This window comes from Tasmannia lanceolata, unplaced genomic scaffold, assembly GCF_043159265.1.
Source record: "Tasmannia lanceolata isolate RefF3 unplaced genomic scaffold, GAP_Taslan_0.1 ptg000044l, whole genome shotgun sequence".
NCBI lineage: Eukaryota > Viridiplantae > Streptophyta > Magnoliopsida > Canellales > Winteraceae > Tasmannia > Tasmannia lanceolata.
The window spans coordinates 10,781,424-10,925,602 of NW_027518721.1; positions in this window are offsets into that span (position 1 = coordinate 10,781,424).

Here is a 144,179-nt window from a genome sequence, read left to right on the forward strand (position 1 = left end):
CACTCAATTTAACTCGTAATTCATTGAAATTAGTTTCATTTCGAAGGAATCGAAGTGTAGTTTAAAACGAAAGAAACGGAGATGAAAAACTCCAAGTATTTTGAGAGTTATGATGGAAATAGTTAGACTCGCGCTTTGGTTTAGCAATTTACTGACCTACCTCCGATTGATTGACCATAACTCTCTAAATTTAACTCTTAACTCATTGAAATTAGTTTCATTTCGAAGGAATCGAAGTGTAGTTTAAAACGAAAGAAACGGAGATGAAAAACTCCAAGTATTTTGAGAGTTATGATGGAAATAGTTAGACTCGCGCTTTGGTTTAGCAATTTACTGACCTACGTCCGATTGATTGACCATAACTCTCTCAATTTAACTCATAACTAATTGAAATTAGTTTCATTTCGAACGAATCGAAGTGTAGTTTAAAACGAAAGAAACGGAGATGAAAAACTCCAAGTATTTTGAGAGTTATGATGGAAATAGTTAGAATCGCGCTTTGTTTAGCAATTTACTGACCTACCTCCGATTGATTGACCATAACTCTCTAAATTTAACTCTTAACTCATTGAAATTAGTTTCATTTCGAAGGAATCGAAGTGTAGTTTAAAACGAAAGAAACGGAGATGAAAAACTCCAAGTATTTTGAGAGTTATGATGGAAATAGTTAGAATCGCGCTTTAGTTTAGCAATTTACTGACCTCCCTCCGATTGATTGAACATAACTCACTCAATTTAACTCGTAATTCATTGAAATTAGTTTCATTTCGAAGGAATCGAAGTGTAGTTTAAAACGAAAGAAACGGAGATGAAAAACTCCAAGTATTTTGAGAGTTATGATGGAAATAGTTAGACTCGCGCTTTGGTTTAGCAATTTACTGACCTACCTCCGATTGATTGACCATAACTCTCTAAATTTAACTCTTAACTCATTGAAATTAGTTTCATTTCGAAGGAATCGAAGTGTAGTTTAAAACGAAAGAAACGGAGATGAAAAACTCCAAGTATTTTGAGAGTTATGATGGAAATAGTTAGACTCGCGCTTTGGTTTAGCAATTTACTGACCCACCTCCGATTGATTGACCATAACTCTCTCAATTTAACTCTTAATTCATTGAAATTAGTTTCATTTCGAAGGAATCGAAGTGTAGTTTAAAACGAAAGAAACGGAGATGAAAAACTCCAAGTATTTTGAGAGTTATGATGGAAATAGTTAGACTCGCGCTTTGGTTTAGCAATTTACTGACCTACCTCCGATTGATTGACCATAACTCTCTCAATTTAACTCTTAAGTCATTGAAATTAGTTTCATTTCGAAGGAATCGAAGTGTAGTTTAAAACGAAAGAAACGGAGATGAAAAACTCCAAGTATTTTGAGAGTTATGATGGAAATAGTTAGAATCGCACTTTAGTTTAGCAATTTACTGACCTCCCTCCGATTGATTGAACATAACTCACTCAATTTAACTCGTAATTCATTGAAATTAGTTTCATTTCGAAGGAATCGAAGTGTAGTTTAAAACGAAAGAAACGGAGATGAAAAACTCCAAGTATCTTGAGAGTTATGATGGAAATAGTTAGACTAGCGCTTTAGTTTAGCAATTTACTGACCTACCTCCGATTGATTGACCATAACTCTCTCAATTTAACTCGTAATTCATTGAAATTAGTTTCATTTCGAAGAAATCGAAGTGTAGTTTAAAATGAAAGAAACGGAGTTGAAAAACTCCAAGTATTTTGAGAGTTATGATGGAAATAGTTAGACTCGCGCTTTGGTTTAGCAATTTACTGTCCTACATCCGATTAATTGACCATAACTCTCTCAATTTAACTCTTAAGTCATTGAAATTAGTTTCATTTCGAAGGAATCGAAGTGTAGTTTAAAACGAAAGAAACGGAGATGAAAAACTCCAAGTATTTTGAGAGTTATGATGGAAATAGTTAGACTCGCGCTTTGGTTTAGCAATTTATTGACCTACCTCCGATTGATTGACCATAACTCTCTCAATTTAACTCTTAACTCATTGAAATTAGTTTCATTTCGAAGGAATCGAAGTGTAGTTTAAAACGAAAGAAACGGAGATGAAAAACTCCAAGTATTTTGAGAGTTATGATGGAAATAGTTAGACTCGCGCTTTGGTTTAGCAATTTACTGACCTACCTCCGATTGATTGACCATAACTCTCTCAATTTAACTCTTAATTCATTGAAATTAGTTTCATTTCGAAGGAATCGAAGTGTAGTTTAAAACGTAAGAAACGGATTTTGAAAAATTCCAAGTATTTTGAGAGTTATGATAGAAATAGTTAGACTCGCGCTTTGGTTTAGCAATTTACTGACCTAGGTCCGATTGATTGACCATAACTCTCTCAATTTAACTCTTAACTCATTGAAATTAGTTTCATTTCGAAGGAATCGAAGTGTAGTTTAAAACGAAAGAAACGGAGATGAAAAACTCCAAGTATTTTGAGAGTTATGATGGAAATAGTTAGACTCGCGCTTCGGTTCAGCAATTTACTGACCTACCTACGATTGATTGACCATAACTCTCTCAATTTAACTCTTAATTCATTGAAATTAGTTTCATTTCGAAGGAATCGAAGTGTAGTTTAAAACGAAAGAAACGGAGATGAAAAACTCCAAGTATTTTGAGAGTTAAAATGGAAATAGTTAGACTCGCGCTTTGGTTTAGCAATTTACTGTCCTACATCCGATTAATTGACCATAACTCTCTCAATTTAACCCTTAAGTCATTGAAATTAGTTTCATTTCGAAGGAATCGAAGTGTAGTTTAAAACGAAAGAAACGGAGATGAAAAACTCCAAGTATTTTGAGAGTTATGATGGAAATAGTTAGACTCGCGCTTTGGTTTAGCAATTTACTGACCTACCTCCGATTGATTGACCATAACTCTCTCAATTTAACTCTTAATTCATTGAAATTAGTTTCATTTCGAAGGAATCGAAGTGTAGTTTAAAACGAAAGAAACGGAGATGAAAAACTCCAAGTATCTTGAGAGTTATGATGGAAAGAGTTAGAAAAGCGCTTTAGTTTAGTAATTTACTGACTTACCTCCGATTGATTGACTGTAACTCTCTCAATTTAACTCGTAATTCATTTAAATTAGTTTAATTTCGAAGGAATCGAAGTGTAGTTTAAAACGAAAGAAACGGAGATGAAAAACTCCAAGTATTTTGAGAGTTATGATGGAAATAGTTAGACTCGCGCTTTGGTTTAGCAATTTACTGTCCTACATCCGATTAATTGACTATAACTCTCTCAATTTAACTCTTAAGTCATTGAAATTAGTTTCATTTCGAAGCAATCGAAGTGTAGTTTAAAACGAAAGAAACGGAGATGAAAAACTCCAAGTATTTTGAGAGTTATGATGGAAATAGTTAGACTCGCGCTTTGGTTTAGCAATTTACTGACCTACCCCCGATTGATTGACCATAACTCTCTCAATTTAACTCTTAACTCATTGAAATTAGTTTCATTTCGAAGGAATCGAAGTGTAGTTTAAAACGAAAGAAACGGAGATGAAAAACTCCAAGTATTTTGAGAGTTATGATGGAAATAGTTAGACTCGCGCTTTGGTTTAGCAATTTAATGACCTACCTCCGATTGATTGACCATAACTCTCTCAATTTAACTCTTAACTCCTTGAAATTAGTTTCATTTCGAAGGAATCGAAGTGTAGTTTAAAACGAAAGAAACGGAGATGAAAAACTCCAAGTATTTTGAGAGTTATGATGGAAATAGTTAGACTCGCGCTTTGGTTTAGCAATTTACTGACCTACGTCCGATTGATTGATCATAACTCTCTCAATTTAACTCTTAACTCATTGAAATTAGTTTCTTTTCGAAGGAATCGAAGTGTAGTTTAAAACGAAAGAAACGGAGATGAAAAACTCCAAGTATCTTGAGAGTTATGATGGAAATAGTTAGACAAGCGCTTTAGTTTAGCAATTTACTGACCTACCTCCGATTGATTGACCATAACTCTCTCAATTTAAGTCGTAATTCATTTAAATTAGTTTAATTTCGAAGGAATCGAAGTGTAGTTTAAAACGAAAGAAACGGAGATGAAAAACTCTAAGTATTTTGAGAGTTATGATGGAAATAGTTAGACTCGCGCTTCGGTTCAGCAATTTAGTGACCTACCTACGATTGATTGACCATAACTCTCTCAATTTAACTCTTAATTCATTGAAATTAGTTTCATTTCGAAGGAATCGAAGTGTAGTTTAAAACGAAAGAAACGGAGATGAAAAACTCCAAGTATTTTGAGAGTTATGATGGAAATAGTTAGACAAGCGCTTTAGTTTAGCAATTTACTGACCTACCTCCGATTGATTGACCATAACTCTCTCAATTTAACTCGTAATTCATTTAAATTAGTTTAATTTCGAAGGAATCGAAGTGTAGTTTAAAACGAAAGAAACGGAGATGAAAAACTCCAAGTATTTTGAGAGTTATGATGGAAATAGTTAGACTCGCGCTTTGGTTTAGCAATTTACTGACCTACCTCCGATTGATTGACCATAACTCTCTCAATTTAACTCTTAACTAATTGAAATTAGTTTCATTTCGAAGGAATCGAAGTGTAGTTTAAAACGAAAGAAACGGAGATGAAAAACTCCAAGTATTTTGAGAGTTATGATGGAAATAGTTAGACTCGCGCTTTGGTTTAGCAATTTACTGACCTACGTCCGATTGATTGACCATAACTCTCTCAATTTAACTCATAACTCATTGAAATTAGTTTCATTTCGAAGGAATCGAAGTGTAGTTTAAAACGAAAGAAACGGAGATGAAAAACTCCAAGTATTTTGAGAGTTATGATGGAAATAGTTAGAATCGCGCTTTGTTTAGCAATTTACTGACGTACCTCCGATTGATTGACCATAACTCTCTAAATTTAACTCTTAACTCATTGAAATTAGTTTCATTTCGAAGGAATCGAAGTGTAGTTTAAAACGAAAGAAACGGAGATGAAAAACTCCAAGTATTTTGAGAGTTATGATGGAAATAGTTAGACTCGCGCTTTGGTTTAGCAATTTACTGACCTACCTCCGATTGATTGACCATAACTCTCTCAATTTAACTCGTAATTCATTTAAATTAGTTTCATTTCGAAGGAATCGAAGTGTAGTTTAAAACGAAAGAAACGGAGATGAAAAACTCCAAGTATTTTGAGAGTTATGATGGAAATAGTTAGACTCGCGCTTTAGTTTAGCAATTTACTGACCTCCCTCCGATTGATTGAACATAACTCACTCAATTTAACTCGTAATTCATTGAAATTAGTTTCATTTCGAAGGAATCGAAGTGTAGTTTAAAACGAAAGAAACGGAGATGAAAAACTCCAAGTATTTTGAGAGTTATGATGGAAATAGTTAGACTCGCGCTTTGGTTTAGCAATTTACTGACCTACCTCCGATTGATTGACCATAACTCTCTAAATTTAACTCTTAACTCATTGAAATTAGTTTCATTTCGAAGGAATCGAAGTGTAGTTTAAAACGAAAGAAACGGAGATGAAAAACTCCAAGTATTTTGAGAGTTATGATGGAAATAGTTAGACTCGCGCTTTGGTTTAGCAATTTACTGACCAACCTCCGATTGATTGACCATAACTCTCTCAATTTAACTCTTAATTCATTGAAATTAGTTTCATTTCGAAGGAATCGAAGTGTAGTTTAAAACGAAAGAAACGGAGATGAAAAACTCCAAGTATTTTGAGAGTTATGATGGAAATAGTTAGACTCGCGCTTTGGTTTAGCAATTTACTGACCTACCTCCGATTGATTGACCATAACTCTCTCAATTTAACTCTTAACTCATTGAAATTAGTTTCATTTCGAAGGAATCGAAGTGTAGTTTAAAACGAAAGAAACGGAGATGAAAAACTCCAAGTATTTTGAGAGTTATGATGGAAATAGTTAGACTCGCGCTTTAGTTTAGCAATTTACTGACCTCCCTCCGATTGATTGAACATAACTCACTCAATTTAACTCGTAATTCATTGAAATTAGTTTCATTTCGAAGGAATCGAAGTGTAGTTTAAAACGAAAGAAACGGAGATGAAAAACTCCAAGTATTTTGAGAGTTATGATGGAAATAGTTAGACTCGCGCTTTGGTTTAGCAATTTACTGACCTACCTCCGATTGATTGACCATAACTCTCTAAATTTAACTCTTAACTCATTGAAATTAGTTTCATTTCGAAGGAATCGAAGTGTAGTTTAAAACGAAAGAAACGGAGATGAAAAACTCCAAGTATTTTGAGAGTTATGATGGAAATAGTTAGACTCGCGCTTTGGTTTAGCAATTTACTGACCAACCTCCGATTGATTGACCATAACTCTCTCAATTTAACTCTTAATTCATTGAAATTAGTTTCATTTCGAAGGAATCGAAGTGTAGTTTAAAACGAAAGAAACGGAGATGAAAAACTCCAAGTATTTTGAGAGTTATGATGGAAATAGTTAGACTCGCGCTTTGGTTTAGCAATTTATTGACCTACCTCCGATTGATTGACCATAACTCTCTCAATTTAACTCTTAACTCATTGAAATTAGTTTCATTTCGAAGGAATCGAAGTGTAGTTTAAAACGAAAGAAACGGAGATGAAAAACTCCAAGTATTTTGAGAGTTATGATGGAAATAGTTAGACTCGCGCTTTGGTTTAGCAATTTATTGACCTACCTCCGATTGATTGACCATAACTCTCTCAATTTAACTCTTAACTCATTGAAATTAGTTTCATTTCGAAGGAATCGAAGTGTAGTTTAAAACGAAAGAAACGGAGATGAAAAACTCCAAGTATTTTGAGAGTTATGATGGAAATAGTTAGACTCGCGCTTTGGTTTAGCAATTTACTGACCTACCTCCGATTGATTGACCATAACTCTCTCAATTTAACTCTTAATTCATTGAAATTAGTTTCATTTCGAAGGAATCGAAGTGTAGTTTAAAACGAAAGAAACGGATTTTGAAAAATTCCAAGTATTTTGAGAGTTATGATAGAAATAGTTAGACTCGCGCTTTGGTTTAGCAATTTACTGACCTAGGTCCGATTGATTGACCATAACTCTCTCAATTTAACTCTTAACTCATTGAAATTAGTTTCATTTCGAAGGAATCGAAGTGTAGTTTAAAACGAAAGAAACGGAGATGAAAAACTCCAAGTATTTTGAGAGTTATGATGGAAATAGTTAGACTCGCGCTTCGGTTCAGCAATTTACTGACCTACCTACGATTGATTGACCATAACTCTCTCAATTTAACTCTTAATTCATTGAAATTAGTTTCATTTCGAAGGAATCGAAGTGTAGTTTAAAACGAAAGAAACGGAGATGAAAAACTCCAAGTATTTTGAGAGTTAAAATGGAAATAGTTAGACTCGCGCTTTGGTTTAGCAATTTACTGTCCTACATCCGATTAATTGACCATAACTCTCTCAATTTAACCCTTAAGTCATTGAAATTAGTTTCATTTCGAAGGAATCGAAGTGTAGTTTAAAACGAAAGAAACGGAGATGAAAAACTCCAAGTATTTTGAGAGTTATGATGGAAATAGTTAGACTCGCGCTTTGGTTTAGCAATTTACTGACCTACCTCCGATTGATTGACCATAACTCTCTCAATTTAACTCTTAATTCATTGAAATTAGTTTCATTTCGAAGGAATCGAAGTGTAGTTTAAAACGAAAGAAACGGAGATGAAAAACTCCAAGTATCTTGAGAGTTATGATGGAAAGAGTTAGAAAAGCGCTTTAGTTTAGTAATTTACTGACTTACCTCCGATTGATTGACTGTAACTCTCTCAATTTAACTCGTAATTCATTTAAATTAGTTTAATTTCGAAGGAATCGAAGTGTAGTTTAAAACGAAAGAAACGGAGATGAAAAACTCCAAGTATTTTGAGAGTTATGATGGAAATAGTTAGACTCGCGCTTTGGTTTAGCAATTTACTGTCCTACATCCGATTAATTGACCATAACTCTCTCAATTTAACTCTTAAGTCATTGAAATTAGTTTCATTTCGAAGCAATCGAAGTGTAGTTTAAAACGAAAGAAACGGAGATGAAAAACTCCAAGTATTTTGAGAGTTATGATGGAAATAGTTAGACTCGCGCTTTGGTTTAGCAATTTACTGACCTACCCCCGATTGATTGACCATAACTCTCTCAATTTAACTCTTAACTCATTGAAATTAGTTTCATTTCGAAGGAATCGAAGTGTAGTTTAAAACGAAAGAAACGGAGATGAAAAACTCCAAGTATTTTGAGAGTTATGATGGAAATAGTTAGACTCGCGCTTTGGTTTAGCAATTTAATGACCTACCTCCGATTGATTGACCATAACTCTCTCAATTTAACTCTTAACTCCTTGAAATTAGTTTCATTTCGAAGGAATCGAAGTGTAGTTTAAAACGAAAGAAACGGAGATGAAAAACTCCAAGTATTTTGAGAGTTATGATGGAAATAGTTAGACTCGCGCTTTGGTTTAGCAATTTACTGACCTACGTCCGATTGATTGATCATAACTCTCTCAATTTAACTCTTAACTCATTGAAATTAGTTTCATTTCGAAGGAATCGAAGTGTAGTTTAAAACGAAAGAAACGGAGATGAAAAACTCCAAGTATCTTGAGAGTTATGATGGAAATAGTTAGACAAGCGCTTTAGTTTAGCAATTTACTGACCTACCTCCGATTGATTGACCATAACTCTCTCAATTTAAGTCGTAATTCATTTAAATTAGTTTAATTTCGAAGGAATCGAAGTGTAGTTTAAAACGAAAGAAACGGAGATGAAAAACTCTAAGTATTTTGAGAGTTATGATGGAAATAGTTAGACTCGCGCTTCGGTTCAGCAATTTAGTGACCTACCTACGATTGATTGACCATAACTCTCTCAATTTAACTCTTAATTCATTGAAATTAGTTTCATTTCGAAGGAATCGAAGTGTAGTTTAAAACGAAAGAAACGGAGATGAAAAACTCCAAGTATTTTGAGAGTTATGATGGAAATAGTTAGACAAGCGCTTTAGTTTAGCAATTTACTGACCTACCTCCGATTGATTGACCATAACTCTCTCAATTTAACTCGTAATTCATTTAAATTAGTTTAATTTCGAAGGAATCGAAGTGTAGTTTAAAACGAAAGAAACGGAGATGAAAAACTCCAAGTATTTTGAGAGTTATGATGGAAATAGTTAGACTCGCGCTTTGGTTTAGCAATTTACTGACCTACCTCCGATTGATTGACCATAACTCTCTCAATTTAACTCTTAACTAATTGAAATTAGTTTCATTTCGAAGGAATCGAAGTGTAGTTTAAAACGAAAGAAACGGAGATGAAAAACTCCAAGTATTTTGAGAGTTATGATGGAAATAGTTAGACTCGCGCTTTGGTTTAGCAATTTACTGACCTACGTCCGATTGATTGACCATAACTCTCTCAATTTAACTCATAACTCATTGAAATTAGTTTCATTTCGAACGAATCGAAGTGTAGTTTAAAACGAAAGAAACGGAGATGAAAAACTCCAAGTATTTTGAGAGTTATGATGGAAATAGTTAGAATCGCGCTTTGTTTAGCAATTTACTGACGTACCTCCGATTGATTGACCATAACTCTCTAAATTTAACTCTTAACTCATTGAAATTAGTTTCATTTCGAAGGAATCGAAGTGTAGTTTAAAACGAAAGAAACGGAGATGAAAAACTCCAAGTATTTTGAGAGTTATGATGGAAATAGTTAGACTCGCGCTTTGGTTTAGCAATTTACTGACCTACCTCCGATTGATTGACCATAACTCTCTCAATTTAACTCGTAATTCATTTAAATTAGTTTCATTTCGAAGGAATCGAAGTGTAGTTTAAAACGAAAGAAACGGAGATGAAAAACTCCAAGTATTTTGAGAGTTATGATGGAAATAGTTAGACTCGCGCTTTAGTTTAGCAATTTACTGACCTCCCTCCGATTGATTGAACATAACTCACTCAATTTAACTCGTAATTCATTGAAATTAGTTTCATTTCGAAGGAATCGAAGTGTAGTTTAAAACGAAAGAAACGGAGATGAAAAACTCCAAGTATTTTGAGAGTTATGATGGAAATAGTTAGACTCGCGCTTTGGTTTAGCAATTTACTGACCTACCTCCGATTGATTGACCATAACTCTCTAAATTTAACTCTTAACTCATTGAAATTAGTTTCATTTCGAAGGAATCGAAGTGTAGTTTAAAACGAAAGAAACGGAGATGAAAAACTCCAAGTATTTTGAGAGTTATGATGGAAATAGTTAGACTCGCGCTTTGGTTTAGCAATTTACTGACCAACCTCCGATTGATTGACCATAACTCTCTCAATTTAACTCTTAATTCATTGAAATTAGTTTCATTTCGAAGGAATCGAAGTGTAGTTTAAAACGAAAGAAACGGAGATGAAAAACTCCAAGTATTTTGAGAGTTATGATGGAAATAGTTAGACTCGCGCTTTGGTTTAGCAATTTACTGACCTACCTCCGATTGATTGACCATAACTCTCTCAATTTAACTCTTAACTCATTGAAATTAGTTTCATTTCGAAGGAATCGAAGTGTAGTTTAAAACGAAAGAAACGGAGATGAAAAACTCCAAGTATTTTGAGAGTTATGATGGAAATAGTTAGACTCGCGCTTTAGTTTAGCAATTTACTGACCTCCCTCCGATTGATTGAACATAACTCACTCAATTTAACTCGTAATTCATTGAAATTAGTTTCATTTCGAAGGAATCGAAGTGTAGTTTAAAACGAAAGAAACGGAGATGAAAAACTCCAAGTATTTTGAGAGTTATGATGGAAATAGTTAGACTCGCGCTTTGGTTTAGCAATTTACTGACCTACCTCCGATTGATTGACCATAACTCTCTAAATTTAACTCTTAACTCATTGAAATTAGTTTCATTTCGAAGGAATCGAAGTGTAGTTTAAAACGAAAGAAACGGAGATGAAAAACTCCAAGTATTTTGAGAGTTATGATGGAAATAGTTAGACTCGCGCTTTGGTTTAGCAATTTACTGACCAACCTCCGATTGATTGACCATAACTCTCTCAATTTAACTCTTAATTCATTGAAATTAGTTTCATTTCGAAGGAATCGAAGTGTAGTTTAAAACGAAAGAAACGGAGATGAAAAACTCCAAGTATTTTGAGAGTTATGATGGAAATAGTTAGACTCGCGCTTTGGTTTAGCAATTTACTGACCTACCTCCGATTGATTGACCATAACTCTCTCAATTTAACTCTTAACTCATTGAAATTAGTTTCATTTCGAAGGAATCGAAGTGTAGTTTAAAACGAAAGAAACGGAGATGAAAAACTCCAAGTATTTTGAGAGTTATGAAGGAAATAGTTAGACTCGCGCTTTGGTTTAGCAATTTACTGTCCTACCTCCGATTGATTGACCATAACTCTCTCAATTTAACTCTTAACTCATTGAAATTAGTTTCATTTCGAAGGAATCGAAGTGTAGTTTAAAACGAAAGAAACGGAGATGAAAAACTCCAAGTATTTTGAGAGTTATGAAGGAAATAGTTAGACTCGCGCTTTGGTTTAGCAATTTACTGACCTACCTCCGATTGATTGACCATAACTCTCTCAATTTAACTCTTAATTCATTGAAATTAGTTTCATTTCGAAGGAATCGAAGTGTAGTTTAAAACGAAAGAAACGGAGATGAAAAACTCCAAGTATCTTGAGAGTTATGATGGAAATAGTTAGACAAGCGCTTTAGTTTAGCAATTTACTGACCTACCTCCGATTGATTGACCTTAACTCTCTCAATTTAACTCATAATTCATTTAAATTAGTTTAATTTCGAAGGAATCGAAGTGTAGTTTAAAACGAAAGAAACGGAGATGAAAAACTCCAAGTATTTTGAGAGTTATGATGGAAATAGTTAGACTCGCGCTTTGGTTTAGCAATTTACTGTCCTACATCCGATTAATTGACCATAACTCTCTCAATTTAACTCTTAAGTCATTGAAATTAGTTTCATTTCGAAGGAATCGAAGTGTAGTTTAAAACGAAAGAAACGGAGATGAAAAACTCCAAGTATTTTGAGAGTTATGATGGAAATAGTTAGACTCGCGCTTTGGTTTAGTAATTTACTGACCTACCTCCGATTGATTGACCATAACTCTCTCAATTTAACTCTTAACTCATTGAAATTAGTTTCATTTCGAAGGAATCGAAGTGTAGTTTAAAACGAAAGAAACGGAGATGAAAAACTCCAAGTATTTTGAGAGTTATGATGGAAATAGTTAGACTCGCGCTTTGGTTTAGCAATTTACTGTCCTACCTCCGATTGATTGACCATAACTCTCTCAATTTAACTCTTAACTCATTGAAATTAGTTTCATTTCGAAGGAATCGAAGTGTAGTTTAAAACGAAAGAAACGGAGATGAAAAACTCCAAGTATTTTGAGAGTTATGATGGAAATAGTTAGACTCGGGCTTTGGTTTAGCAATTTACTGACTTACCTCCGTTTGATTGACCATAACTCACTCAATTTAACTCGTAATTCACTGAAATTAGTTTCATTTCGAAGAAATCGAAGTGTAGTTTAAAACGAAAGAAACGGAGATGAAAAACTCCAAGTATTTTGAGAGTCATGATGGAAATAGTTAGACTCGCGCTTTGGTTTAGCAATTTACTGACCTACCTCCGATTGATTGACCATAAATCACTCAATTTAACTCGTAATTCATTGAAATTAGTTTCATTTCGAAGGAATCGAAGTGTAGTTTAAAACGAAAGAAACGGAGATGAAAAACTCCAAGTATTTTGAGAGTTATGATGGAAATAGTTAGACTCGCGCTTTGGTTTAGCAATTTACTGACCTACCTCCGATTGATTGACCATAACTCTCTCAATTTAACTCTTAACTCATTGAAATTAGTTTCATTTCGAAGGAATCGAAGTGTAGTTTAAAACGAAAGAAACGGAGATGAAAAACTCCAAGTATTTTGAGAGTTATGATGGAAATAGTTAGACTCGCGCTTTGGTTTAGCAATTTACTGACCTACCTCCGATTGATTGACCATAACTCTCTCAATTTAACTATTAACTCATTGAAATTAGTTCCATTTCGAAGGAATCGAAGTGTAGTTTAAAACGAAAGAAACGGATATGAAAAACTCCAAGTATTTTGAGAGTTATGATGGAAATAGTTAGACTCGCGCTTTGGTTTAGCAATTTACTGACCTACCTCCGATTGATTGACCATAACTCTCTCAATTTAACTCTTAATTCATTGAAATTAGTTTCATTTCGAAGGAATCGAAGTGTAGTTTAAAACGAAAGAAACGGAGATGAAAAACTCCAAGTATTTTGAGAGTTATGATGGAAATAGTTAGACTCGCGCTTTGGTTTAGCAATTTACTGTCCTACATCCGATTAATTGACCATAACTCTCTCAATTTAACTCTTAAGTCATTGAAATTAGTTTCATTTCGAAGGAATCGAAGTGTAGTTTAAAACGAAAGAAACGGAGATGAAAAACTCTTAGTATTTTGAGAGTTATGATGGAAATAGTTAGACTCGCGCTTTAGTTTAGCAATTTACTGACCTACCTCCGATTGATTAACCATAACTCTCTCAATTTAAGTCGTAATTCATTTAAATTAGTTTCATTTCGAAGGAATCGAAGTGTAGTTTAAAACGAAAGAAACGGAGATGAAAAACTCCAAGTATTTTGAGAGTTATGATGGAAATAGTTAGACTCGCGCTTTGGTTTAGCAATTTACTGTCCTACCTCCGATTGATTGACCATAACTCTCTCAATTTAACTCTTAACTCATTGAAATTAGTTTCATTTCGAAGGAATCGAAGTGTAGTTTAAAACGAAAGAAACGGAGATGAAAAACTCCAAGTATTTTGAGAGTTATGATGGAAATAGTTAGACTCGCGCTTTGGTTTAGCAATTTACTGTCCTACCTCCGATTGATTGACCATAACTCTCTCAATTTAACTCTTAACTCATTGAAATTAGTTTCATTTCGAAGGAATCGAAGTGTAGTTTAAAACGAAAGAAACGGAGATGAAAAACTCCAAGTATTTTGAGAGTTATGATGGAAATAGTTAGACTCGCGCTTTGGTTTAGCAATTTAATGACCTACCTCCGATTGATTGACCATAACTCTCTCAATTTAACTCTTAACTCCTTGAAATTAGTTTCATTTCGAAGGAATCGAAGTGTAGTTTAAAACGAAAGAAACGGAGATGAAAAACTCCAAGTATTTTGAGAGTTATGATGGAAATAGTTAGACTCGCGCTTTGGTTTAGCAATTTACTGACCTACGTCCGATTGATTGATCATAACTCTCTCAATTTAACTCTTAACTCATTGAAATTAGTTTCATTTCGAAGGAATCGAAGTGTAGTTTAAAACGAAAGAAACGGAGATGAAAAACTCCAAGTATCTTGAGAGTTATGATGGAAATAGTTAGACAAGCGCTTTAGTTTAGCAATTTACTGACCTACCTCCGATTGATTGACCATAACTCTCTCAATTTAAGTCGTAATTCATTTAAATTAGTTTAATTTCGAAGGAATCGAAGTGTAGTTTAAAACGAAAGAAACGGAGATGAAAAACTCTAAGTATTTTGAGAGTTATGATGGAAATAGTTAGACTCGCGCTTCGGTTCAGCAATTTAGTGACCTACCTACGATTGATTGACCATAACTCTCTCAATTTAACTCTTAATTCATTGAAATTAGTTTCATTTCGAAGGAATCGAAGTGTAGTTTAAAACGAAAGAAACGGAGATGAAAAACTCCAAGTATTTTGAGAGTTATGATGGAAATAGTTAGACAAGCGCTTTAGTTTAGCAATTTACTGACCTACCTCCGATTGATTGACCATAACTCTCTCAATTTAACTCGTAATTCATTTAAATTAGTTTAATTTCGAAGGAATCGAAGTGTAGTTTAAAACGAAAGAAACGGAGATGAAAAACTCCAAGTATTTTGAGAGTTATGATGGAAATAGTTAGACTCGCGCTTTGGTTTAGCAATTTACTGACCTACCTCCGATTGATTGACCATAACTCTCTCAATTTAACTCTTAACTAATTGAAATTAGTTTCATTTCGAAGGAATCGAAGTGTAGTTTAAAACGAAAGAAACGGAGATGAAAAACTCCAAGTATTTTGAGAGTTATGATGGAAATAGTTAGACTCGCGCTTTGGTTTAGCAATTTACTGACCTACGTCCGATTGATTGACCATAACTCTCTCAATTTAACTCATAACTCATTGAAATTAGTTTCATTTCGAACGAATCGAAGTGTAGTTTAAAACGAAAGAAACGGAGATGAAAAACTCCAAGTATTTTGAGAGTTATGATGGAAATAGTTAGAATCGCGCTTTGTTTAGCAATTTACTGACGTACCTCCGATTGATTGACCATAACTCTCTAAATTTAACTCTTAACTCATTGAAATTAGTTTCATTTCGAAGGAATCGAAGTGTAGTTTAAAACGAAAGAAACGGAGATGAAAAACTCCAAGTATTTTGAGAGTTATGATGGAAATAGTTAGACTCGCGCTTTGGTTTAGCAATTTACTGACCTACCTCCGATTGATTGACCATAACTCTCTCAATTTAACTCGTAATTCATTTAAATTAGTTTCATTTCGAAGGAATCGAAGTGTAGTTTAAAACGAAAGAAACGGAGATGAAAAACTCCAAGTATTTTGAGAGTTATGATGGAAATAGTTAGACTCGAGCTTTAGTTTAGCAATTTACTGACCTCTCTCCGATTGATTGAACATAACTCACTCAATTTAACTCGTAATTCATTGAAATTAGTTTCATTTCGAAGGAATCGAAGTGTAGTTTAAAACGAAAGAAACGGAGATGAAAAACTCCAAGTATTTTGAGAGTTATGATGGAAATAGTTAGACTCGCGCTTTGGTTTAGCAATTTACTGACCTACCTCCGATTGATTGACCATAACTCTCTAAATTTAACTCTTAACTCATTGAAATTAGTTTCATTTCGAAGGAATCGAAGTGTAGTTTAAAACGAAAGAAACGGAGATGAAAAACTCCAAGTATTTTGAGAGTTATGATGGAAATAGTTAGACTCGCGCTTTGGTTTAGCAATTTACTGACCAACCTCCGATTGATTGACCATAACTCTCTCAATTTAACTCTTAATTCATTGAAATTAGTTTCATTTCGAAGGAATCGAAGTGTAGTTTAAAACGAAAGAAACGGAGATGAAAAACTCCAAGTATTTTGAGAGTTATGATGGAAATAGTTAGACTCGCGCTTTGGTTTAGCAATTTACTGACCTACCTCCGATTGATTGACCATAACTCTCTCAATTTAACTCTTAACTCATTGAAATTAGTTTCATTTCGAAGGAATCGAAGTGTAGTTTAAAACGAAAGAAACGGAGATGAAAAACTCCAAGTATTTTGAGAGTTATGAAGGAAATAGTTAGACTCGCGCTTTGGTTTAGCAATTTACTGACCTACCTCCGATTGATTGACCATAACTCTCTCAATTTAACTCTTAATTCATTGAAATTAGTTTCATTTCGAAGGAATCGAAGTGTAGTTTAAAACGAAAGAAACGGAGATGAAAAACTCCAAGTATCTTGAGAGTTATGATGGAAATAGTTAGACAAGCGCTTTAGTTTAGCAATTTACTGACCTACCTCCGATTGATTGACCTTAACTCTCTCAATTTAACTCATAATTCATTTAAATTAGTTTAATTTCGAAGGAATCGAAGTGTAGTTTAAAACGAAAGAAACGGAGATGAAAAACTCCAAGTATTTTGAGAGTTATGATGGAAATAGTTAGACTCGCGCTTTGGTTTAGCAATTTACTGACCTACCTCCGATTGATTGACCATAACTCTCTCAATTTAACTCTTAACTAATTGAAATTAGTTTCATTTCGAAGGAATCGAAGTGTAGTTTAAAACGAAAGAAACGGAGATGAAAAACTCCAAGTATTTTGAGAGTTATGATGGAAATAGTTAGACTCGCGCTTTGGTTTAGCAATTTACTGACCTACGTCCGATTGATTGACCATAACTCTCTCAATTTAACTCATAACTCATTGAAATTAGTTTCATTTCGAACGAATCGAAGTGTAGTTTAAAACGAAAGAAACGGAGATGAAAAACTCCAAGTATTTTGAGAGTTATGATGGAAATAGTTAGAATCGCGCTTTGTTTAGCAATTTACTGACGTACCTCCGATTGATTGACCATAACTCTCTAAATTTAACTCTTAACTCATTGAAATTAGTTTCATTTCGAAGGAATCGAAGTGTAGTTTAAAACGAAAGAAACGGAGATGAAAAACTCCAAGTATTTTGAGAGTTATGATGGAAATAGTTAGACTCGCGCTTTGGTTTAGCAATTTACTGACCTACCTCCGATTGATTGACCATAACTCTCTCAATTTAACTCGTAATTCATTTAAATTAGTTTCATTTCGAAGGAATCGAAGTGTAGTTTAAAACGAAAGAAACGGAGATGAAAAACTCCAAGTATTTTGAGAGTTATGATGGAAATAGTTAGACTCGCGCTTTAGTTTAGCAATTTACTGACCTCCCTCCGATTGATTGAACATAACTCACTCAATTTAACTCGTAATTCATTGAAATTAGTTTCATTTCGAAGGAATCGAAGTGTAGTTTAAAACGAAAGAAACGGAGATGAAAAACTCCAAGTATTTTGAGAGTTATGATGGAAATAGTTAGACTCGCGCTTTGGTTTAGCAATTTACTGACCTACCTCCGATTGATTGACCATAACTCTCTAAATTTAACTCTTAACTCATTGAAATTAGTTTCATTTCGAAGGAATCGAAGTGTAGTTTAAAACGAAAGAAACGGAGATGAAAAACTCCAAGTATTTTGAGAGTTATGATGGAAATAGTTAGACTCGCGCTTTGGTTTAGCAATTTACTGACCAACCTCCGATTGATTGACCATAACTCTCTCAATTTAACTCTTAATTCATTGAAATTAGTTTCATTTCGAAGGAATCGAAGTGTAGTTTAAAACGAAAGAAACGGAGATGAAAAACTCCAAGTATTTTGAGAGTTATGATGGAAATAGTTAGACTCGCGCTTTGGTTTAGCAATTTACTGACCTACCTCCGATTGATTGACCATAACTCTCTCAATTTAACTCTTAACTCATTGAAATTAGTTTCATTTCGAAGGAATCGAAGTGTAGTTTAAAACGAAAGAAACGGAGATGAAAAACTCCAAGTATTTTGAGAGTTATGATGGAAATAGTTAGACTCGCGCTTTAGTTTAGCAATTTACTGACCTCCCTCCGATTGATTGAACATAACTCACTCAATTTAACTCGTAATTCATTGAAATTAGTTTCATTTCGAAGGAATCGAAGTGTAGTTTAAAACGAAAGAAACGGAGATGAAAAACTCCAAGTATTTTGAGAGTTATGATGGAAATAGTTAGACTCGCGCTTTGGTTTAGCAATTTACTGACCTACCTCCGATTGATTGACCATAACTCTCTAAATTTAACTCTTAACTCATTGAAATTAGTTTCATTTCGAAGGAATCGAAGTGTAGTTTAAAACGAAAGAAACGGAGATGAAAAACTCCAAGTATTTTGAGAGTTATGATGGAAATAGTTAGACTCGCGCTTTGGTTTAGCAATTTACTGACCAACCTCCGATTGATTGACCATAACTCTCTCAATTTAACTCTTAATTCATTGAAATTAGTTTCATTTCGAAGGAATCGAAGTGTAGTTTAAAACGAAAGAAACGGAGATGAAAAACTCCAAGTATTTTGAGAGTTATGATGGAAATAGTTAGACTCGCGCTTTGGTTTAGCAATTTACTGACCTACCTCCGATTGATTGACCATAACTCTCTCAATTTAACTCTTAACTCATTGAAATTAGTTTCATTTCGAAGGAATCGAAGTGTAGTTTAAAACGAAAGAAACGGAGATGAAAAACTCCAAGTATTTTGAGAGTTATGAAGGAAATAGTTAGACTCGCGCTTTGGTTTAGCAATTTACTGTCCTACCTCCGATTGATTGACCATAACTCTCTCAATTTAACTCTTAACTCATTGAAATTAGTTTCATTTCGAAGGAATCGAAGTGTAGTTTAAAACGAAAGAAACGGAGATGAAAAACTCCAAGTATTTTGAGAGTTATGAAGGAAATAGTTAGACTCGCGCTTTGGTTTAGCAATTTACTGACCTACCTCCGATTGATTGACCATAACTCTCTCAATTTAACTCTTAATTCATTGAAATTAGTTTCATTTCGAAGGAATCGAAGTGTAGTTTAAAACGAAAGAAACGGAGATGAAAAACTCCAAGTATCTTGAGAGTTATGATGGAAATAGTTAGACAAGCGCTTTAGTTTAGCAATTTACTGACCTACCTCCGATTGATTGACCTTAACTCTCTCAATTTAACTCATAATTCATTTAAATTAGTTTAATTTCGAAGGAATCGAAGTGTAGTTTAAAACGAAAGAAACGGAGATGAAAAACTCCAAGTATTTTGAGAGTTATGATGGAAATAGTTAGACTCGCGCTTTGGTTTAGCAATTTACTGTCCTACATCCGATTAATTGACCATAACTCTCTCAATTTAACTCTTAAGTCATTGAAATTAGTTTCATTTCGAAGGAATCGAAGTGTAGTTTAAAACGAAAGAAACGGAGATGAAAAACTCCAAGTATTTTGAGAGTTATGATGGAAATAGTTAGACTCGCGCTTTGGTTTAGTAATTTACTGACCTACCTCCGATTGATTGACCATAACTCTCTCAATTTAACTCTTAACTCATTGAAATTAGTTTCATTTCGAAGGAATCGAAGTGTAGTTTAAAACGAAAGAAACGGAGATGAAAAACTCCAAGTATTTTGAGAGTTATGATGGAAATAGTTAGACTCGCGCTTTGGTTTAGCAATTTACTGTCCTACCTCCGATTGATTGACCATAACTCTCTCAATTTAACTCTTAACTCATTGAAATTAGTTTCATTTCGAAGGAATCGAAGTGTAGTTTAAAACGAAAGAAACGGAGATGAAAAACTCCAAGTATTTTGAGAGTTATGATGGAAATAGTTAGACTCGGGCTTTGGTTTAGCAATTTACTGACTTACCTCCGTTTGATTGACCATAACTCACTCAATTTAACTCGTAATTCACTGAAATTAGTTTCATTTCGAAGAAATCGAAGTGTAGTTTAAAACGAAAGAAACGGAGATGAAAAACTCCAAGTATTTTGAGAGTCATGATGGAAATAGTTAGACTCGCGCTTTGGTTTAGCAATTTACTGACCTACCTCCGATTGATTGACCATAAATCACTCAATTTAACTCGTAATTCATTGAAATTAGTTTCATTTCGAAGGAATCGAAGTGTAGTTTAAAACGAAAGAAACGGAGATGAAAAACTCCAAGTATTTTGAGAGTTATGATGGAAATAGTTAGACTCGCGCTTTGGTTTAGCAATTTACTGACCTACCTCCGATTGATTGACCATAACTCTCTCAATTTAACTCTTAACTCATTGAAATTAGTTTCATTTCGAAGGAATCGAAGTGTAGTTTAAAACGAAAGAAACGGAGATGAAAAACTCCAAGTATTTTGAGAGTTATGATGGAAATAGTTAGACTCGCGCTTTGGTTTAGCAATTTACTGACCTACCTCCGATTGATTGACCATAACTCTCTCAATTTAACTATTAACTCATTGAAATTAGTTCCATTTCGAAGGAATCGAAGTGTAGTTTAAAACGAAAGAAACGGATATGAAAAACTCCAAGTATTTTGAGAGTTATGATGGAAATAGTTAGACTCGCGCTTTGGTTTAGCAATTTACTGACCTACCTCCGATTGATTGACCATAACTCTCTCAATTTAACTCTTAATTCATTGAAATTAGTTTCATTTCGAAGGAATCGAAGTGTAGTTTAAAACGAAAGAAACGGAGATGAAAAACTCCAAGTATTTTGAGAGTTATGATGGAAATAGTTAGACTCGCGCTTTGGTTTAGCAATTTACTGTCCTACATCCGATTAATTGACCATAACTCTCTCAATTTAACTCTTAAGTCATTGAAATTAGTTTCATTTCGAAGGAATCGAAGTGTAGTTTAAAACGAAAGAAACGGAGATGAAAAACTCTTAGTATTTTGAGAGTTATGATGGAAATAGTTAGACTCGCGCTTTAGTTTAGCAATTTACTGACCTACCTCCGATTGATTAACCATAACTCTCTCAATTTAAGTCGTAATTCATTTAAATTAGTTTCATTTCGAAGGAATCGAAGTGTAGTTTAAAACGAAAGAAACGGAGATGAAAAACTCCAAGTATTTTGAGAGTTATGATGGAAATAGTTAGACTCGCGCTTTGGTTTAGCAATTTACTGTCCTACCTCCGATTGATTGACCATAACTCTCTCAATTTAACTCTTAACTCATTGAAATTAGTTTCATTTCGAAGGAATCGAAGTGTAGTTTAAAACGAAAGAAACGGAGATGAAAAACTCCAAGTATTTTGAGAGTTATGATGGAAATAGTTAGACTCGCGCTTTGGTTTAGCAATTTACTGTCCTACCTCCGATTGATTGACCATAACTCTCTCAATTTAACTCTTAACTCATTGAAATTAGTTTCATTTCGAAGGAATCGAAGTGTAGTTTAAAACGAAAGAAACGGAGATGAAAAACTCCAAGTATCTTGAGAGTTATGATGGAAATAGTTAGACAAGCGCTTTAGTTTAGCAATTTACTGACCTACCTCCGATTGATTGACCATAACTCTCTCAATTTAACTCGTAATTCATTTAAATTAGTTTAATTTCGAAGGAATCGAAGTGTAGTTTAAAACGAAAGAAACGGAGATGAAAAACTCTAAGTATTTTGAGAGTTATGATGGAAATAGTTAGACTCGCGCTTCGGTTCAGCAATTTACTGACCTACCTACGATTGATTGACCATAACTCTCTCAATTTAACTCTTAATTCATTGAAATTAGTTTCATTTCGAAGGAATCGAAGTGTAGTTTAAAACGAAAGAAACGGAGATGAAAAACTCCAAGTATTTTGAGAGTTATGATGGAAATAGTTAGACAAGCGCTTTAGTTTAGCAATTTACTGACCTACCTCCGATTGATTGACCATAACTCTCTCAATTTAACTCGTAATTCATTTAAATTAGTTTAATTTCGAAGGAATCGAAGTGTAGTTTAAAACGAAAGAAACGGAGATGAAAAACTCCAAGTATTTTGAGAGTTATGATGGAAATAGTTAGACTCGCGCTTTGGTTTAGCAATTTACTGACCTACCTTCGATTGATTGACCATAACTCTCTCAATTTAACTCTTAACTAATTGAAATTAGTTTCATTTCGAAGGAATCGAAGTGTAGTTTAAAACGAAAGAAACGGAGATGAAAAACTCCAAGTATTTTGAGAGTTATGATGGAAATAGTTAGACTCGCGCTTTGGTTTAGCAATTTACTGACCTACGTCCGATTGATTGACCATAACTCTCTCAATTTAACTCATAACTCATTGAAATTAGTTTCATTTCGAACGAATCGAAGTGTAGTTTAAAACGAAAGAAACGGAGATGAAAAACTCCAAGTATTTTGAGAGTTATGATGGAAATAGTTAGAATCGCGCTTTGTTTAGCAATTTACTGACGTACCTCCGATTGATTGACCATAACTCTCTAAATTTAACTCTTAACTCATTGAAATTAGTTTCATTTCGAAGGAATCGAAGTGTAGTTTAAAACGAAAGAAACGGAGATGAAAAACTCCAAGTATTTTGAGAGTTATGATGGAAATAGTTAGACTCGCGCTTTGGTTTAGCAATTTACTGACCTACCTCCGATTGATTGACCATAACTCTCTCAATTTAACTCGTAATTCATTTAAATTAGTTTCATTTCGAAGGAATCGAAGTGTAGTTTAAAACGAAAGAAACGGAGATGAAAAACTCCAAGTATTTTGAGAGTTATGATGGAAATAGTTAGACTCGAGCTTTAGTTTAGCAATTTACTGACCTCTCTCCGATTGATTGAACATAACTCACTCAATTTAACTCGTAATTCATTGAAATTAGTTTCATTTCGAAGGAATCGAAGTGTAGTTTAAAACGAAAGAAACGGAGATGAAAAACTCCAAGTATTTTGAGAGTTATGATGGAAATAGTTAGACTCGCGCTTTGGTTTAGCAATTTACTGACCTACCTCCGATTGATTGACCATAACTCTCTAAATTTAACTCTTAACTCATTGAAATTAGTTTCATTTCGAAGGAATCGAAGTGTAGTTTAAAACGAAAGAAACGGAGATGAAAAACTCCAAGTATTTTGAGAGTTATGATGGAAATAGTTAGACTCGCGCTTTGGTTTAGCAATTTACTGACCAACCTCCGATTGATTGACCATAACTCTCTCAATTTAACTCTTAATTCATTGAAATTAGTTTCATTTCGAAGGAATCGAAGTGTAGTTTAAAACGAAAGAAACGGAGATGAAAAACTCCAAGTATTTTGAGAGTTATGATGGAAATAGTTAGACTCGCGCTTTGGTTTAGCAATTTACTGACCTACCTCCGATTGATTGACCATAACTCTCTCAATTTAACTCTTAACTCATTGAAATTAGTTTCATTTCGAAGGAATCGAAGTGTAGTTTAAAACGAAAGAAACGGAGATGAAAAACTCCAAGTATTTTGAGAGTTATGAAGGAAATAGTTAGACTCGCGCTTTGGTTTAGCAATTTACTGACCTACCTCCGATTGATTGACCATAACTCTCTCAATTTAACTCTTAATTCATTGAAATTAGTTTCATTTCGAAGGAATCGAAGTGTAGTTTAAAACGAAAGAAACGGAGATGAAAAACTCCAAGTATCTTGAGAGTTATGATGGAAATAGTTAGACAAGCGCTTTAGTTTAGCAATTTACTGACCTACCTCCGATTGATTGACCTTAACTCTCTCAATTTAACTCATAATTCATTTAAATTAGTTTAATTTCGAAGGAATCGAAGTGTAGTTTAAAACGAAAGAAACGGAGATGAAAAACTCCAAGTATTTTGAGAGTTATGATGGAAATAGTTAGACTCGCGCTTTAGTTTAGCAATTTACTGTCCTACATCCGATTAATTGACCATAACTCTCTCAATTTAACTCTTAAGTCATTGAAATTAGTTTCATTTCGAAGGAATCGAAGTGTAGTTTAAAACGAAAGAAACGGAGATGAAAAACTCCAAGTATTTTGAGAGTTATGATGGAAATAGTTAGACTCGCGCTTTGGTTTAGCAATTTACTGACCTACCTCCGATTGATTGACCATAACTCTCTCAATTTAACTCTTAACTCATTGAAATTAGTTTCATTTCGAAGGAATCGAAGTGTAGTTTAAAACGAAAGAAACGGAGATGAAAAACTCCAAGTATTTTGAGAGTTATGATGGAAATAGTTAGACTCGCGCTTTGGTTTAGCAATTTACTGTCCTACCTCAGTTTGATTGACCATAACTCTCTCAATTTAACTCTTAACTCATTGAAATTAGTTTCATTTCGAAGGAATCGAAGTGTAGTTTAAAACGAAAGAAACGGAGATGAAAAACTCCAAGTATTTTGAGAGTTATGATGGAAATAGTTAGACTCGGGCTTTGGTTTAGCAATTTACTGACTTACCTCCGTTTGATTGACCATAACTCACTCAATTTAACTCGTAATTCACTGAAATTAGTTTCATTTCGAAGAAATCGAAGTGTAGTTTAAAACGAAAGAAACGGAGATGAAAAACTCCAAGTATTTTGAGAGTTATGATGGAAATAGTTAGACTCGCGCTTTGGTTTAGCAATTTACTGACCTACCTCCGATTGATTGATCATAAATCACTCAATTTAACTCGTAATTCATTGAAATTAGTTTCATTTCGAAGGAATCGAAGTGTAGTTTAAAACGAAAGAAACGGAGATGAAAAACTCCAAGTATTTTGAGAGTTATGATGGAAATAGTTAGACTCGCGCTTTGGTTTAGCAATTTACTGACCTACCTCCGATTGATTGACCATAACTCTCTCAATTTAACTCTTAACTCATTGAAATTAGTTTCATTTCGAAGGAATCGAAGTGTAGTTTAAAACGAAAGAAACGGAGATGAAAAACTCCAAGTATTTTGAGAGTTATGATGGAAATAGTTAGACTCGCGCTTTGGTTTAGCAATTTACTGACCTACCTCCGATTGATTGACCATAACTCTCTCAATTTAACTATTAACTCATTGAAATTAGTTTCATTTCGAAGGAATCGAAGTGTAGTTTAAAACGAAAGAAACGGATATGAAAAACTCCAAGTATTTTGAGAGTTATGATGGAAATAGTTAGACTCGCGCTTTGGTTTAGCAATTTACTGACCTACCTCCGATTGATTGACCATAACTCTCTCAATTTAACTCTTAATTCATTGAAATTAGTTTCATTTCGAAGGAATCGAAGTGTAGTTTAAAACGAAAGAAACGGAGATGAAAAACTCCAAGTATTTTGAGAGTTATGATGGAAATAGTTAGACTCGCGCTTTGGTTTAGCAATTTACTGTCCTACATCCGATTAATTGACCATAACTCTCTCAATTTAACTCTTAAGTCATTGAAATTAGTTTCATTTCGAAGGAATCGAAGTGTAGTTTAAAACGAAAGAAACGGAGATGAAAAACTCTTAGTATTTTGAGAGTTATGATGGAAATAGTTAGACTCGCGCTTTAGTTTAGCAATTTACTGACCTACCTCCGATTGATTAACCATAACTCTCTCAATTTAAGTCGTAATTCATTTAAATTAGTTTCATTTCGAAGGAATCGAAGTGTAGTTTAAAACGAAAGAAACGGAGATGAAAAACTCCAAGTATTTTGAGAGTTATGATGGAAATAGTTAGACTCGCGCTTTGGTTTAGCAATTTACTGTCCTACCTCCGATTGATTGACCATAACTCTCTCAATTTAACTCTTAACTCATTAAAATTAGTTTCATTTCGAAGGAATCGAAGTGTAGTTTAAAACGAAAGAAACGGAGATGAAAAACTCCAAGTATTTTGAGAGTTATGATGGAAATAGTTAGACTCGCGCTTTGGTTTAGCAATTTACTGACCTACCTACGATTGATTGACCATAACTCTCTCAATTTAACTCTTAATTCATTGAAATTAGTTTCATTTCGAAGGAATCGAAGTGTAGTTTAAAACGAAAGAAACGGAGATGAAAAACTCCAAGTATTTTGAAAGTTATGATGGAAATAGTTAGACTCGCGCTTTGGTTTAGCAATTTACTGACCTACCTCCGATTGATTGACCATAACTCACTCAATTTTACTTGTAATTGATTGAAATTAGTTTCATTTCGAAGGAATCGAAGTGTAGTTTAAAACGAAAGAAACGGAGATGAAAAACTCCAAGTATTTTGAGAGTTATGATGGAAATAGTTAGACTCGGGCTTTGGTTTAGCAATTTACTGACTTACCTCCGATTGATTGACCATAACTCACTCAATTTAACTCGTAATTCACTGAAATTAGTTTCATTTCGAAAAAATCGAAGTGTAGTTTAAAACGAAAGAAACGGAGATGAAAAACTCCAAGTATTTTGAGAGTTATGAAGGAAATAGTTAGACTCGCGCTTTGGTTTAGCAATTTACTGACCTACCTCCGATTGATTGACCATAACTCTCTCAATTTAACTCTTAATTCATTGAAATTAGTTTCATTTCGAAGGAATCGAAGTGTAGTTTAAAACGAAAGAAACGGAGATGAAAAACTCCAAGTATTTTGAGAGTTATGATGGAAATAGTTAGACTCGCGCTTTGGTTTAGCAATTTACTGACATACCTCCGATTGATTGACCATAACTCTCTCAATTTAACTCTTAACTCATTGAAATTAGTTTCATTTCGAAGGAATCGAAGTGTAGTTTAAAACGAAAGAAACGGAGATGAAAAACTCCAAGTATTTTGAGAGTTATGATGGAAATAGTTAGACTCGCGCTTTGGTTTAGCAATTTACTGACCTACCTCCGATTGATTGACCATAACTCTCTCAATTTAACTCTTAACTCATTGAAATTAGTTTCATTTCGAAGGAATCGAAGTGTAGTTTAAAACGAAAGAAACGGAGATGAAAAACTCCAAGTATTTTGAGAGTTATGATTGAAATAGTTAGACTCGCGCTTTGGTTTAGCAATTTACTGACCTCCCTCCGATTAATTGACCATAACTCACTCAATTTAACTCGTAATTCATTGTAATTAGATTCATTTCGTAGGAATCGAAGTGTAGTTTAAAACGAAAGAAACGGAGATGAAAAACTACAAGTATTTTGAGAGTTAGGATGGAAATAGTTAGACTCGCGCTTTGGTTTAGCAATTTACTGATCTACCTCCGATTGATTGACCATAACTCTCTCAATTTAACTCTTACCTCATTGAAATTAGTTTCATTTCGAAGGAATCGAAGTGTAGTTTAAAACGAAAGAAACGGAGATGAAAAACTCTAAGTATTTTGAGAGTTATGATGGAAATAGTTAGACTCGCGCTTTGATTATAGCAATTTACTGACCTACCTCCGATTGATTGACCATAACTCTCTCAATTTAACTCTTAACTCATTGAAATTAGTTTCATTTCGAAGGAATCGAAGTGTAGTTTAAAACGAAAGAAACGGAGATGAAAAACTCCAAGTATTTTGAGAGTTATGATGGAAATAGTTAGACTCGCGCTTTGGTTTAGCAATTTACTGACCTACCTCCGATTGATTAACCATAACTCTCTCAATTTAAGTCGTAATTCATTTAAATTAGTTTCATTTCGAAGGAATCGAAGTGTAGTTTAAAACGAAAGAAACGGAGATGAAAAACTCCAAGTATTTTGAGAGTTATGATGGAAATAGTTAGACTCGCGCTTTGGTTTAGCAATTTACTGTCATACCTCCGATTGATTGACCATAACTCTCTCAATTTAACTCTTAACTCATTGAAATTAGTTTCATTTCGAAGGAATCGAAGTGTAGTTTAAAACGAAAGAAACGGAGATGAAAAACTCCAAGTATTTTGAGAGTTATGATGGAAATAGTTAGACTCGCGCTTTGGTTTAGCAATTTACTGACCTACCTCCGATTGATTGACCATAACTCTCTCAATTTAACTCTTAACTCATTGAAATTAGTTTCATTTCGAAGGAATCGAAGTGTAGTTTAAAACGAAAGAAACGGAGATGAAAAACTCCAAGTATTTTGAGAGTTATGATGGAAATAGTTAGACTCGCGCTTTGGTTTAGCAATTTACTGACCAACCTCCGATTGATTGACCATAACTCTCTCAATTTAACTCTTAATTCATTGAAATTAGTTTCATTTCGAAGGAATCGAAGTGTAGTTTAAAACGAAAGAAACGGAGATGAAAAACTCCAAGTATTTTGAGAGTTATGATGGAAATAGTTAGACTCGCGCTTTGGTTTAGCAATTTACTGACCTACCTCCGATTGATTGACCATAACTCTCTCAATTTAACTCTTAACTCATTGAAATTAGTTTCATTTCGAAGGAATCGAAGTGTAGTTTAAAACGAAAGAAACGGAGATGAAAAACTCCAAGTATTTTGAGAGTTATGAAGGAAATAGTTAGACTCGCGCTTTGGTTTAGCAATTTACTGACTTACCTCCGATTGATTGACCATAACTCTCTCAATTTAACTCTTAATTCATTGAAATTAGTTTCATTTCGAAGGAATCAAAGTGTAGTTTAAAACGAAAGAAACGGAGATGAAAAACTCCAAGTATCTTGAGAGTTATGATGGAAATAGTTAGACAAGCGCTTTAGTTTAGCAATTTACTGACCTACCTCCGATTGATTGACCTTAACTCTCTCAATTTAACTCGTAATTCATTTAAATTAGTTTAATTTCGAAGGAATCGAAGTGTAGTTTAAAACGAAAGAAACGGAGATGAAAAACTCCAAGTATTTTGAGAGTTATGATGGAAATAGTTAGACTCGCGCTTTGGTTTAGCAATTTACTGTCCTACATCCGATTAATTGACCATAACTCTCTCAATTTAACTCTTAAGTCATTGAAATTAGTTTCATTTCGAAGGAATCGAAGTGTAGTTTAAAACGAAAGAAACGGAGATGAAAAACTCCAAGTATTTTGAGAGTTATGATGGAAATAGTTAGACTCGCGCTTTGGTTTAGCAATTTACTGACCTACCTCCGATTGATTGACCATAACTCTCTCAATTTAACTCTTAACTCATTGAAATTAGTTTCATTTCGAAGGAATCGAAGTGTAGTTTAAAACGAAAGAAACGGAGATGAAAAACTCCAAGTATTTTGAGAGTTATGATGGAAATAGTTAGACTCGCGCTTTGGTTTAGCAATTTACTGACTTACCTCCGATTGATTGACCATAACTCTCTCAATTTAACTCTTAACTCATTGAAATTAGTTTCATTTCGAAGGAATCGAAGTGTAGTTTAAAACGAAAGAAACGGAGATGAAAAACTCCAAGTATTTTGAGAGTTATGATGGAAATAGTTAGACTCGCGCTTTGGTTTAGCAATTTACTGACCTACCTCCGATTGATTGACCATAACTCTCTCAATTTAACTCTTAATTCATTGAAATTAGTTTCATTTCGAAGGAATCGAAGTGTAGTTTAAAACGAAAGAAACGGAGATGAAAAATTCCAAGTATTTTGAGAGTTATGATAGAAATAGTTAGACTCGCGCTTTGGTTTAGCAATTTACTGACCTACGTCCGATTGATTGACCATAACTCTCTCAATTTAACTCTTAACTCATTGAAATTAGTTTCATTTCGAAGGAATCGAAGTGTAGTTTAAAACGAAAGAAACGGAGATGAAAAACTCCAAGTATCTTGAGAGTTATGATGGAAATAGTTAGACAAGCGCTTTAGTTCAGCAATTTACTGACCTACCTCCGATTGATTGACCATAACTCTCTCAATTTAACTCGTAATTCATTTAAATTAGTTTAATTTCGAAGGAATCGAAGTGTAGTTTAAAACGAAAGAAACGGAGATGAAAAACTCCAAGTATCTTGAGAGTTATGATGGAAATAGTTAGACAAGCGCTTTAGTTTAGCAATTTACTGACCTACCTCCGATTGATTGACCTTAACTCTCTCAATTTAACTCGTAATTCATTTAAATTAGTTTAATTTCGAAGGAATCGAAGTGTAGTTTAAAACGAAAGAAACGGAGATGAAAAACTCCAAGTATTTTGAGAGTTATGATGGAAATAGTTAGACTCGCGCTTTGGTTTAGCAATTTACTGTCCTACATCCGATTAATTGACCATAACTCTCTCAATTTAACTCTTAAGTCATTGAAATTAGTTTCATTTCGAAGGAATCGAAGTGTAGTTTAAAACGAAAGAAACGGAGATGAAAAACTCCAAGTATTTTGAGAGTTATGATGGAAATAGTTAGACTCGCGCTTTGGTTTAGCAATTTACTGACCTACCTCCGATTGATTGACCATAACTCTCTCAATTTAACTCTTAACTCATTGAAATTAGTTTCATTTCGAAGGAATCGAAGTGTAGTTTAAAACGAAAGAAACGGAGATGAAAAACTCCAAATATTTTGAGAGTTATGAAGGAAATAGTTAGACTCGCGCTTTGGTTTAGCAATTTACTGACCTACCTCCGATTGATTGACCATAACTCTCTCAATTTAACTCTTAATTCATTGAAATTAGTTTCATTTCGAAGGAATCGAAGTGTAGTTTAAAACGAAAGAAACGGAGATGAAAAACTCCAAGTATCTTGAGAGTTATGATGGAAATAGTTAGACAAGCGCTTTAGTTTAGCAATTTACTGACCTACCTCCGATTGATTGACCTTAACTCTCTCAATTTAACTCATAATTCATTTAAATTAGTTTAATTTCGAAGGAATCGAAGTGTAGTTTAAAACGAAAGAAACGGAGATGAAAAACTCCAAGTATTTTGAGAGTTATGATGGAAATAGTTAGACTCGCGCTTTGGTTTAGCAATTTACTGTCCTACATCCGATTAATTGACCATAACTCTCTCAATTTAACTCTTAAGTCATTGAAATTAGTTTCATTTCGAAGGAATCGAAGTGTAGTTTAAAACGAAAGAAACGGAGATGAAAAACTCCAAGTATTTTGAGAGTTATGATGGAAATAGTTAGACTCGCGCTTTGGTTTAGCAATTTACTGACCTACCTCCGATTGATTGACCATAACTCTCTCAATTTAACTCTTAACTCATTGAAATTAGTTTCATTTCGAAGGAATCGAAGTGTAGTTTAAAACGAAAGAAACGGAGATGAAAAACTCCAAGTATTTTGAGAGTTATGATGGAAATAGTTAGACTCGCGCTTTGGTTTAGCAATTTACTGTCCTACCTCAGATTGATTGACCATAACTCTCTCAATTTAACTCTTAACTCATTGAAATTAGTTTCATTTCGAAGGAATCGAAGTGTAGTTTAAAACGAAAGAAACGGAGATGAAAAACTCCAAGTATTTTGAGAGTTATGATGGAAATAGTTAGACTCGGGCTTTGGTTTAGCAATTTACTGACTTACCTCCGTTTGATTGACCATAACTCACTCAATTTAACTCGTAATTCACTGAAATTAGTTTCATTTCGAAGAAATCGAAGTGTAGTTTAAAACGAAAGAAACGGAGATGAAAAACTCCAAGTATTTTGAGAGTTATGATGGAAATAGTTAGACTCGCGCTTTGGTTTAGCAATTTACTGACCTACCTCCGATTGATTGATCATAAATCACTCAATTTAACTCGTAATTCATTGAAATTAGTTTCATTTCGAAGGAATCGAAGTGTAGTTTAAAACGAAAGAAACGGAGATGAAAAACTCCAAGTATTTTGAGAGTTATGATGGAAATAGTTAGACTCGCGCTTTGGTTTAGCAATTTACTGACCTACCTCCGATTGATTGACCATAACTCTCTCAATTTAACTCTTAACTCATTGAAATTAGTTTCATTTCGAAGGAATCGAAGTGTAGTTTAAAACGAAAGAAACGGAGATGAAAAACTCCAAGTATTTTGAGAGTTATGATGGAAATAGTTAGACTCGCGCTTTGGTTTAGCAATTTACTGACCTACCTCCGATTGATTGACCATAACTCTCTCAATTTAACTATTAACTCATTGAAATTAGTTTCATTTCGAAGGAATCGAAGTGTAGTTTAAAACGAAAGAAACGGATATGAAAAACTCCAAGTATTTTGAGAGTTATGATGGAAATAGTTAGACTCGCGCTTTGGTTTAGCAATTTACTGACCTACCTCCGATTGATTGACCATAACTCTCTCAATTTAACTCTTAATTCATTGAAATTAGTTTCATTTCGAAGGAATCGAAGTGTAGTTTAAAACGAAAGAAACGGAGATGAAAAACTCCAAGTATTTTGAGAGTTATGATGGAAATAGTTAGACTCGCGCTTTGGTTTAGCAATTTACTGTCCTACATCCGATTAATTGACCATAACTCTCTCAATTTAACTCTTAAGTCATTGAAATTAGTTTCATTTCGAAGGAATCGAAGTGTAGTTTAAAACGAAAGAAACGGAGATGAAAAACTCTTAGTATTTTGAGAGTTATGATGGAAATAGTTAGACTCGCGCTTTAGTTTAGCAATTTACTGACCTACCTCCGATTGATTAACCATAACTCTCTCAATTTAAGTCGTAATTCATTTAAATTAGTTTCATTTCGAAGGAATCGAAGTGTAGTTTAAAACGAAAGAAACGGAGATGAAAAACTCCAAGTATTTTGAGAGTTATGATGGAAATAGTTAGACTCGCGCTTTGGTTTAGCAATTTACTGTCCTACCTCCGATTGATTGACCATAACTCTCTCAATTTAACTCTTAACTCATTGAAATTAGTTTCATTTCGAAGGAATCGAAGTGTAGTTTAAAACGAAAGAAACGGAGATGAAAAACTCCAAGTATTTTGAGAGTTATGATGGAAATAGTTAGACTCGCGCTTTGGTTTAGCAATTTACTGACCTACCTACGATTGATTGACCATAACTCTCTCAATTTAACTCTTAATTCATTGAAATTAGTTTCATTTCGAAGGAATCGAAGTGTAGTTTAAAACGAAAGAAACGGAGATGAAAAACTCCAAGTATTTTGAAAGTTATGATGGAAATAGTTAGACTCGCGCTTTGGTTTAGCAATTTACTGACCTACCTCCGATTGATTGACCATAACTCACTCAATTTTACTTGTAATTGATTGAAATTAGTTTCATTTCGAAGGAATCGAAGTGTAGTTTAAAACGAAAGAAACGGAGATGAAAAACTCCAAGTATTTTGAGAGTTATGATGGAAATAGTTAGACTCGGGCTTTGGTTTAGCAATTTACTGACTTACCTCCGATTGATTGACCATAACTCACTCAATTTAACTCGTAATTCACTGAAATTAGTTTCATTTCGAAAAAATCGAAGTGTAGTTTAAAACGAAAGAAACGGAGATGAAAAACTCCAAGTATTTTGAGAGTTATGAAGGAAATAGTTAGACTCGCGCTTTGGTTTAGCAATTTACTGACCTACCTCCGATTGATTGACCATAACTCTCTCAATTTAACTCTTAATTCATTGAAATTAGTTTCATTTCGAAGGAATCGAAGTGTAGTTTAAAACGAAAGAAACGGAGATGAAAAACTCCAAGTATTTTGAGAGTTATGATGGAAATAGTTAGACTCGCGCTTTGGTTTAGCAATTTACTGACATACCTCCGATTGATTGACCATAACTCTCTCAATTTAACTCTTAACTCATTGAAATTAGTTTCATTTCGAAGGAATCGAAGTGTAGTTTAAAACGAAAGAAACGGAGATGAAAAACTCCAAGTATTTTGAGAGTTATGATGGAAATAGTTAGACTCGCGCTTTGGTTTAGCAATTTACTGACCTACCTCCGATTGATTGACCATAACTCTCTCAATTTAACTCTTAACTCATTGAAATTAGTTTCATTTCGAAGGAATCGAAGTGTAGTTTAAAACGAAAGAAACGGAGATGAAAAACTCCAAGTATTTTGAGAGTTATGATTGAAATAGTTAGACTCGCGCTTTGGTTTAGCAATTTACTGACCTCCCTCCGATTAATTGACCATAACTCACTCAATTTAACTCGTAATTCATTGTAATTAGATTCATTTCGTAGGAATCGAAGTGTAGTTTAAAACGAAAGAAACGGAGATGAAAAACTACAAGTATTTTGAGAGTTAGGATGGAAATAGTTAGACTCGCGCTTTGGTTTAGCAATTTACTGATCTACCTCCGATTGATTGACCATAACTCTCTCAATTTAACTCTTACCTCATTGAAATTAGTTTCATTTCGAAGGAATCGAAGTGTAGTTTAAAACGAAAGAAACGGAGATGAAAAACTCTAAGTATTTTGAGAGTTATGATGGAAATAGTTAGACTCGCGCTTTGATTATAGCAATTTACTGACCTACCTCCGATTGATTGACCATAACTCTCTCAATTTAACTCTTAACTCATTGAAATTAGTTTCATTTCGAAGGAATCGAAGTGTAGTTTAAAACGAAAGAAACGGAGATGAAAAACTCCAAGTATTTTGAGAGTTATGATGGAAATAGTTAGACTCGCGCTTTGGTTTAGCAATTTACTGACCTACCTCCGATTGATTAACCATAACTCTCTCAATTTAAGTCGTAATTCATTTAAATTAGTTTCATTTCGAAGGAATCGAAGTGTAGTTTAAAACGAAAGAAACGGAGATGAAAAACTCCAAGTATTTTGAGAGTTATGATGGAAATAGTTAGACTCGCGCTTTGGTTTAGCAATTTACTGACATACCTCCGATTGATTGACCATAACTCTCTCAATTTAACTCTTAACTCATTGAAATTAGTTTCATTTCGAAGGAATCGAAGTGTAGTTTAAAACGAAAGAAACGGAGATGAAAAACTCCAAGTATTTTGAGAGTTATGATGGAAATAGTTAGACTCGCGCTTTGGTTTAGCAATTTACTGACCTACCTCCGATTGATTGACCATAACTCTCTCAATTTAACTCTTAACTCATTGAAATTAGTTTCATTTCGAAGGAATCGAAGTGTAGTTTAAAACGAAAGAAACGGAGATGAAAAACTCCAAGTATTTTGAGAGTTATGATGGAAATAGTTAGACTCGCGCTTTGGTTTAGCAATTTACTGACCAACCTCCGATTGATTGACCATAACTCTCTCAATTTAACTCTTAATTCATTGAAATTAGTTTCATTTCGAAGGAATCGAAGTGTAGTTTAAAACGAAAGAAACGGAGATGAAAAACTCCAAGTATTTTGAGAGTTATGATGGAAATAGTTAGACTCGCGCTTTGGTTTAGCAATTTACTGACCTACCTCCGATTGATTGACCATAACTCTCTCAATTTAACTCTTAACTCATTGAAATTAGTTTCATTTCGAAGGAATCGAAGTGTAGTTTAAAACGAAAGAAACGGAGATGAAAAACTCCAAGTATTTTGAGAGTTATGAAGGAAATAGTTAGACTCGCGCTTTGGTTTAGCAATTTACTGAGTTACCTCCGATTGATTGACCATAACTCTCTCAATTTAACTCTTAATTCATTGAAATTAGTTTCATTTCGAAGGAATCGAAGTGTAGTTTAAAACGAAAGAAACGGAGATGAAAAACTCCAAGTATCTTGAGAGTTATGATGGAAATAGTTAGACAAGCGCTTTAGTTTAGCAATTTACTGACCTACCTCCGATTGATTGACCTTAACTCTCTCAATTTAACTCGTAATTCATTTAAATTAGTTTAATTTCGAAGGAATCGAAGTGTAGTTTAAAACGAAAGAAACGGAGATGAAAAACTCCAAGTATTTTGAGAGTTATGATGGAAATAGTTAGACTCGCGCTTTGGTTTAGCAATTTACTGTCCTACATCCGATTAATTGACCATAACTCTCTCAATTTAACTCTTAAGTCATTGAAATTAGTTTCATTTCGAAGGAATCGAAGTGTAGTTTAAAACGAAAGAAACGGAGATGAAAAACTCCAAGTATTTTGAGAGTTATGATGGAAATAGTTAGACTCGCGCTTTGGTTTAGCAATTTACTGACCTACCTCCGATTGATTGACCATAACTCTCTCAATTTAACTCTTAACTCATTGAAATTAGTTTCATTTCGAAGGAATCGAAGTGTAGTTTAAAACGAAAGAAACGGAGATGAAAAACTCCAAATATTTTGAGAGTTATGAAGGAAATAGTTAGACTCGCGCTTTGGTTTAGCAATTTACTGACCTACCTCCGATTGATTGACCATAACTCTCTCAATTTAACTCTTAATTCATTGAAATTAGTTTCATTTCGAAGGAATCGAAGTGTAGTTTAAAACGAAAGAAACGGAGATGAAAAACTCCAAGTATCTTGAGAGTTATGATGGAAATAGTTAGACAAGCGCTTTAGTTTAGCAATTTACTGACCTACCTCCGATTGATTGACCTTAACTCTCTCAATTTAACTCATAATTCATTTAAATTAGTTTAATTTCGAAGGAATCGAAGTGTAGTTTAAAACGAAAGAAACGGAGATGAAAAACTCCAAGTATTTTGAGAGTTATGATGGAAATAGTTAGACTCGCGCTTTGGTTTAGCAATTTACTGTCCTACATCCGATTAATTGACCATAACTCTCTCAATTTAACTCTTAAGTCATTGAAATTAGTTTCATTTCGAAGGAATCGAAGTGTAGTTTAAAACGAAAGAAACGGAGATGAAAAACTCCAAGTATTTTGAGAGTTATGATGGAAATAGTTAGACTCGCGCTTTGGTTTAGCAATTTACTGACCTACCTCCGATTGATTGACCATAACTCTCTCAATTTAACTCTTAACTCATTGAAATTAGTTTCATTTCGAAGGAATCGAAGTGTAGTTTAAAACGAAAGAAACGGAGATGAAAAACTCCAAGTATTTTGAGAGTTATGATGGAAATAGTTAGACTCGCGCTTTGGTTTAGCAATTTACTGTCCTACCTCAGATTGATTGACCATAACTCTCTCAATTTAACTCTTAACTCATTGAAATTAGTTTCATTTCGAAGGAATCGAAGTGTAGTTTAAAACGAAAGAAACGGAGATGAAAAACTCCAAGTATTTTGAGAGTTATGATGGAAATAGTTAGACTCGGGCTTTGGTTTAGCAATTTACTGACTTACCTCCGTTTGATTGACCATAACTCACTCAATTTAACTCGTAATTCACTGAAATTAGTTTCATTTCGAAGAAATCGAAGTGTAGTTTAAAACGAAAGAAACGGAGATGAAAAACTCCAAGTATTTTGAGAGTTATGATGGAAATAGTTAGACTCGCGCTTTGGTTTAGCAATTTACTGACCTACCTCCGATTGATTGATCATAAATCACTCAATTTAACTCGTAATTCATTGAAATTAGTTTCATTTCGAAGGAATCGAAGTGTAGTTTAAAACGAAAGAAACGGAGATGAAAAACTCCAAGTATTTTGAGAGTTATGATGGAAATAGTTAGACTCGCGCTTTGGTTTAGCAATTTACTGACCTACCTCCGATTGATTGACCATAACTCTCTCAATTTAACTCTTAACTCATTGAAATTAGTTTCATTTCGAAGGAATCGAAGTGTAGTTTAAAACGAAAGAAACGGAGATGAAAAACTCCAAGTATTTTGAGAGTTATGATGGAAATAGTTAGACTCGCGCTTTGGTTTAGCAATTTACTGACCTACCTCCGATTGATTGACCATAACTCTCTCAATTTAACTATTAACTCATTGAAATTAGTTTCATTTCGAAGGAATCGAAGTGTAGTTTAAAACGAAAGAAACGGATATGAAAAACTCCAAGTATTTTGAGAGTTATGATGGAAATAGTTAGACTCGCGCTTTGGTTTAGCAATTTACTGACCTACCTCCGATTGATTGACCATAACTCTCTCAATTTAACTCTTAATTCATTGAAATTAGTTTCATTTCGAAGGAATCGAAGTGTAGTTTAAAACGAAAGAAACGGAGATGAAAAACTCCAAGTATTTTGAGAGTTATGATGGAAATAGTTAGACTCGCGCTTTGGTTTAGCAATTTACTGTCCTACATCCGATTAATTGACCATAACTCTCTCAATTTAACTCTTAAGTCATTGAAATTAGTTTCATTTCGAAGGAATCGAAGTGTAGTTTAAAACGAAAGAAACGGAGATGAAAAACTCTTAGTATTTTGAGAGTTATGATGGAAATAGTTAGACTCGCGCTTTAGTTTAGCAATTTACTGACCTACCTCCGATTGATTAACCATAACTCTCTCAATTTAAGTCGTAATTCATTTAAATTAGTTTCATTTCGAAGGAATCGAAGTGTAGTTTAAAACGAAAGAAACGGAGATGAAAAACTCCAAGTATTTTGAGAGTTATGATGGAAATAGTTAGACTCGCGCTTTGGTTTAGCAATTTACTGTCCTACCTCCGATTGATTGACCATAACTCTCTCAATTTAACTCTTAACTCATTAAAATTAGTTTCATTTCGAAGGAATCGAAGTGTAGTTTAAAACGAAAGAAACGGAGATGAAAAACTCCAAGTATTTTGAGAGTTATGATGGAAATAGTTAGACTCGCGCTTTGGTTTAGCAATTTACTGACCTACCTACGATTGATTGACCATAACTCTCTCAATTTAACTCTTAATTCATTGAAATTAGTTTCATTTCGAAGGAATCGAAGTGTAGTTTAAAACGAAAGAAACGGAGATGAAAAACTCCAAGTATTTTGAAAGTTATGATGGAAATAGTTAGACTCGCGCTTTGGTTTAGCAATTTACTGACCTACCTCCGATTGATTGACCATAACTCACTCAATTTTACTTGTAATTGATTGAAATTAGTTTCATTTCGAAGGAATCGAAGTGTAGTTTAAAACGAAAGAAACGGAGATGAAAAACTCCAAGTATTTTGAGAGTTATGATGGAAATAGTTAGACTCGGGCTTTGGTTTAGCAATTTACTGACTTACCTCCGATTGATTGACCATAACTCACTCAATTTAACTCGTAATTCACTGAAATTAGTTTCATTTCGAAAAAATCGAAGTGTAGTTTAAAACGAAAGAAACGGAGATGAAAAACTCCAAGTATTTTGAGAGTTATGAAGGAAATAGTTAGACTCGCGCTTTGGTTTAGCAATTTACTGACCTACCTCCGATTGATTGACCATAACTCTCTCAATTTAACTCTTAATTCATTGAAATTAGTTTCATTTCGAAGGAATCGAAGTGTAGTTTAAAACGAAAGAAACGGAGATGAAAAACTCCAAGTATTTTGAGAGTTATGATGGAAATAGTTAGACTCGCGCTTTGGTTTAGCAATTTACTGTCATACCTCCGATTGATTGACCATAACTCTCTCAATTTAACTCTTAACTCATTGAAATTAGTTTCATTTCGAAGGAATCGAAGTGTAGTTTAAAACGAAAGAAACGGAGATGAAAAACTCCAAGTATTTTGAGAGTTATGATGGAAATAGTTAGACTCGCGCTTTGGTTTAGCAATTTACTGACCTACCTCCGATTGATTGACCATAACTCTCTCAATTTAACTCTTAACTCATTGAAATTAGTTTCATTTCGAAGGAATCGAAGTGTAGTTTAAAACGAAAGAAACGGAGATGAAAAACTCCAAGTATTTTGAGAGTTATGATGGAAATAGTTAGACTCGCGCTTTGGTTTAGCAATTTACTGACCAACCTCCGATTGATTGACCATAACTCTCTCAATTTAACTCTTAATTCATTGAAATTAGTTTCATTTCGAAGGAATCGAAGTGTAGTTTAAAACGAAAGAAACGGAGATGAAAAACTCCAAGTATTTTGAGAGTTATGATGGAAATAGTTAGACTCGCGCTTTGGTTTAGCAATTTACTGACCTACCTCCGATTGATTGACCATAACTCTCTCAATTTAACTCTTAACTCATTGAAATTAGTTTCATTTCGAAGGAATCGAAGTGTAGTTTAAAACGAAAGAAACGGAGATGAAAAACTCCAAGTATTTTGAGAGTTATGAAGGAAATAGTTAGACTCGCGCTTTGGTTTAGCAATTTACTGACTTACCTCCGATTGATTGACCATAACTCTCTCAATTTAACTCTTAATTCATTGAAATTAGTTTCATTTCGAAGGAATCAAAGTGTAGTTTAAAACGAAAGAAACGGAGATGAAAAACTCCAAGTATCTTGAGAGTTATGATGGAAATAGTTAGACAAGCGCTTTAGTTTAGCAATTTACTGACCTACCTCCGATTGATTGACCTTAACTCTCTCAATTTAACTCGTAATTCATTTAAATTAGTTTAATTTCGAAGGAATCGAAGTGTAGTTTAAAACGAAAGAAACGGAGATGAAAAACTCCAAGTATTTTGAGAGTTATGATGGAAATAGTTAGACTCGCGCTTTGGTTTAGCAATTTACTGTCCTACATCCGATTAATTGACCATAACTCTCTCAATTTAACTCTTAAGTCATTGAAATTAGTTTCATTTCGAAGGAATCGAAGTGTAGTTTAAAACGAAAGAAACGGAGATGAAAAACTCCAAGTATTTTGAGAGTTATGATGGAAATAGTTAGACTCGCGCTTTGGTTTAGCAATTTACTGACCTACCTCCGATTGATTGACCATAACTCTCTCAATTTAACTCTTAACTCATTGAAATTAGTTTCATTTCGAAGGAATCGAAGTGTAGTTTAAAACGAAAGAAACGGAGATGAAAAACTCCAAGTATTTTGAGAGTTATGATGGAAATAGTTAGACTCGCGCTTTGGTTTAGCAATTTACTGACTTACCTCCGATTGATTGACCATAACTCTCTCAATTTAACTCTTAACTCATTGAAATTAGTTTCATTTCGAAGGAATCGAAGTGTAGTTTAAAACGAAAGAAACGGAGATGAAAAACTCCAAGTATTTTGAGAGTTATGATGGAAATAGTTAGACTCGCGCTTTGGTTTAGCAATTTACTGACCTACCTCCGATTGATTGACCATAACTCTCTCAATTTAACTCTTAATTCATTGAAATTAGTTTCATTTCGAAGGAATCGAAGTGTAGTTTAAAACGAAAGAAACGGAGATGAAAAATTCCAAGTATTTTGAGAGTTATGATAGAAATAGTTAGACTCGCGCTTTGGTTTAGCAATTTACTGACCTACGTCCGATTGATTGACCATAACTCTCTCAATTTAACTCTTAACTCATTGAAATTAGTTTCATTTCGAAGGAATCGAAGTGTAGTTTAAAACGAAAGAAACGGAGATGAAAAACTCCAAGTATCTTGAGAGTTATGATGGAAATAGTTAGACAAGCGCTTTAGTTCAGCAATTTACTGACCTACCTCCGATTGATTGACCATAACTCTCTCAATTTAACTCGTAATTCATTTAAATTAGTTTAATTTCGAAGGAATCGAAGTGTAGTTTAAAACGAAAGAAACGGAGATGAAAAACTCCAAGTATCTTGAGAGTTATGATGGAAATAGTTAGACAAGCGCTTTAGTTTAGCAATTTACTGACCTACCTCCGATTGATTGACCTTAACTCTCTCAATTTAACTCGTAATTCATTTAAATTAGTTTAATTTCGAAGGAATCGAAGTGTAGTTTAAAACGAAAGAAACGGAGATGAAAAACTCCAAGTATTTTGAGAGTTATGATGGAAATAGTTAGACTCGCGCTTTGGTTTAGCAATTTACTGTCCTACATCCGATTAATTGACCATAACTCTCTCAATTTAACTCTTAAGTCATTGAAATTAGTTTCATTTCGAAGGAATCGAAGTGTAGTTTAAAACGAAAGAAACGGAGATGAAAAACTCCAAGTATTTTGAGAGTTATGATGGAAATAGTTAGACTCGCGCTTTGGTTTAGCAATTTACTGACCTACCTCCGATTGATTGACCATAACTCTCTCAATTTAACTCTTAACTCATTGAAATTAGTTTCATTTCGAAGGAATCGAAGTGTAGTTTAAAACGAAAGAAACGGAGATGAAAAACTCCAAGTATTTTGAGAGTTATGATGGAAATAGTTAGACTCGCGCTTTGGTTTAGCAATTTACTGACTTACCTCCGATTGATTGACCATAACTCTCTCAATTTAACTCTTAACTCATTGAAATTAGTTTCATTTCGAAGGAATCGAAGTGTAGTTTAAAACGAAAGAAACGGAGATGAAAAACTACAAGTATTTTGAGAGTTATGATGGAAATAGTTAGACTCGCGCTTTGGTTTAGCAATTTACTGACCTACCTCCGATTGATTGACCATAACTCTCTCAATTTAACTCTTAATTCATTGAAATTAGTTTCATTTCGAAGGAATCGAAGTGTAGTTTAAAACGAAAGAAACGGAGATGAAAAATTCCAAGTATTTTGAGAGTTATGATAGAAATAGTTAGACTCGCGCTTTGGTTTAGCAATTTACTGACCTACGTCCGATTGATTGACCATAACTCTCTCAATTTAACTCTTAACTCATTGAAATTAGTTTCATTTCGAAGGAATCGAAGTGTAGTTTAAAACGAAAGAAACGGAGATGAAAAACTCCAAGTATCTTGAGAGTTATGATGGAAATAGTTAGACAAGCGCTTTAGTTCAGCAATTTACTGACCTACCTCCGATTGATTGACCATAACTCTCTCAATTTAACTCGTAATTCATTTAAATTAGTTTAATTTCGAAGGAATCGAAGTGTAGTTTAAAACGAAAGAAACGGAGATGAAAAACTCCAAGTATTTTGAGAGTTATGATGGAAATAGTTAGACTCGCGCTTTGGTTTAGCAATTTACTGTCCTACATCCGATTAATTGACCATAACTCTCTCAATTTAACTCTTAAGTCATTGAAATTAGTTTCATTTCGAAGGAATCGAAGTGTAGTTTAAAACGAAAGAAACGGAGATGAAAAACTCCAAGTATTTTGAGAGTTATGATGGAAATAGTTAGACTCGCGCTTTGGTTTAGCAATTTACTGACCTACCTACGATTGATTGACCATAACTCTCTCAATTTAACTCTTAATTCATTGAAATTAGTTTCATTTCGAAGGAATCGAAGTGTAGTTTAAAACGAAAGAAACGGAGATTAAAACTCCAAGTATTTTGAAAGTTATGATGGAAATAGTTAGACTCGCGCTTTGGTTTAGCAATTTACTGACCTACCTCCGATTGATTGACCATAACTCACTCAATTTTACTTGTAATTGATTGAAATTAGTTTCATTTCGAAGGAATCGAAGTGTAGTTTAAAACGAAAGAAACGGAGATGAAAAACTCCAAGTATTTTGAGAGTTATGATGGAAATAGTTAGACTCGGGCTTTGGTTTAGCAATTTACTGACTTACCTCCGATTGATTGACATAACTCACTCAATTTAACTCGTAATTCACTGAAATTAGTTTCATTTCGAAAAAATCGAAGTGTAGTTTAAAACGAAAGAAACGGAGATGAAAAACTCCAAGTATTTTGAGAGTTATGAAGGAAATAGTTAGACTCGCGCTTTGGTTTAGCAATTTACTGACCTACCTCCGATTGATTGACCATAACTCTCTCAATTTAACTCTTAATTCATTGAAATTAGTTTCATTTCGAAGGAATCGAAGTGTAGTTTAAAACGAAAGAAACGGAGATGAAAAACTCCAAGTATTTTGAGAGTTATGATGGAAATAGTTAGACTCGCGCTTTGGTTTAGCAATTTACTGACATACCTCCGATTGATTGACCATAACTCTCTCAATTTAACTCTTAACTCATTGAAATTAGTTTCATTTCGAAGGAATCGAAGTGTAGTTTAAAACGAAAGAAACGGAGATGAAAAACTCCAAGTATTTTGAGAGTTATGATGGAAATAGTTAGACTCGCGCTTTGGTTTAGCAATTTACTGACCTACCTCCGATTGATTGACCATAACTCTCTCAATTTAACTCTTAACTCATTGAAATTAGTTTCATTTCGAAGGAATCGAAGTGTAGTTTAAAACGAAAGAAACGGAGATGAAAAACTCCAAGTATTTTGAGAGTTATGATTGAAATAGTTAGACTCGCGCTTTGGTTTAGCAATTTACTGACCTCCCTCCGATTAATTGACCATAACTCACTCAATTTAACTCGTAATTCATTGTAATTAGATTCATTTCGTAGGAATCGAAGTGTAGTTTAAAACGAAAGAAACGGAGATGAAAAACTACAAGTATTTTGAGAGTTAGGATGGAAATAGTTAGACTCGCGCTTTGGTTTAGCAATTTACTGATCTACCTCCGATTGATTGACCATAACTCTCTCAATTTAACTCTTACCTCATTGAAATTAGTTTCATTTCGAAGGAATCGAAGTGTAGTTTAAAACGAAAGAAACGGAGATGAAAAACTCTAAGTATTTTGAGAGTTATGATGGAAATAGTTAGACTCGCGCTTTGATTATAGCAATTTACTGACCTACCTCCGATTGATTGACCATAACTCTCTCAATTTAACTCTTAACTCATTGAAATTAGTTTCATTTCGAAGGAATCGAAGTGTAGTTTAAAACGAAAGAAACGGAGATGAAAAACTCCAAGTATTTTGAGAGTTATGATGGAAATAGTTAGACTCGCGCTTTGGTTTAGCAATTTACTGACCTACCTCCGATTGATTAACCATAACTCTCTCAATTTAAGTCGTAATTCATTTAAATTAGTTTCATTTCGAAGGAATCGAAGTGTAGTTTAAAACGAAAGAAACGGAGATGAAAAACTCCAAGTATTTTGAGAGTTATGATGGAAATAGTTAGACTCGCGCTTTGGTTTAGCAATTTACTGACATACCTCCGATTGATTGACCATAACTCTCTCAATTTAACTCTTAACTCATTGAAATTAGTTTCATTTCGAAGGAATCGAAGTGTAGTTTAAAACGAAAGAAACGGAGATGAAAAACTCCAAGTATTTTGAGAGTTATGATGGAAATAGTTAGACTCGCGCTTTGGTTTAGCAATTTACTGACCTACCTCCGATTGATTGACCATAACTCTCTCAATTTAACTCTTAACTCATTGAAATTAGTTTCATTTCGAAGGAATCGAAGTGTAGTTTAAAACGAAAGAAACGGAGATGAAAAACTCCAAGTATTTTGAGAGTTATGATGGAAATAGTTAGACTCGCGCTTTGGTTTAGCAATTTACTGACCAACCTCCGATTGATTGACCATAACTCTCTCAATTTAACTCTTAATTCATTGAAATTAGTTTCATTTCGAAGGAATCGAAGTGTAGTTTAAAACGAAAGAAACGGAGATGAAAAACTCCAAGTATTTTGAGAGTTATGATGGAAATAGTTAGACTCGCGCTTTGGTTTAGCAATTTACTGACCTACCTCCGATTGATTGACCATAACTCTCTCAATTTAACTCTTAACTCATTGAAATTAGTTTCATTTCGAAGGAATCGAAGTGTAGTTTAAAACGAAAGAAACGGAGATGAAAAACTCCAAGTATTTTGAGAGTTATGAAGGAAATAGTTAGACTCGCGCTTTGGTTTAGCAATTTACTGACTTACCTCCGATTGATTGACCATAACTCTCTCAATTTAACTCTTAATTCATTGAAATTAGTTTCATTTCGAAGGAATCGAAGTGTAGTTTAAAACGAAAGAAACGGAGATGAAAAACTCCAAGTATCTTGAGAGTTATGATGGAAATAGTTAGACAAGCGCTTTAGTTTAGCAATTTACTGACCTACCTCCGATTGATTGACCTTAACTCTCTCAATTTAACTCGTAATTCATTTAAATTAGTTTAATTTCGAAGGAATCGAAGTGTAGTTTAAAACGAAAGAAACGGAGATGAAAAACTCCAAGTATTTTGAGAGTTATGATGGAAATAGTTAGACTCGCGCTTTGGTTTAGCAATTTACTGTCCTACATCCGATTAATTGACCATAACTCTCTCAATTTAACTCTTAAGTCATTGAAATTAGTTTCATTTCGAAGGAATCGAAGTGTAGTTTAAAACGAAAGAAACGGAGATGAAAAACTCCAAGTATTTTGAGAGTTATGATGGAAATAGTTAGACTCGCGCTTTGGTTTAGCAATTTACTGACCTACCTACGATTGATTGACCATAACTCTCTCAATTTAACTCTTAATTCATTGAAATTAGTTTCATTTCGAAGGAATCGAAGTGTAGTTTAAAACGAAAGAAACGGAGATGAAAAACTCCAAGTATTTTGAAAGTTATGATGGAAATAGTTAGACTCGCGCTTTGGTTTAGCAATTTACTGACCTACCTCCGATTGATTGACCATAACTCACTCAATTTTACTTGTAATTGATTGAAATTAGTTTCATTTCGAAGGAATCGAAGTGTAGTTTAAAACGAAAGAAACGGAGATGAAAAACTCCAAGTATTTTGAGAGTTATGATGGAAATAGTTAGACTCGGGCTTTGGTTTAGCAATTTACTGACTTACCTCCGATTGATTGACATAACTCACTCAATTTAACTCGTAATTCACTGAAATTAGTTTCATTTCGAAAAAATCGAAGTGTAGTTTAAAACGAAAGAAACGGAGATGAAAAACTCCAAGTATTTTGAGAGTTATGAAGGAAATAGTTAGACTCGCGCTTTGGTTTAGCAATTTACTGACCTACCTCCGATTGATTGACCATAACTCTCTCAATTTAACTCTTAATTCATTGAAATTAGTTTCATTTCGAAGGAATCGAAGTGTAGTTTAAAACGAAAGAAACGGAGATGAAAAACTCCAAGTATTTTGAGAGTTATGATGGAAATAGTTAGACTCGCGCTTTGGTTTAGCAATTTACTGACATACCTCCGATTGATTGACCATAACTCTCTCAATTTAACTCTTAACTCATTGAAATTAGTTTCATTTCGAAGGAATCGAAGTGTAGTTTAAAACGAAAGAAACGGAGATGAAAAACTCCAAGTATTTTGAGAGTTATGATGGAAATAGTTAGACTCGCGCTTTGGTTTAGCAATTTACTGACCTACCTCCGATTGATTAACCATAACTCTCTCAATTTAAGTCATAATTCATTTAAATTAGTTTCATTTCGAAGGAATCGAAGTGTAGTTTAAAACGAAAGAAACGGAGATGAAAAACTCCAAGTATTTTGAGAGTTATGATGGAAATAGTTAGACTCGCGCTTTGGTTTAGCAATTTACTGACATACCTCCGATTGATTGACCATAACTCTCTCAATTTAACTCTTAACTCATTGAAATTAGTTTCATTTCGAAGGAATCGAAGTGTAGTTTAAAACGAAAGAAACGGAGATGAAAAACTCCAAGTATTTTGAGAGTTATGATGGAAATAGTTAGACTCGCGCTTTGGTTTAGCAATTTACTGACCTACCTCCGATTGATTGACCATAACTCTCTCAATTTAACTCTTAACTCATTGAAATTAGTTTCATTTCGAAGGAATCGAAGTGTAGTTTAAAACGAAAGAAACGGAGATGAAAAACTCCAAGTATTTTGAGAGTTATGATGGAAATAGTTAGACTCGCGCTTTGGTTTAGCAATTTACTGACCAACCTCCGATTGATTGACCATAACTCTCTCAATTTAACTCTTAATTCATTGAAATTAGTTTCATTTCGAAGGAATCGAAGTGTAGTTTAAAACGAAAGAAACGGAGATGAAAAACTCCAAGTATTTTGAGAGTTATGATGGAAATAGTTAGACTCGCGCTTTGGTTTAGCAATTTACTGACCTACCTCCGATTGATTGACCATAACTCTCTCAATTTAACTCTTAACTCATTGAAATTAGTTTCATTTCGAAGGAATCGAAGTGTAGTTTAAAACGAAAGAAACGGAGATGAAAAACTCCAAGTATTTTGAGAGTTATGAAGGAAATAGTTAGACTCGCGCTTTGGTTTAGCAATTTACTGACTTACCTCCGATTGATTGACCATAACTCTCTCAATTTAACTCTTAATTCATTGAAATTAGTTTCATTTCGAAGGAATCGAAGTGTAGTTTAAAACGAAAGAAACGGAGATGAAAAACTCCAAGTATCTTGAGAGTTATGATGGAAATAGTTAGACAAGCGCTTTAGTTTAGCAATTTACTGACCTACCTCCGATTGATTGACCTTAACTCTCTCAATTTAACTCGTAATTCATTTAAATTAGTTTAATTTCGAAGGAATCGAAGTGTAGTTTAAAACGAAAGAAACGGAGATGAAAAACTCCAAGTATTTTGAGAGTTATGATGGAAATAGTTAGACTCGCGCTTTGGTTTAGCAATTTACTGTCCTACATCCGATTAATTGACCATAACTCTCTCAATTTAACTCTTAAGTCATTGAAATTAGTTTCATTTCGAAGGAATCGAAGTGTAGTTTAAAACGAAAGAAACGGAGATGAAAAACTCCAAGTATTTTGAGAGTTATGATGGAAATAGTTAGACTCGCGCTTTGGTTTAGCAATTTACTGACCTACCTACGATTGATTGACCATAACTCTCTCAATTTAACTCTTAATTCATTGAAATTAGTTTCATTTCGAAGGAATCGAAGTGTAGTTTAAAACGAAAGAAACGGAGATGAAAAACTCCAAGTATTTTGAAAGTTATGATGGAAATAGTTAGACTCGCGCTTTGGTTTAGCAATTTACTGACCTACCTCCGATTGATTGACCATAACTCACTCAATTTTACTTGTAATTGATTGAAATTAGTTTCATTTCGAAGGAATCGAAGTGTAGTTTAAAACGAAAGAAACGGAGATGAAAAACTCCAAGTATTTTGAGAGTTATGATGGAAATAGTTAGACTCGGGCTTTGGTTTAGCAATTTACTGACTTACCTCCGATTGATTGACATAACTCACTCAATTTAACTCGTAATTCACTGAAATTAGTTTCATTTCGAAAAAATCGAAGTGTAGTTTAAAACGAAAGAAACGGAGATGAAAAACTCCAAGTATTTTGAGAGTTATGAAGGAAATAGTTAGACTCGCGCTTTGGTTTAGCAATTTACTGACCTACCTCCGATTGATTGACCATAACTCTCTCAATTTAACTCTTAATTCATTGAAATTAGTTTCATTTCGAAGGAATCGAAGTGTAGTTTAAAACGAAAGAAACGGAGATGAAAAACTCCAAGTATTTTGAGAGTTATGATGGAAATAGTTAGACTCGCGCTTTGGTTTAGCAATTTACTGACATACCTCCGATTGATTGACCATAACTCTCTCAATTTAACTCTTAACTCATTGAAATTAGTTTCATTTCGAAGGAATCGAAGTGTAGTTTAAAACGAAAGAAACGGAGATGAAAAACTCCAAGTATTTTGAGAGTTATGATGGAAATAGTTAGACTCGCGCTTTGGTTTAGCAATTTACTGACCTACCTCCGATTGATTGACCATAACTCTCTCAATTTAACTCTTAACTCATTGAAATTAGTTTCATTTCGAAGGAATCGAAGTGTAGTTTAAAACGAAAGAAACGGAGATGAAAAACTCCAAGTATTTTGAGAGTTATGATTGAAATAGTTAGACTCGCGCTTTGGTTTAGCAATTTACTGACCTCCCTCCGATTAATTGACCATAACTCACTCAATTTAACTCGTAATTCATTGTAATTAGATTCATTTCGTAGGAATCGAAGTGTAGTTTAAAACGAAAGAAACGGAGATGAAAAACTACAAGTATTTTGAGAGTTAGGATGGAAATAGTTAGACTCGCGCTTTGGTTTAGCAATTTACTGATCTACCTCCGATTGATTGACCATAACTCTCTCAATTTAACTCTTACCTCATTGAAATTAGTTTCATTTCGAAGGAATCGAAGTGTAGTTTAAAACGAAAGAAACGGAGATGAAAAACTCTAAGTATTTTGAGAGTTATGATGGAAATAGTTAGACTCGCGCTTTGATTATAGCAATTTACTGACCTACCTCCGATTGATTGACCATAACTCTCTCAATTTAACTCTTAACTCATTGAAATTAGTTTCATTTCGAAGGAATCGAAGTGTAGTTTAAAACGAAAGAAACGGAGATGAAAAACTCCAAGTATTTTGAGAGTTATGATGGAAATAGTTAGACTCGCGCTTTGGTTTAGCAATTTACTGACTTACCTCCGATTGATTGACCATAACTCTCTCAATTTAACTCTTAACTCATTGAAATTAGTTTCATTTCGAAGGAATCGAAGTGTAGTTTAAAACGAAAGAAACGGAGATGAAAAACTCCAAGTATTTTGAGAGTTATGATGGAAATAGTTAGACTCGCGCTTTGGTTTAGCAATTTACTGACCTACCTCCGATTGATTGACCATAACTCTCTCAATTTAACTCTTAACTCATTGAAATTAGTTTCATTTCGAAGGAATCGAAGTGTAGTTTAAAACGAAAGAAACGGAGATGAAAAACTCCAAGTATTTTGAGAGTTATGATGGAAATAGTTAGACTCGCGCTTTGGTTTAGCAATTTACTGACCAACCTCCGATTGATTGACCATAACTCTCTCAATTTAACTCTTAATTCATTGAAATTAGTTTCATTTCGAAGGAATCGAAGTGTAGTTTAAAACGAAAGAAACGGAGATGAAAAACTCCAAGTATTTTGAGAGTTATGATGGAAATAGTTAGACTCGCGCTTTGGTTTAGCAATTTACTGACCTACCTCCGATTGATTGACCATAACTCTCTCAATTTAACTCTTAACTCATTGAAATTAGTTTCATTTCGAAGGAATCGAAGTGTAGTTTAAAACGAAAGAAACGGAGATGAAAAACTCCAAGTATTTTGAGAGTTATGAAGGAAATAGTTAGACTCGCGCTTTGGTTTAGCAATTTACTGACTTACCTCCGATTGATTGACCATAACTCTCTCAATTTAACTCTTAATTCATTGAAATTAGTTTCATTTCGAAGGAATCGAAGTGTAGTTTAAAACGAAAGAAACGGAGATGAAAAACTCCAAGTATCTTGAGAGTTATGATGGAAATAGTTAGACAAGCGCTTTAGTTTAGCAATTTACTGACCTACCTCCGATTGATTGACCTTAACTCTCTCAATTTAACTCGTAATTCATTTAAATTAGTTTAATTTCGAAGGAATCGAAGTGTAGTTTAAAACGAAAGAAACGGAGATGAAAAACTCCAAGTATTTTGAGAGTTATGATGGAAATAGTTAGACTCGCGCTTTGGTTTAGCAATTTACTGTCCTACATCCGATTAATTGACCATAACTCTCTCAATTTAACTCTTAAGTCATTGAAATTAGTTTCATTTCGAAGGAATCGAAGTGTAGTTTAAAACGAAAGAAACGGAGATGAAAAACTCCAAGTATTTTGAGAGTTATGATGGAAATAGTTAGACTCGCGCTTTGGTTTAGCAATTTACTGACCTACCTCCGATTGATTGACCATAACTCTCTCAATTTAACTCTTAACTCATTGAAATTAGTTTCATTTCGAAGGAATCGAAGTGTAGTTTAAAACGAAAGAAACGGAGATGAAAAACTCCAAGTATTTTGAGAGTTATGATGGAAATAGTTAGACTCGCGCTTTGGTTTAGCAATTTACTGACTTACCTCCGATTGGTTGACCATAACTCTCTCAATTTAACTCTTAACTCATTGAAATTAGTTTCATTTCGAAGGAATCGAAGTGTAGTTTAAAACGAAAGAAACGGAGATGAAAAACTCCAAGTATTTTGAGAGTTATGATGGAAATAGTTAGACTCGCGCTTTGGTTTAGCAATTTACTGACCTACCTCCGATTGATTGACCATAACTCTCTCAATTTAACTCTTAATTCATTGAAATTAGTTTCATTTCGAAGGAATCGAAGTGTAGTTTAAAACGAAAGAAACGGAGATGAAAAATTCCAAGTATTTTGAGAGTTATGATAGAAATAGTTAGACTCGCGCTTTGGTTTAGCAATTTACTGACCTACGTCCGATTGATTGACCATAACTCTCTCAATTTAACTCTTAACTCATTGAAATTAGTTTCATTTCGAAGGAATCGAAGTGTAGTTTAAAACGAAAGAAACGGAGATGAAAAACTCCAAGTATCTTGAGAGTTATGATGGAAATAGTTAGACAAGCGCTTTAGTTCAGCAATTTACTGACCTACCTCCGATTGATTGACCATAACTCTCTCAATTTAACTCGTAATTCATTTAAATTAGTTTAATTTCGAAGGAATCGAAGTGTAGTTTAAAACGAAAGAAACGGAGATGAAAAACTCCAAGTATTTTGAGAGTTATGATGAAAATAGTTAGACTCGCGCTTTGGTTCAGCAATTTACTGACCTCCCTCCGATTGATTGACCATAAATCACTCAATTTAACTCGTAATACATTGAAATTAGTTTCATTTCGAAGGAATCGAAGTGTAGTTTAAAACGAAAGAAACGGAGATGAAAAACTCCAAGTATTTTGAGAGTTATGATGGAAATAGTTAGACTCGCGCTTTGGTTTAGCAATTTACTGACCTACCTACGATTGATTGAACATAACTCTCTCAATTTAACTCTTAATTCATTGAAATTAGTTTCATTTCGAAGGAATCGAAGTGTAGTTTAAAACGAAAGAAACGGAGATGAAAAACTCCAAGTATTTTGAGAGTTATGATGGAAATAGTTAGACTCGCGCTTTGGTTTAGCAATTTACTGACCTACCTCCGATTGATCATAACTCAGTCAATTTTACTTGTAATTGATTGAAATTAGTTTCATTTCGAAGGAATCGAAGTGTAGTTTAAAACGAAAGAAACGGAGATGAAAAACTCCAAGTATTTTGAGAGTTATGATGGAAATAGTTAGACTCGGGCTTTGGTTTAGCAATTTACTGACTTACCTCCGTTTGATTGACCATAACTCACTCAATTTAACTCGTAATTCACTGAAATTAGTTTCATTTCGAAGAAATCGAAGTGTAGTTTAAAACGAAAGAAACGGAGATGAAAAACTCCAAGTATTTTGAGAATTATGATGGAAATAGTTAGACTCGCGCTTTGGTTTAGCAATTTACTGACCTACCTCCGATTGATTGACCATAAATCACTCAATTTAACTCGTAATTCATTGAAATTAGTTTCATTTCGAAGGAATCGAAGTGTAGTTTAAAACGAAAGAAACGGAGATGAAAAACTCCAAGTATTTTGAGAGTTATGATAGAAATAGTTAGACTCGCGCTTTGGTTTAGCAATTTACTGACCTACCTCCGATTGATTGACCATAACTCTCTCAATTTAACTCTTAACTCATTGAAATTAGTTTCATTTCGAAGGAATCGAAGTGTAGTTTAAAACGAAAGAAACGGAGATGAAAAACTCCAAGTATTTTGAGAGTTATGATGGAAATAGTTAGACTCGCGCTTTGGTTTAGCAATTTACTGACCTACCTCCGATTGATTGACCATAACTCTCTCAATTTAACTATTAACTCATTGAAATTAGTTTCATTTCGAAGGAATCGAAGTGTAGTTTAAAACGAAAGAAACGGAGATGAAAAACTCCAAGTATTTTGAGAGTTATGATGGAAATAGTTAGACTCGCGCTTTGGTTTAGCAATTTACTGACCTACCTCCGATTGATTGACCATAACTCTCTCAATTTAACTCTTAATTCATTGAAATTAGTTTCATTTCGAAGGAATCGAAGTGTAGTTTAAAACGAAAGAAACGGAGATGAAAAACTCTAAGTATTTTGAGAGTTATGATGGAAATAGTTAGACTCGCGCTTTGGTTTAGCAATTTACTGTCCTACATCCGATTAATTGACCATAACTCTCTCAATTTAACTCTTAAGTCATTGAAATTAGTTTCATTTCGAAGGAATCGAAGTGTAGTTTAAAACGAAAGAAACGGAGATGAAAAACTCTTAGTATTTTAAGAGTTATGATGGAAATAGTTAGACTCGCGCTTTAGTTTAGCAATTTACTGACCTACCTCCGATTGATTAACCATAACTCTCTCAATTTAAGTCGTAATTCATTTAAATTAGTTTCATTTCGAAGGAATCGAAGTGTAGTTTAAAACGAAAGAAACGGAGATGAAAAACTCCAAGTATTTTGAGAGTTATGATGGAAATAGTTAGACTCGCGCTTTGGTTTAGCAATTTACTGTCCTACCTCCGATTGATTGACCATAACTCTCTCAATTTAACTCTTAACTCATTGAAATTAGTTTCATTTCGAAGGAATCGAAGTGTAGTTTAAAACGAAAGAAACGGAGATGAAAAACTCCAAGTATTTTGAGAGTTATGATGGAAATAGTTAGACTCGCGCTTTGGTTTAGCAATTTACTGACCTACCTACGATTGATTGACCATAACTCTCTCAATTTAACTCTTAATTCATTGAAATTAGTTTCATTTCGAAGGAATCGAAGTGTAGTTTAAAACGAAAGAAACGGAGATGAAAAACTCCAAGTATTTTGAGAGTTATGATGGAAATAGTTAGACTCGCGCTTTGGTTTAGCAATTTACTGACTTACCTCCGATTGATTGACCATAACTCACTCAATTTTACTTGTAATTGATTGAAATTAGTTTCATTTCGAAGGAATCGAAGTGTAGTTTAAAACGAAAGAAACGGAGATGAAAAACTCCAAGTATTTTGAGAGTTATGATGGAAATTGTTAGACTCGGGCTTTGGTTTAGCAATTTACTGACTTACCTCCGATTGATTGACCATAACTCACTCAATTTAACTCGTAATTCACTGAAATTAGTTTCATTTCGAAAAAATCGAAGTGTAGTTTAAAACGAAAGAAACGGAGATGAAAAACTCCAAGTATTTTGAGAGTTATGATGGAAATAGTTAGACTCGCGCTTTGGTTTAGCAATTTACTGACCTACCTCCGATTAATTGACCATAAATCACTCAATTTAACTCGTAATTCATTGAAATTAGTTTCATTTCGAAGAAATCGAAGTGTAGTTTAAAATGAAAGAAACGGAGATGAAAAACTCCAAGTATTTTGAGAGTTATGATGGAAATAGTTAGACTCGCGCTTTGGTTTAGCAATTTACTGTCGTACATCCGATTATTTGACCATAACTCTCTCAATTTAACTCGTAAGTCATTGAAATTAGTTTCATTTCGAAGGAATCGAAGTGTAGTTTAAAACGAAAGAAACGGAGATGAAAAACTCCTAGTATTTTGAGAGTTATGATGGAAATAGTTAGACTCGCGCTTTAGTTTAGCAATTTACTGACCTACCTCCGATTGATTAACCATAACTCTCTCAATTTAAGTCGTAATTCATTTAAATTAGTTTCATTTCGAAGGAATCGAAGTGTAGTTTAAAACGAAAGAAACGGAGATGAAAAACTTCAAGTATTTTGAGAGTTATGATGGAAATAGTTAGACTCGCGCTTTGGTTTAGCAATTTACTGACCAACCTCCGATTGATTGACCATAACTCTCTCAATTTAACTCTTAATTCATTGAAATTAGTTTCATTTCAAAGGAATCGAAGTGTAGTTTAAAACGAAAGAAACGGAGATGAAAAATTCCAAGTATTTTGAGAGTTATGATAGAAATAGTTAGAATCGCGCTTTGTTTAGCAATTTACTGACCTACCTCCGATTGATTGACCATAACTCTCTAAATTTAACTCTTAACTCATTGAAATTAGTTTCATTTCGAAGGAATCGAAGTGTAGTTTAAAACGAAAGAAACGGAGATGAAAAACTCCAAGTATTTTGAGAGTTATGATTGAAATAGTTAGACTCGCGCTTTGGTTTAGCAATTTACTGACCTCCCTCCGATTAATTGACCATAACTCACTCAATTTAACTCGTAATTCATTGTAATTAGATTCATTTCGAAGGAATCGAAGTGTAGTTTAAAACGAAAGAAACGGAGATGAAAAACTATAAGTATTTTGAGAGTTATGATGGAAATAGTTAGACTCGCGCTTTGGTTTAGCAATTTACTGTCCTACATCCGATTAATTGACCATAACTCTCTCAATTTAACTCTTAAGTCATTGAAATTAGTTTCATTTCGAAGGAATCGAAGTGTAGTTTAAAACAAAAGAAACGGAGATGAAAAACTCCAATATTTTGAGAGTTATGATTGAAATAGTTAGACTCGCGCTTTGGTTTAGCAATTTACTGACCTCCCTCCGATTAATTGACCATAACTCACTCAATTTAACTCGTAATTCATTGTAATTAGTTTCATTTCGAAGGAATCGAAGTGTAGTTTAAAACGAAAGAAACGGAGATGAAAAACTACAAGTATTTTGAGAGTTATGATGGAAATAGTTAGACTTGCGCTTTGGTTTAGCAATTTACTAATCTACCTCCGATTGATTGACCATAACTCTCTCAATTTAACTCTTAACTCATTGAAATTAGGTTCATTTCGAAGGAATCGTAGTGTAGTTTAAAACGAAAGAAACGGAGATGAAAAACTCCAAGTATTATGAGAGTTATGAAGGAAATAGTTAGACTCGCGCTTTGGTTTAGCAATTTACTGACATACCTCCGATTGATTGATCATAACTCACTCAATTTAACTCCTAATTCATTGAAATTAGTTTCATTTCGAAGGAATCGAAGTGTAGTTTAAAACGAAAGAAACGGAGATGAAAAACTCTAAGTATTTTGAGAGTTATGATGGAAATAGTTAGACTCGCGCTTTAGGTAAGCAATTTACTGACCTCCCTCCGATTGATTGACCATAACTCACTCAATTTAAGTCGTAATTCATTGAAATTAGTTTCATTTCGAAGGAATCGAAGTGTAGTTTAAAACGAAAGAAACGGAGATGAAAAACTCCAAGTATTTTGAGAGTTATGATGGAAATAGTTAGACTCGCGCTTTGGTTTAGCAATTTACTGACCTACCTTCGGTTGATTGACCATAACTCTCTCCATTTAACTCTTAACTCATTGAAATTAGTTTCATTTCGAAGGAATCGAAGTGTAGTTTAAAACGAAAGAAACGGAGATGAAAAACTCCAAGTATTTTGAGAGTTATGATGGAAATAGTTAGAATCGCGCTTTGTTTAGCAATTTACTGACCTACCTCCGATTGATTGACCATAACTCTCTAAATTTAACTCTTAACTCATTGAAATTAGTTTCATTTCGAAGGAATCGAAGTGTAGTTTAAAACGAAAGAAACGGAGATGAAAAACTCCAAGTATTTTGAGAGTTATGATGGAAATAGTTAGACTCGCGCTTTGGTTTAGCAATTTACTGACCTACCTCCGATTGATTGACCATAACTCTCTCAATTTAACTCTTAACTCATTGAAATTAGTTTCATTTCGAAGGAATCGAAGTTAAGTTTAAAACGAAAGAAACGGAGATGAAAAACTCCAAGTATTTTGAGAGTTATGATGGAAATAGTTAGACTCGCGCTTTGGTTTAGCAATTTACTGACCTACCTCCGATTGATTGACCATAACTCTCTCAATTTAACTCTTAACTCATTGAAATTAGTTTCATTTCGAAGGAATCGAAGTGTAGTTTAAAACGAAAGAAACGGAGATGAAAAACTCCAAGTATTTTGAGAGTTATGATGGAAATAGTTAGACTCGCGCTTTGGTTTAGCAATTTACTGACCTACCTCCGATTGATTGACCATAACTCTCTCAATTTAACTCTTAACTCTTTGAAATTAGTTTCATTTCAAAGGAATCGAAGTGTAGTTTAAAACGAAAGAAACGGAGATGAAAAATTCCAAGTATTTTGAGAGTTATGATAGAAATAGTTAGAATCGCGCTTTGTTTAGCAATTTACTGACCTACCTCCGATTGATTGACCATAACTCTCTAAATTTAACTCTTAACTCATTGAAATTAGTTTCATTTCGAAGGAATCGAAGTGTAGTTTAAAACGAAAGAAACGGAGATGAAAAACTCCAAGTATTTTGAGAGTTATGATTGAAATAGTTAGACTCGCGCTTTGGTTTAGCAATTTACTGACCTCCCTCCGATTAATTGACCATAACTCACTCAATTTAACTCGTAATTCATTGTAATTAGATTCATTTCGAAGGAATCGAAGTGTAGTTTAAAACGAAAGAAACGGAGATGAAAAACTCTAAGTATTTTGAGAGTTATGATGGAAATAGTTAGACTCGCGCTTTGGTTTAGCAATTTACTGTCCTACATCCGATTAATTGACCATAACTCCCTCAATTTAACTCTTAAGTCATTGAAATTAGTTTCATTTCGAAGGAATCGAAGTGTAGTTTAAAACAAAAGAAACGGAGATGAAAAACTCCAATATTTTGAGAGTTATGATTGAAATAGTTAGACTCGCGCTTTGGTTTAGCAATTTACTGACCTCCCTCCGATTAATTGACCATAACTCACTCAATTTAACTCGTAATTCATTGTAATTAGTTTCATTTCGAAGGAATCGAAGTGTAGTTTAAAACGAAAGAAACGGAGATGAAAAACTACAAGTATTTTGAGAGTTATGATGAAAATAGTTAGACTTGCGCTTTGGTTTAGCAATTTACTAATCTACCTCCGATTGATTGACCATAACTCTCTCAATTTAACTCTTAACTCATTGAAATTAGGTTCATTTCGAAGGAATCGTAGTGTAGTTTAAAACGAAAGAAACGGAGATGAAAAACTCCAAGTATTATGAGAGTTATGAAGGAAATAGTTAGACTCGCGCTTTGGTTTAGCAATTTACTGACCTACCTCCGATTGATTGATCATAACTCACTCAATTTAACTCCTAATTCATTGAAATTAGTTTCATTTCGAAGGAATCGAAGTGTAGTTTAAAACGAAAGAAACGGAGATGAAAAACTCCAAGTATTTTGAGAGTTATGATGGAAATAGTTAGACTCGCGCTTTAGGTAAGCAATTTACTGACCTCCCTCCGATTGATTGACCATAACTCACTCAATTTAAGTCGTAATTCATTGAAATTAGTTTCATTTCGAAGGAATCGAAGTGTAGTTTAAAACGAAAGAAACGGAGATGAAAAACTCCAAGTATTTTGAGAGTTATGATGGAAATAGTTAGACTCGCGCTTTGGTTTAGCAATTTACTGACCTACCTTCGGTTGATTGACCATAACTCTCTCCATTTAACTCTTAACTCATTGAAATTAGTTTCATTTCGAAGGAATCGAAGTGTAGTTTAAAACGAAAGAAACGGAGATGAAAAACTCCAAGTATTTTGAGAGTTATGATGGAAATAGTTAGACTCGCGCTTTGATTATAGCAATTTACTGACCTACCTCCGATTGATTGACCATAACTCTCTCAATTTAACTCTTAACTCATTGAAATTAGTTTCATTTCGAAGGAATCGAAGTGTAGTTTAAAACGAAAGAAACGGAGATGAAAAACTCCAAGTATTTTGAGAGTTATGATGGAAATAGTTAGACTCGCGCTTTGGTTTAGCAATTTACTGACTTACCTCCGATTGATTGACCATAACTCTCTCAATTTAACTCTTAACTCATTGAAATTAGTTTCATTTCGAAGGAATCGAAGTGTAGTTTAAAACGAAAGAAACGGAGATGAAAAACTCCAAGTATTTTGAGAGTTATGATGGAAATAGTTAGACTCGCGCTTTGGTTTAGCAATTTACTGACCTACCTCCGATTGATTGACCATAACTCTCTCAATTTAACTCTTAACTCATTGAAATTAGTTTCATTTCGAAGGAATCGAAGTGTAGTTTAAAACGAAAGAAACGGAGATGAAAAACTCCAAGTATTTTGAGAGTTATGATGGAAATAGTTAGACTCGCGCTTTGGTTTAGCAATTTACTGACCAACCTCCGATTGATTGACCATAACTCTCTCAATTTAACTCTTAATTCATTGAAATTAGTTTCATTTCGAAGGAATCGAAGTGTAGTTTAAAACGAAAGAAACGGAGATGAAAAACTCCAAGTATTTTGAGAGTTATGATGGAAATAGTTAGACTCGCGCTTTGGTTTAGCAATTTACTGACCTACCTCCGATTGATTGACCATAACTCTCTCAATTTAACTCTTAACTCATTGAAATTAGTTTCATTTCGAAGGAATCGAAGTGTAGTTTAAAACGAAAGAAACGGAGATGAAAAACTCCAAGTATTTTGAGAGTTATGAAGGAAATAGTTAGACTCGCGCTTTGGTTTAGCAATTTACTGACTTACCTCCGATTGATTGACCATAACTCTCTCAATTTAACTCTTAATTCATTGAAATTAGTTTCATTTCGAAGGAATCGAAGTGTAGTTTAAAACGAAAGAAACGGAGATGAAAAACTCCAAGTATCTTGAGAGTTATGATGGAAATAGTTAGACAAGCGCTTTAGTTTAGCAATTTACTGACCTACCTCCGATTGATTGACCTTAACTCTCTCAATTTAACTCGTAATTCATTTAAATTAGTTTAATTTCGAAGGAATCGAAGTGTAGTTTAAAACGAAAGAAACGGAGATGAAAAACTCCAAGTATTTTGAGAGTTATGATGGAAATAGTTAGACTCGCGCTTTGGTTTAGCAATTTACTGTCCTACATCCGATTAATTGACCATAACTCTCTCAATTTAACTCTTAAGTCATTGAAATTAGTTTCATTTCGAAGGAATCGAAGTGTAGTTTAAAACGAAAGAAACGGAGATGAAAAACTCCAAGTATTTTGAGAGTTATGATGGAAATAGTTAGACTCGCGCTTTGGTTTAGCAATTTACTGACCTACCTCCGATTGATTGACCATAACTCTCTCAATTTAACTCTTAACTCATTGAAATTAGTTTCATTTCGAAGGAATCGAAGTGTAGTTTAAAACGAAAGAAACGGAGATGAAAAACTCCAAGTATTTTGAGAGTTATGATGGAAATAGTTAGACTCGCGCTTTGGTTTAGCAATTTACTGACTTACCTCCGATTGGTTGACCATAACTCTCTCAATTTAACTCTTAACTCATTGAAATTAGTTTCATTTCGAAGGAATCGAAGTGTAGTTTAAAACGAAAGAAACGGAGATGAAAAACTCCAAGTATTTTGAGAGTTATGATGGAAATAGTTAGACTCGCGCTTTGGTTTAGCAATTTACTGACCTACCTCCGATTGATTGACCATAACTCTCTCAATTTAACTCTTAATTCATTGAAATTAGTTTCATTTCGAAGGAATCGAAGTGTAGTTTAAAACGAAAGAAACGGAGATGAAAAATTCCAAGTATTTTGAGAGTTATGATAGAAATAGTTAGACTCGCGCTTTGGTTTAGCAATTTACTGACCTACGTCCGATTGATTGACCATAACTCTCTCAATTTAACTCTTAACTCATTGAAATTAGTTTCATTTCGAAGGAATCGAAGTGTAGTTTAAAACGAAAGAAACGGAGATGAAAAACTCCAAGTATCTTGAGAGTTATGATGGAAATAGTTAGACAAGCGCTTTAGTTCAGCAATTTACTGACCTACCTCCGATTGATTGACCATAACTCTCTCAATTTAACTCGTAATTCATTTAAATTAGTTTAATTTCGAAGGAATCGAAGTGTAGTTTAAAACGAAAGAAACGGAGATGAAAAACTCCAAGTATTTTGAGAGTTATGATGAAAATAGTTAGACTCGCGCTTTGGTTCAGCAATTTACTGACCTCCCTCCGATTGATTGACCATAAATCACTCAATTTAACTCGTAATACATTGAAATTAGTTTCATTTCGAAGGAATCGAAGTGTAGTTTAAAACGAAAGAAACGGAGATGAAAAACTCCAAGTATTTTGAGAGTTATGATGGAAATAGTTAGACTCGCGCTTTGGTTTAGCAATTTACTGACCTACCTACGATTGATTGAACATAACTCTCTCAATTTAACTCTTAATTCATTGAAATTAGTTTCATTTCGAAGGAATCGAAGTGTAGTTTAAAACGAAAGAAACGGAGATGAAAAACTCCAAGTATTTTGAGAGTTATGATGGAAATAGTTAGACTCGCGCTTTGGTTTAGCAATTTACTGACCTACCTCCGATTGATCATAACTCAGTCAATTTTACTTGTAATTGATTGAAATTAGTTTCATTTCGAAGGAATCGAAGTGTAGTTTAAAACGAAAGAAACGGAGATGAAAAACTCCAAGTATTTTGAGAGTTATGATGGAAATAGTTAGACTCGGGCTTTGGTTTAGCAATTTACTGACTTACCTCCGTTTGATTGACCATAACTCACTCAATTTAACTCGTAATTCACTGAAATTAGTTTCATTTCGAAGAAATCGAAGTGTAGTTTAAAACGAAAGAAACGGAGATGAAAAACTCCAAGTATTTTGAGAGTTATGATGGAAATAGTTAGACTCGCGCTTTGGTTTAGCAATTTACTGACCTACCTCCGATTGATTGACCATAAATCACTCAATTTAACTCGTAATTCATTGAAATTAGTTTCATTTCGAAGGAATCGAAGTGTAGTTTAAAACGAAAGAAACGGAGATGAAAAACTCCAAGTATTTTGAGAGTTATGATAGAAATAGTTAGACTCGCGCTTTGGTTTAGCAATTTACTGACCTACCTCCGATTGATTGACCATAACTCTCTCAATTTAACTCTTAACTCATTGAAATTAGTTTCATTTCGAAGGAATCGAAGTGTAGTTTAAAACGAAAGAAACGGAGATGAAAAACTCCAAGTATTTTGAGAGTTATGATGGAAATAGTTAGACTCGCGCTTTGGTTTAGCAATTTACTGACCTACCTCCGATTGATTGACCATAACTCTCTCAATTTAACTATTAACTCATTGAAATTAGTTTCATTTCGAAGGAATCGAAGTGTAGTTTAAAACGAAAGAAACGGAGATGAAAAACTCCAAGTATTTTGAGAGTTATGATGGAAATAGTTAGACTCGCGCTTTGGTTTAGCAATTTACTGACCTACCTCCGATTGATTGACCATAACTCTCTCAATTTAACTCTTAATTCATTGAAATTAGTTTCATTTCGAAGGAATCGAAGTGTAGTTTAAAACGAAAGAAACGGAGATGAAAAACTCTAAGTATTTTGAGAGTTATGATGGAAATAGTTAGACTCGCGCTTTGGTTTAGCAATTTACTGTCCTACATCCGATTAATTGACCATAACTCTCTCAATTTAACTCTTAAGTCATTGAAATTAGTTTCATTTCGAAGGAATCGAAGTGTAGTTTAAAACGAAAGAAACGGAGATGAAAAACTCTTAGTATTTTAAGAGTTATGATGGAAATAGTTAGACTCGCGCTTTAGTTTAGCAATTTACTGACCTACCTCCGATTGATTAACCATAACTCTCTCAATTTAAGTCGTAATTCATTTAAATTAGTTTCATTTCGAAGGAATCGAAGTGTAGTTTAAAACGAAAGAAACGGAGATGAAAAACTCCAAGTATTTTGAGAGTTATGATGGAAATAGTTAGACTCGCGCTTTGGTTTAGCAATTTACTGTCCTACCTCCGATTGATTGACCATAACTCTCTCAATTTAACTCTTAACTCATTGAAATTAGTTTCATTTCGAAGGAATCGAAGTGTAGTTTAAAACGAAAGAAACGGAGATGAAAAACTCCAAGTATTTTGAGAGTTATGATGGAAATAGTTAGACTCGCGCTTTGGTTTAGCAATTTACTGACCTACCTACGATTGATTGACCATAACTCTCTCAATTTAACTCTTAATTCATTGAAATTAGTTTCATTTCGAAGGAATCGAAGTGTAGTTTAAAACGAAAGAAACGGAGATGAAAAACTCCAAGTATTTTGAGAGTTATGATGGAAATAGTTAGACTCGCGCTTTGGTTTAGCAATTTACTGACTTACCTCCGATTGATTGACCATAACTCACTCAATTTTACTTGTAATTGATTGAAATTAGTTTCATTTCGAAGGAATCGAAGTGTAGTTTAAAACGAAAGAAACGGAGATGAAAAACTCCAAGTATTTTGAGAGTTATGATGGAAATTGTTAGACTCGGGCTTTGGTTTAGCAATTTACTGACTTACCTCCGATTGATTGACCATAACTCACTCAATTTAACTCGTAATTCACTGAAATTAGTTTCATTTCGAAAAAATCGAAGTGTAGTTTAAAACGAAAGAAACGGAGATGAAAAACTCCAAGTATTTTGAGAGTTATGATGGAAATAGTTAGACTCGCGCTTTGGTTTAGCAATTTACTGACCTACCTCCGATTGATTGACCATAAATCACTCAATTTAACTCGTAATTCATTGAAATTAGTTTCATTTCGAAGAAATCGAAGTGTAGTTTAAAATGAAAGAAACGGAGATGAAAAACTCCAAGTATTTTGAGAGTTATGATGGAAATAGTTAGACTCGCGCTTTGGTTTAGCAATTTACTGTCGTACATCCGATTATTTGACCATAACTCTCTCAATTTAACTCGTAAGTCATTGAAATTAGTTTCATTTCGAAGGAATCGAAGTGTAGTTTAAAACGAAAGAAACGGAGATGAAAAACTCCTAGTATTTTGAGAGTTATGATGGAAATAGTTAGACTCGCGCTTTAGTTTAGCAATTTACTGACCTACCTCCGATTGATTAACCATAACTCTCTCAATTTAAGTCGTAATTCATTTAAATTAGTTTCATTTCGAAGGAATCGAAGTGTAGTTTAAAACGAAAGAAACGGAGATGAAAAACTTCAAGTATTTTGAGAGTTATGATGGAAATAGTTAGACTCGCGCTTTGGTTTAGCAATTTACTGACCAACCTCCGATTGATTGACCATAACTCTCTCAATTTAACTCTTAATTCATTGAAATTAGTTTCATTTCAAAGGAATCGAAGTGTAGTTTAAAACGAAAGAAACGGAGATGAAAAATTCCAAGTATTTTGAGAGTTATGATAGAAATAGTTAGAATCGCGCTTTGTTTAGCAATTTACTGACCTACCTCCGATTGATTGACCATAACTCTCTAAATTTAACTCTTAACTCATTGAAATTAGTTTCATTTCGAAGGAATCGAAGTGTAGTTTAAAACGAAAGAAACGGAGATGAAAAACTCCAAGTATTTTGAGAGTTATGATTGAAATAGTTAGACTCGCGCTTTGGTTTAGCAATTTACTGACCTCCCTCCGATTAATTGACCATAACTCACTCAATTTAACTCGTAATTCATTGTAATTAGATTCATTTCGAAGGAATCGAAGTGTAGTTTAAAACGAAAGAAACGGAGATGAAAAACTATAAGTATTTTGAGAGTTATGATGGAAATAGTTAGACTCGCGCTTTGGTTTAGCAATTTACTGTCCTACATCCGATTAATTGACCATAACTCTCTCAATTTAACTCTTAAGTCATTGAAATTAGTTTCATTTCGAAGGAATCGAAGTGTAGTTTAAAACAAAAGAAACGGAGATGAAAAACTCCAATATTTTGAGAGTTATGATTGAAATAGTTAGACTCGCGCTTTGGTTTAGCAATTTACTGACCTCCCTCCGATTAATTGACCATAACTCACTCAATTTAACTCGTAATTCATTGTAATTAGTTTCATTTCGAAGGAATCGAAGTGTAGTTTAAAACGAAAGAAACGGAGATGAAAAACTACAAGTATTTTGAGAGTTATGATGGAAATAGTTAGACTTGCGCTTTGGTTTAGCAATTTACTAATCTACCTCCGATTGATTGACCATAACTCTCTCAATTTAACTCTTAACTCATTGAAATTAGGTTCATTTCGAAGGAATCGTAGTGTAGTTTAAAACGAAAGAAACGGAGATGAAAAACTCCAAGTATTATGAGAGTTATGAAGGAAATAGTTAGACTCGCGCTTTGGTTTAGCAATTTACTGACATACCTCCGATTGATTGATCATAACTCACTCAATTTAACTCCTAATTCATTGAAATTAGTTTCATTTCGAAGGAATCGAAGTGTAGTTTAAAACGAAAGAAACGGAGATGAAAAACTCTAAGTATTTTGAGAGTTATGATGGAAATAGTTAGACTCGCGCTTTAGGTAAGCAATTTACTGACCTCCCTCCGATTGATTGACCATAACTCACTCAATTTAAGTCGTAATTCATTGAAATTAGTTTCATTTCGAAGGAATCGAAGTGTAGTTTAAAACGAAAGAAACGGAGATGAAAAACTCCAAGTATTTTGAGAGTTATGATGGAAATAGTTAGACTCGCGCTTTGGTTTAGCAATTTACTGACCTACCTTCGGTTGATTGACCATAACTCTCTCCATTTAACTCTTAACTCATTGAAATTAGTTTCATTTCGAAGGAATCGAAGTGTAGTTTAAAACGAAAGAAACGGAGATGAAAAACTCCAAGTATTTTGAGAGTTATGATGGAAATAGTTAGAATCGCGCTTTGTTTAGCAATTTACTGACCTACCTCCGATTGATTGACCATAACTCTCTAAATTTAACTCTTAACTCATTGAAATTAGTTTCATTTCGAAGGAATCGAAGTGTAGTTTAAAACGAAAGAAACGGAGATGAAAAACTCCAAGTATTTTGAGAGTTATGATGGAAATAGTTAGACTCGCGCTTTGGTTTAGCAATTTACTGACCTACCTCCGATTGATTGACCATAACTCTCTCAATTTAACTCTTAACTCATTGAAATTAGTTTCATTTCGAAGGAATCGAAGTTAAGTTTAAAACGAAAGAAACGGAGATGAAAAACTCCAAGTATTTTGAGAGTTATGATGGAAATAGTTAGACTCGCGCTTTGGTTTAGCAATTTACTGACCTACCTCCGATTGATTGACCATAACTCTCTCAATTTAACTCTTAACTCATTGAAATTAGTTTCATTTCGAAGGAATCGAAGTGTAGTTTAAAACGAAAGAAACGGAGATGAAAAACTCCAAGTATTTTGAGAGTTATGATGGAAATAGTTAGACTCGCGCTTTGGTTTAGCAATTTACTGACCTACCTCCGATTGATTGACCATAACTCTCTCAATTTAACTCTTAACTCTTTGAAATTAGTTTCATTTCAAAGGAATCGAAGTGTAGTTTAAAACGAAAGAAACGGAGATGAAAAATTCCAAGTATTTTGAGAGTTATGATAGAAATAGTTAGAATCGCGCTTTGTTTAGCAATTTACTGACCTACCTCCGATTGATTGACCATAACTCTCTAAATTTAACTCTTAACTCATTGAAATTAGTTTCATTTCGAAGGAATCGAAGTGTAGTTTAAAACGAAAGAAACGGAGATGAAAAACTCCAAGTATTTTGAGAGTTATGATTGAAATAGTTAGACTCGCGCTTTGGTTTAGCAATTTACTGACCTCCCTCCGATTAATTGACCATAACTCACTCAATTTAACTCGTAATTCATTGTAATTAGATTCATTTCGAAGGAATCGAAGTGTAGTTTAAAACGAAAGAAACGGAGATGAAAAACTCTAAGTATTTTGAGAGTTATGATGGAAATAGTTAGACTCGCGCTTTGGTTTAGCAATTTACTGTCCTACATCCGATTAATTGACCATAACTCCCTCAATTTAACTCTTAAGTCATTGAAATTAGTTTCATTTCGAAGGAATCGAAGTGTAGTTTAAAACAAAAGAAACGGAGATGAAAAACTCCAATATTTTGAGAGTTATGATTGAAATAGTTAGACTCGCGCTTTGGTTTAGCAATTTACTGACCTCCCTCCGATTAATTGACCATAACTCACTCAATTTAACTCGTAATTCATTGTAATTAGTTTCATTTCGAAGGAATCGAAGTGTAGTTTAAAACGAAAGAAACGGAGATGAAAAACTACAAGTATTTTGAGAGTTATGATGAAAATAGTTAGACTTGCGCTTTGGTTTAGCAATTTACTAATCTACCTCCGATTGATTGACCATAACTCTCTCAATTTAACTCTTAACTCATTGAAATTAGGTTCATTTCGAAGGAATCGTAGTGTAGTTTAAAACGAAAGAAACGGAGATGAAAAACTCCAAGTATTATGAGAGTTATGAAGGAAATAGTTAGACTCGCGCTTTGGTTTAGCAATTTACTGACCTACCTCCGATTGATTGATCATAACTCACTCAATTTAACTCCTAATTCATTGAAATTAGTTTCATTTCGAAGGAATCGAAGTGTAGTTTAAAACGAAAGAAACGGAGATGAAAAACTCCAAGTATTTTGAGAGTTATGATGGAAATAGTTAGACTCGCGCTTTAGGTAAGTAATTTACTGACCTCCCTCCGATTGATTGACCATAACTCACTCAATTTAAGTCGTAATTCATTGAAATTAGTTTCATTTCGAAGGAATCGAAGTGTAGTTTAAAACGAAAGAAACGGAGATGAAAAACTCCAAGTATTTTGAGAGTTATGATGGAAATAGTTAGACTCGCGCTTTGGTTTAGCAATTTACTGACCTACCTTCGGTTGATTGACCATAACTCTCTCCATTTAACTCTTAACTCATTGAAATTAGTTTCATTTCGAAGGAATCGAAGTGTAGTTTAAAACGAAAGAAACGGAGATGAAAAACTCCAAGTATTTTGAGAGTTATGATGGAAATAGTTAGAATCGCGCTTTGTTTAGCAATTTACTGACCTACCTCCGATTGATTGACCATAACTCTCTAAATTTAACTCTTAACTCATTGAAATTAGTTTCATTTCGAAGGAATCGAAGTGTAGTTTAAAACGAAAGAAACGGAGATGAAAAACTCCAAGTATTTTGAGAGTTATGATGGAAATAGTTAGACTCGCGCTTTGGTTTAGCAATTTACTGACCTACCTCCGATTGATTGACCATAACTCTCTCAATTTAACTCTTAACTCATTGAAATTAGTTTCATTTCGAAGGAATCGAAGTTAAGTTTAAAACGAAAGAAACGGAGATGAAAAACTCCAAGTATTTTGAGAGTTATGATGGAAATAGTTAGACTCGCGCTTTGGTTTAGCAATTTACTGACCTACCTCCGATTGATTGACCATAACTCTCTCAATTTAACTATTAACTCATTGAAATTAGTTTCATTTCGAAGGAATCGAAGTGTAGTTTAAAACGAAAGAAACGGAGATGAAAAACTCCAAGTATTTTGAGAGTTATGATGGAAATAGTTAGACTCGCGCTTTGGTTTAGCAATTTACTGACCTACCTCCGATTGATTGACCATAACTCTCTCAATTTAACTCTTAATTCATTGAAATTAGTTTCATTTCGAAGGAATCGAAGTGTAGTTTAAAACGAAAGAAACGGAGATGAAAAACTCCAAGTATTTTGAGAGTTATGATGGAAATAGTTAGACTCGGGCTTTGGTTTAGCAATTTACTGACTTACCTCCGATTGATTGACCATAACTCACTCAATTTAACTCGTAATTCACTGAAATTAGTTTCATTTCGAAGAAATCGAAGTGTAGTTTAAAACGAAAGAAACGGAGATGAAAAACTCCAAATATTTTGAGAGTTATTATGGAAATAGTTAGACTCGCGCTTTGGTTTAGCAATTTACTGACCTACCTCCGATTGATTGACCATAAATCACTCAATTTAACTCGTAATTCATTGAAATTAGTTTCATTTCGAAGAAATCGAAGTGTAGTTTAAAATGAAAGAAACGGAGATGAAAAACTCCAAGTATTTTGAGAGTTATGATGGAAATAGTTAGACTCGCGCTTTGGTTTAGCAATTTACTGTCCTACATCCGATTAATTGACCATAACTCTCTCAATTTAACTCTTAAGTCATTGAAATTAGTTTCATTTCAAAGGAATCGAAGTGTAGTTTAAAACGAAAGAAACGGAGATGAAAAACTCTTAGTATTTTAAGAGTTATGATGGAAATAGTTAGACTCGCGCTTTAGTTTAGCAATTTACTGATCTACCTCCGATTGATTAACCATAACTCTCTCAATTTAAGTCGTAATTCATTTAAATTAGTTTCATTTCGAAGGAATCGAAGTGTAGTTTAAAACGAAAGAAACGGAGATGAAAAACTCCAAGTATTTTGAGAGTTATGATGGAAATAGTTAGACTCGCGCTTTGGTTTAGCAATTTACTGTCCTACCTCCGATTGATTGACCATAACTCTCTCAATTTAACTCTTAACTCATTGAAATTAGTTTCATTTCGAAGGAATCGAAGTGTAGTTTAAAACGAAAGAAACGGAGATGAAAAACTCCAAGTATTTTGAGAGTTATGATGGAAATAGTTAGACTCGCGCTTTGGTTTAGCAATTTACTGACCTACCTACGATTGATTGACCATAACTCTCTCAATTTAACTCTTAATTCATTGAAATTAGTTTCATTTCGAAGGAATCGAAGTGTAGTTTAAAACGAAAGAAACGGAGATGAAAAACTCCAAGTATTTTGAGAGTTATGATGGAAATAGTTAGACTCGCGCTTTGGTTTAGCAATTTACTGACCTACCTCCGATTGATTGACCATAACTCACTCAATTTTACTTGTAATTGATTGAAATTAGTTTCATTTCGAAGGAATCGAAGTGTAGTTTAAAACGAAAGAAACGGAGATGAAAAACTCCAAGTATTTTGAGAGTTATGATGGAAATAGTTAGACTCGGGCTTTGGTTTAGCAATTTACTGACTTACCTCCGATTGATTGACCATAACTCACTCAATTTAACTCGTAATTCACTGAAATTAGTTTCATTTCGAAAAAATCGAAGTGTAGTTTAAAACGAAAGAAACGGAGATGAAAAACTCCAAGTATTTTGAGAGTTATGATGGAAATAGTTAGACTCGCGCTTTGGTTTAGCAATTTACTGACCTACCTCCGATTGATTGACCATAAATCACTCAATTTAACTCGTAATTCATTGAAATTAGTTTCATTTCGAAGAAATCGAAGTGTAGTTTAAAATGAAAGAAACGGAGATGAAAAATTCCAAGTATTTTCAGAGTTATGATGGAAATAGTTAGACTCGCGCTTTGGTTTAGCAATTTACGGTCATACATCCGATTATTTGACCATAACTCTCTCAATTTAACTCGTAAGTCATTGAAATTAGTTTCATTTCGAAGGAATCGAAGTGTAGTTTAAAACGAAAGAAACGGAGATGAAAAACTCCAAGTATTTTGAGAGTTATGATGGAAATAGTTAGACTCGCGCTTTGGTTTAAAATTTACTGACCTACCTCCGATTGATTGACCATAACTCTCGCAATTTAAGTCGTAATTCATTTAAATTAGTTTCATTTCGAAGGAATCGAAGTGTAGTTTAAAACGAAAGAAACGGAGATGAAAAACTCAAAGTATTTTGAGAGTTATGATGGAAATAGTTAGACTCGCGCTTTGGTTTAGCAATTTACTGACCTACCTCCGATTGATTGACCATAACTCACTCAATTTAACTCGTAATTCATTGTAATTAGTTTCATTTCGAAGGAATTGAAGTGTAGTTTAAAACGAAAGAAACGGAGATGAAAAACTCCAAGTATTTTGAGAGTTATGATGGAAATAGTTAGACTCGCGCTTTGGTTTAGCAATTTACTGTCCTACATCCGATTAATTGACCATAACTCTCTCAATTTAACTCTTAAGTCATTGAAATTAGTTTCATTTCGAAGGAATCGAAGTGTAGTTTAAAACGAAAGAAACGGAGATGAAAAACTCCTAGTATTTTGAGAGTTATGATGGAAATAGTTAGACTCGCGCTTTAGTTTAGCAATTTACTGACCTACCTCCGATTGATTAACCATAACTCTCTCAATTTAAGTCGTAATTCATTAAAATTAGTTTCATTTCGAAGGAATCGAAGTGTAGTTTAAAACGAAAGAAACGGAGATGAAAAACTCCAAGTATTTTGAGAGTTATGATGGAAATAGTTAGACTCGCGCTTTGGTTTAGCAATTTACTGACCAACCTCCGATTGATTGACCATAACTCTCTCAATTTAACTCTTAATTCATTGAAATTAGTTTCATTTCAAAGGAATCGAAGTGTAGTTTAAAACGAAAGAAACGGAGATGAAAAATTCCAAGTATTTTGAGAGTTATGATAGAAATAGTTAGAATCGCGCTTTGTTTAGCAATTTACTGACCTACCTCCGATTGATTGACCATAACTCTCTAAATTTAACTCTTAACTCATTGAAATTAGTTTCATTTCGAAGGAATCGAAGTGTAGTTTAAAACGAAAGAAACGGAGATGAAAAACTCCAAGTATTTTGAGAGTTATGATTGAAATAGTTAGACTCGCGCTTTGGTTTAGCAATTTACTGACCTCCCTCCGATTAATTGACCATAACTCACTCAATTTAACTCGTAATTCATTGTAATTAGATTCATTTCGAAGGAATCGAAGTGTAGTTTAAAACGAAAGAAACGGAGATGAAAAACTCTAAGTATTTTGAGAGTTATGATGGAAATAGTTAGACTCGCGCTTTGGTTTAGCAATTTACTGTCCTACATCCGATTAATTGACCATAACTCCCTCAATTTAACTCTTAAGTCATTGAAATTAGTTTCATTTCGAAGGAATCGAAGTGTAGTTTAAAATAAAAGAAACGGAGATGAAAAACTCCAATATTTTGAGAGTTATGATTGAAATAGTTAGACTCGCGCTTTGGTTTAGCAATTTACTGACCTCCCTCCGATTAATTGACCATAACTCACTCAATTTAACTCGTAATTCATTGTAATTAGTTTCATTTCGAAGGAATCGAAGTGTAGTTTAAAACGAAAGAAACGGAGATGAAAAACTACAAGTATTTTGAGAGTTATGATGAAAATAGTTAGACTTGCGCTTTGGTTTAGCAATTTACTAATCTACCTCCGATTGATTGACCATAACTCTCTCAATTTAACTCTTAACTCATTGAAATTAGGTTCATTTCGAAGGAATCGTAGTGTAGTTTAAAACGAAAGAAACGGAGATGAAAAACTCCAAGTATTTTGAGAGTTATGAAGGAAATAGTTAGACTCGCGCTTTGGTTTAGCAATTTACTGACCTACCTCCGATTGATTGATCATAACTCACTCAATTTAACTCCTAATTCATTGAAATTAGTTTCATTTCGAAGGAATCGAAGTGTAGTTTAAAACGAAAGAAACGGAGATGAAAAACTCCAAGTATTTTGAGAGTTATGATGGAAATAGTTAGACTCGCGCTTTAGGTAAGCAATTTACTGACCTCCCTCCGATTGATTGACCATAACTCACTCAATTTAAGTCGTAATTCATTGAAATTAGTTTCATTTCGAAGGAATCGAAGTGTAGTTTAAAACGAAAGAAACGGAGATGAAAAACTCCAAGTATTTTGAGAGTTATGATGGAAATAGTTAGACTCGCGCTTTGGTTTAGCAATTTACTGACCTACCTTCGGTTGATTGACCATAACTCTCTCCATTTAACTCTTAACTCATTGAAATTAGTTTCATTTCGAAGGAATCGAAGTGTAGTTTAAAACGAAAGAAACGGAGATGAAAAACTCCAAGTATTTTGAGAGTTATGATGGAAATAGTTAGAATCGCGCTTTGTTTAGCAATTTACTGACCTACCTCCGATTGATTGACCATAACTCTCTAAATTTAACTCTTAACTCATTGAAATTAGTTTCATTTCGAAGGAATCGAAGTGTAGTTTAAAACGAAAGAAACGGAGATGAAAAACTCCAAGTATTTTGAGAGTTATGATGGAAATAGTTAGACTCGCACTTTGGTTTAGCAATTTACTGACCTACCTCCGATTGATTGACCATAACTCTCTCAATTTAACTCTTAACTCATTGAAATTAGTTTCATTTCGAAGGAATCGAAGTGTAGTTTAAAACGAAAGAAACGGAGATGAAAAACTCCAAGTATTTTGAGAGTTATGATGGAAATAGTTAGACTCGCGCTTTGGTTTAGCAATTTATTGACCTACCTCCGATTGATTGACCATAACTCTCTCAATTTAACTATTAACTCATTGAAATTAGTTTCATTTCGAAGGAATCGAAGTGTAGTTTAAAACGAAAGAAACGGAGATGAAAAACTCCAAGTATTTTGAGAGTTATGATGGAAATAGTTAGACTCGCGCTTTGGTTTAGCAATTTACTGACCTACCTCCGATTGATTGACCATAACTCTCTCAATTTAACTCTTAATTCATTGAAATTAGTTTCATTTCGAAGGAATCGAAGTGTAGTTTAAAACGAAAGAAACGGAGATGAAAAACTCCAAGTATTTTGAGAGTTATGATGGAAATAGTTAGACTCGGGCTTTGGTTTAGCAATTTACTGACTTACCTCCGATTGATTGACCATAACTCACTCAATTTAACTCGTAATTCACTGAAATTAGTTTCATTTCGAAGAAATCGAAGTGTAGTTTAAAACGAAAGAAACGGAGATGAAAAACTCCAAATATTTTGAGAGTTATGATGGAAATAGTTAGACTCGCGCTTTGGTTTAGCAATTTACTGACCTACCTCCGATTGATTGACCATAAATCACTCAATTTAACTCGTAATTCATTGAAATTAGTTTCATTTCGAAGAAATCGAAGTGTAGTTTAAAATGAAAGAAACGGAGATGAAAAACTCCAAGTATTTTGAGAGTTATGATGGAAATAGTTAGACTCGCGCTTTGGTTTAGAAATTTACTGTCATACATCCGATTAATTGACCATAACTCTCTCAATTTAACTCGTAAGTCATTGAAATTAGTTTCATTTCGAAGGAATCGAAGTGTAGTTTAAAACGAAAGAAACGGAGATGAAAAACTTCAAGTATTTTGAGAGTTATGATGGAAATAGTTAGACTCGCGCTTTGGTTTAAAATTTACTGACCTACCTCCGATTGATTGACCATAACTCTCGCAATTTAAGTCGTAATTCATTTAAATTAGTTTCATTTCGAAGGAATCGAAGTGTAGTTTAAAACGAAAGAAACGGAGATGAAAAACTCAAAGTATTTTGAGAGTTATGATGGAAATAGTTAGACTCGCGCTTTGGTTTAGCAATTTACTGACCTACCTCCGATTGATTGACCATAACTCACTCAATTTAACTCGTAATTCATTGTAATTAGTTTCATTTCGAAGGAATCGAAGTGTAGTTTAAAACGAAAGAAACGGAGATGAAAAACTCCAAGTATTTTGAGAGTTATGATGGAAATAGTTAGACTCGCGCTTTGGTTTAGCAATTTACTGTCCTACATCCGATTAATTGACCATAACTCTCTCAATTTAACTCTTAAGTCATTGAAATTAGTTTCATTTCGAAGGAATCGAAGTGTAGTTTAAAACGAAAGAAACGGAGATGAAAAACTCCTAGTATTTTGAGAGTTATGATGGAAATAGTTAGACTCGCGCTTTAGTTTAGCAATTTACTGACCTACCTCCGATTGATTAACCATAACTCTCTCAATTTAAGTCGTAATTCATTTAAATTAGTTTCATTTCGAAGGAATCGAAGTGTAGTTTAAAACGAAAGAAACGGAGATGAAAAACTCCAAGTATTTTGAGAGTTATGATGGAAATAGTTAGACTCGCGCTTTGGTTTAGCAATTTACTGACCTACCTCCGATTGATTGACCATAACTCTATCAATTTAACTCTTAACTCATTGAAATTAGTTTCATTTCGAAGGAATCGAAGTGTAGTTTAAAACGAAAGAAACGGAGATGAAAAACTCCAAGTATTTTGAGAGTTATGATGGAAATAGTTAGACTCGCGCTTTGGTTTAGAAATTTACTGACCTACCTCCGATTGATTGACCATAACTCTCTCAATTTAACTCTTAACTCATTGAAATTAATTTCATTTCGAAGGAATCAAAGTGTAGTTTAAAACGAAAGAAACGGAGATGAAAAACTCCAGGTATTTTGAGAGTTATGATGGAAATAGTTAGACTCGCGCTTTGGTTTAGCAATTTACTGACCAACTTCCGATTGATTGACCATAACTCTCTCAATTTAACTCTTAATTCATTGAAATTAGTTTCATTTCGAAGGAATCGAAGTGTAGTTTAAAACGAAAGAAACGGAGATGAAAAATTCCAAGTATTTTGAGAGTTATGATAGAAATAGTTAGAATCGCGCTTTGTTTAGCAATTTACTGACATACCTCCGATTGATTGACCATAACTCTCTAAATTTAACTCTTAACTCATTGAAATTAGTTTCATTTCGAAGGAATCGAAGTGTAGTTTAAAACGAAAGAAACGGAGATGAAAAACTCAAAGTATTTTGAGAGTTATGATGGAAATAGTTAGACTCGCGCTTTAGTTTAGCAATTTACTGACCTACCTCCGATTGATTGACCATAACTCTCTCAATTTAACTCGTAATTCATTTAAATTAGTTTAATTTCGAAGGAATCGAAGTGTAGTTTAAAACGAAAGAAACGGAGATGAAAAACTCCAAGTATTTTGAGAGTTATGATGGAAATAGTAACACTCGCGCTTTGGTTTAGCAATTTACTGACCTCCCTCCGATTGATTGACCATAAATCACTCAATTTAACTCGTAATTCATTGAAATTAGTTTCATTTCGAAGGAATCGAAGTGTAGTTTAAAACGAAAGAAACGGAGATGAAAAACTCCAATATTTTGAGAGTTATGATTGAAATAGTTAGACTCGCGCTTTGGTTTAGCAATTTACTGACCTCCCTCCGATTAATTGACCATAACTCACTCAATTTAACTCGTAATTCATTGTAATTAGTTTCATTTCGAAGGAATCGAAGTGTAGTTTAAAACGAAAGAAACGGAGATGAAAAACTCCAAGTATTTTGAGAGTTATGATGGAAATAGTTAGACTCGCGCTTTGGTTTAGCAATTTACTGTCCTACATCCGATTAATTGACCATAACTCTCTCAATTTAACTCTTAAGTCATTGAAATTAGTTTCATTTCGAAGGAATCGAAGTGTAGTTTAAAACGAAAGAAACGGAGATGAAAAACTCCTAGTATTTTGAGAGTTATGATGGAAATAGTTAGACTCGCGCTTTAGTTTAGCAATTTACTGACCTACCTCCGATTGATTAACCATAACTCTCTGAATTTAAGTCGTAATTCATTTAAATTAGTTTCATTTCGAAGGAATCGAAGTGTAGTTTAAAACGAAAGAAACGGAGATGAAAAACTCCAAGTATTTTGAGAGTTATGATGGAAATAGTTAGACTCGCGCTTTGGTTTAGCAATTTACTGACCAACCTCCGATTGATTGACCATAACTCTCTCAATTTAACTCTTAATTCATTGAAATTAGTTTCATTTCAAAGGAATCGAAGTGTAGTTTAAAACGAAAGAAACGGAGATGAAAAATTCCAAGTATTTTGAGAGTTATGATAGAAATAGTTAGAATCGCGCTTTGTTTAGCAATTTACTGACTTACCTCCGATTGATTGACCATAACTCTCTAAATTTAACTCTTAACTCATTGAAATTAGTTTCATTTCGAAGGAATCGAAGTGTAGTTTAAAACGAAAGAAACGGAGATGAAAAACTCCAAGTATTTTGAGAGTTATGATTGAAATAGTTAGACTCGCGCTTTGGTTTAGCAATTTACTGACCTCCCTCCGATTAATTGACCATAACTCACTCAATTTAACTCGTAATTCATTGTAATTAGATTCATTTCGAAGGAATCGAAGTGTAGTTTAAAACGAAAGAAACGGAGATGAAAAACTCTAAGTATTTTGAGAGTTATGATGGAAATAGTTAGACTCGCGCTTTGGTTTAGCAATTTACTGTCCTACATCCGATTAATTGACCATAACTCTCTCAATTTAACTCTTAAGTCATTGAAATTAGTTTCATTTCGAAGGAATCGAAGTGTAGTTTAAAACAAAAGAAACGGAGATGAAAAACTCCAATATTTTGAGAGTTATGATTGAAATAGTTAGACTCGCGCTTTGGTTTAGCAATTTACTGACCTCCCTCCGATTAATTGACCATAACTCACTCAATTTAACTCGTAATTCATTGTAATTAGTTTCATTTCGAAGGAATCGAAGTGTAGTTTAAAACGAAAGAAACGGAGATGAAAAACTACAAGTATTTTGAGAGTTATGATGGAAATAGTTAGACTTGCGCTTTGGTTTAGCAATTTACTAATCTACCTCCGATTGATTGACTATAACTCTCTCAATTTAACTCTTAACTCATTGAAATTAGGTTCATTTCGAAGGAATCGTAGTGTAGTTTAAAACGAAAGAAACGGAGATGAAAAACTCCAAGTATTTTGAGAGTTATGAAGGAAATAGTTAGACTCGCGCCTTGGTTTAGCAATTTACTGACCTACCTCCGATTGATTGATCATAACTCACTCAATTTAACTCCTAATTCATTGAAATTAGTTTCATTTCGAAGGAATCGAAGTGTAGTTTAAAACGAAAGAAACGGAGATGAAAAACTCCAAGTATTTTGAGAGTTATGATGGAAATAGTTAGACTCGCGCTTTAGGTAAGCAATTTACTGACCTCCCTCCGATTGATTGACCATAACTCACTCAATTTAAGTCGTAATTCATTGAAATTAGTTTCATTTCGAAGGAATCGAAGTGTAGTTTAAAACGAAAGAAACGGAGATGAAAAACTCCAAGTATTTTGAGAGTTATGATGGAAATAGTTAGACTCGCGCTTTGCTTTAGCAATTTACTGACCTACCTTCGGTTGATTGACCATAACTCTCTCCATTTAACTCTTAACTCATTGAAATTAGTTTCATTTCGAAGGAATCGAAGTGTAGTTTAAAACGAAAGAAACGGAGATGAAAAACTCCAAGTATTTTGAGAGTTATGATGGAAATAGTTAGAATCGCGCTTTGTTTAGCAATTTACTGACCTACCTCCGATTGATTGACCATAACTCTCTAAATTTAACTCTTAACTCATTGAAATTAGTTTCATTTCGAAGGAATCGAAGTGTAGTTTAAAACGAAAGAAACGGAGATGAAAAACTCCAAGTATTTTGAGAGTTATGATGGAAATAGTTAGACTCGCGCTTTGGTTTAGCAATTTACTGACCTACCTCCGATTGATTGACCATAACTCTCTCAATTTAACTCTTAATTCATTGAAATTAGTTTCATTTCGAAGGAATCGAAGTGTAGTTTAAAACGAAAGAAACGGAGATGAAAAACTCCAAGTATTTTGAGAGTTATGATGGAAATAGTTAGACTCGGGCTTTGGTTTAGCAATTTACTGACTTACCTCCGATTGATTGACCATAACTCACTCAATTTAACTCGTAATTCATTGAAATTAGTTTCATTTCGAAGAAATCGAAGTGTAGTTTAAAACGAAAGAAACGGAGATGAAAAACTCCAAATATTTTGAGAGTTATGATGGAAATAGTTAGACTCGCGCTTTGGTTTAGCAATTTACTGACCTACCTCCGATTGATTGACCATAAATCACTCAATTTAACTCGTAATTCATTGAAATTAGTTTCATTTCGAAGAAATCGAAGTGTAGTTTAAAATGAAAGAAACGGAGATGAAAAACTCCAAGTATTTTGAGAGTTACGATGGAAATAGTTAGACTCGCGCTTTGGTTTAGAAATTTACTGTCATACATCCGATTAATTGACTATAACTCTCTCAATTTAACTCGTAAGTCATTGAAATTTGTTTCATTTCGAAGGAATCGAAGTGTAGTTTAAAACGAAAGAAACGGAGATGAAAAACTCCAAGTATTTTGAGAGTTATGATGGAAATAGTTAGACTCGCGCTTTGGTTTAAAATTTACTGACCTACCTCCGATTGATTGATCATAACTCTCGCAATTTAAGTCGTAATTCATTTAAATTAGTTTCATTTCGAAGGAATCGAAGTGTAGTTTAAAACGAAAGAAACGGAGATGAAAAACTCAAAGTATTTTGAGAGTTATGATGGAAATAGTTAGACTCGCGCTTTGGTTTAGCAATTTACTGACCTACCTCCGATTGATTGACCATAACTCACTCAATTTAACTCGTAATTCATTGTAATTAGTTTCATTTCGAAGGAATCGAAGTGTAGTTTAAAACGAAAGAAACGGAGATGAAAAACTCCAAGTATTTTGAGAGTTATGATGGAAATAGTTAGACTCGCGCTTTGGTTTAGCAATTTACTGTCCTACATCCGATTAATTGACCATAACTCTCTCAATTTAACTCTTAAGTCATTGAAATTAGTTTCATTTCGAAGGAATCGAAGTGTAGTTTAAAACGAAAGAAACGGAGATGAAAAACTCCTAGTATTTTGAGAGTTATGATGGAAATAGTTAGACTCGCGCTTTAGTTTAGCAATTTACTGACCTACCTCCGATTGATTAACCATAACTCTCTCAATTTAAGTCGTAATTCATTTAAATTAGTTTCATTTCGAAGGAATCGAAGTGTAGTTTAAAACGAAAGAAACGGAGATGAAAAACTCCAAGTATTTTGAGAGTTATGATGGAAATAGTTAGACTCGCGCTTTGGTTTAGCAATTTACTGACCTACCTCCGATTGATTGACCATAACTCTATCAATTTAACTCTTAACTCATTGAAATTAGTTTCATTTCGAAGGAATCGAAGTGTAGTTTAAAACGAAAGAAACGGAGATGAAAAACTCCAAGTATTTTGAGAGTTATGATGGAAATAGTTAGACTCGCGCTTTGGTTTAGCAATTTACTGACCTACCTCCGATTGATTGACCATAACTCTCTCAATTTAACTCTTAACTCATTGAAATTAGTTTCATTTCGAAGGAATCAAAGTGTAGTTTAAAACGAAAGAAACGGAGATGAAAAACTCCAAGTATTTTGAGAGTTATGATGGAAATAGTTAGACTCGCGCTTTGGTTTAGCAATTTACTGACCAACTTCCGATTGATTGACCATAACTCTCTCAATTTAACTCTTAATTCATTGAAATTAGTTTCATTTCGAAGGAATCGAAGTGTAGTTTAAAACGAAAGAAACGGAGATGAAAAATTCCAAGTATTTTGAGAGTTATGATAGAAATAGTTAGAATCGCGCTTTGTTTAGCAATTTACTGACATACCTCCGATTGATTGACCATAACTCTCTAAATTTAACTCTTAACTCATTGAAATTAGTTTCATTTCGAAGGAATCGAAGTGTAGTTTAAAACGAAAGAAACGGAGATGAAAAACTCAAAGTATTTTGAGAGTTATGATGGAAATAGTTAGACTCGCGCTTTAGTTTAGCAATTTACTGACCTACCTCCGATTGATTGACCATAACTCTCTCAATTTAACTCGTAATTCATTTAAATTAGTTTAATTTCGAAGGAATCGAAGTGTAGTTTAAAACGAAAGAAACGGAGATGAAAAACTCCAAGTATTTTGAGAGTTATGATGGAAATAGTAACACTCGCGCTTTGGTTTAGCAATTTACTGACCTCCCTCCGATTGATTGACCATAAATCACTCAATTTAACTCGTAATTCATTGAAATTAGTTTCATTTCGAAGGAATCGAAGTGTAGTTTAAAACGAAAGAAACGGAGATGAAAAACTCCAATATTTTGAGAGTTATGATTGAAATAGTTAGACTCGCGCTTTGGTTTAGCAATTTACTGACCTCCCTCCGATTAATTGACCATAACTCACTCAATTTAACTCGTAATTCATTGTAATTAGTTTCATTTCGAAGGAATCGAAGTGTAGTTTAAAACGAAAGAAACGGAGATGAAAAACTACAAGTATTTTGAGAGTTATGATGGAAATAGTTAGACTTGCGCTTTGGTTTAGCAATTTACTGATCTACCTCCGATTGATTGACCATAACTCTCTCAATTTAACTCTTAACTCATTGAAATTATTTTCATTTCGAAGGAATCGTAGTGTATTTTAAAACGAAAGAAACGGAGATGAAAAACTCCAAGTATTTTGAGAGTTATGAAGGAAATAGTTAGACTCGCGCTTTGGTTTAGCAATTTAATGACCTACCTCCGATTGATTGATCATAACTCACTCAATTTAACTCTTAATTCATTGAAATTAGTTTCATTTCGAAGGAATCGAAGTGTAGTTTAAAACGAAAGAAACGGAGATGAAAAACTCCAAGTATTTTGAGAGTTATGATGGAAATAGTTAGACTCGCGCTTTAGTTAAGCAATTTACTGACCTCCCTCCGATTGATTGACCATAACTCACTCAATTTAAGTCGTAATTCATTGAAATTAGTTTCATTTCGAAGGAATCAAAGTGTAGTTTAAAACGAAAGAAACGGAGATGAAAAACTCCAAGTATTTTGAGAGTTATGATGGAAATAGTTAGACTCGCGCTTTGGTTTAAAATTTACTGACCTACCTCCGATTGATTGACCATAACTCTCGCAATTTAAGTCGTAATTCATTTAAATTAGTTTCATTTCGAAGGAATCGAAGTGTAGTTTAAAACGAAAGAAACGGAGATGAAAAACTCAAAGTATTTTGAGAGTTATGATGGAAATAGTTAGACTCGCGCTTTGGTTTAGCAATTTACTGACCTACCTCCGATTGATTGACCATAACTCACTCAATTTAACTCGTAATTCATTGTAATTAGTTTCATTTCGAAGGAATCGAAGTGTAGTTTAAAACGAAAGAAACGGAGATGAAAAACTCCAAGTATTTTGAGAGTTATGATGGAAATAGTTAGACTCGCGCTTTGGTTTAGCAATTTACTGTCCTAGATCTGATTAATTGACCATAACTCTCTCAATTTAACTCTTAAGTCATTGAAATTAGTTTCATTTCGAAGGAATCGAAGTGTAGTTTAAAACGAAAGAAACGGAGATGAAAAACTCCTAGTATTTTGAGAGTTATGATGGAAATAGTTAGACTCGCGCTTTAGTTTAGCAATTTACTGACCTACCTCCGATTGATTAACCATAACTCTCTCAATTTAAGTCGTAATTCATTTAAATTAGTTTCATTTCGAAGGAATCGAAGTGTAGTTTAAAACGAAAGAAACGGAGATGAAAAACTCCTAGTATTTTGAGAGTTATGATGGAAATAGTTAGACTCGCGCTTTAGTTTAGCAATTTACTGACCTACCTCCGATTGATTGATCATAACTCTCTCAATTTAACTCTTAACTCATTGAAATTAGTTTCATTTCGAAAGAATCGAAGTGTAGTTTAAAACGAAAGAAACGGAGATGAAAAACTCCAAGTATTTTGAGAGTTATGATGGAAATAGTTAGACTCGCGCTTTGGTTTAGCAATTTACTGTCCTACATCCGATTAATTGACCATAACTCTCTCAATTTAACTCTTAAGTCATTGAAATTAGTTTCATTTCGAAGGAATCGAAGTATAGTTTAAAACAAAAGAAATGGAGATGAAAAACTCCAATATTTTGAGAGTTATGATTGAAATAGTTAGACTCGCGCTTTGGTTTAGCAATTTACTGACCTCCCTCCGATTAATTGACCATAACTCACTCAATTTAACTTGTAATTCATTGTAATTAGTTTCATTTCGAAGGAATCGAAGTGTAGTTTAAAACGAAAGAAACGGAGATGAAAAACTACAAGTATTTTGAGAGTTATGATGGAAATAGTTAGACTCGCGCTTTGGTTTAGCAATTTACTGTCCTAGATCTGATTAATTGACCATAACTCTCTCAATTTAACTCTTAAGTCATTGAAATTAGTTTCATTTCGAAGGAATCGAAGTGTAGTTTAAAACGAAAGAAACGGAGATGAAAAACTCCTAGTATTTTGAGAGTTATGATGGAAATAGTTAGACTCGCGCTTTAGTTTAGCAATTTACTGACCTACCTCCGATTGATTAACCATAACTCTCTCAATTTAAGTCGTAATTCATTTAAATTAGTTTCATTTCGAAGGAATCGAAGTGTAGTTTAAAACGAAAGAAACGGAGATGAAAAACTCCTAGTATTTTGAGAGTTATGATGGAAATAGTTAGACTCGCGCTTTAGTTTAGCAATTTACTGACCTACCTCCGATTGATTGATCATAACTCTCTCAATTTAACTCTTAACTCATTGAAATTAATTTCATTTCAAATGAATCGAAGTGTAGTTTAAAACGAAAGAAACGGAGATGAAAAACTCCAAGTATTTTGAGAGTTATGATGGAAATAGTTAGACTCGCGCTTTAGTTTAGCAATTTACTGACCTACCTCCGATTGATTGACCATAACTCTCTCAATTTAACTCGTAATTCATTTAAATTAGTTTAATTTCGAAGGAATCGAAGTGTAGTTTAAAACGAAAGAAACGGAGATGAAAAACTCCAAGTATTTTGAGAGTTATGATGGAAATAGTAACACTCGCGCTTTGGTTTAGCAATTTACTGACCTCCCTCCGATTGATTGACCATAAATCACTCAATTTAACTCGTAATTCATTGAAATTAGTTTCATTTCGAAGGAATCGAAGTGTAGTTTAAAACGAAAGAAACGGAGATGAAAAACTCCAATATTTTGAGAGTTATGATTGAAATAGTTAGACTCGCGCTTTGGTTTAGCAATTTACTGACCTCCCTCCGATTAATTGACCATAACTCACTCAATTTAACTCGTAATTCATTGTAATTAGTTTCATTTCGAAGGAATCGAAGTGTAGTTTAAAACGAAAGAAACGGAGATGAAAAACTACAAGTATTTTGAGAGTTATGATGGAAATAGTTAGACTTGCGCTTTGGTTTAGCAATTTACTGATCTACCTCCGATTGATTGACCATAACTCTCTCAATTTAACTCTTAACTCATTGAAATTATTTTCATTTCGAAGGAATCGTAGTGTATTTTAAAACGAAAGAAACGGAGATGAAAAACTCCAAGTATTTTGAGAGTTATGAAGGAAATAGTTAGACTCGCGCTTTGGTTTAGCAATTTAATGACCTACCTCCGATTGATTGATCATAACTCACTCAATTTAACTCTTAATTCATTGAAATTAGTTTCATTTCGAAGGAATCGAAGTGTAGTTTAAAACGAAAGAAACGGAGATGAAAAACTCCAAGTATTTTGAGAGTTATGATGGAAATAGTTAGACTCGCGCTTTAGTTAAGCAATTTACTGACCTCCCTCCGATTGATTGACCATAACTCACTCAATTTAAGTCGTAATTCATTGAAATTAGTTTCATTTCGAAGGAATCAAAGTGTAGTTTAAAACGAAAGAAACGGAGATGAAAAACTCCAAGTATTTTGAGAGTTATGATGGAAATAGTTAGACTCGCGCTTTGGTTTAAAATTTACTGACCTACCTCCGATTGATTGACCATAACTCTCGCAATTTAAGTCGTAATTCATTTAAATTAGTTTCATTTCGAAGGAATCGAAGTGTAGTTTAAAACGAAAGAAACGGAGATGAAAAACTCCTAGTATTTTGAGAGTTATGATGGAAATAGTTAGACTCGCGCTTTAGTTTAGCAATTTACTGACCTACCTCCGATTGATTAACCATAACTCTCTCAATTTAAGTCGTAATTCATTTAAATTAGTTTCATTTCGAAGGAATCGAAGTGTAGTTTAAAACGAAAGAAACGGAGATGAAAAACTCCTAGTATTTTGAGAGTTATGATGGAAATAGTTAGACTCGCGCTTTAGTTTAGCAATTTACTGACCTACCTCCGATTGATTGATCATAACTCTCTCAATTTAACTCTTAACTCATTGAAATTAATTTCATTTCAAATGAATCGAAGTGTAGTTTAAAACGAAAGAAACGGAGATGAAAAACTCCAAGTATTTTGAGAGTTATGATGGAAATAGTTAGACTCGCGCTTTAGTTTAGCAATTTACTGACCTACCTCCGATTGATTGATCATAACTCTCTCAATTTAACTCTTAACTCATTGAAATTAATTTCATTTCAAATGAATCGAAGTGTAGTTTAAAACGAAAGAAACGGAGATGAAAAACTCCAAGTATTTTGAGAGTTATGATGGAAATAGTTAGACTCGCGCTTTAGTTTAGCAATTTACTGACCTACCTCCGATTGATTGACCATAACTCTCTCAATTTAACTCGTAATTCATTTAAATTAGTTTAATTTCGAAGGAATCGAAGTGTAGTTTAAAACGAAAGAAACGGAGATGAAAAACTCCAAGTATTTTGAGAGTTATGATGGAAATAGTAACACTCGCGCTTTGGTTTAGCAATTTACTGACCTCCCTCCGATTGATTGACCATAAATCACTCAATTTAACTCGTAATTCATTGAAATTAGTTTCATTTCGAAGGAATCGAAGTGTAGTTTAAAACGAAAGAAACGGAGATGAAAAACTCCAATATTTTGAGAGTTATGATTGAAATAGTTAGACTCGCGCTTTGGTTTAGCAATTTACTGACCTCCCTCCGATTAATTGACCATAACTCACTCAATTTAACTCGTAATTCATTGTAATTAGTTTCATTTCGAAGGAATCGAAGTGTAGTTTAAAACGAAAGAAACGGAGATGAAAAACTACAAGTATTTTGAGAGTTATGATGGAAATAGTTAGACTTGCGCTTTGGTTTAGCAATTTACTGATCTACCTCCGATTGATTGACCATAACTCTCTCAATTTAACTCTTAACTCATTGAAATTATTTTCATTTCGAAGGAATCGTAGTGTATTTTAAAACGAAAGAAACGGAGATGAAAAACTCCAAGTATTTTGAGAGTTATGAAGGAAATAGTTAGACTCGCGCTTTGGTTTAGCAATTTAATGACCTACCTCCGATTGATTGATCATAACTCACTCAATTTAACTCTTAATTCATTGAAATTAGTTTCATTTCGAAGGAATCGAAGTGTAGTTTAAAACGAAAGAAACGGAGATGAAAAACTCCAAGTATTTTGAGAGTTATGATGGAAATAGTTAGACTCGCGCTTTAGTTAAGCAATTTACTGACCTCCCTCCGATTGATTGACCATAACTCACTCAATTTAAGTCGTAATTCATTGAAATTAGTTTCATTTCGAAGGAATCAAAGTGTAGTTTAAAACGAAAGAAACGGAGATGAAAAACTCCAAGTATTTTGAGAGTTATGATGGAAATAGTTAGACTCGCGCTTTGGTTTAAAATTTACTGACCTACCTCCGATTGATTGACCATAACTCTCGCAATTTAAGTCGTAATTCATTTAAATTAGTTTCATTTCGAAGGAATCGAAGTGTAGTTTAAAACGAAAGAAACGGAGATGAAAAACTCCTAGTATTTTGAGAGTTATGATGGAAATAGTTAGACTCGCGCTTTAGTTTAGCAATTTACTGACCTACCTCCGATTGATTAACCATAACTCTCTCAATTTAAGTCGTAATTCATTTAAATTAGTTTCATTTCGAAGGAATCGAAGTGTAGTTTAAAACGAAAGAAACGGAGATGAAAAACTCCTAGTATTTTGAGAGTTATGATGGAAATAGTTAGACTCGCGCTTTAGTTTAGCAATTTACTGACCTACCTCCGATTGATTGATCATAACTCTCTCAATTTAACTCTTAACTCATTGAAATTAATTTCATTTCAAATGAATCGAAGTGTAGTTTAAAACGAAAGAAACGGAGATGAAAAACTCCAAGTATTTTGAGAGTTATGATGGAAATAGTTAGACTCGCGCTTTAGTTTAGCAATTTACTGACCTACCTCCGATTGATTGACCATAACTCTCTCAATTTAACTCGTAATTCATTTAAATTAGTTTAATTTCGAAGGAATCGAAGTGTAGTTTAAAACGAAAGAAACGGAGATGAAAAACTCCAAGTATTTTGAGAGTTATGATGGAAATAGTAACACTCGCGCTTTGGTTTAGCAATTTACTGACCTCCCTCCGATTGATTGACCATAAATCACTCAATTTAACTCGTAATTCATTGAAATTAGTTTCATTTCGAAGGAATCGAAGTGTAGTTTAAAACGAAAGAAACGGAGATGAAAAACTCCAATATTTTGAGAGTTATGATTGAAATAGTTAGACTCGCGCTTTGGTTTAGCAATTTACTGACCTCCCTCCGATTAATTGACCATAACTCACTCAATTTAACTCGTAATTCATTGTAATTAGTTTCATTTCGAAGGAATCGAAGTGTAGTTTAAAACGAAAGAAACGGAGATGAAAAACTACAAGTATTTTGAGAGTTATGATGGAAATAGTTAGACTTGCGCTTTGGTTTAGCAATTTACTGATCTACCTCCGATTGATTGACCATAACTCTCTCAATTTAACTCTTAACTCATTGAAATTATTTTCATTTCGAAGGAATCGTAGTGTATTTTAAAACGAAAGAAACGGAGATGAAAAACTCCAAGTATTTTGAGAGTTATGAAGGAAATAGTTAGACTCGCGCTTTGGTTTAGCAATTTAATGACCTACCTCCGATTGATTGATCATAACTCACTCAATTTAACTCTTAATTCATTGAAATTAGTTTCATTTCGAAGGAATCGAAGTGTAGTTTAAAACGAAAGAAACGGAGATGAAAAACTCCAAGTATTTTGAGAGTTATGATGGAAATAGTTAGACTCGCGCTTTAGTTAAGCAATTTACTGACCTCCCTCCGATTGATTGACCATAACTCACTCAATTTAAGTCGTAATTCATTGAAATTAGTTTCATTTCGAAGGAATCAAAGTGTAGTTTAAAACGAAAGAAACGGAGATGAAAAACTCCAAGTATTTTGAGAGTTATGATGGAAATAGTTAGACTCGCGCTTTGGTTTAAAATTTACTGACCTACCTCCGATTGATTGACCATAACTCTCGCAATTTAAGTCGTAATTCATTTAAATTAGTTTCATTTCGAAGGAATCGAAGTGTAGTTTAAAACGAAAGAAACGGAGATGAAAAACTCAAAGTATTTTGAGAGTTATGATGGAAATAGTTAGACTCGCGCTTTGGTTTAGCAATTTACTGACCTACCTCCGATTGATTGACCATAACTCACTCAATTTAACTCGTAATTCATTGTAATTAGTTTCATTTCGAAGGAATCGAAGTGTAGTTTAAAACGAAAGAAACGGAGATGAAAAACTCCAAGTATTTTGAGAGTTATGATGGAAATAGTTAGACTCGCGCTTTGGTTTAGCAATTTACTGTCCTAGATCTGATTAATTGACCATAACTCTCTCAATTTAACTCTTAAGTCATTGAAATTAGTTTCATTTCGAAGGAATCGAAGTGTAGTTTAAAACGAAAGAAACGGAGATGAAAAACTCCTAGTATTTTGAGAGTTATGATGGAAATAGTTAGACTCGCGCTTTAGTTTAGCAATTTACTGACCTACCTCCGATTGATTAACCATAACTCTCTCAATTTAAGTCGTAATTCATTTAAATTAGTTTCATTTCGAAGGAATCGAAGTGTAGTTTAAAACGAAAGAAACGGAGATGAAAAACTCCTAGTATTTTGAGAGTTATGATGGAAATAGTTAGACTCGCGCTTTAGTTTAGCAATTTACTGACCTACCTCCGATTGATTGATCATAACTCTCTCAATTTAACTCTTAACTCATTGAAATTAGTTTCATTTCGAAAGAATCGAAGTGTAGTTTAAAACGAAAGAAACGGAGATGAAAAACTCCAAGTATTTTGAGAGTTATGATGGAAATAGTTAGACTCGCGCTTTGGTTTAGCAATTTACTGTCCTACATCCGATTAATTGACCATAACTCTCTCAATTTAACTCTTAAGTCATTGAAATTAGTTTCATTTCGAAGGAATCGAAGTATAGTTTAAAACAAAAGAAATGGAGATGAAAAACTCCAATATTTTGAGAGTTATGATTGAAATAGTTAGACTCGCGCTTTGGTTTAGCAATTTACTGACCTCCCTCCGATTAATTGACCATAACTCACTCAATTTAACTTGTAATTCATTGTAATTAGTTTCATTTCGAAGGAATCGAAGTGTAGTTTAAAACGAAAGAAACGGAGATGAAAAACTACAAGTATTTTGAGAGTTATGATGGAAATAGTTAGACTCGCGCTTTGGTTTAGCAATTTACTGTCCTAGATCTGATTAATTGACCATAACTCTCTCAATTTAACTCTTAAGTCATTGAAATTAGTTTCATTTCGAAGGAATCGAAGTGTAGTTTAAAACGAAAGAAACGGAGATGAAAAACTCCTAGTATTTTGAGAGTTATGATGGAAATAGTTAGACTCGCGCTTTAGTTTAGCAATTTACTGACCTACCTCCGATTGATTAACCATAACTCTCTCAATTTAAGTCGTAATTCATTTAAATTAGTTTCATTTCGAAGGAATCGAAGTGTAGTTTAAAACGAAAGAAACGGAGATGAAAAACTCCTAGTATTTTGAGAGTTATGATGGAAATAGTTAGACTCGCGCTTTAGTTTAGCAATTTACTGACCTACCTCCGATTGATTGATCATAACTCTCTCAATTTAACTCTTAACTCATTGAAATTAATTTCATTTCAAATGAATCGAAGTGTAGTTTAAAACGAAAGAAACGGAGATGAAAAACTCCAAGTATTTTGAGAGTTATGATGGAAATAGTTAGACTCGCGCTTTAGTTTAGCAATTTACTGACCTACCTCCGATTGATTGACCATAACTCTCTCAATTTAACTCGTAATTCATTTAAATTAGTTTAATTTCGAAGGAATCGAAGTGTAGTTTAAAACGAAAGAAACGGAGATGAAAAACTCCAAGTATTTTGAGAGTTATGATGGAAATAGTAACACTCGCGCTTTGGTTTAGCAATTTACTGACCTCCCTCCGATTGATTGACCATAAATCACTCAATTTAACTCGTAATTCATTGAAATTAGTTTCATTTCGAAGGAATCGAAGTGTAGTTTAAAACGAAAGAAACGGAGATGAAAAACTCCAATATTTTGAGAGTTATGATTGAAATAGTTAGACTCGCGCTTTGGTTTAGCAATTTACTGACCTCCCTCCGATTAATTGACCATAACTCACTCAATTTAACTCGTAATTCATTGTAATTAGTTTCATTTCGAAGGAATCGAAGTGTAGTTTAAAACGAAAGAAACGGAGATGAAAAACTACAAGTATTTTGAGAGTTATGATGGAAATAGTTAGACTTGCGCTTTGGTTTAGCAATTTACTGATCTACCTCCGATTGATTGACCATAACTCTCTCAATTTAACTCTTAACTCATTGAAATTATTTTCATTTCGAAGGAATCGTAGTGTATTTTAAAACGAAAGAAACGGAGATGAAAAACTCCAAGTATTTTGAGAGTTATGAAGGAAATAGTTAGACTCGCGCTTTGGTTTAGCAATTTAATGACCTACCTCCGATTGATTGATCATAACTCACTCAATTTAACTCTTAATTCATTGAAATTAGTTTCATTTCGAAGGAATCGAAGTGTAGTTTAAAACGAAAGAAACAGAGATGAAAAACTCCAAGTATTTTGAGAGTTATGATGGAAATAGTTAGACTCGCGCTTTAGTTAAGCAATTTACTGACCTCCCTCCGATTGATTGACCATAACTCACTCAATTTAAGTCGTAATTCATTGAAATTAGTTTCATTTCGAAGGAATTAAAGTGTAGTTTAAAACGAAAGAAACGGAGACGAAAAACTCCAAGTATTTTGAGAGTTATGATGGAAATAGTTAGACTCGCGCTTTGGTTTAAAATTTACTGACCTACCTCCGATTGATTGACCATAACTCTCGCAATTTAAGTCGTAATTCATTTAAATTAGTTTCATTTCGAAGGAATCGAAGTGTAGTTTAAAACGAAAGAAACGGAGATGAAAAACTCAAAGTATTTTGAGAGTTATGATGGAAATAGTTAGACTCGCGCTTTGGTTTAGCAATTTACTGACCTACCTCCGATTGATTGACCATAACTCACTCAATTTAACTCGTAATTCATTGTAATTAGTTTCATTTCGAAGGAATCGAAGTGTAGTTTAAAACGAAAGAAACGGAGATGAAAAACTCCAAGTATTTTGAGAGTTATGATGGAAATAGTTAGACTCGCGCTTTGGTTTAGCAATTTACTGTCCTAGATCTGATTAATTGACCATAACTCTCTCAATTTAACTCTTAAGTCATTGAAATTAGTTTCATTTCGAAGGAATCGAAGTGTAGTTTAAAACGAAAGAAACGGAGATGAAAAACTCCTAGTATTTTGAGAGTTATGATGGAAATAGTTAGACTCGCGCTTTAGTTTAGCAATTTACTGACCTACCTCCGATTGATTAACCATAACTCTCTCAATTTAAGTCGTAATTCATTTAAATTAGTTTCATTTCGAAGGAATCGAAGTGTAGTTTAAAACGAAAGAAACGGAGATGAAAAACTCCTAGTATTTTGAGAGTTATGATGGAAATAGTTAGACTCGCGCTTTAGTTTAGCAATTTACTGACCTACCTCCGATTGATTGATCATAACTCTCTCAATTTAACTCTTAACTCATTGAAATTAGTTTCATTTCGAAAGAATCGAAGTGTAGTTTAAAACGAAAGAAACGGAGATGAAAAACTCCAAGTATTTTGAGAGTTATGATGGAAATAGTTAGACTCGCGCTTTGGTTTAGCAATTTACTGTCCTACATCCGATTAATTGACCATAACTCTCTCAATTTAACTCTTAAGTCATTGAAATTAGTTTCATTTCGAAGGAATCGAAGTATAGTTTAAAACAAAAGAAATGGAGATGAAAAACTCCAATATTTTGAGAGTTATGATTGAAATAGTTAGACTCGCGCTTTGGTTTAGCAATTTACTGACCTCCCTCCGATTAATTGACCATAACTCACTCAATTTAACTTGTAATTCATTGTAATTAGTTTCATTTCGAAGGAATCGAAGTGTAGTTTAAAACGAAAGAAACGGAGATGAAAAACTACAAGTATTTTGAGAGTTATGATGGAAATAGTTAGACTTGCGCTTTGGTTTAGCAATTTACTAATCTACCTCCGATTGATTGACCATAACTCTCTCAATTTAACTCTTAACTCATTGAAATTAGGTTCATTTCGAAGGAATCGTAGTGTAGTTTAAAACGAAAGAAACGGAGATGAAAAACTCCAAGTATTTTGAGAGTTATGAAGGAAATAGTTAGACTCGCGCTTTGGTTTAGCAATTTACTGACCTACCTCCGATTGATTGATCATAACTCACTCAATTTAACTCCTAATTCATTGAAATTAGTTTCATTTCGAAGGAATCGAAGTGTAGTTTAAAACGAAAGAAACGGAGATGAAAAACTCCAAGTATTTTGAGAGTTATGATGGAAATAGTTAGACTCGCGCTTTAGGTAAGCAATTTACTGACCTCCCTCCGATTGATTGACCATAACTCACTCAATTTAAGTCGTAATTCATTGAAATTAGTTTCATTTCGAAGGAATCGAAGTGTAGTTTAAAACGAAAGAAACGGAGATGAAAAACTCCAAGTATTTTGAGAGTTATGATGGAAATAGTTAGACTCGCGCTTTGGTTTAGCAATTTACTGACCTACCTTCGGTTGATTGACCATAACTCTCTCCATTTAAATCTTAACTCATTGAAATTAGTTTCATTTCGAAGGAATCGAAGTGTAGTTTAAAACGAAAGAAACGGAGATGAAAAACTCCAAGTATTTTGAGAGTTATGATGGAAATAGTTAGAATCGCGCTTTGTTTAGCAATTTACTGACCTACCTCCGATTGATTGACCATAACTCTCTAAATTTAACTCTTAACTCATTGAAATTAGTTTCATTTCGAAGGAATCGAAGTGTAGTTTAAAACGAAAGAAACGGAGATGAAAAACTCCAAGTATTTTGAGAGTTATGATGGAAATAGTTAGACTCGCGCTTTGGTTTAGCAATTTACTGACCTACCTCCGATTGATTGACCATAACTCTCTCAATTTAACTCTTAACTCATTGAAATTAGTTTCATTTCGAAGGAATCGAAGTGTAGTTTAAAACGAAAGAAACGGAGATGAAAAACTCCAAGTATTTTGAGAGTTATGATGGAAATAGTTAGACTCGCGCTTTGGTTTAGCAATTTACTGACCTACCTCCGATTGATTGACCATAACTCTCTCAATTTAACTATTAACTCATTGAAATTAGTTTCATTTCGAAGGAATCGAAGTGTAGTTTAAAACGAAAGAAACGGAGATGAAAAACTCCAAGTATTTTGAGAGTTATGATGGAAATAGTTAGACTCGCGCTTTGGTTTAGCAATTTACTGACCTACCTCCGATTGATTGACCATAACTCTCTCAATTTAACTCTTAATTCATTGAAATTAGTTTCATTTCGAAGGAATCGAAGTGTAGTTTAAAACGAAAGAAACGGAGATGAAAAACTCCAAGTATTTTGAGAGTTATGATGGAAATAGTTAGACTCGGGCTTGAAATTAGTTTCATTTCGAAGGAATCGAAGTGTAGTTTAAAACGAAAGAAACGGAGATGAAAAACTCCAAGTATTTTGAGAGTTATGATGGAAATAGTTAGACTCGCGCTTTGGTTTAGCAATTTACTGACCTACCTCCGATTGATTGACCATAACTCTCTCAATTTAACTCTTAATTCATTGAAATTAGTTTCATTTCGAAGGAATCGAAGTGTAGTTTAAAACGAAAGAAACGGAGATGAAAAACTCCAAGTATTTTGAGAGTTATGATGGAAATAGTTAGACTCGGGCTTGAAATTAGTTTCATTTCGAAGGAATCGAAGTGTAGTTTAAAACGAAAGAAACGGAGATGAAAAACTCCAAGTATTTTGAGAGTTATGATGGAAATAGTTAGACTCGCGCTTTGGTTTAGCAATTTACTGACCTACCTCCGATTGATTGACCATAACTCTCTCAATTTAACTCTTAACTCATTGAAATTAGTTTCATTTCGAAGGAATCGAAGTGTAGTTTAAAACGAAAGAAACGGAGATGAAAAACTCCAAGTATTTTGAGAGTTATGATGGAAATAGTTAGACTCGCGCTTTGGTTTAGCAATTTACTGACCTACCTCCGATTGATTGACCATAACTCACTCAATTTTACTTGTAACTGATTGAAATTAGTTTCATTTCGAAGGAATCGAAGTGTAGTTTAAAACGAAAGAAACGGAGATGAAAAACTCCAAGTATTTTGAGAGTTATGATGGAAATAGTTAGACTCGGGCTTTGGTTTAACAATTTACTGACTTACCTCCGATTGATTGACCATAACTCACTCAATTTAACTCGTAATTCACTGAAATTAGTTTCATTTCGAAGAAATCGAAGTGTAGTTTAAAACGAAAGAAACGGAGATGAAAAACTCCAAGTATTTTGAGAGTTATGATGGAAATAGTTAGACTCGCGCTTTGGTTTAGCAATTTACTGACCTACCTCCGATTGATTGACCATAAATCACTAAATTTAACTCGTAATTCATTGAAATTAGTTTCATTTCGAAGGAATCGAAGTGTAGTTTAAAACGAAAGAAACGGAGATGAAAAACTCCAAGTATTTTGAGAGTTATGATGGAAATAGTTAGACTCGCGCTTTGGTTGAGCAATTTACTGTCATACATCCGATTAATTGACCATAACTTTCTCAATTTAACTCGTAAGTCATTGAAATTAGTTTCATTTCGAAGGAATCGAAGTGTAGTTTAAAACGAAAGAAACGGAGATGAAAAACTCCAAGTATTTTGAGAGTTATGATGGAAATAGTTAGACTCACGCTTTGGTTTAAAATTTACTGACCTACCTCCGATTGATTGACCATAACTCTCGCAATTTAAGTCGTAATTCATTTAAATTAGTTTCATTTCAAAGGAATCGAAGTGTAGTTTAAAACGAAAGAAACGGAGATGAAAAACTCCAAGTATTTTGAGAGTTATGATGGAAATAGTTAGACTCGCGCTTTGGTTTAGCAATTTACTGACCTACCTCCGATTGATTGACCATAACTCACTCAATTTAACTCGTAATTCATTGTAATTAGTTTCATTTCGAAGGAATCGAAGTATAGTTTAAAACGAAAGAAACGGAGATGAAAAACTCCAAGTATTTTGAGAGTTATGATGGAAATAGTTAGACTCGCGCTTTGGTTTAGCAATTTACTGTCCTACATCCGATTAATTGACCATAACTCTCTCAATTTAACTCTTAAGTCATTGAAATTAGTTTCATTTCGAAGGAATCGAAGTGTAGTTTAAAACGAAAGAAACGGAGATGAAAAACTCCTAGTATTTTGAGAGTTATGATGGAAATAGTTAGACTTGCGCTTTAGTTTAGCAATTTACTGACCTACCTCCGATTGATTAACTATAACTCTCTCAATTTAAGTCATAATTCATTTAAATTAGTTTCATTTCGAAGGAATCGAAGTGTAGTTTAAAACGAAAGAAACGGAGATGAAAAACTCCAAGTATTTTGAGAGTTATGATGGAAATAGTTAGACTCGCGCTTTGGTTTAGCAATTTACTGACCTACCTCCGATTGATTGACCATAACTCTCTAAATTTAACTCTTAACTCATTGAAATTAGTTTCATTTCGAAGGAATCGAAGTGTAGTTTAAAACGAAAGAAACGGAGATGAAAAACTCCAAGTATTTTGAGAGTTATGATGGAAATAGTTAGACTCGCGCTTTGGTTTAGCAATTTACTGACCTACCTCCGATTGATTGACCATAACTCTCTCAATTTAACTCTTAACTCATTGAAATTAGTTTCATTTCGAAGGAATCGAAGTGTAGTTTAAAACGAAAGAAACGGAGATGAAAAACTCCAAGTATTTTGAGAGTTATGATGGAAATAGTTAGACTCGCGCTTTGGTTTAGCAATTTACTGACCAACCTCCGATTGATTGACCATAACTCTCTCAATTTAACTCTTAATTCATTGAAATTAGTTTCATTTCGAAGGAATCGAAGTGTAGTTTAAAACGAAAGAAACGGAGATGAAAAATTCCAAGTATTTTGAGAGTTATGATAGAAATAGTTAGAATCGCGCTTTGTTTAGCAATTTACTGACCTACCTCCGATTGATTGACCATAACTCTCTAAATTTAACTCTTAACTCATTGAAATTAGTTTCATTTCGAAGGAATCGAAGTGTAGTTTAAAACGAAAGAAACTGAGATGAAAAACTCCAAGTATTTTGAGAGTTATGATGGAAATAGTTAGACTCGCGCTTTGGTTTAGCAATTTACTGTCATACATCCGATTAATTGACCATAACTCTCTCAATTTAACTCGTAAGTCATTGAAATTAGTTTCATTTCGAAGGAATCGAAGTGTAGTTTAAAACGAAAGAAACGGAGATGAAAAACTCCAAGTATTTTGAGAGTTATGATTGAAATAGTTAGACTCGCGCTTTGGTTTAGCAATTTACTGACCTCCCTCCGATTAATTGACCATAACTCACTCAATTTAACTCGTAATTCATTGTAATTAGTTTCATTTCGAAGGAATCGAAGTGTAGTTTAAAACGAAAGAAACGGAGATGAAAAACTACAAGTATTTTGAGAGTTATGATTGAAATAGTTAGACTCGCGCTTTGGTTTAGCAATTTACTGATCTACCTCCGATTGATTGACCATAACTCTCTCAATTTAACTCTTAACTCATTGAAATTAGTTTCATTTCGAAGGAATCGTAGTGTAGTTTAAAACGAAAGAAACGGAGATGAAAAACTCCAAGTATTTTGAGAGTTACGAAGGAAATAGTTAGACTCGCGCTTTGGTTTAGCAATTTACTGACCTACCTCCGATTGATTGATCATAACTCACTCAATTTAACTCTTAATTCATTGAAATTAGTTTCATTTCGAAGGAATCGAAGTGTAGTTTAAAACGAAAGAAACGGAGATGAAAAACTCCAAGTATTTTGAGAGTTATGATGGAAATAGTTAGACTCGCGCTTTAGTTTAGCAATTTACTGACCTCCCTCCGATTGATTGACCATAACTCACTCAATTTAACTCGTAATTCATTGAAATTAGTTTCATTTCGAAGGAATCGAAGTGTAGTTTAAAACGAAAGAAACGGAGATGAAAAACTCCAAGTATTTTGAGAGTTATGATGGAAATAGTTAGACTCGCGCTTTGGTTTAGCAATTTACTGACCTACCTTCGGTTGATTGACCATAACTCTCTCAATTTAACTCTTAACTCATTGAAATTAGTTTCATTTCGAAGGAATCGAAGTGTAGTTTAAAACGAAAGAAACGGAGATGAAAAACTCCAAGTATTTTGAGAGTTATGATGGAAATAGTTAGAATCGCGCTTTGTTTAGCAATTTACTGACCTACCTCCGATTGATTGACCATAACTCTCTAAATTTAACTCTTAACTCATTGAAATTAGTTTCATTTCGAAGGAATCGAAGTGTAGTTTAAAACGAAAGAAACGGAGATGAAAAACTCCAAGTATTTTGAGAGTTATGATGGAAATAGTTAGACTCGCGCTTTGGTTTAGCAATTTACTGACCTACCTCCGATTGATTGACCATAACTCTCTCAATTTAACTCGTAATTCATTTAAATTAGTTTCATTTCGAAGGAATCGAAGTGTAGTTTAAAACGAAAGAAACGGAGATGAAAAACTCCAAGTATTTTGAGAGTTATGATGGAAATAGTTAGACTCGCGCTTTAGTTTAGCAATTTACTGACCTCCCTCCGATTGATTGAACATAACTCACTCAATTTAACTCGTAATTCACTGAAATTAGTTTCATTTCGAAGGAATCGAAGTGTAGTTTAAAACGAAAGAAACGGAGATGAAAAACTCCAAGTATTTTGAGAGTTATGATGGAAATAGTTAGACTCGCGCTTTGGTTTAGCAATTTACTGACCTACCTCCGATTGATTGACCATAACTCACTCAATTTAACTCGTAATTCATTTAAATTAGTTTCATTTCGAAGGAATCGAAGTGTAGTTTAAAATGAAAGAAACGGAGATGAAAAACTCCAAGTATTTTGAGAGTTATGATGGAAATAGTTAGACTTGCGCTTTGGTTTAGCAATTTACTGACATACCTCCGATTGATTGACCATAACTCTCTCAATTTAACTCTTAATTCATTAAAATTAGTTTCATTTCGAAGGAATCGAAGTGTAGTTTAAAACGAAAGAAACGGAGATGAAAAATTCCAAGTATTTTGAGAGTTATGATAGAAATAGTTAGACTCGCGCTTTGGTTTAGCAATTTACTGACATACCTCCGATTGATTGACCATAACTCTCTCAATTTAACTCTTAATTCATTGAAATTAGTTTCATTTCGAAGGAATCGAAGTGTAGTTTAAAACGAAAGAAACGGAGATGAAAAATTCCAAGTATTTTGAGAGTTATGATAGAAATAGTTAGACTCGCGCTTTGGTTTAGCAATTTACTGACCTACCTCCGATTGATTGACCATAACTCTCTCAATTTAACTCTTAACTCATTGAAATTAGTTTCATTTCGAAGGAATCGAAGTGTAGTTTAAAACGAAAGAAACGGATATGAAAAACTCCAAGTATTTTGAGAGTTATGATGGAAATAGTTAGACTCGCGCTTTGGTTTAGCAATTTACTGTCATACATCCGATTAATTGACCATAACTCTCTCAATTTAACTCTTAAGTCATTGAAATTAGTTTCATTTCGAAGGAATCGAAGTGTAGTTTAAAACGAAAGAAACGGAGATGAAAAACTCCAAGTATTTTGAGAGTTATGATGGAAATAGTTAGACTCGCGCTTTGGTTTAGCAATTTACTGACCTACCTCCGATTGATTGACCATAACTCTCTCAATTTAAGTCGTAATTCATTTAATTTAGTTTCATTTCGAATGAATCGAAGTGTAGTTTAAAACGAAAGAAACGGAGATGAAAAACTCCAAGTATTTTGAGAGTTATGATGGAAATAGTTAGACTCGCGCTTTGGTTTAGCAATTTACTGAGCTACCTCCGATTGATTGACTATAACTCTCTCAATTTAACTCTTAACTCATTGAAATTAGTTTCATTTCGAAGGAATCGAAGTGTAGTTTAAAACGAAAGAAACGGAGATAAAAAACTCCAAGTATTTTGAGAGTTATGATGGAAATAGTTAGACTCGCGCTTTGGTTTAGCAATTTACTGACCAACCTCCGATTGATTGACCATAACTCTCTCAATTTAACTCTTAATTCATTGAAATTAGTTTCATTTCGAAGGAATCAAAGTGTAGTTTAAAACGAAAGAAACGGAGATGAAAAACTCCAAGTATTTTGAGAGTTATGATGGAAATAGTTAGACTCGCGCTTTGGTTTAGCAATTTACTGACCTACCTCCGATTGATTGACCATAACTCACTCAATTTAACTCGTAATTCATTGAAATTAGTTTCATTTCGAAGGAATCGAAGTGTAGTTTGAAACGAAAGGAACGGAGATGAAAAACTCCAATAATTTTGACAGTTATGATGGAAATAGTTAGACTCGCGCTTTGGTTTAGCAATTTATTGACCTACCTCCGATTGATTGACTATAATTTTCTCAATTTAACTCTTAACTCATTGAAATTAGTTTCATTTCGAAGGAATCGAAGTGTAGTTTAAAACGAAAGAAACGGAGATGAAAAACTCCAAGTATTTTGAGAGTTATGATGGAAATAGTTAGACTCGCGCTTTAGTTTAGCAATTTACTGACCTCCCTCCGATTGATTGACCATAACTCACTCAATTTAACTCGTAATTCATTGAAATTAGTTTCATTTCGAAGGAATCGAAGTGTAGTTTAAAACGAAAGAAACGGAGATGAAAAACTCCAAGTATTTTGAGAGTTATGATGGAAATAGTTAGACTCGCGCTTTGGTTTAGCAATTTACTGACCTACCTTCGGTTGATTGACCATAACTCTCTCAATTTAACTCTTAACTCATTGAAATTAGTTTCATTTCGAAGGAATCGAAGTGTAGTTTAAAACGAAAGAAACGGAGATGAAAAACTCCAAGTATTTTGAGAGTTATGATGGAAATAGTTAGAATCGCGCTTTGTTTAGCAATTTACTGACCTACCTCCGATTGATTGACCATAACTCTCTCAATTTAACTCGTAATTCATTTAAATTAGTTTCATTTCGAATGAATCGAAGTGTAGTTTAAAACGAAAGAAACGGAGATGAAAAACTCCAAGTATTTTGAGAGTTATGATGGAAATAGTTAGACTCGCGCTTTGGTTTAGCAATTTACTGACCTACCTCCGATTGATTGACTATAACTCTCTCAATTTAACTCTTAATTCATTGAAATTAGTTTCATTTCGAAGGAATCGAAGTGTAGTTTAAAACGAAAGAAACGGAGATGAAAAACTCCAAGTATTTTGAGAGTTATCATGGAAATAGTTAGAATCGCGCTTTGTTTAGCAATTTACTGACCTACCTCCGATTGATTGACCATAACTCTCTCAATTTAACTCGTAATTCATTTAAATTAGTTTCATTTCGAATGAATCGAAGTGTAGTTTAAAACGAAAGAAACGGAGATGAAAAACTGCAAGTATTTTGAGAGTTATGATGGAAATAGTTAGACTCGCGCTTTGGTTTAGCAATTTACTGACCTACCTCCGATTGATTGACTATAACTCTCTCAATTTAACTCTTAACTAATTGAAATTAGTTTCATTTCGAAGGAATCGAAGTGTAGTTTAAAACTAAAGAAACGGAGATGAAAAACTCCAAGTATTTTGAGAGTTATGATGGAAATAGTTAGACTCGCGCTTTAGTTTAGCAATTTACTGTCATACATCCGATTAATTGACCATAACTCTCTCAATTTAACTCTTAAGTCATTGAAATTAGTTTCATTTCGAAGGAATCGAAGTGTAGTTTAAAACGAAAGAAACGGAGATGAAAAACTCCAAGTATTTTGAGAGTTATGATGGAAATAGTTAGACTCGCGCTTTGGTTTAGCAATTTACTGACCTACCTCCGATTGATTGACCATAACTCTCTCAATTTAAGTCGTAATTCATTTAATTTAGTTTCATTTCGAATGAATCGAAGTGTAGTTTAAAACGAAAGAAACGGAGATGAAAAACTCCAAGTATTTTGAGAGTTATGATGGAAATAGTTAGACTCGCGCTTTGGTTTAGCAATTTACTGACCTACCTCCGATTGATTGACTATAACTCTCTCAATTTAACTCTTAACTCATTGAAATTAGTTTCATTTCGAAGGAATCGAAGTGTAGTTTAAAACGAAAGAAACGGAGATGAAAAACTCCAAGTATTTTGAGAGTTATGATGGAAATAGTTAGACTCGCGCTTTGGTTTAGCAATTTACTGACCAACCTCCGATTGATTGACCATAACTCTCTCAATTTAACTCTTAATTCATTGAAATTAGTTTCATTTCGAAGGAATCGAAGTGTAGTTTAAAACGAAAGAAACGGAGATGAAAAACTCCAAGTATTTTGAGAGTTATGATGGAAATAGTTAGACTCGCGCTTTGGTTTAGCAATTTACTGACCTACCTCCGATTGATTGACCATAACTCACTCAATTTAACTCGTAATTCATTGTAATTAGTTTAATTTCGAAGGAATCGAAGTGTAGTTTAAAACGAAAGAAACGGAGATGAAAAACTCCAAGTATTTTGAGAGTTATGATGGAAATAGTTAGACTCGCGCTTTGGTTTAGCAATTTACTGTCATACATCCGATTAATTGACCATAACTCTCTCAATTTAACTCTTAAGTCATTGAAATTAGTTTCATTTCGAAGGAATCGAAGTGTAGTTTAAAACGAAAGAAACGGAGATGAAAAACTCCAAGTATTTTGAGAGTTATGATGGAAATAGTTAGACTCGCGCTTTAGTTTAGCAATTTACTGACCTCCCTCCGATTGATTGAACATAACTCACTCAATTTAACTCGTAATTCATTGAAATTAGTTTCATTTCGAAGGAATCGAAGTGTAGTTTAAAACGAAAGAAACGGAGATGAAAAACTCCAAGTATTTTGAGAGTTATGATGGAAATAGTTAGACTCGCGCTTTGGTTTAGCAATTTACTGACCTCCCTCCGATTGATTGACCATAAATCACTCAATTTAACTCGTAATTCATTGAAATTAGTTTCATTTCGAAGGAATCGAAGTGTAGTTTAAAACGAAAGAAACGGAGATGAAAAACTCCAAGTATTTTGAGAGTTATGATGGAAATAGTTAGACTCGCGCTTTGGTTTAGCAATTTACTGACCTACCTCCGATTGATTGATCATAACTCACTCAATTTAACTCTTAATTCATTGAAATTAGTTTCATTTCGAAGGAATCAAAGTGTAGTTTAAAACGAAAGAAACGGAGATGAAAAACTCCAAGTATTTTTAGAGTTATGATGGAAATAGTTAGACTCGCGCTTTAGTTTAGCAATTTACTGACCTCCCTCCGATTGATTGACCATAACTCACTCAATTTAACTCGTAATTCATTGAAATTAGTTTCATTTCGAAGGAATCGAAGTGTAGTTTAAAACGAAAGAAACGGAGATGAAAAACTCCAAGTATTTTGAGAGTTATGATGGAAATAGTTAGACTCGCGCTTTGGTTTAGCAATTTACTGACCTACCTTCGGTTGATTGACTATAACTCTCTCAATTTAACTCTTAACTCATTGAAATTAGTTTCATTTCGAAGGAATCGAAGTGTAGTTTAAAACGAAAGAAACGGAGATGAAAAACTCCAAGTATTTTGAGAGTTATCATGGAAATAGTTAGAATCGCGCTTTGTTTAGCAATTTACTGACCTACCTCCGATTGATTGACCATAACTCTCTCAATTTAACTCGTAATTCATTTAAATTAGTTTCATTTCGAATGAATCGAAGTGTAGTTTAAAACGAAAGAAACGGAGATGAAAAACTGCAAGTATTTTGAGAGTTATGATGGAAATAGTTAGACTCGCGCTTTGGTTTAGCAATTTACTGACCTACCTCCGATTGATTGACTATAACTCTCTCAATTTAACTCTTAACTAATTGAAATTAGTTTCATTTCGAAGGAATCGAAGTGTAGTTTAAAACTAAAGAAACGGAGATGAAAAACTCCAAGTATTTTGAGAGTTATGATGGAAATAGTTAGACTCGCGCTTTAGTTTAGCAATTTACTGTCATACATCCGATTAATTGACCATAACTCTCTCAATTTAACTCTTAAGTCATTGAAATTAGTTTCATTTCGAAGGAATCGAAGTGTAGTTTAAAACGAAAGAAACGGAGATGAAAAACTCCAAGTATTTTGAGAGTTATGATGGAAATAGTTAGACTCGCGCTTTGGTTTAGCAATTTACTGACCTACCTCCGATTGATTGACCATAACTCTCTCAATTTAAGTCGTAATTCATTTAATTTAGTTTCATTTCGAATGAATCGAAGTGTAGTTTAAAACGAAAGAAACGGAGATGAAAAACTCCAAGTATTTTGAGAGTTATGATGGAAATAGTTAGACTCGCGCTTTGGTTTAGCAATTTACTGACCTACCTCCGATTGATTGACTATAACTCTCTCAATTTAACTCTTAACTCATTGAAATTAGTTTCATTTCGAAGGAATCGAAGTGTAGTTTAAAACGAAAGAAACGGAGATGAAAAACTCCAAGTATTTTGAGAGTTATGATGGAAATAGTTAGACTCGCGCTTTGGTTTAGCAATTTACTGACCAACCTCCGATTGATTGACCATAACTCTCTCAATTTAACTCTTAATTCATTGAAATTAGTTTCATTTCGAAGGAATCGAAGTGTAGTTTAAAACGAAAGAAACGGAGATGAAAAACTCCAAGTATTTTGAGAGTTATGATGGAAATAGTTAGACTCGCGCTTTGGTTTAGCAATTTACTGACCTACCTCCGATTGATTGACCATAACTCACTCAATTTAACTCGTAATTCATTGTAATTAGTTTAATTTCGAAGGAATCGAAGTGTAGTTTAAAACGAAAGAAACGGAGATGAAAAACTCCAAGTATTTTGAGAGTTATGATGGAAATAGTTAGACTCGCGCTTTGGTTTAGCAATTTACTGTCATACATCCGATTAATTGACCATAACTCTCTCAATTTAACTCTTAAGTCATTGAAATTAGTTTCATTTCGAAGGAATCGAAGTGTAGTTTAAAACGAAAGAAACGGAGATGAAAAACTCCAAGTATTTTGAGAGTTATGATGGAAATAGTTAGACTCGCGCTTTAGTTTAGCAATTTACTGACCTCCCTCCGATTGATTGAACATAACTCACTCAATTTAACTCGTAATTCATTGAAATTAGTTTCATTTCGAAGGAATCGAAGTGTAGTTTAAAACGAAAGAAACGGAGATGAAAAACTCCAAGTATTTTGAGAGTTATGATGGAAATAGTTAGACTCGCGCTTTGGTTTAGCAATTTACTGACCTACCTCCGATTGATTGACCATAACTCACTCAATTTAACTCGTAATTCATTGTAATTAGTTTAATTTCGAAGGAATCGAAGTGTAGTTTAAAACGAAAGAAACGGAGATGAAAAACTCCAAGTATTTTGAGAGTTATGATGGAAATAGTTAGACTCGCGCTTTGGTTTAGCAATTTACGGTCATACATCCGATTAATTGACCATAACTCTCTCAATTTAACTCTTAAGTCATTGAAATTAGTTTCATTTCGAAGGAATCGAAGTGTAGTTTAAAACGAAAGAAACGGAGATGAAAAACTCCAAGTATTTTGAGAGTTATGATGGAAATAGTTAGACTCGCGCTTAGTTTAGCAATTTACTGACCTCCCTCCTATTGATTGAACATAACTCACTCAATTTAACTCGTAATTCATTGAAATTAGTTTCATTTCGAAGGAATCGAAGTGTAGTTTAAAACGAAAGAAACGGAGATGAAAAACTCCAAGTATTTTGAGAGTTATGATGGAAATAGTTAGACTCGCGCTTTGGTTTAGCAATTTACTGACCTACCTCCGATTGATTGACCATAACTCACTCAATTTTACTTGTAACTGATTGAAATTAGTTTCATTTCGAAGGAATCGAAGTGTAGTTTAAAACGAAAGAAACGGAGATGAAAAACTCCAAGTATTTTGAGAGTTATGATGGAAATAGTTAGACTCGCGCTTTGGTTTAGCAATTTACTGACCTACCTCCGATTGATTGACCATAACTCACTCAATTTAACTCGTAATTCATTGTAATTAGTTTAATTTCGAAGGAATCGAAGTGTAGTTTAAAACGAAAGAAACGGAGATGAAAAACTCCAAGTATTTTGAGAGTTATGATGGAAATAGTTAGACTCGCGCTTTGGTTTAGCAATTTACGGTCATACATCCGATTAATTGACCATAACTCTCTCAATTTAACTCTTAAGTCATTGAAATTAGTTTTATTTCGAAGGAATCGAAGTGTAGTTTAAAACGAAAGAAACGGAGATGAAAAACTCCAAGTATTTTGAGAGTTATGATGGAAATAGTTAGACTCGCGCTTTAGTTTAGCAATTTACTGACCTCCCTCCTATTGATTGAACATAACTCACTCAATTTAACTCGTAATTCATTGAAATTAGTTTCATTTCGAAGGAATCGAAGTGTAGTTTAAAACGAAAGAAACGGAGATGAAAAACTCCAAGTATTTTGAGAGTTATGATGGAAATAGTTAGACTCGCGCTTTGGTTTAGCAATTTACTGACCTACCTTCGGTTGATTGACCATAACTCTCTCAATTTAACTCTTAACTCATTGAAATTAGTTTCATTTCGAAGGAATCGAAGTGTAGTTTAAAACGAAAGAAACGGAGATGAAAAACTCCAAGTATTTTGAGAGTTATGATGGAAATAGTTAGAATCGCGCTTTGTTTAGCAATTTACTGACCTACCTCCGATTGATTGACCATAACTCTCTCAATTTAACTCGTAATTCATTTAAATTAGTTTCATTTCGAATGAATCGAAGTGTAGTTTAAAACGAAAGAAACGGAGATGAAAAACTCCAAGTATTTTGAGAGTTATGATGGAAATAGTTAGACTCGCGCTTTGGTTTAGCAATTTACTGACCTACCTCCGATTGATTGATCATAACTCACTCAATTTAACTCTTAATTCATTGAAATTAGTTTCATTTCGAAGGAATCAAAGTGTAGTTTAAAACGAAAGAAACGGAGATGAAAAACTCCAAGTATTTTGAGAGTTATGATGGAAATAGTTAGACTCGCGCTTTAGTTTAGCAATTTACTGACCTCCCTCCGATTGATTGACCATAACTCACTCAATTTAACTCGTAATTCATTGAAATTAGTTTCATTTCGAAGGAATCGAAGTGTAGTTTAAAACGAAAGAAACGGAGATGAAAAACTCCAAGTATTTTGAGAGTTATGATGGAAATAGTTAGACTCGCGCTTTGGTTTAGCAATTTACTGACCTACCTCCGATTGATTGACTATAACTCTCTCAATTTAACTCTTAACTCATTGAAATTAGTTTCATTTCGAAGGAATCGAAGTGTAGTTTAAAACGAAAGAAACGGAGATGAAAAACTCCAAGTATTTTGAGAGTTATGATGGAAATAGTTAGAATCGCGCTTTGGTTTAGCAATTTACTGACCAACCTCCGATTGATTGACCATAACTCTCTCAATTTAACTCTTAATTCATTGAAATTAGTTTCATTTCGAAGGAATCGAAGTGTAGTTTAAAACGAAAGAAACGGAGATGAAAAACTCCAAGTATTTTGAGAGTTATGATGGAAATAGTTAGACTCGCGCTTTGGTTTAGCAATTTACTGACCTACCTCCGATTGATTGACCATAACTCACTCAATTTAACTCGTAATTCATTGTAATTAGTTTCATTTCGAAGGAATCGAAGTGTAATTTAAAACGAAAGAAACGGAGATGAAAAACTCCAAGTATTTTGAGAGTTATGATGGAAATAGTTAGACTCGCGCTTTGGTTTAGCAATTTACTGTCATACATCCGATTAATTGACCATAACTCTCTCAATTTAACTCTTAAGTCATTGAAATTAGTTTCATTTCGAAGGAATCGAAGTGTAGTTTAAAACGAAAGAAACGGAGATGAAAAACTCCAAGTATTTTGAGAGTTATGATGGAAATAGTTAGACTCGCGCTTTAGTTTAGCAATTTACTGACGTCCCTCCGATTGATTGAACATAACTCACTCAATTTAACTCGGAATTCATTGAAATTAGTTTTATTTCGAAGGAATCGAAGTGTAGTTTAAAACGAAAGAAACGGAGATGAAAAACTCCAAGTATTTTGAGAGTTATGATGGAAATAGTTAGACTCGCGCTTTGGTTTAGCAATTTACTGACCTCCCTCCGATTGATTGACCATAAATCACTCAATTTAACTCGTAATTCATTGAAATTAGTTTCATTTCGAAGGAATCGAAGTGTAGTTTAAAACGAAAGAAACGGAGATGAAAAACTCCAAGTATTTTGAGAGTTATGATGGAAATAGTTAGACTCGCGCTTTGGTTTAGCAATTTACTGACCTACCTCCGATTGATTGATCATAACTCACTCAATTTAACTCTTAATTCATTGAAATTAGTTTCATTTCGAAGGAATCGAAGTGTAGTTTAAAACGAAAGAAACGGAGATGAAAAACTCCAAGTATTTTGAGAGTTATGATGGAAATAGTTAGACTCGCGCTTTAGTTTAGCAATTTACTGACCTCCCTCCGATTGATTGACCATAACTCACTCAATTTAACTCGTAATTCATTGAAATTAGTTTCATTTCGAAGGAATCGAAGTGTAGTTTAAAACGAAAGAAACGGAGATGAAAAACTCCAAGTATTTTGAGAGTTATGATGGAAATAGTTAGACTCGCGCTTTGGTTTAGCAATTTACTGACCTACCTTCGGTTGATTGACCATAACTCTCTCAATTTAACTCTTAACTCATTGAAATTAGTGTCATTTCGAAGGAATCGAAGTGTAGTTTAAAACGAAAGAAACGGAGATGAAAAACTCCAAGTATTTTGAGAGTTATGATGGAAATAGTTAGAATCGCGCTTTGTTTAGCAATTTACTGACCTACTTCCGATTGATTGACCATAACTCTCTAAATTTAACTCTTAACTCATTGAAATTAGTTTCATTTCGAAGGAATCGAAGTGTAGTTTAAAACGAAAGAAACGGAGATGAAAAACTCCAAGTATTTTGAGAGTTATGATGGAAATAGTTAGACTCGCGCTTTGGTTTAGCAATTTACTGACCTACCTCCGATTGATTGACCATAACTCTCTCAATTTAACTCGTAATTCATTTAAATTAGTTTCATTTCGAAGGAATCGAAGTGTAGTTTAAAACGAAAGAAACGGAGATGAAAAACTCCAAGTATTTTGAGAGTTATGATGGAAATAGTTAGACTCGCGCTTTAGTTTAGCAATTTACTGACCTCCCTCCGATTGATTGAACATAACTCACTCAATTTAACTCGTAATTCACTGAAATTAGTTTCATTTCGAAGGAATGGAAGTGTAGTTTAAAACGAAAGAAACGGAGATGAAAAACTCCAAGTATTTTGAGAGTTATGATGGAAATAGTTAGACTCGCGCTTTGGTTTAGCAATTTACTGACCTACCTCCGATTGATTGACCATAACTCTCTCAATTTAACTCGTAATTCATTTAAATTAGTTTCATTTCGAATGAATCGAAGTGTAGTTTAAAACGAAAGAAACGGAGATGAAAAACTCCAAGTATTTTGAGAGTTATAATGGAAATAGTTAGACTCGCGCTTTGGTTTAGCAATTTACTGACCTCCTTCCGATTGATTGACCATACCTCACTCAATTTAACTCAAAATTCTTTGAAATATCTTCATTTCGAAGGAATCGAAGTGTAGTTTAAAACGAAAGAAACGGAGATGAAAAACTCCAAGTATTTTGAGAGTTATGATGAAAATAGTTAGACTCGCGCTTTGGTTTAGCAATTTACTGTCATACATCCGATTAATTGACCATAACTCTCTCAATTTAACTCTTAAGTCATTGAAATTAGTTTCATTTCGAAGGAATCGAAGTGTAGTTTAAAACGAAAGAAACGGAGATGAAAAACTCCAAGTATTTTGAGAGTTCTGATGGAAATAGTTAGACTCGCGCTTTGGTTTAGAAAATTTACTGACCTACCTCCGATTGATTGACCATAACTCTCTCAATTTAAGTCGTAATTCATTTAAATTAGTTTCATTTCGAAGGAATCGAAGTGTAGTTTAAAACGAAAGAAACGGAGATGAAAAACTCCAAGTATTTTGAGAGTTATGATGGAAATAGTTAGACTCGCGCTTTGGTTTAGCAATTTACTGACCTACCTCCGATTGATTGACCATAACTCACTCAATTTAACTCGTAATTCGTTGTAATTAGTTTCATTTCGAAGGAATCGAAGTGTAGTTTAAAACGAAAGAAACGGAGATGAAAAACTCCAAGTATTTTGAGGGTTATGATGGAAATAGTTAGACTCCCGCTTTGGTTTAGCAATTTACTGTTATACATCCGATTAATTGACCATAACTCTCTCAATTTAAGTCGTAATTCATTTAAATTAGTTTCATTTCGAAGGAATCGAAGTGTAGTTTAAAACGAAAGAAACGGAGATGAAAAACTCCAAGTATTTTGAGAGTTATGATGGAAATAGTTAGACTCGCGCTTTGGTTTAGCAATTTACTGACCTACCTCCGATTGATTGACTATAACTCTCTCAATTTAACTCTTAACTCATTGAAATTAGTTTCATTTCGAAGGAATCGAAGTGTAGTTTAAAACGAAAGAAACGGAGATGAAAAACTCCAAGTATTTTGAGAGTTATGATGGAAATAGTTAGAATCGCGCTTTGGTTTAGCAATTTACTGACCAACCTCCGATTGATTGACCATAACTCTCTCAATTTAACTCTTAATTCATTGAAATTAGTTTCATTTCGAAGGAATCGAAGTGTAGTTTAAAACGAAAGAAACGGAGATGAAAAACTCCAAGTATTTTGAGAGTTATGATGGAAATAGTTAGACTCGCGCTTTGGTTTAGCAATTTACTGACCTACCTCCGATTGATTGACCATAACTCACTCAATTTAACTCGTAATTCATTGTAATTAGTTTCATTTCGAAGGAATCGAAGTGTAATTTAAAACGAAAGAAACGGAGATGAAAAACTCCAAGTATTTTGAGAGTTATGATGGAAATAGTTAGACTCGCGCTTTGGTTTAGCAATTTACTGTCATACATCCGATTAATTGACCATAACTCTCTCAATTTAACTCTTAAGTCATTGAAATTAGTTTCATTTCGAAGGAATCGAAGTGTAGTTTAAAACGAAAGAAACGGAGATGAAAAACTCCAAGTATTTTGAGAGTTATGATGGAAATAGTTAGACTCGCGCTTTAGTTTAGCAATTTACTGACCTCCCTCCGATTGATTGAACATAACTCACTCAATTTAACTCGGAATTCATTGAAATTAGTTTTATTTCGAAGGAATCGAAGTGTAGTTTAAAACGAAAGAAACGGAGATGAAAAACTCCAAGTATTTTGAGAGTTATGATGGAAATAGTTAGACTCGCGCTTTGGTTTAGCAATTTACTGACCTCCCTCCGATTGATTGACCATAAATCACTCAATTTAACTCGTAATTCATTGAAATTAGTTTCATTTCGAAGGAATCGAAGTGTAGTTTAAAACGAAAGAAACGGAGATGAAAAACTCCAAGTATTTTGAGAGTTATGATGGAAATAGTTAGACTCGCGCTTTGGTTTAGCAATTTACTGACCTACCTCCGATTGATTGATCATAACTCACTCAATTTAACTCTTAATTCATTGAAATTAGTTTCATTTCGAAGGAATCGAAGTGTAGTTTAAAACGAAAGAAACGGAGATGAAAAACTCCAAGTATTTTGAGAGTTATGATGGAAATAGTTAGACTCGCGCTTTAGTTTAGCAATTTACTGACCTCCCTCCGATTGATTGACCATAACTCACTCAATTTAACTCGTAATTCATTGAAATTAGTTTCATTTCGAAGGAATCGAAGTGTAGTTTAAAACGAAAGAAACGGAGATGAAAAACTCCAAGTATTTTGAGAGTTATGATGGAAATAGTTAGACTCGCGCTTTGGTTTAGCAATTTACTGACCTACCTTCGGTTGATTGACCATAACTCTCTCAATTTAACTCTTAACTCATTGAAATTAGTGTCATTTCGAAGGAATCGAAGTGTAGTTTAAAACGAAAGAAACGGAGATGAAAAACTCCAAGTATTTTGAGAGTTATGATGGAAATAGTTAGAATCGCGCTTTGTTTAGCAATTTACTGACCTACTTCCGATTGATTGACCATAACTCTCTAAATTTAACTCTTAACTCATTGAAATTAGTTTCATTTCGAAGGAATCGAAGTGTAGTTTAAAACGAAAGAAACGGAGATGAAAAACTCCAAGTATTTTGAGAGTTATGATGGAAATAGTTAGACTCGCGCTTTGGTTTAGCAATTTACTGACCTACCTCCGATTGATTGACCATAACTCTCTCAATTTAACTCGTAATTCATTTAAATTAGTTTCATTTCGAAGGAATCGAAGTGTAGTTTAAAACGAAAGAAACGGAGATGAAAAACTCCAAGTATTTTGAGAGTTATGATGGAAATAGTTAGACTCGCGCTTTAGTTTAGCAATTTACTGACCTCCCTCCGATTGATTGAACATAACTCACTCAATTTAACTCGTAATTCACTGAAATTAGTTTCATTTCGAAGGAATGGAAGTGTAGTTTAAAACGAAAGAAACGGAGATGAAAAACTCCAAGTATTTTGAGAGTTATGATGGAAATAGTTAGACTCGCGCTTTGGTTTAGCAATTTACTGACCTACCTCCGATTGATTGACCATAACTCTCTCAATTTAACTCGTAATTCATTTAAATTAGTTTCATTTCGAATGAATCGAAGTGTAGTTTAAAACGAAAGAAACGGAGATGAAAAACTCCAAGTATTTTGAGAGTTATAATGGAAATAGTTAGACTCGCGCTTTGGTTTAGCAATTTACTGACCTCCTTCCGATTGATTGACCATACCTCACTCAATTTAACTCAAAATTCTTTGAAATATCTTCATTTCGAAGGAATCGAAGTGTAGTTTAAAACGAAAGAAACGGAGATGAAAAACTCCAAGTATTTTGAGAGTTATGATGAAAATAGTTAGACTCGCGCTTTGGTTTAGCAATTTACTGTCATACATCCGATTAATTGACCATAACTCTCTCAATTTAACTCTTAAGTCATTGAAATTAGTTTCATTTCGAAGGAATCGAAGTGTAGTTTAAAACGAAAGAAACGGAGATGAAAAACTCCAAGTATTTTGAGAGTTCTGATGGAAATAGTTAGACTCGCGCTTTGGTTTAGAAAATTTACTGACCTACCTCCGATTGATTGACCATAACTCTCTCAATTTAAGTCGTAATTCATTTAAATTAGTTTCATTTCGAAGGAATCGAAGTGTAGTTTAAAACGAAAGAAACGGAGATGAAAAACTCCAAGTATTTTGAGAGTTATGATGGAAATAGTTAGACTCGCGCTTTGGTTTAGCAATTTACTGACCTACCTCCGATTGATTGACCATAACTCACTCAATTTAACTCGTAATTCGTTGTAATTAGTTTCATTTCGAAGGAATCGAAGTGTAGTTTAAAACGAAAGAAACGGAGATGAAAAACTCCAAGTATTTTGAGGGTTATGATGGAAATAGTTAGACTCCCGCTTTGGTTTAGCAATTTACTGTCATACATCCGATTAATTGACCATAACTCTCTCAATTTAACTCTTAAGTCATTGAAATTAGTTTCATTTCGAAGGAATCGAAGTGTAGTTTAAAACGAAAGAAACGGAGATGAAAAACTCCAAGTATTTTGAGAGTTATGATGGAAATAGTTAGACTCGCGCTTTGGTTTAGAAAATTTACTGACCTACCTCCGATTGATTGACCATAACTCTCTCAATTTAAGTCGTAATTCATTTAAATTAGTTTCATTTCGAAGGAATCGAAGTGTAGTTTAAAACGAAAGAAACGGAGATGAAAAACTCCAAGTATTTTGAGAGTTATGATGGAAATAGTTAGACTCGCGCTTTGGTTTAGCAATTTACTGACCTACCTCCGATTGATTGACCATAACTCACTCAATTTAACTCGTAATTCATTGTAATTAGTTTCATTTCGAAGGAATCGAAGTGTAGTTTAAAACGAAAGAAACGGAGATGAAAAACTCCAAGTATTTTGAGAGTTATGATGGAAATAGTTAGACTCGCGCTTTGGTTTAGCAATTTACTGTCATACATCCGATTAATTGACCATAACTCTCTCAATTTAACTCTTAAGTCATTGAAATTAGTTTCATTTCGAAGGAATCGAAGTGTAGTTTAAAACGAAAGAAACGGAGATGAAAAACTCCAAGTATTTTGAGAGTTATGATGGAAATAGTTAGACTCGCGCTTTAGTTTAGCAATTTACTGACCTCCCTCCGATTGATTGAACATAACTCACTCAATTTAACTCGTAATTCATTGAAATTAGTTTCATTTCGAAGGAATCGAAGTGTAGTTTAAAACGAAAGAAACGGAGATGAAAAACTCCAAGTATTTTGAGAGTTATGATGGAAATAGTTAGACTCGCGCTTTGGTTTAGCAATTTACTGACCTACCTCCGATTGATTGATCATAACTCACTCAATTTAACTCTTAATTCATTGAAATTAGTTTCATTTCGAAGGAATCGAAGTGTAGTTTAAAACGAAAGAAACGGAGATGAAAAACTCCAAGTATTTTGAGAGTTATGATGGAAATAGTTAGACTCGCGCTTTAGTTTAGCAATTTACTGACTTCCCTCCGATTGATTGACCATAACTCACTCAATTTAACTCGTAATTCATTGAAATTAGTTTCATTTCGAAGGAATCGAAGTGTAGTTTAAAACGAAAGAAACGGAGATGAAAAACTCCAAGTATTTTGAGAGTTATGATGGGAATAGTTAGACTCGCGCTTTGGTTTCGCAATTTACTGACCTACCTTCGGTTGATTGACCATAACTCTCTCAATTTAACTCTTAACTCATTGAAATTAGTTTCATTTCGAAAGAATCGAAGTGTAGTTTAAAACGAAAGAAACGGAGATGAAAAACTCCAAGTATTTTGAGAGTTATGATGGAAATAGTTAGACTCGCGCTTTGGTTTAGCAATTTACTGACCTAGCTCCGATTGATTGACTATAACTCTCTCAATTTAACTCTTAACTCATTGAAATTAGTTTCATTTCGAAGGAATCGAAGTGTAGTTTAAAACGAAAGAAACGGAGATGAAAAACTCCAAGTATTTTGAGAGTTATGATGGAAATAGTTAGACTCGCGCTTTGGTTTAGCAATTTACTGACCTACCTCCGATTGATTGACCATAACTCTCTCAATTTAACTCTTAACTCATTGAAATTAGTTTCATTTCGAAGGAATCGAAGTGTAGTTTAAAACGAAAGAAACGGAGATGAAAAACTCCAAGTATTTTGAGAGTTATGGTGGAAATAGTTAGACTCGCGCTTTAGTTTAGCAATTTACTGACCTACCTCCGATTGATTGACCATAACTCTCTCAATTTAACTCGTAATTCATTTAAATTAGTTTAATTTCGAAGGAATCGAAGTGTAGTTTAAAACGAAAGAAACGGAGATGAAAAACTCCAAGTATTTTGAGAGTTATGATGGAAATAGTAACACTCGCGCTTTGGTTTAGAAATTTACTGACCTCCCTCCGATTGATTGACCATAAATCACTCAATTTAACTCGTAATTCATTGAAATTAGTTTCATTTCGAAGGAATCGAAGTGTAGTTTAAAACGAAAGAAACGGAGATGAAAAACTCCAAGTATTTTGAGAGTTATTATGGAAATAGTTAGACTCGCGCTTTGGTTTAGCAATTTACTGATCTACCTCCGATTGATTGACCATAAATCACTCAATTTAACTCTTCATTCATTAAAATTAGTTTCATTTCGAAGGAATCGAAGTGTAGTTTAAAACGAAAGAGACGGAGATGAAAAACTCCAAGTATTTTGAGAGTTATGATGGAAATAGTTAGACTCGCGTTTTGGTTTAGCAATTTACTGACCTACCTCCGATTGATTGATCATAACTTTCTCAATTTAACTCTTAATTCATTGAAATTAGTTTCATTTCGAAGGAATCGAAGTGTAGTTTAAAACGAAAGAAACGGAGATGAAAAACTCCAAGTATTTTGAGAGTTATTATGGAAATAGTTAGACTCGCGCTTTGGTTTAGCAATTTACTGATCTACCTCCGATTGATTGACCATAAATCACTCAATTTAACTCTTAATTCATTAAAATTAGTTTCATTTCGAAGGAATCGAAGTGTAGTTTAAAACGAAAGAGACGGAGATGAAAAACTCCAAGTATTTTGAGAGTTATGATGGAAATAGTTAGACTCGCGCTTTGGTTTAGCAATTTATTGACCTACCTCCGATTGATTGACCATAACTCACTCAATTTAACTCTTAACTCATTGAAATTAGTTTCATTTCGAAGGAATCGAAGTGTAGTTTAAAACGAAAGAAACGGAGATGAAAATCTCCAAGTATTTTGAGAGTTATGATGGAAATAGATAGACTCGCGCTTTGGTTTAGCAATTTACTGACCTCCCTCCGATTGATTGACCATAACTCACTCAATTTAACTCGTAATTCATTGAAATTAGTTTCATTTCGAAGGAATCGAAGTGTGGTTTAAAACGAAAGAAACGGAGATGAAAAACTCCAAGTATTTTGAGAGTTATGATGGAAATAGTTAGACTCGCGCTTTGGTTTAGCAATTTACTGACCTACCTCCGCCTGATTCACCATAACTCTCTCAATTTACCTCTTAATTCATTGAAATTAGTTTCATTTCGAAGGAATCGAAGTGTAGTTTAAAACGAAAGAAACGGAGATGAAAAATTCCAAGTATTTTGAGAGTTATGATAGAAATAGTTAGACTCGCGCTTTGGTTTAGCAATTTACTGACATACCTCCGATTGATTGACCATAACTCTCTCAATTTAACTCTTAATTCATTGAAATTAGTTTCATTTCGAAGGAATCGAAGTGTAGTTTAAAACGAAAGAAACGGAGATGAAAAATTCCTAGTATTTTGAGAGTTATGATAGAAATAGTTAGACTCGCGCTTTGGTTTAGCAATTTACTGACCTACCTCCGATTGATTGACCATAACTCTCTCAATTTAACTCTTAACTCATTGAAATTAGTTTCATTTCGAAGGAATCGAAGTGTAGTTTAAAACGAAAGAAACGGAGATGAAAAACTCCAAGTATCTTGAGAGTTATGGTGGAAATAGTTAGACTCGCGCTTTAGTTTAGCAATTTACTGACCTACCTCCGATTGATTGACCATAACTCTCTCAATTTAACTCGTAATTCATTTAAATTAGTTTAATTTCGAAGGAATCGAAGTGTAGTTTAAAACGAAAGAAACGGAGATGAAAAACTCCAAGTATTTTGAGAGTTATGATGGAAATAGTAACACTCGCGCTTTGGTTTAGAAATTTACTGACCTCCCTCCGATTGATTGACCATAAATCACTCAATTTAACTCGTAATTCATTGAAATTAGTTTCATTTCGAAGGAATCGAAGTGTAGTTTAAAACGAAAGAAACGGAGATGAAAAACTCCAAGTATTTTGAGAGTTATTATGGAAATAGTTAGACTCGCGCTTTGGTTTAGCAATTTACTGATCTACCTCCGATTGATTGACCATAAATCACTCAATTTAACTCTTAATTCATTAAAATTAGTTTCATTTCGAAGGAATCGAAGTGTAGTTTAAAACGAAAGAGACGGAGATGAAAAACTCCAAGTATTTTGAGAGTTATGATGGAAATAGTTAGACTCGCGCTTTGGTTTAGCAATTTATTGACCTACCTCCGATTGATTGACCATAACTCACTCAATTTAACTCTTAACTCATTGAAATTAGTTTCATTTCGAAGGAATCGAAGTGTAGTTTAAAACGAAAGAAACGGAGATGAAAATCTCCAAGTATTTTGAGAGTTATGATGGAAATAGATAGACTCGCGCTTTGGTTTAGCAATTTACTGACCTCCCTCCGATTGATTGACCATAACTCACTCAATTTAACTCGTAATTCATTGAAATTAGTTTCATTTCGAAGGAATCGAAGTGTGGTTTAAAACGAAAGAAACGGAGATGAAAAACTCCAAGTATTTTGAGAGTTATGATGGAAATAGTTAGACTCGCGCTTTGGTTTAGCAATTTACTGACCTACCTCCGCCTGATTCACCATAACTCTCTCAATTTAACTCTTAATTCATTGAAATTAGTTTCATTTCGAAGGAATCGAAGTGTAGTTTAAAACGAAAGAAACGGAGATGAAAAATTCCAAGTATTTTGAGAGTTATGATAGAAATAGTTAGACTCGCGCTTTGGTTTAGCAATTTACTGACATACCTCCGATTGATTGACCATAACTCTCTCAATTTAACTCTTAATTCATTGAAATTAGTTTCATTTCGAAGGAATCGAAGTGTAGTTTAAAACGAAAGAAACGGAGATGAAAAATTCCTAGTATTTTGAGAGTTATGATAGAAATAGTTAGACTCGCGCTTTGGTTTAGCAATTTACTGACCTACCTCCGATTGATTGACCATAACTCTCTCAATTTAACTCTTAACTCATTGAAATTAGTTTCATTTCGAAGGAATCGAAGTGTAGTTTAAAACGAAAGAAACGGAGATGAAAAACTCCAAGTATCTTGAGAGTTATGATGGAAATAGTTAGACTCGCGCTTTAATTTAGCAATTTACTGACCTACCTCCGATTGATTGACCATAACTCTCTCAATTTAACTCGTAATTCATTTAAATTAGTTTAATTTCGAAGGAATCGAAGTGTAGTTTAAAACGAAAGAAACGGAGATGAAAAACTCCAAGTATTTTGAGAGTTATGATGGAAATAGTAACACTCGCGCTTTGGTTTAGAAATTTACTGACCTCCCTCCGATTGATTGACCATAAATCACTCAATTTAACTCGTAATTCATTGAAATTAGTTTCATTTCGAAGGAATCGAAGTGTAGTTTAAAACGAAAGAAACGGAGATGAAAAACTCCAAGTATTTTGAGAGTTATGATTGAAATAGTTAGACTCGCGCTTTGGTTTAGCAATTTACTGACCTCCCTCCGATTAATTGACCATAACTCACTCAATTTAACTCGTAATTCATTGTAATTAGTTTCATTTCGAAGGAATCGAAGTGTAGTTTAAAACGAAAGAAACGGAGATGAAAAACTACAGGTATTTTGAGAGTTATGATGGAAATAGTTAGATTCGCGCTTTGGTTTAGCAATTTACTGATCTACCTCCGATTGATTGACCATAACTCTCTCAATTTAACTCTTAACTCATTGAAATTAGTTTCATTTCGAAGGAATCGAAGTGTAGTTTAAAACGAAAGAAACGGAGATGAAAAACTCCAAGTATTTTGAGAGTTATGATGGAAATAGTTAGACTCGCGCTTTGGTTTAGCAATTTACTGTCATACATCCGATTAATTGACCATAACTCTCTCAATTTAAGTCGTAATTCATTTAAATTAGTTTCATTTCGAAGGAATCGAAGTGTAGTTTAAAACGAAAGAAACGGAGATGAAAAACTCCAAGTATTTTGAGAGTTATGATGGAAATAGTTAGACTCGCGCTTTGGTTTAGCAATTTACTGACCTACCTCCGATTGATTGACCATAACTCTCTCAATTTAACTCTTAACTCATTGAAATTAGTTTCATTTCGAAGGAATCGAAGTGTAGTTTAAAACGAAAGAAACGGAGATGAAAAACTCTAAGTATTTTGAGAGTTATGATGGAAATAGTTAGACTCGCGCTTTGGTTTAGCAATTTACTGACCTACCTCCGATTGATTGACCATAACTCTCTCAATTTAACTCTTAACTCATTTAAATTAGTTTCATTTCGAAGGAATCGAAGTGTAGTTTAAAACGAAAGAAACGGAGATGAAAACTCCAAGTATTTTGAGAGTTATGATGGAAATAGTTAGACTCGCGCTTTGGTTTAGCAATTTACTGACCAACCTCCGATTGATTGACCATAACTCTCTCAATTTAACTCTTAATTCATTGAAATTAGTTTCATTTCGAAGGAATCGAAGTGTAGTTTAAAACGAAAGAAACGAAGATGAAAAACTCCAAGTATTTTGAGAGTTATGATAGAAATAGTTAGAATCGCGCTTTGTTTAGCAATTTACTGACCTACCTCCGATTCATTGACCATAACTCTCTAAATTTAACTCTTAACTCATTGAAATTAGTTTCATTTCGAAGGAATCGAAGTGTAGTTTAAAACGAAAGAAACTGAGATGAAAAACTACAAGTATTTTGAGAGTTATGATGGAAATAGTTAGACTCGCGCTTTAGTTTAGCAATTTACTGACCTACCTCCGATTGATTGACCATAACTCTCTCAATTTAACTCGTAATTCATTTAAATTAGTTTAATTTCGAAGGAATCGAAGTGTAGTTTAAAACGAAAGAAACGGAGATGAAAAACTCCAAGTATTTTGAGAGTTATGATTGAAATAGTTAGACTCGCGCTTTGGTTTAGCAATTTACTGACCTCCCTCCGATTAATTGACCATAACTCACTCAATTTAACTCGTAATTCATTTAAATTAGTTTCATTTCGAATGAATCGAAGTGTAGTTTAAAACGAAAGAAACGGAGATGAAAAACTCCAAGTATTTTGAGAGTTATGATGGAAATAGTTAGACTCGCGCTTTGGTTTAGCAATTTACTGACCTCCTTCCGATTGATTGACCATAACTCACTCAATTTAACTCAAAATTCTTTGAAATATCTTCATTTCGAAGGAATCGAAGTGTAGTTTAAAACGAAAGAAACGGAGATGAAAAACTCCAAGTATTTTGAGAGTTATGATGGAAATAGTTAGACTCGCGCTTTAGTTTAGCAATTTACTGACCTCCCTCCGATTGATTGAACATAACTCACTCAATTTAACTCGTAATTCATTGAAATTAGTTTCATTTCGAAGGAATCGAAGTGTAGTTTAAAACGAAAGAAACGGAGATGAAAAACTCCAAGTATTTTGAGAGTTATGATGGAAATAGTTAGACTCGCGCTTTGGTTTAGCAATTTACTGACCTCCCTCCGATTGATTGACCATAAATCACTCAATTTAACTCGTAATTCATTGAAATTAGTTTCATTTCGAAGGAATCGAAGTGTAGTTTAAAACGAAAGAAACGGAGATGAAAAACTCCAAGTATTTTGAGAGTTATGATGGAAATAGTTAGACTCGCGCTTTGGTTTAGCAATTTACTGACCTACCTCCGATTGATTGATCATAACTCACTCAATTTAACTCTTAATTCATTGAAATTAGTTTCATTTCGAAGGAATCGAAGTGTAGTTTAAAACGAAAGAAACGGAGATGAAAAACTCCAAGTATTTTGAGAGTTATGATGGAAATAGTTAGACTCGCGCTTTAGTTTAGCAATTTACTGACCTCCCTCCGATTGATTGAGCATAACTCTCTCAATTTAACTCGTAATTCATTTAAATTAGTTTCATTTCGAAGGAATCGAAGTGTAGTTTAAAACGAAAGAAATGGAGATGAAAAACTCCAAGTATTTTGAGAGTTATGATGGAAATAGTTAGACTCGCGCTTTAGTTTAGCAATTTACTGACCTCCCTCCGATTGATTGAACATAACTCACTCAATTTAACTCGTAATTCATTGAAATTAGTTTCATTTCGAAGGAATCGAAGTGTAGTTTAAAACGAAAGAAACGGAGATGAAAAACTCCAAGTATTTTGAGAGTTATGATGGAAATAGTTAAACTCGCGCTTTGGTTTAGCAATTTACTGACCTACCTCCGATTGATTGACCATAACTCTCTCAATTTAACTCGTAATTCATTTAAATTAGTTTCATTTCGAATGAATCGAAGTGTAGTGTAAAACGAAAGAAACGGAGATGAAAAACTCCAAGTATTTTGAGAGTTATGATGGAAATAGTTAGACTCGCGCTTTGGTTTAGCAATTTACTGACCAACCTCCGATTGATTGACCATAACTCTCTCAATTTAACTCTTAATTCATTGAAATTAGTTTCATTTCGAAGGAATCGAAGTGTAGTTTAAAACGAAAGAAACGGAGATGAAAAATTCCAAGTATTTTGAGAGTTATGATAGAAATAGTTAGAATCGCGCTTTGTTTAGCAATTTACTAACCTACCTCCGATTGATTGACCATAACTCTCTAAATTTAACTCTTAACTCATTGAAATTAGTTTCATTTCGAAGGAATCGAAGTGTAGTTTAAAACGAAAGAAACTGAGATGAAAAACTCCAAGTATTTTGAGAGTTATGATGGAAATAGTTAGACTCGCGCTTTAGTTTAGCAATTTACTGACCTACCTCCGATTGATTGACCATAACTCTCTCAATTTAACTCGTAATTCATTTAAATTAGTTTAATTTCGAAGGAATCGAAGTGTAGTTTAAAACGAAAGAAACGGAGATGAAAAACTCCAAGTATTTTGAGAGTTATGATTGAAATAGTTAGACTCGCGCTTTGGTTTAGCAATTTACTGACCTCCCTCCGATTAATTGACCATAACTCACTCAATTTAACTCGTAATTCATTTAAATTAGTTTCATTTCGAATGAATCGAAGTGTAGTTTAAAACGAAAGAAACGGAGATGAAAAACTCCAAGTATTTTGAGAGTTATGATGGAAATAGTTAGACTCGCGCTTTGGTTTAGCAATTTACTGACCTCCTTCCGATTGATTGACCATAACTCACTCAATTTAACTCAAAATTCTTTGAAATATCTTCATTTCGAAGGAATCGAAGTGTAGTTTAAAACGAAAGAAACGGAGATGAAAAACTCCAAGTATTTTGAGAGTTATGATGGAAATAGTTAGACTCGCGCTTTAGTTTAGCAATTTACTGACCTCCCTCCGATTGATTGAACATAACTCACTCAATTTAACTCGTAATTCATTGAAATTAGTTTCATTTCGAAGGAATCGAAGTGTAGTTTAAAACGAAAGAAACGGAGATGAAAAACTCCAAGTATTTTGAGAGTTATGATGGAAATAGTTAGACTCGCGCTTTGGTTTAGCAATTTACTGACCTCCCTCCGATTGATTGACCATAAATCACTCAATTTAACTCGTAATTCATTGAAATTAGTTTCATTTCGAAGGAATCGAAGTGTAGTTTAAAACGAAAGAAACGGAGATGAAAAACTCCAAGTATTTTGAGAGTTATGATGGAAATAGTTAGACTCGCGCTTTGGTTTAGCAATTTACTGACCTATCTCCGATTGATTGATCATAACTCACTCAATTTAACTCTTAATTCATTGAAATTAGTTTCATTTCGAAGGAATCGAAGTGTAGTTTAAAACGAAAGAAACGGAGATGAAAAACTCCAAGTATTTTGAGAGTTATGATGGAAATAGTTAGACTCGCGCTTTAGTTTAGCAATTTACTGACCTCCCTCCGATTGATTGACCATAACTCTCTCAATTTAACTCGTAATTCATTTAAATTAGTTTCATTTCGAAGGAATCGAAGTGTAGTTTAAAACGAAAGAAACGGAGATGAAAAACTCCAAGTATTTTGAGAGTTATGATGGAAATAGTTAGACTCGCGCTTTAGTTTAGCAATTTACTGACCTCCCTCCGATTGATTGAACATAACTCACTCAATTTAACTCGTAATTCATTGAAATTAGTTTCATTTCGAAGGAATTGAAGTGTAGTTTAAAACGAAAGAAACGGAGATGAAAAACTCCAAGTATTTTGAGAGTTATGATGGAAATAGTTAGACTCGCGCTTTGGTTTAGCAATTTACTGACCTACCTCCGATTGATTGACTATAACTCTCTCAATTTAACTCGTAATTCATTTAAATTAGTTTCATTTCGAATGAATCGAAGTGTAGTGTAAAACGAAAGAAACGGAGATGAAAAACTCCAAGTATTTTGAGAGTTATGATGGAAATAGTTAGACTCGCGCTTTGGTTTAGCAATTTACTGACCTCCTTCCGATTGATTGACCATAACTCACTCAATTTAACTCAAAATTCTTTGAAATATCTTCATTTCGAAGGAATCGAAGTGTAGTTTAAAACGAAAGAAACGGAGATGAAAAACTCCAAGTATTTTGAGAGTTATGATGGAAATAGTTAGACTCGCGCTTTGGTTTAGCAATTTACTGTCATACATCCGATTAATTGACCATAACTCTCTCAATTTAACTCTTATGTCATTGAAATTAGTTTCATTTCGAAGGAATCGAAGTGTAGTTTAAAATGAAAGAAACGGAGATGAAAAACTCTAAGTATTTTGAGAGTTATGATGGAAATAGTTAGACTCGCGCTTTGGTTTAGAAAATTTACTTACCTACCTCCGATTGATTGACCATAACTCTCTCAATTTAAGTCGTAATTCATTTAAATTAGTTTCATTTCGAAGGAATCGAAGTGTAGTTTAAAACGAAAGAAACGGAGATGAAAAACTCCAAGTATTTTGAGAGTTATGATGGAAATAGTTAGACTCGCGCTTTGGTTTAGCAATTTACTGACCTACCTCCGATTGATTGACCATAACTCACTCAATTTAACTCGTAATTCATTGTAATTAGTTTCATTTCGAAGGAATCGAAGTGTAGTTTAAAACGAAAGAAACGGAGATGAAAAACTCCAAGTATTTTGAGAGTTATGATGGAAATAGTTAGACTCGCGCTTTGGTTTAGCAATTTACTGTCCTACATCCGATTAATTGACCATAACTCTCTCAATTTAACTCTTAAGTCATTGAAATTAGTTTCATTTCGAAGGAATCGAAGTGTAGTTTAAAACGAAAGAAACGGAGATGAAAAACTCCAAGTATTTTGAGAGTTATGATGGAAATAGTTAGACTCGCGCTTTAGTTTAGCAATTTACTGACCTCCCTCCGATTGATTGAACATAACTCACTCAATTTAACTCGTAATTCATTGAAATTAGTTTCATTTCGAAGGAATCGAAGTGTAGTTTAAAACGAAAGAAACGGAGATGAAAAACTCCAAGTATTTTGAGAGTTATGATGGAAATAGTTAGACTCGCGCTTTGGTTTAGCAATTTACTGACCTCCCTCCGATTGATTGACCATAAATCACTCAATTTAACTCGTAATTCATTGAAATTAGTTTCATTTCGAAGGAATCGAAGTGTAGTTTAAAACGAAAGAAACGGAGATGAAAAACTCCAAGTATTTTGAGAGTTATGATGGAAATAGTTAGACTCGCGCTTTGGTTTAGCAATTTACTGACCTACCTCCGATTGATTGATCATAACTCACTCAATTTAACTCTTAATTCATTGAAATTAGTTTCATTTCGAAGGAATCGAAGTGTAGTTTAAAACGAAAGAAACGGAGATGAAAAACTCCAAGTATTTTGAGAGTTATGATGGAAATAGTTAGACTCGCGCTTTAGTTTAGCAATTTACTGACCTCCCTCCGATTGATTGACCATAACTCACTCAATTTAACTCGTAATTCATTGAAATTAGTTTCATTTCGAAGGAATCGAAGTGTAGTTTAAAACGAAAGAAACGGAGATGAAAAACTCCAAGTATTTTGAGAGTTATGATGGGAATAGTTAGACTCGCGCTTTGGTTTAGCAATTTACTGACCTACCTTCGGTTGATTGACCATAACTCTCTCAATTTAACTCTTAACTCATTGAAATTAGTTTCATTTCGAAGGAATCGAAGTGTAGTTTAAAACGAAAGAAACGGAGATGAAAAACTCCAAGTATTTTGAGAGTTATGATGGAAATAGTTAGACTCGCGCTTTGGTTTAGCAATTTACTGACCTACCTCCGATTGATTGACTATAACTCTCTCAATTTAACTCTTAACTCATTGAAATTAGTTTCATTTCGAAGGAATCGAAGTGTAGTTTAAAACGAAAGAAACGGAGATGAAAAACTCCAAGTATTTTGAGAGTTATGATGGAAATAGTTAGACTCGCGCTTTGGTTTAGCAATTTACTGACCAACCTCCGATTGATTGACCATAACTCTCTCAATTTAACTCTTAATTCATTGAAATTAGTTTCATTTCGAAGGAATCGAAGTGTAGTTTAAAACGAAAGAAACGGAGATGAAAAATTCCAAGTATTTTGAGAGTTATGATAGAAATAGTTAGAATCGCGCTTTGTTTAGCAATTTACTAACCTACCTCCGATTGATTGACCATAACTCTCTAAATTTAACTCTTAACTCATTGAAATTAGTTTCATTTCGAAGGAATCGAAGTGTAGTTTAAAACGAAAGAAACGGAGATGAAAAACTCCAAGTATTTTGAGAGTTATGATGGAAATAGTTAGACTCGCGCTTTGGTTTAGCAATTTACTGACCTACCTCCGATTGATTGATCATAACTTTCTCAATTTAACTCTTAATTCATTGAAATTAGTTTCATTTCGAAGGAATCGAAGTGTAGTTTAAAACGAAAGAAACGGAGATGAAAAACTCCAAGTATTTTGAGAGTTATTATGGAAATAGTTAGACTCGCGCTTTGGTTTAGCAATTTACTGATCTACCTCCGATTGATTGACCATAAATCACTCAATTTAACTCTTAATTCATTGAAATTAGTTTCATTTCGAAGGAATCGAAGTGTAGTTTAAAACGAAAGAAACGGAGTTGAAAAACTCCAAGTATTTTGAGAGTTATGATGGAAATAGTTAGACTCGCGCTTTGGTTTAGCAATTTACTGACCTACCTCCGATTGATTGACCATAACTCTCTCAATTTAAGTCGTAAATCGTTTAATTTAGTTTCATTTCGAATGAATCGAAGTGTAGTTTAAAACGAAAGAAACGGAGATGAAAAACTCCAAGTATTTTGAGAGTTATGATGGAAATAGTTAGACTCGCGCTTTGGTTTAGCAATTTACTGACCTACCTCCGATTGATTGACCATAACTCACTCAATTTAACTCGTAATTCATTGTAATTAGTTTCATTTCGAAGGAATCGAAGTGTAGTTTAAAACGAAAGAAACGGAGATGAAAAACTCCAAGTATTTTGCGAGTTATGATGGAAATAGTTAGACTCGCGCTTTGGTTTAGCAATTTACTGTCCTACATCCGATTAATTGACCATAACTCTCTCAATTTAACTCTTAAGTCATTGAAATTAGTTTCATTTCGAAGGAATCGAAGTGTAGTTTAAAACGAAAGAAACGGAGATGAAAAACTCCAAGTATTTTGAGAGTTATGATGTAAATAGTTAGACTCGCGCTTTAGTTTAGCAATTTACTGACCTCCCTCCGATTGATTGAACATAACTGACTCAATTTAACTCGTAATTCATTGAAATTAGTTTCATTTCGAAGGAATCGAAGTGTAGTTTAAAACGAAAGAAACGGAGATGAAAAACTCCAAGTATTTTGAGAGTTATGATGGAAATAGTTAGACTCGCGCTTTGGTTTAGCAATTTACTGACCTCCCTCCGATTGATTGACCATAAATCACTCAATTTAACTCGTAATTCATTGAAATTAGTTTCATTTCGAAGGAATCGAAGTGTAGTTTAAAACGAAAGAAACGGAGATGAAAAACTCCAAGTATTTTGAGAGTTATGATGGAAATAGTTAGACTCGCGCTTTGGTTTAGCAATTTACTGACCTACCTCCGATTGATTGATCATAACTCACTCAATTTAACTCTTAATTCATTGAAATTAGTTTCATTTCGAAGGAATCGAAGTGTAGTTTAAAACGAAAGAAACGGAGATGAAAAACTCCAAGTATTTTGAGAGTTATGATGGAAATAGTTAGACTCGCGCTTTAGTTTAGCAATTTACTGACCTCCCTCCGATTGATTGACCATAACTCACTCAATTTAACTCGTAATTCATTGAAATTAGTTTCATTTCGAAGGAATCGAAGTGTAGTTTAAAACGAAAGAAACGGAGATGAAAAACTCCAAGTATTTTGAGAGTTATGATGGAAATAGTTAGACTCGCGCTTTGGTTTAGCAATTTACTGACCTACCTCCGATTGATTGATCATAACTCACTCAATTTAACTCTTAATTCATTGAAATTAGTTTCATTTCGAAGGAATCGAAGTGTAGTTTAAAACGAAAGAAACGGAGATGAAAAACTCCAAGTATTTTGAGAGTTATGATGGAAATAGTTAGACTCGCGCTTTAGTTTAGCAATTTACTGACCTCCCTCCGATTGATTGACCATAACTCACTCAATTTAACTCGTAATTCATTGAAATTAGTTTCATTTCGAAGGAATCGAAGTGTAGTTTAAAACGAAAGAAACGGAGATGAAAAACTCCAAGTATTTTGAGAGTTATGATGGAAATAGTTAGACTCGCGCTTTGGTTTAGCAATTTACTGACCTACCTCCGATTGATTGACAATAACTCTCTCAATTTAACTCTTAATTCATTGAAATTAGTTTCATTTCGAAGGAATCGAAGTGTAGTTTAAAACGAAAGAAATGGAGAGGAAAAACTCCAAGTATTTTGAGAGTTATGATGGAAATAGTTAGACTCGCGCTTTGGTTTAGCAATTTACTGACCTCCCTCCGATTGATTGACCATAAATCACTCAATTTAACTCGTAATTCATTGAAATTAGTTTCATTTCGAAGGAATCGAAGTGTAGTTTAAAACGAAAGAAACGGAGATGAAAAACTCCAAGTATTTTGAGAGTTATGATGGAAATAGTTAGACTCGCGCTTTGGTTTAGCAATTTACTGACCTACCTCCGATTGATTGATCATAACTTTCTCAATTTAACTCTTAATTCATTGAAATTAGTTTCATTTCGAAGGAATCGAAGTGTAGTTTAAAACGAAAGAAACGGAGATGAAAAACTCCAACTATTTTGAGAGTTATTATGGAAATAGTTAGACTCGCGCTTTGGTTTAGCAATTTACTGATCTACCTCCGATTGATTGACCATAAATCACTCAATTTAACTCTTAATTCATTAAAATTAGTTTCATTTCGAAGGAATCGAAGTGTAGTTTGAAACGAAAGAGACGGAGATGAAAAACTCCAAGTATTTTGAGAGTTATGATGGAAATAGTTAGACTCGCGCTTTGGTTTAGCAATTTATTGACCTACCTCCGATTGATTGACCATAACTCACTCAATTTAACTCTTAACTCATTGAAATTAGTTTCATTTCGAATGAATTGAAGTGTAGTTTAAAACGAAAGAAACGGAGATGAAAATCTCCAAGTATTTTGAGAGTTATGATGGAAATAGATAGACTCGCGCTTTGGTTTAGCAATTTACTGACCTCCCTCCGATTGATTGACCATAACTCACTCAATTTAACTCGTAATTCATTGAAATTAGTTTCATTTCGAAGGAATCGAAGTGTGGTTTAAAACGAAAGAAACGGAGATGAAAAACTCCAAGTATTTTGAGAGTTATGATGGAAATAGTTAGACTCGCGCTTTGGTTTAGCAATTTACTGACCTACCTCCGCCTGATTCACCATAACTCTCTCAATTTAACTCTTAATTCATTGAAATTAGTTTCATTTCGAAGGAATCGAAGTGTAGTTTAAAACGAAAGAAACGGAGATGAAAAATTCTAAGTATTTTGAGAGTTATGATAGAAATAGTTAGACTCGCGCTTTGGTTTAGCAATTTACTGACATACCTCCGATTGATTGACCATAACTCTCTCAATTTAACTCTTAATTCATTGAAATTAGTTTCATTTCGAAGGAATCGAAGTGTAGTTTAAAACGAAAGAAACGGAGATGAAAAATTCCAAGTATTTTGATAGTTATGATAGAAATAGTTAGACTCGCGCTTTGGTTTAGCAATTTACTGACCTACCTCCGATTGATTGACCATAACTCTCTCAATTTAACTCTTAACTCATTGAAATTAGTTTCATTTCGAAGGAATCGAAGTGTAGTTTAAAACGAAAGAAACGGAGATGAAAAACTCCAAGTATCTTGAGAGTTATGATGGAAATAGTTAGACTCGCGCTTTAGTTTAGCAATTTACTGACCTACCTCCGATTGATTGACCATAACTCTCTCAATTTAACTCGTAATTCATTTAAATTAGTTTAATTTCGAAGGAATCGAAGTGTAGTTTAAAACGAAAGAAACGGAGATGAAAAACTCCAAGTATTTTGAGAGTTATGATGGAAATAGTAACACTCGCGCTTTGGTTTAGAAATTTTCTGACCTCCCTCCGATTGATTGACCACAAATCACTCAATTTAACTCGTAATTCATTGAAATTAGTTTCATTTCGAAGGAATCGAAGTGTAGTTTAAAACGAAAGAAACGGAGATGAAAAACTCCAAGTATTTTGAGAGTTATGATTGAAATAGTTAGACTCGCGCTTTGGTTTAGCAATTTACTGACCTCCCTCCGATTAATTGACCATAACTCACTCAATTTAACTCGTAATTCATTGTAATTAGTTTCATTTCGAAGGAATCGAAGTGTAGTTTAAAACGAAAGAAACGGAGATAAAAAACTACAAGTATTTTGAGAGTTATGATGGAAATAGTTAGACTCGCGCTTTGGTTTAGCAATTTACTGATCTACCTCCGATTGATTGACCATAACTCTCTCAATTTAACTCTTAACTCATTGAAATTAGTTTCATTTCGAAGGAATCGAAGTGTAGTTTAAAACGAAAGAAACGGAGATGAAAAACTCCAAGTATTTTGAGAGTTATGATGGAAATAGTTAGACTCGCGCTTTGGTTTAGCAATTTACTGTCATACATCCGATTAATTGACCATAACTCTCTCAATTTAAGTCGTAATTCATTTAAATTAGTTTCATTTCGAAGGAATCGAAGTGTAGTTTAAAACGAAAGAAACGGAGATGAAAAACTCCAAGTATTTTGAGAGTTATGATGGAAATAGTTAGACTCGCGCTTTGGTTTAGCAATTTACTGTCATACATCCGATTAATTGACCATAACTCTCTCAATTTAACTCTTAAGTCATTGAAATTAGTTTCATTTCGAAGGAATCGAAGTGTAGTTTAAAATGAAAGAAACGGAGATGAAAAACTCTAAGTATTTTGAGAGTTATGATGGAAATAGTTAGACTCGCGCTTTGGTTTAGAAAATTTACTTACCTACCTCCGATTGATTGACCATAACTCTCTCAATTTAAGTCGTAATTCATTTAAATTAGTTTCATTTCGAAGGAATCGAAGTGTAGTTTAAAACGAAAGAAACGGAGATGAAAAACTCCAAGTATTTTGAGAGTTATGATGGAAATAGTTAGACTCGCGCTTTGGTTTAGCAATTTACTGACCTACCTCCGATTGATTGACCATAACTCACTCAATTTAACTCGTAATTCATTGTAATTAGTTTCATTTCGAAGGAATCGAAGTGTAGTTTAAAACGAAAGAAACGGAGATGAAAAACTCCAAGTATTTTGAGAGTTATGATGGAAATAGTTAGACTCGCGCTTTGGTTTAGCAATTTACTGTCCTACATCCGATTAATTGACCATAACTCTCTCAATTTAACTCTTAAGTCATTGAAATTAGTTTCATTTCGAAGGAATCGAAGTGTAGTTTAAAACGAAAGAAACGGAGATGAAAAACTCCAAGTATTTTGAGAGTTATGATGGAAATAGTTAGACTCGCGCTTTAGTTTAGCAATTTACTGACCTCCCTCCGATTGATTGAACATAACTCACTCAATTTAACTCGTAATTCATTGAAATTAGTTTCATTTCGAAGGAATCGAAGTGTAGTTTAAAACGAAAGAAACGGAGATGAAAAACTCCAAGTATTTTGAGAGTTATGATGGAAATAGTTAGACTCGCGCTTTGGTTTAGCAATTTACTGACCTCCCTCCGATTGATTGACCATAAATCACTCAATTTAACTCGTAATTCATTGAAATTAGTTTCATTTCGAAGGAATCGAAGTGTAGTTTAAAACGAAAGAAACGGAGATGAAAAACTCCAAGTATTTTGAGAGTTATGATGGAAATAGTTAGACTCGCGCTTTGGTTTAGCAATTTACTGACCTACCTCCGATTGATTGATCATAACTCACTCAATTTAACTCTTAATTCATTGAAATTAGTTTCATTTCGAAGGAATCGAAGTGTAGTTTAAAACGAAAGAAACGGAGATGAAAAACTCCAAGTATTTTGAGAGTTATGATGGAAATAGTTAGACTCGCGCTTTAGTTTAGCAATTTACTGACCTCCCTCCGATTGATTGACCATAACTCACTCAATTTAACTCGTAATTCATTGAAATTAGTTTCATTTCGAAGGAATCGAAGTGTAGTTTAAAACGAAAGAAACGGAGATGAAAAACTCCAAGTATTTGAGAGTTATGATGGGAATAGTTAGACTTGCGCTTTGGTTTAGCAATTTACTGACCTACCTTCGGTTGATTGACCATAACTCTCTCAATTTAACTCTTAACTCATTGAAATTAGTTTCATTTCGAAGGAATCGAAGTGTAGTTTAAAACGAAAGAAACGGAGATGAAAAACTCCAAGTATTTTGAGAGTTATGATGGAAATAGTTAGACTCGCGCTTTGGTTTAGCAATTTACTGACCTACCTCCGATTGATTGATCATAACTCACTCAATTTAACTCTTAATTCATTGAAATTAGTTTCATTTCGAAGGAATCGAAGTGTAGTTTAAAACGAAAGAAACGGAGATGAAAAACTCCAAGTATTTTGAGAGTTATGATGGAAATAGTTAGACTCGCGCTTTAGTTTAGCAATTTACTGACCTCCCTCCGATTGATTGACCATAACTCACTCAATTTAACTCGTAATTCATTGAAATTAGTTTCATTTCGAAGGAATCGAAGTGTAGTTTAAAACGAAAGAAACGGAGATGAAAAACTCCAAGTATTTTGAGAGTTATGATGGAAATAGTTAGACTCGCGCTTTGGTTTAGCAATTTACTGACCTACCTCCGATTGATTGACAATAACTCTCTCAATTTAACTCTTAATTCATTGAAATTAGTTTCATTTCGAAGGAATCGAAGTGTAGTTTAAAACGAAAGAAATGGAGATGAAAAACTCCAAGTATTTTGAGAGTTATGATGGAAATAGTTAGACTCGCGCTTTGGTTTAGCAATTTACTGACCTACCTCCGATTGATTGACCATAACTCTCTCAATTTAACTCTTAACTCATTGAAATTAGTTTCATTTCGAAGGAATTAAAGTGTAGTTTAAAACGAAAGAAACGGAGATGAAAAACTCCAAGTATTTTGACAGTTATGATGGAAATAGTTAGACTCGCGCTTTGGTTTAGCAATTTACTGACCTCCCTCCGATTGATTGACCATAAATCACTCAATTTAACTCGTAATTCATTGAAATTAGTTTCATTTCGAAGGAATCGAAGTGTAGTTTAAAACGAAAGAAACGGAGATGAAAAACTCCAAGTATTTTGAGAGTTATGATGGAAATAGTTAGACTCGCGCTTTGGTTTAGCAATTTACTGACCTACCTCCGATTGATTGATCATAACTTTCTCAATTTAACTCTTAATTCATTGAAATTAGTTTCATTTCGAAGGAATCGAAGTGTAGTTTAAAACGAAAGAAACGGAGATGAAAAACTCCAACTATTTTGAGAGTTATTATGGAAATAGTTAGACTCGCGCTTTGGTTTAGCAATTTACTGATCTACCTCCGATTGATTGACCATAAATCACTCAATTTAACTCTTAATTCATTAAAATTAGTTTCATTTCGAAGGAATCGAAGTGTAGTTTGAAACGAAAGAGACGGAGATGAAAAACTCCAAGTATTTTGAGAGTTATGATGGAAATAGTTAGACTCGCGCTTTGGTTTAGCAATTTATTGACCTACCTCCGATTGATTGACCATAACTCACTCAATTTAACTCTTAACTCATTGAAATTAGTTTCATTTCGAATGAATTGAAGTGTAGTTTAAAACGAAAGAAACGGAGATGAAAATCTCCAAGTATTTTGAGAGTTATGATGGAAATAGATAGACTCGCGCTTTGGTTTAGCAATTTACTGACCTCCCTCCGATTGATTGACCATAACTCACTCAATTTAACTCGTAATTCATTGAAATTAGTTTCATTTCGAAGGAATCGAAGTGTGGTTTAAAACGAAAGAAACGGAGATGAAAAACTCCAAGTATTTTGAGAGTTATGATGGAAATAGTTAGACTCGCGCTTTGGTTTAGCAATTTACTGACCTACCTCCGCCTGATTCACCATAACTCTCTCAATTTAACTCTTAATTCATTGAAATTAGTTTCATTTCGAAGGAATCGAAGTGTAGTTTAAAACGAAAGAAACGGAGATGAAAAATTCTAAGTATTTTGAGAGTTATGATAGAAATAGTTAGACTCGCGCTTTGGTTTAGCAATTTACTGACATACCTCCGATTGATTGACCATAACTCTCTCAATTTAACTCTTAATTCATTGAAATTAGTTTCATTTCGAAGGAATCGAAGTGTAGTTTAAAACGAAAGAAACGGAGATGAAAAATTCCAAGTATTTTGAGAGTTATGATAGAAATAGTTAGACTCGCGCTTTGGTTTAGCAATTTACTGACCTACCTCCGATTGATTGACCATAACTCTCTCAATTTAACTCTTAACTCATTGAAATTAGTTTAATTTCGAAGGAATCGAAGTGTAGTTTAAAACGAAAGAAACGGAGATGAAAAACTCCAAGTATCTTGAGAGTTATGATGGAAATAGTTAGACTCGCGCTTTAGTTTAGCAATTTACTGACCTACCTCCGATTGATTGACCAAAACTCTCTCAATTTAACTCGTAATTCATTTAAATTAGTTTAATTTCGAAGGAATCGAAGTGTAGTTTAAAACGAAAGAAACGGAGATGAAAAACTCCAAGTATTTTGAGAGTTATGATGGAAATAGTAACACTCGCGCTTTGGTTTAGAAATTTTCTGACCTCCCTCCGATTGATTGACCATAAATCACTCAATTTAACTCGTAATTCATTGAAATTAGTTTCATTTCGAAGGAATCGAAGTGTAGTTTAAAACGAAAGAAACGGAGATGAAAAACTCCAAGTATTTTGAGAGTTATGATTGAAATAGTTAGACTCGCGCTTTGGTTTAGCAATTTACTGACCTCCCTCCGATTAATTGACCATAACTCACTCAATTTAACTCGTAATTCATTGTAATTAGTTTCATTTCGAAGGAATCGAAGTGTAGTTTAAAACGAAAGAAACGGAGATAAAAAACTACAAGTATTTTGAGAGTTATGATGGAAATAGTTAGACTCGCGCTTTGGTTTAGCAATTTACTGATCTACCTCCGATTGATTGACCATAACTCTCTCAATTTAACTCTTAACTCATTGAAATTAGTTTCATTTCGAAGGAATCGAAGTGTAGTTTAAAACGAAAGAAACGGAGATGAAAAACTCCAAGTATTTTGAGAGTTATGATGGAAATAGTTAGACTCGCGCTTTGGTTTAGCAATTTACTGTCATACATCCGATTAATTGACCATAACTCTCTCAATTTAAGTCGTAATTCATTTAAATTAGTTTCATTTCGAAGGAATCGAAGTGTAGTTTAAAACGAAAGAAACGGAGATGAAAAACTCCAAGTATTTTGAGAGTTATGATGGAAATAGTTAGACTCGCGCTTTGGTTTAGCAATTTACTGTCATACATCCGATTAATTGACCATAACTCTCTCAATTTAACTCTTAAGTCATTGAAATTAGTTTCATTTCGAAGGAATCGAAGTGTAGTTTAAAATGAAAGAAACGGAGATGAAAAACTCTAAGTATTTTGAGAGTTATGATGGAAATAGTTAGACTCGCGCTTTGGTTTAGAAAATTTACTTACCTACCTCCGATTGATTGACCATAACTCTCTCAATTTAAGTCGTAATTCATTTAAATTAGTTTCATTTCGAAGGAATCGAAGTGTAGTTTAAAACGAAAGAAACGGAGATGAAAAACTCCAAGTATTTTGAGAGTTATGATGGAAATAGTTAGACTCGCGCTTTGGTTTAGCAATTTACTGACCTACCTCCGATTGATTGACCATAACTCACTCAATTTAACTCGTAATTCATTGTAATTAGTTTCATTTCGAAGGAATCGAAGTGTAGTTTAAAACGAAAGAAACGGAGATGAAAAACTCCAAGTATTTTGAGAGTTATGATGGAAATAGTTAGACTCGCGCTTTGGTTTAGCAATTTACTGTCCTACATCCGATTAATTGACCATAACTCTCTCAATTTAACTCTTAAGTCATTGAAATTAGTTTCATTTCGAAGGAATCGAAGTGTAGTTTAAAACGAAAGAAACGGAGATGAAAAACTCCAAGTATTTTGAGAGTTATGATGGAAATAGTTAGACTCGCGCTTTAGTTTAGCAATTTACTGACCTCCCTCCGATTGATTGAACATAACTCACTCAATTTAACTCGTAATTCATTGAAATTAGTTTCATTTCGAAGGAATCGAAGTGTAGTTTAAAACGAAAGAAACGGAGATGAAAAACTCCAAGTATTTTGAGAGTTATGATGGAAATAGTTAGACTCGCGCTTTGGTTTAGCAATTTACTGACCTCCCTCCGATTGATTGACCATAAATCACTCAATTTAACTCGTAATTCATTGAAATTAGTTTCATTTCGAAGGAATCGAAGTGTAGTTTAAAACGAAAGAAACGGAGATGAAAAACTCCAAGTATTTTGAGAGTTATGATGGAAATAGTTAGACTCGCGCTTTGGTTTAGCAATTTACTGACCTACCTCCGATTGATTGATCATAACTCACTCAATTTAACTCTTAATTCATTGAAATTAGTTTCATTTCGAAGGAATCGAAGTGTAGTTTAAAACGAAAGAAACGGAGATGAAAAACTCCAAGTATTTTGAGAGTTATGATGGAAATAGTTAGACTCGCGCTTTAGTTTAGCAATTTACTGACCTCCCTCCGATTGATTGACCATAACTCACTCAATTTAACTCGTAATTCATTGAAATTAGTTTCATTTCGAAGGAATCGAAGTGTAGTTTAAAACGAAAGAAACGGAGATGAAAAACTCCAAGTATTTTGAGAGTTATGATGGGAATAGTTAGACTCGCGCTTTGGTTTAGCAATTTACTGACCTACCTTCGGTTGATTGACCATAACTCTCTCAATTTAACTCTTAACTCATTGAAATTAGTTTCATTTCGAAGGAATCGAAGTGTAGTTTAAAACGAAAGAAACGGAGATGAAAAACTCCAAGTATTTTGAGAGTTATGATGGAAATAGTTAGACTCGCGCTTTGGTTTAGCAATTTACTGACCTACCTCCGATTGATTGACTATAACTCTCTCAATTTAACTCTTAACTCATTGAAATTAGTTTCATTTCGAAGGAATCGAAGTGTAGTTTAAAACGAAAGAAACGGAGATGAAAAACTCCAAGTATTTTGAGAGTTATGATGGAAATAGTTAGACTCGCGCTTTGGTTTAGCAATTTACTGACCAACCTCCGATTGATTGACCATAACTCTCTCAATTTAACTCTTAATTCATTGAAATTAGTTTCATTTCGAAGGAATCGAAGTGTAGTTTAAAACGAAAGAAACGGAGATGAAAAATTCCAAGTATTTTGAGAGTTATGATAGAAATAGTTAGAATCGCGCTTTGTTTAGCAATTTACTAACCTACCTCCGATTGATTGACCATAACTCTCTAAATTTAACTCTTAACTCATTGAAATTAGTTTCATTTCGAAGGAATCGAAGTGTAGTTTAAAACGAAAGAAACGGAGATGAAAAACTCCAAGTATTTTGAGAGTTATGATGGAAATAGTTAGACTCGCGCTTTGGTTTAGCAATTTACTGACCTACCTCCGATTGATTGATCATAACTTTCTCAATTTAACTCTTAATTCATTGAAATTAGTTTCATTTCGAAGGAATCGAAGTGTAGTTTAAAACGAAAGAAACGGAGATGAAAAACTCCAAGTATTTTGAGAGTTATTATGGAAATAGTTAGACTCGCGCTTTGGTTTAGCAATTTACTGATCTACCTCCGATTGATTGACCATAAATCACTCAATTTAACTCTTAATTCATTGAAATTAGTTTCATTTCGAAGGAATCGAAGTGTAGTTTAAAACGAAAGAAACGGAGATGAAAAACTCCAAGTATTTTGAGAGTTATGATGGAAATAGTTAGACTCGCGCTTTGGTTTAGCAATTTACTGACCTACCTCCGATTGATTGACCATAACTCTCTCAATTTAAGTCGTAAATCGTTTAATTTAGTTTCATTTCGAATGAATCGAAGTGTAGTTTAAAACGAAAGAAACGGAGATGAAAAACTCCAAGTATTTTGAGAGTTATGATGGAAATAGTTAGACTCGCGCTTTGGTTTAGCAATTTACTGACCTACCTCCGATTGATTGATCATAACTTTCTCAATTTAACTCTTAATTCATTGAAATTAGTTTCATTTCGAAGGAATCGAAGTGTAGTTTAAAACGAAAGAAACGGAGATGAAAAACTCCAAGTATTTTGAGAGTTATTATGGAAATAGTTAGACTCGCGCTTTGGTTTAGCAATTTACTGATCTACCTCCGATTGATTGACCATAAATCACTCAATTTAACTCTTAATTCATTGAAATTAGTTTCATTTCGAAGGAATCGAAGTGTAGTTTAAAACGAAAGAAACGGAGATGAAAAACTCCAAGTATTTTGAGAGTTATGATGGAAATAGTTAGACTCGCGCTTTGGTTTAGCAATTTACTGACCTACCTCCGATTGATTGACCATAACTCTCTCAATTTAAGTCGTAAATCGTTTAATTTAGTTTCATTTCGAATGAATCGAAGTGTAGTTTAAAACGAAAGAAACGGAGATGAAAAACTCCAAGTATTTTGAGAGTTATGATGGAAATAGTTAGACTCGCGCTTTGGTTTAGCAATTTACTGACCTACCTCCGATTGATTGACCATAACTCACTCAATTTAACTCGTAATTCATTGTAATTAGTTTCATTTCGAAGGAATCGAAGTGTAGTTTAAAACGAAAGAAACGGAGATGAAAAACTCCAAGTATTTTGCGAGTTATGATGGAAATAGTTAGACTCGCGCTTTGGTTTAGCAATTTACTGTCCTACATCCGATTAATTGACCATAACTCTCTCAATTTAACTCTTAAGTCATTGAAATTAGTTTCATTTCGAAGGAATCGAAGTGTAGTTTAAAACGAAAGAAACGGAGATGAAAAACTCCAAGTATTTTGAGAGTTATGATGTAAATAGTTAGACTCGCGCTTTAGTTTAGCAATTTACTGACCTCCCTCCGATTGATTGAACATAACTGACTCAATTTAACTCGTAATTCATTGAAATTAGTTTCATTTCGAAGGAATCGAAGTGTAGTTTAAAACGAAAGAAACGGAGATGAAAAACTCCAAGTATTTTGAGAGTTATGATGGAAATAGTTAGACTCGCGCTTTGGTTTAGCAATTTACTGACCTCCCTCCGATTGATTGACCATAAATCACTCAATTTAACTCGTAATTCATTGAAATTAGTTTCATTTCGAAGGAATCGAAGTGTAGTTTAAAACGAAAGAAACGGAGATGAAAAACTCCAAGTATTTTGAGAGTTATGATGGAAATAGTTAGACTCGCGCTTTGGTTTAGCAATTTACTGACCTACCTCCGATTGATTGATCATAACTCACTCAATTTAACTCTTAATTCATTGAAATTAGTTTCATTTCGAAGGAATCGAAGTGTAGTTTAAAACGAAAGAAACGGAGATGAAAAACTCCAAGTATTTTGAGAGTTATGATGGAAATAGTTAGACTCGCGCTTTAGTTTAGCAATTTACTGACCTCCCTCCGATTGATTGACCATAACTCACTCAATTTAACTCGTAATTCATTGAAATTAGTTTCATTTCGAAGGAATCGAAGTGTAGTTTAAAACGAAAGAAACGGAGATGAAAAACTCCAAGTATTTTGAGAGTTATGATGGAAATAGTTAGACTCGCGCTTTGGTTTAGCAATTTACTGACCTACCTCCGATTGATTGACAATAACTCTCTCAATTTAACTCTTAATTCATTGAAATTAGTTTCATTTCGAAGGAATCGAAGTGTAGTTTAAAACGAAAGAAACGGAGATGAAAAACTCCAAGTATTTTGAGAGTTATGATGGAAATAGTTAGACTCGCGCTTTAGTTTAGCAATTTACTGACCTACCTCCGATTGATTAACCATAACTCTCTCAATTTAAGTCGTAATTCATTTAAATTAGTTTCATTTCGAAGGAATCGAAGTGTAGTTTAAAACGAAAGAAACGGAGATGAAAAACTCCAAGTATTTTGAGAGTTATGATGGAAATAGTTAGACTCGCGCTTTGGTTTAGCAATTTACTGACCTACCTCCGATTGATTGACCATAACTCACTCAATTTAACTCGTAATTCATTGTAATTAGTTTCATTTCGAAGGAATCGAAGTTTAGTTTAAAACGAAAGAAACGGAGATGAAAAACTCCAAGTATTTTGAGAGTTATGATGGAAATAGTTAGACTCGCGCTTTAGTTTAGCAATTTACTGACCTCCCTCCGATTGATTGAACATAACTCACTCAATTTAACTCGTAATTCATTGAAATTAGTTTCATTTCGAAGGAATCGAAGTGTAGTTTAAAACGAAAGAAACGGAGATGAAAAACTCCAAGTATTTTGAGAGTTATGATGGAAATAGTTAGACTCGCGCTTTGGTTTAGCAATTTACTGACCTACCTCCGATTGATTGACCATAACTCTCTCAATTTAACTCGTAATTCATTTAAATTAGTTTCATTTCGAATGAATCGAAGTGTAGTGTAAAACGAAAGAAACGGAGATGAAAAACTCCAAGTATTTTGAGAGTTATGATGGAAATAGTTAGACTCGCGCTTTGGTTTAGCAATTTACTGACCTCCTTCCGATTGATTGACCATAACTCACTCAATTTAACTCAAAATTCTTTGAAATATCTTCATTTCGAAGGAATCGAAGTGTAGTTTAAAACGAAAGAAACGGAGATGAAAAACTCCAAGTATTTTGAGAGTTATGATGGAAATAGTTAGACTCGCGCTTTGGTTTAGCAATTTACTGTCATACATCCGATTAATTGACCATAACTCTCTCAATTTAACTCTTAAGTCATTGAAATTAGTTTCATTTCGAAGGAATCGAAGTGTAGTTTAAAATGAAAGAAACGGAGATGAAAAACTCCAAGTATTTTGAGAGTTATGATGGAAATAGTTAGACTCGCGCTTTGGTTTAGAAAATTTACTGACCTACCTCCGATTGATTGACCATAACTCTCTCAATTTAAGTTGTAATTCATTTAAATTAGTTTCATTTCGAAGGAATCGAAGTGTAGTTTAAAACGAAAGAAACGGAGATGAAAAACTCCAAGTATTTTGAGAGTTATGATGGAAATAGTTAGACTCGCGCTTTGGTTTAGCAATTTACTGACCTACCTCCGATTGATTGACCATAACTCACTCAATTTAACTCGTAATTCATTGTAATTAGTTTCATTTCGAAGGAATCGAAGTGTAGTTTAAAACGAAAGAGACGGAGATGAAAAACTCCAAGTATTTTGAGAGTTATGATGGAAATAGTTAGACTCGCGCTTTGGTTTAGCAATTTATTGACCTACCTCCGATTGATTGACCATAACTCACTCAATTTAACTCTTAACTCATTGAAATTAGTTTCATTTCGAAGGAATCGAAGTGTAGTTTAAAACGAAAGAAACGGAGATGAAAATCTCCAAGTATTTTGAGAGTTATGATGGAAATAGATAGACTCGCGCTTTGGTTTAGCAATTTACTAACCTCCCTCCGATTGATTGACCATAACTCACTCAATTTAACTCGTAATTCATTGAAATTAGTTTCATTTCGAAGGAATCGAAGTGTGGTTTAAAACAAAAGAAACGGAGATGAAAAACTCCAAGTATTTTGAGAGTTATGATGGAAATAGTTAGACTCGCGCTTTAGTTTAGCAATTTACTGACCTCCCTCCGATTGATTGACCATAACTCTCTCAATTTAACTCGTAATTCATTTAAATTAGTTTCATTTCGAAGGAATCGAAGTTTAGTTTAAAACGAAAGAAACGGAGATGAAAAACTCCAAGTATTTTGAAAGTTATGATGGAAATAGTTAGACTCGCGCTTTAGTTTAGCAATTTACTGACCTCCCTCCGATTGATTGAACATAACTCACTCAATTTAACTCGTAATTCATTGAAATTAGTTTCATTTCGAAGGAATCGAAGTGTAGTTTAAAACGAAAGAAACGGAGATGAAAAACTCCAAGTATTTTGAGAGTTATGATGGAAATAGTTAGACTCGCGCTTTGGTTTAGCAATTTACTGACCTACCTCCGATTGATTGACCATAACTCTCTCAATTTAACTCGTAATTCATTTAAATTAGTTTCATTTCGAATGAATCGAAGTGTAGTGTAAAACGAAAGAAACGGAGATGAAAAACTCCAAGTATTTTGAGAGTTATGATGGAAATAGTTAGACTCGCGCTTTGGTTTAGCAATTTACTGACCTCCTTCCGATTGATTGACCATAACTCACTCAATTTAACTCAAAATTCTTTGAAATATCTTCATTTCGAAGGAATCGAAGTGTAGTTTAAAACGAAAGAAACGGAGATGAAAAACTCCAAGTATTTTGAGAGTTATGATGGAAATAGTTAGACTCGCGCTTTGGTTTAGCAATTTACTGTCATACATCCGATTAATTGACCATAACTCTCTCAATTTAACTCTTAAGTCATTGAAATTAGTTTCATTTCGAAGGAATCGAAGTGTAGTTTAAAATGAAAGAAACGGAGATGAAAAACTCCAAGTATTTTGAGAGTTATGATGGAAATAGTTAGACTCGCGCTTTGGTTTAGAAAATTTACTGACCTACCTCCGATTGATTGACCATAACTCTCTCAATTTAAGTCGTAATTCATTTAAATTTGTTTCATTTCGAAGGAATCGAAGTGTAGTTTAAAACGAAAGAAACGGAGATGAAAAACTCCAAGTATTTTGAGAGTTATGATGGAAATAGTTAGACTCGCGCTTTGGTTTAGCAATTTACTGACCTACCTCCGATTGATTGACCATAACTCACTCAATTTAACTCGTAATTCATTGTAATTAGTTTCATTTCGAAGGAATCGAAGTGTAGTTTAAAACGAAAGAGACGGAGATGAAAAACTCCAAGTATTTTGAGAGTTATGATGGAAATAGTTTGACTCGCGCTTTGGTTTAGCAATTTATTGACCTACCTCCGATTGATTGACCATAACTCACTCAATTTAACTCTTAACTCATTGAAATTAGTTTCATTTCGAAGGAATCGAAGTGTAGTTTAAAACGAAAGAAACGGAGATGAAAATCTCCAAGTATTTTGAGAGTTATGATGGAAATAGATAGACTCGCGCTTTGGTTTAGCAATTTACTGACCTCCCTCCGATTGATTGACCATAACTCACTCAATTTAACTCGTAATTCATTGAAATTAGTTTCATTTCGAAGGAATCGAAGTGTGGTTTAAAACGAAAGAAACGGAGATGAAAAACTCTAAGTATTTTGAGAGTTATGATGGAAATAGTTAGACTCGCGCTTTGGTTTAGCAATTTACTGTCATACATCCGATTAATTGACCATAACTCTCTCAATTTAACTCTTAAGTCATTGAAATTAGTTTCATTTCGAAGGAATCGAAGTGTAGTTTAAAATGAAAGAAACGGAGATGAAAAACTCCAAGTATTTTGAGAGTTATTATGGAAATAGTTAGACTCGCGCTTTGGTTTAGCAATTTACTGATCTACCTCCGATTGATTGACCATAAATCACTCAATTTAACTCTTAATTCATTAAAATTAGTTTCATTTCGAAGGAATCGAAGTGTAGTTTAAAACGAAAGAGACGGAGATGAAAAACTCCAAGTATTTTGAGAGTTATGATGGAAATAGTTAGACTCGCGCTTTGGTTTAGCAATTTATTGACCTACCTCCGATTGATTGACCATAACTCACTCAATTTAACTCTTAACTCATTGAAATTAGTTTCATTTCGAAGGAATCGAAGTGTAGTTTAAAACGAAAGAAACGGAGATGAAAATCTCCAAGTATTTTGAGAGTTATGATGGAAATAGATAGACTCGCGCTTTGGTTTAGCAATTTACTGACCTCCCTCCGATTGATTGACCATAACTCACTCAATTTAACTCGTAATTCATTGAAATTAGTTTCATTTCGAAGGAATCGAAGTGT